A 144,179-nucleotide genomic window follows, 5' to 3' on the forward strand; every position below is an offset into this window, starting at 1 on the left:
TTCCATATTCTTGTTAATGTTTCTGCCTCCTGTTTGGAAGAGGACCATCTCCATCAGAGATAAAATAATAATGAAAAATGAACTCATCTGCTATCAATGCAACTCAGCAACTTTAGAAATTCAAGAAAAGATGTAATCAGTGTGATGAAAGTGTAGTCATTTAAAAAGATTAATATCTAATGGAAATATCTCTTGTTTCAATCTGGCACCATGTTTATATTTTCCGAGCCTCAGGCTCCTGAAGTGCTTTTTGGAAACACACAGTCTCTGTCTTCTCCTTGACGATGGATAGAAGCAGAGATGGTAAACATTGCCACTTTGTTCATGTGACAGTTCAAGTTGTAATGGAAGAGAGTTCATTTTCTGGAAGATTCTTACTTGACTTGGAGGAAGGCTTATGCAGAAATAAAGTCCTGTTGCAAGTTTTTCATGATTAATATATTCTGAAAATTTATCAATAACTCAATTTTATTTTCAGTCTCGTGCTTCAGATATCAACAATTTGTATTTATACAGCACCTTTAATGTAGAAAAATGTTCCAAGGCACGTCACAGAGGCGTAATCAGACAAAAATGGACACTGAGCCAAAGAAGAGATTATTAAGAGGGGTAATCCGTTAATGGTAGGGCGTTGGGGAGAGTTATAGAACAAAGAGATCGAGGAGTACAGGTTCATAGCTCCTTGAAAGTGGAGTCACAGGTGGATAGGGTGGTGAAGAAGGCATTCAGCATGCTTGGTTTCATTGGTCAGAACATTGAATACAGGAGTTGGGATGTCTTGTTGAAGTTGTACAAGACGTTAGTAAGGCCACACTTGGAATACTGTGTACAGTTCTGGTCACCCTATTATAGAAAGGATATTATTAAACTAGAAAGAGTGCAGAAAAGATTTACTAGGATGCTACCGGGACTTGATGGTTTGACTTATAGGGAGAGGTTGGATAGACTGAGACATTTTTCCCTGGAGAGTAGGAGGTTTAGGGGTGATCTTATAGAAGTCTATAAAATAATGAGGGGCATAGATAAGGTAGATAGTCAAAATCTTTTCCCAAAGGTAGGGGAGTCTATAACGAGGGGGCATAGATTTAAGGTGAGAGGGGAGAGATACAAAAGGGTCCAGAGGGGCAATTTTTTCACTCAAAGGGTGGTGAGTGTCTGGAACGAGCTGCCAGAGGCAGTAGTAGAGGCGGGTACAATTTTGTCTTTTAAAAAGCATTTGGACAGTTACATGGGTAAGATGGGTATAGAGGGATATGGGCCAAGTGCAGGCAATTGGGACTAGCTTAGTGGTATAAACTGGGCAACATGGACATGTTGGGCCGAAGGGCCTGTTTCCATGTTGTAAACTTCTATGATTCTATGATTCTAATCACAAGTTTGGTCAAAGAGGTGGGTTTAGGGTGGGAATTCCAGAGCATATGGCCTAGATGACTGAAGACACAGCTGCCATTGGTGGGGCAAAGGGAGGGGGGGATGCACAAGAGACCAGAGAAGGAGAGTTCCCGTCATTCATGAATAATCTTATTTAGAGACCAGGAAGATAGTTGGCATGAGAAATGAAATCTCACTTCAGCGTGGTAGGATTTTTTTTCAGAGATTAGATTCAAACCCAGACCTGGAGGTACTTAATGCTGACAAGGATGTAACAAAGTGGAATATAAATTCTATCCCTTCCGCATCTACATTCCTAACTATAATGAACACAAAACGATAAAATAGCATAAGGGAGAGGGTAAGCTCCTAGCATGTATTCCCAACAACAAATGATGGATGTTCAAGAGGTCAAAAAAATTGCTATCCCAAGTCGACATCTCCAAAGTGTATTCTGTGCTGTTTGGTGTTTGGGGGTGCCACATAAATGGTATAAGGGACTTCTAGTGTTCTGTACTGTACCAACAATTTTCCCTTATTCTTAAAGTACAGAAGAATATAGCAGATACTGTATGCTTTATATATCTCAAACTTACATACCTGTCATCGGCTGCAACAGCTGAAGATTTGATTAACAGTTTTGTACATTTTCTGCAGGTGACCTAGATGCTTAATTGCTGTACAAGTGATTCAGAAAGAAAATGTGTCTAGCCTATAAGATTGAGCTTCTGTTACTTAAAGAATTGAAGGAGGACTATTGCAGCAGCACATAAATTAAATCTGCCGCTACTTTCAGCTACTCTGCAGGCAGCTGACAGCAAATGAATTGATTTTGAAAGGCAGCGCAACGGTTAAGATTTGAATGATTGCTCTGTTGGTGGTGATGAGTCAGGCTGAAGCGTATGGAAATTAATGACGTGATATCAAGACCGTTGTCTAGAAGGCATTCAGCCTTATATAAGTTCTGCAGGCTGCTTCAGCACAATGAATGTCTACAATTAATCTCCAAACTTCAGCTAGATCCAGATTTATAAAAAGCCACTGCGGCTCATGATGCAATCTCACTTTATTGTTCACTATTTTGTCACCCAGGCCTCATATATCCTGTACCCCGTCCTCCCGCCCAAATGCCGCGGTGTTTGGAAGATAGCAATGGCGATTTCTCCGGTTGGATGAATCAGACCGATATCTAACACAAAATTGTACTAATAATAATACAGGGCACTGAAATCTATCCTATATTTGCCAACTCCTGGGGCTTCAATGCAAGATTTGTGACAACTTGTTTGCCCCCCTCAGTATGAAACATAAATCTCACAATATCCTCATGCCTGCAAGAAATTTGGTTGATTCAGTGTTCATCTGGGGTTATTCTCCTTGGAACAAGGATGGTTGAAAGGAGATTTGATAGAGGTATTCAAAATCATGAAGGGTCTAGACAGAGTAGATAGAGAGAAACTGTTCCCATTGGCAGAAGGGACAAGGGGACATAGATTTAAGGTGATTGGCAAAAGAACCAACGATGACATGAGGAAAAACATTTTTACACAGCGAGTGGTTAAGATCTGGAATGCACTGCCTGAGGGGGTTGTGAAGGCAGATTCAATCATGGCCTTCAAAAGGGAACTGGATAAGTACTTGAAAGGAAAAAAATTGCAGGGCTACGGGGAAAGGGCGGGGGAGTGGAACTGGCTGGATTGCTCTTGCACAGAGCCGGCGCGGACTCGATGGGCCGAATGGCCTCCTTCCGTGCTGTAACCTTTCAATGATTCTATGATTCTATTCTATGATTATCTTGAGAGTCATCCTCAGATCAGGAAAACTGACCCTGAGTGGTACATTTGCCTAAAAAAACCAATAGTGATTACACTTCAGAAGCATTTAATTGACAATAAAGCACTTTGAAACATCCTGAAAGGCGCTATGTAAGTACAAGTTCTTTCATATTTGGGGTCTGGTATGAGTCATAATGAGTGATGGGTTCTACTGATCTCCCACCGTAACTCCAGAGGGGGACTGGAGAACCCTCCTGTGGAAACAGCAATTCCAACCATTTTCAATTGTTTACGCCATTTCCCTGAGGGCTCTGCCCATTTTCCCACTGTAACCACAGATAGACAGTTCTATAAAGTAAAACCGGAGGATATCTGCAAAACAGAAAATCAATCTCAGTATGTTTTGAGTATATATTAAACTTTGTAACAGCTGTTAATTCAGAGCGTGGGTGGTGTGGCCACGAGATAAAAGTGTTTAGCATTTATATGGAAATGATAAGAATCAACTTCTGATTGTAAAACAAACACATGAAAAACATTTTAACTGTTTATTACTGAATTATCTGGATATTACTTATGTTTATAAATTTATTGGATTTAATCTTCAGAAACGCTGATCTAATTCAGTGTTACCATTTCATTTTTTTTTCCTGCTGAAATGGAATTCTGATACTATCTGTCCTGGTCAGATACCATGATAAAGCAGCTCCAAGAGCGTCCCACATAAAGCTTAAGTCTGGACTTGACTAGCTGCAGGACTCGAGTATTTGGTGGTGATGGTCCTCACAGACTCTTACTGGTAACTACAGAAAATGCTAGAAATACAGAGCAAATCCATTCACATTTGGCAAAGCAGCTTGGATCTCCCGAGTGTTAACTCACTTCAAAGAAATGAGTTAATACTGGCGGTTACCACCTGAAATATTAGAGCCAATTTTGTGTACCAAAACTAAACTCAGGCATGGGAAAGACGCAGAGGATAGAATTGATTGAATGAGTAGGACATCTCGCCTGATTTGCTGTGCTCCAAATTTTCTGGTCCAAACATTGTATTGGGTATAAATTTGTCTTAGCGAACCAACAGCCCATTTTGCACTCCGTCTGATTTTCGAAAATTGGGTGGAGTGTAAAACGGGCGGCCGATTCGCTGTCGCCCATTTTGCACTACCCGTCCAAGACGAATTTCCAGTCCTAACATCTTTTGTGACCCCTTGCAAGAGTCTCATTAAATATAATTACATGCAAATACACGATACCCTTCCCCGTGCACCATTTCATGCTTTTGGACAGGTCAGTGATCTCCCAAAGCCTCTCGCCCAAATAAAGTGGGCACATTACCCACTTGATTCAATTGAAATACTGTGTTATTTCCCACTCCTCTTCAAATTGCAGCTTTATAGCCAGTTACTATTTCACTTGCAGCAATCAAATAGATCAACATGGGATCAAAAGCTAAATACTGTGGATGCTGGAAATCTGAAATAAAAACAGAAAATGCTTTTACTTTAACTCTTTAACATCTTCCAGTTCCGACGAAAGGACTTCGACCTGAAACGTTAACTCAGTTTCTTTCTCCACAGATGCTGCCTCACTTGCAGATCAACATGGGAATTCTTTTGGGATTTCCAATGGCGCTGCCAGATTTAGATGAGGAAGAGATATGCATCAGGAGGGACGAAAGGCAGATGAGCTTACAACTGAGACGTTCTGGTCACACCTGCCCTTAGCCCAGCAGCCACCTTTACAGACCTAGGTACACCTACCTGCGTATGTTTAAAGGAGACCTCCTTATGCTGCCTATATATAATTAGGGAAACAGTCATGAGTTATTCTGTTCCTTCAAGCTTAACCTACAGACATCTGACAAAAGAACCAGAGGGGAGATGACGAGAATTTTTTTTTACGTAGTTAATATGATCTGGAAAAGGCAGATTCAATAGTAACTTTCAAAAGGGAGTTAGATATGTTGTTAAAAAGGAAAAATTTGCTGGGTTCTGGAGAAACAGCGGGGAAGTGGAACTAATTGGATAGCTCTTTCAAAGAGCCAGCCCAGGCACGATGGGCCGAATGTTCTGTAAGATTCTATGATCTTCTACCACAGGATGACTGCCTGATCACAGCATTTTTTTTATGGCACCAGATCCTTTCAAACTGCCACATGAGATATTTGCTAGATTTCTCAATCAGCTGTGTACCTGTACAGCAAACAAGTGACAGAAGCTTTGCTCAAGAAAGGGGAACACTTTCGTCACTTCCCTCGTGGAAAGGAAACAGCAAAACAAGTGAGCACAGCACTTTCACCTTGTGGCAATATTGCCAAAAGAGCAAAGCTTCATAGATGGTATATATAGGGAACATCTGGGCCACTGATCCTAATGCCATGGTCTATTTGAACAAAAAAATCTTCAACAGAAATCATATGAGTGCAAACATGATAGCCTAGTGTCATTTATGATGCCTTCATATTGCATGAGTCCACAGTCCCATCATTATTTAAAGGAGGATGGAGACCATATTCCTACCTTTATTTTAAAGAGGAGCAGGATAATATGAATGGTTGCTTGGGAACCAAGCATATTCTTTGGAACCTTGGCTGATGGAACTGTTGAGAAACTCATGAATAGCCATGTAACACAATGATGTTCAATCCTCTGCCAGAATTCATGCTGGAATGTATCACTTGCATTGGTCAAACACAAATTCCATTGTTTGGATTGAAAGGGGAAGGGTTCCTGCTTCATAGTCCATCCAAGATCTCACAATTATAGCCATGGGCTGCATGATGCCAGCTTTGCCATCAAGTGAAAAGATGATGCCTTTAAAACAGGCAAACAGCAGCTTTTTATGTGCTGCTGTCTTTACAGATATCCTACCTCCCCAACTAATTGCTGCACTCCCTGAACTCCAAGAAACTGTGTGGGGAGCATATTTCAATGAGATTAATGAGTTGAGATCTCACGAGGCCAGCTCACATCTCTGTCAATACATTTCATGGACCTCTTGAAACATAGACCTCATGGACCTGGTGGAAATGCTGCCGAGATCACAACATCTACCATATTAATTTGCCTTATGTCTTTTTAAACGCTGATGGACCTGCTATGCATTTCCAGAATTTTCTATTTTTTTTCAGATTTTTAGCATTCCCAGTTATGCGCATCCCTGATTTTAATCACTCCGCCATTGGCAGCTGTGCCTTCAGCTGTCTAGGACCTAAGCTCTGGAATTCTCGATCTAAACCTCTCCATCTCTCTATCTCTCTCTACTCCTTTAAGACACTGCTTAAAACCTATCTCTTTGACCAAGCTTTTGGTCACCTGTCCTACTATCTCCTTATGTGGCTCAGTGTCAAATTTTGTTTGATAACGCTCCTGTGAAGCGCCTTGGGACATTTTACTACATTAAAGGCGCTATATAAATGTTGTTGTTGTTATTGCTTTTTATCCAGATATTCACTAACCTCAACTAATGATTTAGTTTGATTGAACTTTTCGGCGGGATTGCCAATACTTGCTATTTTTTGACACATATTTGTGTTTCAGTTACTGTTCCTGAGTAATTGCCACATTGGGGGTAGATTTTCAACTTGCCACCGGGCGTAAAACTGGTGCTGCAGATTGGCCGTGCGTTATTTTCACTTCCACTGAAATCACTGAAAATGAAAACCATGTGGCTTCTATAACAGGAGACCGATCCGCACTGCCAGGATGAAGATCGACCCCACTATATCTGCAAAATTTCTATTGCCATTAGTAAGGATGAAGTCATTTTACAATGTATCACAATAAATAACTTTGATGTGATTGCTTAATTAAGGGCCTGTCACGCTTTTCATGTTTTAATTTAAATTAAATTTTCTTTTTCTTGATTGTATCCTGGAATACTTTTTGAAAATCAAATTACACTTCGTCTTGAAAACAATCAACGTTTAAAATTCTTTTAATTACTTTTGATGGACTCTTTCAAGATGGGGTACGTATTGCATGCGTAAGCAAGGGAGATTAGAGTTGATAAGAAAGGAAAACTAAAATGTTTGCAATGAAGATTTACTGATAAAATATTGGCAGGTCTATAACGTTTGATGTAAGCCCACCATCTCATCCCTTCACATGTCAGAGATCAGATAACAATCCACAATAGGAACAGCTGATGTTTTAAAGCATTCCGATATCAATAGCTCATTTTAAGTAGGGTTGTTAGTTATTAGTATTTTTCTTCGCTTACAAGTAATTGAAAAATCAAATAAAAATATGTTCTTTAAGCGTAATTTACCGCTGTTTTGTGCTTAATCTGCTTTACCCCATCCCACTCTTATTGAACTTGAGATGTTGGCAGATATTCTACAGAGAAAAGAGTCATCATGCAGTGAGAAATAAAACCTCTCCTGGTACTAGAAAGGCTGTCAAAAAATGCTGAACAAATGAATTAGCTACACAGCAGCATGGATGCAATCCACTGGTTTTGTGCCTACAGTTCTATGCCCCTCCCGATATTTACTCCTGTGCAACCACCTTTCCATTGTCTTGACAACGTATGCTAAAACAGAAAGGTAAAAGGCTTTCATCGACATTAAAGCGACATCATTACATTGCTGATCATGTCTGGCGCTTTAAATATCGCATTGTGCAAAACATACCTGAGATGCCCTGTGCCTGTGAGGAATAAGGTGCCTTCCTCCCTGGTCCATTTGCATAGTTAGAGTGCACGTCTGGCACAGGCCCACCCCCTGTCAGGGGCTTGTGTTGGGATCGGGCAGCAGCCAGAAGGTCCTGAGGCTTTAAGATCATCCTTGGTGGGAGGTGTTAAAATAAGAAGAGATCAGCTTCCCTAGCAATGGCAAAAGTGAGGCCTGAGGTCGGGAACACTCCCTCCTTCCTCGTTACCATTCCAGTGTTCCTGGAGTGGGCACAGGCCCGGTTACATTGCATGAAGACAGGCCTCAACACTTAAACAGACTACTAAGAAAATAACATTTGATGAAGAACGCAAGAAAATATTATCAAGGATGTAAAAGACTTCATTATATACTATTGGCATGCATATGAAAGTATACGTTATGGACTTTAAAATGAGATTATGTAAGTATGATGCAGATGTAAGAGAAATTATCCTCTCACTTACCAGATTCTGTAGTCTCAGGGGAGGAGGTGGAGTCATCACCACCACCAAGTTTAAAAATCTGTGCAATGATTCTCTGGTCTTGCCAGTGATTTTTCTCTGCGGTTTATTGTAACTGACTGATACAGTTTTGACCTATCTACTGTGTTCTGATTTACACCTCACATCCATTGTGATCATGGGCTTGTTTGTGTACTTTAAATAATTCTTTCCGTCAATAATTTTGGCCCATTCCTTGGCACAGTCATGTGCTGATTACAAAGCTGCTTTGTTTTCATTTTCTGCATTCAATGATTAGTGTATAAAGTTCCATCTCGCTGAAGCGTGGCTGGCTGTATCATTTGTCACCCGCCATTTCAGTGTTTACTCCCATCAGCATAATGTCAGAACATTTGCAGAGGTCATGCAATTCATTTGCATCCTTAAATGTGGTTAAATTTGTTGAAATGCAACTAACACCTGATTTGATGACTTAAATTTCAGCCAACAGCATAATCAAACTGGTGGAGTTGAAAATAGCACACAACGGGTTTGGAATTAATTATTCATAGTTAACACCATAAAACTTGCTAAAGTGACTTAATATTCAACAACCCATAATTAGCCCCCTGGTTCCTGTAGATTTCGCAGAAGTAAAGCTGTTCCAAATAATGGTTTATTTTCTTGTTTGCTTGCCTATATGATTATCACTTAGTTTAGACTATTTTACATAGCATTAATTATGGATCGCTGTGTTGTGGACATTTATGGGTCTGACAAGAGAAAGATTGCAGTGGAAGCCCCAGGGTTTAACTAACTTGCTTGATTTGGTTTGGGTGGATTTAGTCAATTCTTGGCTGGACCACTAGATGGAGCCCCACACAGCAGGAACACGTTGCCTCTCAGAGGGTAAACCAAGCCAACATGGGTTTTTCTTACACCAGGTTGATACTTATTTTTTGCTGCTGATGAGTCAGCTAATTACATGTCCCTGACATTTTTGATGACCATTGCATAAAAAGAAGCCAGGTAGCCCTCATATTGCCACAAGACAAATATTTGAAATTTTATACTCAACTTATATCATGAAAAACCTTCCACTTTATCATTAGCACCTAACCACGCTAAGGAATGAACCAAAGTTATTACAAGAGAGAACCATTTAAAATATATAGAATTGCTTATGGTTGTCACAAGAGAATCAACAACTTGAAGATGATTATAAGCAAGTGCCTCTGATTTACAGCTGCAGAAGCCAAATTCCATTTTTATTGCATTTTGGGATTTTCTAGAATTCCACACATCCATCTAATTTTCCATGAAAACCACAAATCACTGGACTTGGTTGTGAGATGTCATTCAGAACATAATGGAAAGATTAAAACTGTACCACACAGCTACAACATTTCAACAAGAAATTCACTTGCAAGGCTCAGATTTTCAAAATGTTGACTTTCCGACTTCTCCTGCGACTGCTGCAGAATCTAACAAGCGATAAAATAGTTGCCCTTTCATTTTCAATCAGAATTACCTAATCTAGTGGTTTCTATGATTGTAAAGCCTATAAAGTGTACTATTATATGCATGGTAATAACACATAATAAACTTGGAAGTCCAAATGAAGGAATTCCTCAAGTGGGACTGCTAATGTGCTGAATTTACCCCATTCACACTCTGAAGCAGAGTCAGTGGCAACATTGCGCATGTGTAAGAATTGTCGCGGGAAGGTCTATATGTGGTAGCAATGACAAAATGGTGGCCCTGGTGGCCATTTTGCATTTGCCACTGGTGGAACTTTGCCTCAAGAGGCAGGGAGGGAAACCAGCATGTGTGCCTTCACATTTAAAGTATTGTTGCTGGCTCTGGAGGCGGAGGCTGCCTCTATAATATAAATAGGGTATTAGTTTAGTGAGAATTTTCCGTGATGTGCCAGTACGAGTTGAACGCAAAACAGTTATTTTCAATTGACAAGTGGAAAAGAGTGATTTATAGCCTTCGGAACTTTTTTTAACAAATGATGAATTTGTTGATCCTGCTGAATAAACAAGGAATAGACCTCCTTCTGCCACCACACTGCATCATCCACTGAACTGAGGAAATCCCTCAACACCCAGCTGCTTAATGTAAATAGGCCCATTGTCTGGTTTTCCCAGCTTGAACCGTGCCTCCTCATGCAGGCCTGTCAAGGAAGTGCATTGATTACAGTCAAGGAACTAGTTGCAGTCTGGACTTTCCTGCTTTTCCAGCTGGGCGAGGACATGTGGTAGCAAGCAGCCGGTAAAAAGGAGAAGATTGGGGAGAAAGATAAGATTTTGTTTCATAAAGAAAACTGGTTCGTGATCGCAAAAGGATCAGATAATCTGCTCTTGTAACTCACAGACAGAACGTAAAGGCCTGCAGCAAGAGTCAAAGGATAAGTAAAGACGGCCACCACCCACAATCTAAAAATCATATCCCTTAGCTTTTTATCCTGTGCTGATCACTGTCATCAACTGCTGATCATCACTCAATAAAACCTGCAGTGAGTCCATCTCAATTATTGATCCTTCAAAGCTGATATTGTCACATATCAATGAGCTGGACGACACTAATCAGCAATGATGTCAATGTCACCTGCCGCCTCCTCCACAGTAGTATTAAGTGACCACTAAGCTTGGCACAATGTTACCAACACTTACAATCTCATTCACAATTTACTGATTTTGAGCTCCTGTTTTACCATATTATCACCCGGCTTGGAAGTGATAGAGTGAAATAATATTTCTCCGTCTCTTCCTTCTAGCCCTGCGAGTCATGCCCATTAAAACAACAGGGCAAAATTAATCAATTGTTAATAATTTCACGGGTGTTGGAAAACTCTGATGGCAATATTTATATTATCAAAAATAACTGTTTCACCAAAGTGATTTAAAGGCTGTAATCTCTCCTTGGGGTGCGGATGGTGATTGTGCACTGTTTGAGCTTCACTCTCATGCTTGGCTGAGGTTACCGAGGCAAAAATGATTATGTACTTATAAGACAGCCCTTGTTATGCCAGTAAATCGATAAAAGTGTTTTTGAAAATGTCTTAGTCTGTAAGACAAAATGGGATCTGAGGTGAGACATTTAAATAAAATGTATAACATATATTCTAATATTACTGATTTGTTGCTGTAGCATTACGGAGTGTGAAATCAAAAACATTCAACCCTGCAGCACACCAAAAAAGATGGATTGTATTTATGCAAGGAGCCCCCTTGTGCCTAATCTAGGAAATGTGGCAATGTGTTCACAACACTGGAAATCTGGGGCTCAATTCTAATCATGGCATAAAGCAGATTTTCTTGTGAATCTCATTAAATAAAACATAACGTAAATTAACTGTGCCTCATGAGTGACTCTGTTCCTTGTATATTCCAATGAGCTAATGGTGCTGCTAAACAGTAAATTATACCACTGACAGCTGTAGGTTTTGAAATTGACTCGAGGCTCAGGTTATTTGCATCATTGAGGCTATTGTTAAACTCTCTCCACACCCTTCCAAAATAAATAATAGGGCAACAGTCTTAATTAAATAGTAAGGTAATCAGAAATTGTAAATTCAATTATTAAGACAAAATTATGCAAAGCAAACTGGAAGGAAAAATGTCTTCCCCTACCAATGAAGCAGCGAGCTGCTACATCAATGCAGTGTCCTACGGAGAGGGGCAATGCAGGTCTGATGCCTGTGATTATTCATTGCTCACATGATAGGAGTGAAATTGCTCTCTTCTAATTATTTTTAGTGCAAAAGTTTATTCTCAGAATGATTTTAGTTTTGCTAAAATTATCAACAGGAGGAGTTTCACCCCACCTCAGCTCATGTCATGCGTCCATTTCCATTGGGCCTATACCATTGAAGGAGGTGACAAGGGGAGGGGGGAAGTTGGAGTGCAGTTCACAGAATTTTACAGCACAGAATGAGGCTGTTCAGCCCATCATGCCTGTGTCAGCTCTCTGCAAGAGCTATCTGCTTAATCCCATTCCCCTGCCCTTTCCCCATACACTTCTTAAGTTTTTATTTCTCAAATATTTATCCACTGACCATTTCTACCATTTCTGTACATTTTCTCAGAGCAACACGGCAGAACTAGCATGACAGAAGCCTGGGAGGATGACACGGAGCCAAAAGGGAAGACAAACATATACAAAAAGGAGGAGGGGGGGGGGGGAATACATTGTTTGATAGCCACAGTGAAACAAATCTTCACAAATTTTTATTTTCTCTTAACTGGGTTGCAATTTAATTCACAATAAATGATTTCACATCATTGCTACTTCTCCATTTTGCAAGTGCATTCAGTATAAAGATATTTCATGCTGAACTAAACTATGATACATCAGCTCTGTAAGCTCCTTGATATTATTTTTAGATGATTATATAAAGTATTGACCTGGACAACAAAATTCTGATTTTGACACTTTTCAAATGTTTTTTTGTGTTGTTATTTAATTAGTAAGGAAAACAGGAATTGCACAATCGATTGCAAAGCAATCTGCAAGAGGACAAAAAAATGACGTACTACTTGCAGGTGGTATAGCGAGCTGCATTTGCAACATGCTGTGCCACAGAATGCCATGCAAGTGGCTAAAAAATGTAAAAATGCTAATAAATACCATTAAAAATCACACCAGAATTTCTCCCAGATTGTTTTTTTTAAAATCTCAAATGTGTGCACGACATTATGCGTCCATTTTTCCCTCTTGCAGTGACTGAAGATGGCAGTGTGTCACAGGCTATCTTATTTACATATGGTAATGACAGCTCTAATAGAGGTGACGTGAATGCATTTGAAGAGAAAACTTTGCCGTCAGTTTTCATGCAGCCCTGCTGCAAAGTACAACATTTAAAAGCATTTTACATATTAGCATTCCCCAGAAATGAGATCTATTTTCAATTTGTACTGATCATGGTCTGTTTGTATATTATAAATCTAAGATTTCATGTTATGTAGAGATATTGTTTCTACACTGTATTTATTTCATCCTAGTGACTAGCACAATGTAAAAAAAATGGTAACAGTACCACGGTGATTTATGCAGAATTACATAGAATTTACAGCACGGAAACAGGCCATTCGGCCCAACTGGTCTATGCCGGTGTTTATGCTCTGCACGAGCCTCGTCCCACCCTACTTCATCTAACCCTATCTGTATATCCTTCCATTCTTTTCTGTCTCACGTGTTTATCTAGCTTCCTCTTAAAGGCATCCATGCTAATTGCCTCGACTACTCCATGGTAGCAAGTTCCACATTCTAAGTAGGTAGAGAAACCTTTATCAGTCTGAGTCCTGATTCTAATCAGTATGCATACACCGATGTTTTAAGAATCACATACACCATTAGCATCCTTTCTAAAAGTTCAAACAGGTATAAAACGAGCTAATCTTTAATTCCTATTTTTTGTGTCTCCCTTCCCCTTTCTCCCTCCCTCCCCTGAAAGTGGTGACTTGCACTGGGATATAATTTTCAGATACATCACCCAAATCCTAACGTCGCCACTCTTGATCTGCGAGCCTGATGGTGAATGACAGCTCAGACTGTTCAACTATATGAGTCGTCAAACCTAATCCAATTCATTTTAAGTTTTTTTTAAAATTATTGATGGGGACAGTAGCCCTTAAAGTTTATTAAGAAAATAATCAATTGTGGCTTTTGCTTGTTGGATTCTTATGTGCTTTAAGTATAATTGCATGTGAAGTACACCCACATTTACTTTATGTAACTGGGTATTGCACAGTGCAAATGCACTGTAATCAGTCAGGGCAAGGGCCTATACTCAACACATTTACATTTCATGTTCGGTAGATAGGAAGAACTCACTTGATGTCAGCATATAGGTTTCGTCCACAAACATTTTTTTTTATTATTTGCATTTGATTACCATCTTTCAACAAGGTTTTTGAATGCACTGTCTAACCCTGCCATAGAGCTGTGGTGTGAATGTGTTGCTGTAAAGGGTATTATGCATATCAAAAGCATTGCTGTCATGTAACTGAATACTAACATTTCGGAATATTCTGAAGAACAATTTAAGGAGGACAAAATATACACCACATAATAATAAATAAAATGACACTGCTGCACCCTTATACTTGTGAACTGACAACACAATCCTCATTTCTTTATATGTCATAAAGGATTGCATTACTTTACTGAGAAGCAGAATTGCAGAAAATTCAGTTACTAAACTCCAGCCTAGCCAGAACACAAGGTTGGCTTGTTTTAAAGGGACACTTTGGTTTATCACTGTGGTTTACCTTATTTAATAGGTATTCAAAAAAGGGTATGTAATGATGGGGTTGATGATGCATCCTGTTGGAGATTGCGTTTGTTACTACAAAAATGAACAGAAAAGAAACATCTTGCAATATTTTGCACTGAAGCAAATACAATCACCTAATCAATATAATGGGAAAATTTCCTCTCTTCATTATTTGCTACGAAATCATGTGTACAAAGACCATGTTGATGATTTTTCTACAAATTGAGGGAATCCCGTGAGTGGACTCTCAGCAGTTTCCAGAGCAAGGCTGCTCCTTGCTTTTACAGCAATTGACTCCGGCCAAAAACTCCACAGTATTGTGACACCTGCAACGATATATCAGTTTTCAGTATAAGAACTCAAGAGATGTTTCCTTAACAGCATTTACCTGAGGAAGGAGGAAGCCTCCGAAAGCTTGTAGATTTCAAATAAAATCGTTGGACTATAACTTGGTGTTGTAAAATTGTTTACAATTGTCAACCCCAGTCCATCACCGGCATCTCCACATCCTTAACAGCAGTCGGTGTTGCACTAACGTTGCAATTAATCATCTGGTTAGATCCAGACCTGACAAGCTAGTCAGCTCGTATGAAGGAGTTTGTAAGCTATTATGAGCTGTTGAATGCTGTTGCCTGCAAAGTTATTTTAAACAGTAATAAATCTAGTTGTTTTTTCCTGTTCATTCAATGTTGGATTATTAGGAACCCTAAAAACAATATAAGAATAACAAAAAAAAGCAAAATACTTCAGATGCTGGAAATCTGAAATAAAAACCGTAAAATGCCAGAAACATTCAGCAAGTCATGCGTAGGGTTGCCAACTTTGGTTGAACGTATTCCTGGAGGTTTCATCACATGACAATCCCTTGCCAATTAGGAAGTGAACAGACTCTTGGATGATTCTTAACTTCAATCAAACAGCCCTTTATCCCAATCTCCAATACTTTTTGTAACTAATAAGTGAAAGCATTCGAAGAAAATAAAAAAGAAACACATAATTTTTTTAATATCCCTATGATTTTTCTCCAGGAGTGCTCTCAGCAGTGGCCAATCTTCAATTCCTGGAAACTCCAGGACATTCCTGGAGGGTTGGCAACCCTAGTCAGGTGGCATCTGTGGAGAGAGGAAGGTAGGGTTGAGGTTTCAGATCTTATGACCCTTCGTCAGAACTCATAAGAATGAGACAAAAACAGGAATCATCACCAGTGCAATATAGAGACATGGGGGAGGGTAAATTTGCAACTTTCTGCCTGGGCGTAAAACTAGTGTTGTGCATTGGCTGCCCGTTATAGAAACTCGCTAGATTTTAATTTCCATTTAAATGACATTAGTATATGAACAACTTTGCTCATGGCTTTTAACATGTACTCCATCTCAAGTAAACAGGTTGATACCTCCATTGAAATAGTGAGCAAAGGAATTTCATCTGAACGTGTTATGGGTTCGGACAATAACATTCACATGTATTGTGATTTACAAATTGAAATATTGAAGGACTTTCTTTGTTAAACACAGCAATCACACAAAAACACTGATGCCTACACCAGAGACCGGCTGAAGGAATGTTGCCTTTGGTTTTTCTCTTGCTCGTTTTGAAGTCAACATGATTGAATCACAAGCTTGTCATCAATCTAAGATACCCAAGCCATGAAATAACTCTGCTTTTGCAGCTTGAAAATCACACAGTTCGGGTTGGGGGGGAAGGGGGATTTGGAATGGGATCCAGTTCCACAAAGTCTCTGCCACTTTCATGCATTTAAGGGGAAGCACATGAGGGAGAAATGAATAGAAGGATATGCACATAGGGTTTCATGAAGAGAGGTGGGAGGAGGCTCATGTACAGCATAAATGCCGGCATTGACCAGTTGGGCTGAATGTCCTCTTTCTGTGCTGTAGATGCTATGCAATTCAATGTAATTCTTTCAGACCACAATTCAAAATTTCGATGGAAGGAGGGGTGGGCACTTCTAATGCAAGACGTAAGTGGGGCCCATGATGCCATTGCCAAAATGACAATTGATTTCAGTGTGTTCGATTGCCATTAGGAAAGTAGCAACTGGAGGCTTATTTAAAGAATACTTCTGCCTTTGGCCGCAACACCCAGTGGCACAGTAGCCTAGCAGTGATTCAGAGCTCCATTATCCAATAATATCCATATGTGATGCAGTAGCAAACTGCGAGAGAAAAAAATCCTGTCATACCCTATTATCTTGCTTTATTTGCTTTCATTAGGATGTGCATCTCCCTGTTAGTTGTTTTTATTATAATACACAAAGCCTGATGGCTTCAGCAGAACAGAGACAAGCTTTAAAACGCAGTGTGCAAAAAGATTGCCTAAGGCTTTCTGCACTGGCAAACAAACCTCAAACCCAATCCAGAAAGAAAGCTATGTATGATAGAAAGCAGCTGACCAGACACTGTGGGCCTGATATTAGGAAGGAGGCTGGTTGGAAGCAGGTGGTTGACCGGGCGCGTGGGTAACCCGCCCAGTAAAATCGGAGGGGTTTGTCACGTGATCGTAAGTAAATTGAAGCCACTTACCTTGGCTTCCGGGTTTTGCGCTGGAAAGCTGCGCAGCGTGCGGATTGCGCACCCGCATCACAGGCTGTCAGCTGGAGGACCCCTATTTAAAGGGGCAGTCCTCCACTAACTGATGCTGTAGAAAATAGGCAAAATTACAGCATGGAGCAGCCCAAGGGGAATGCTGCTCCCAGGTTTAATGATGCCTCACTCCAGGTCTTGCTGGATGGGGTGAGAAGGAGGAGGAGGAGGAGGAAGATCTTCCACTCGGCGGATGGGAGGAAGTGGCCTGCCTCTGCCACCACGAAGGCCTGGCACAAGGTGGCAGAGGAGGTCACCAGCACCACCAACATATCACGCACCTGCATACAGTGCAAGAGGTGCTTCAATGACCTAACCAGGTCAGCCGAAGTGAGTACTCTTACTCATTCCCCTACACTCCGTCTGCCACATCACCGCCCCCACCCCACATCTCCTTCTGCACTGCCAACACTACTCTAGCACATCACTCCTCACACCCACTGAACCCTCATCCTCATCTTACCTGCACTTACTCACCTCCCCAGTACTCATCCCACCACTACCACTCAACCCAATCCTCATACAATCTCATGGATCTGTCTCATACTCACCCTCTCATGCATCTCTTTCACAGTCAGCCTCACTCAACCTGCCACTACCTGTGCTGAAGCCACAGGGCATGCATCATGTATGTGTAATAGGAAGCGTAAGGCAAACGTGTCGTGAGCATGGAGGGGATGCACAAGGGTGTTTGAGGGTTTGTCATGGTTTTTACTTATATTTGATTTCTGATCAACTCACATTATTATATTGTCACCACTACTGCCATGTCTTGGCCATTCTTGACTGGCTTGTGCAATAATGCCCTTTCATGAGGTTCTCCATGAACACCCTTGATGCCACCCATTGGGTCACCCTACAGTGGGTGTATGTGTAGTTACACGACTACTTTGTGCAGGTGCCTGTTGCGCAGCACTGTGTTGTGTAGCTCCACGTGGCGGAGGTGGACGGTGTGCCTGGCGAGGCTGGTGATGTTGCTCGTCCTCCAATGGAGTGATGAATGCAGCTATGGAACCCCCCACCATCCTGACGGTGTGAGTGTGAGGGGGTCCGCAAAGTAGGTAAATGTGTTTGGACAGCAGAGTTTAGGGTATGATGTAATAATTTTGAGTGTGGAGACAACGGGGTGGCAGGCAAAACCTTGTCTGAGGTGATAGAGTGCCCTGCTGCAATGAATGAGGTATTCCCCACAACTGTCAAGGAATCCTCTGCATCTCCCAATGGCTGCTGCTGAAACACGTCTGCAACATAGAAACATAGAAAATAAGAGCAAGAGTAGGCCATTCGGCCCTTCGGGCCTGCTCTACCATTCAAAATGATCATGGCTGATCGTCTAACTCAGTATTCTGTTCCCGCTTTTTCCCCATATCCCTTGATCCCTTTAGCATTAAGAAATATATCTATCTCCTTCTTGAATACATCTAATGACTTGGCCTCCACTGCCTTCTGTGGTAGAGAATTCCACAGGTTCACCACCCTCTGAGTGAAGAAATTTCTCCTCATCTTGGTTCTAAATAGCATACCCCATATCCTGAGACTGTGACCCCTGGTTCTGGACTCCCCAGACATCGCAAACATCCTCCCTGCATCTAGTCTGTCTAGTCCTGTTGGAATTTTATATGTTTCGATGAGATCACCTCTCATTCTCCTAAACTCTAGTGAATATAGGCCTAGTCGACCCAATCTCTCCTCATACGTCAGTCCTGCCATCCCAGGAATCAGTCTGGTAAACATCCATTGCACTCCCTCCATGGCAAGGACATCCTTCCTCAGATAAGGAGACCAAAACTGCACACAATACTCCAGATGTGGTCTCACCAAGGCCCTGTATAACTGCAGTAAGATATCCCTGCTCCTGTATTCAAATCCTCTTGCAATGACGGCCAACATACCATTCACCTTCCTAACTGCTTGCTGCACCTGAATGCTCGCTTTCAGCGACTGGTGTACAAGGACACCCAGGTCTCGTTGCACCTCCCCTTTTCCTAATCTATCACCATTCAGATAATAATCTGTCTTTCTGTTTTTACAACCAAAGTGGATAACCTCACATTTATCCATGTTATACTGCATCTGCCATGTTCTTGCCCACTCACCCAACTTGTCTAAATCACATTGGAGCCTCTTTGCATCCTCCTCACAGCTCACATTCCACCCCAGCTTTGTGTCGTCTGCAAACTTGGAAATGTCACATTCCGTTCCCTCATCCAAATCATTGATATATATTGTGAATAGCTGGGGCCCAAGCACTGATCCCTGCGGTACCCCACTAGTCACTGCCTGCCACCTGGAAAAAGACCTGTTTATTCCTACTCTCTGTTTCCTGTCTATCAACCAATTCTCAATCCATGCCAGTATATTCTCCCCAATCCCATGTGCTTTAATTTTGCACACTAACCTCTTGCGTGGGACCTTATCAAAATCCTTCTGAAAATCTAATTACACCACACCCACTGGTTCTTCCCTATCTATTCTACTCGTTGCATCCTCAAAAAACTCCAGTAGATTTGTTAAGCATGATTTCCGTTTCATAAACCCATGCTGACTTTGTCCAATCCCGTTAATGCCTTCCAAGTGTTCTGTTATCACATCCTTTATAATAGACTCTAGCATTTTCCCCACCACTGATGTTACGCTAACTGGTCTGTAATTCCCTGTTTTTCTCTCCTTTTTTAAATAGTGGGGTTACATTTGCCACCCTCCAATCTGTAGGAACTATTCCAGAGTCTATAGAATTTTGGAAGATGATCACCAATGCATCCATTATTTCCAGGGCCACTTCCTTTAGTACTCTGGGATGTAGATTATCAGGCCCTGAGGATTTGTCAGCCTTTAGCCCCATCAATTTCCCTAGCACTATTTTTTTACTAATACTGATTTCCTTCCGTTCCTCCCTTTCACTAGACCCTTGGTTCCCTAACATTTACGGGAGGTTATTTGTGCCCTCCTTTTTGAAGACAGAACCAAAGTATGTGTTTAATTGTTCTGCCATTTCTTTGTTCCCCATTGTAATTTCCCCCATTTCTGACTGTAAGGGACCTACATTTGTCTTCACTAATCTTTTTCTCTTGACATATTTATGGAAGCTTTTACAGTCAGTTTGTATGTTCCCTGCTAATTTACTCTCATACTCTATTTTTCCCCTCTTAATCAATCTCTTTGTTCTCCTTTGCTGAATTCTAAACTGCTCCCAATCCTCAGGCTTGCTGCTTTTTCTGGCAATTTTATATGTCTCCTCTTTGGATCAAATACTATCCCTAATTTATTTTCCAAGCCACGGTTGAGCCCCCTTTCCTGTTTTATTTTTGCACCAGACAGGAATGAATAATTGTTGTAATTCCTGCACACGTTCTTTAAATATTAGCCATTGCCTCTCCACTGTCATCCCTTTCAATAAAGTTCCCCAATCTATCCTAGCCAACTCACACCTCATACTTTCGTAATTTCCTTTATTTAGTTTCAGGACCCTAGTTTCGGATTCGACTACTTCACTCTCCATCTTAATGAGGAAATCTATCATGTTATGGTTGCTCTTCCCTAAGGGACCCCGCACAACAAGATTGTTAATTAATTCTTTCTCATTGCACAATACCCAGTCTAGGATCGCCTGTTCTCTAGTTGGTTCCTCAACGTATTGGTCTAGAATTCCATCACGTACACACTCCAGGAATTCCTCCCCCACCGTAATATTGCGAATTTGGTTTGACCAATCTATATGTAAATTAAAGTCTCCCATGATTATAGTTGTACCCTTCTTGCTTGCGTCTCTAATTTCCTGTTTAATGCCCTCCCTTACATCTCCACTACTGTTTGGGGGCCTATAGACAACCCCCACCAATGTTTTCTGCCCCTTTCTGCTCCTTAGCTCCATCCATACAGATTCCACATCGTGATTTTCCGAGCCAATATCCTTCCTCACTATTGCATTGATTTCCTCCTTTACTAGCAACACTACCCCATCTCCTTTCCCTTTTTGCCTGTCCTTCCTAAATATTGAATACCCCTGGATGTTCAGTTCCCATCCTTGGTCACCCTGCAGCCATATCTCCGTAATCGCAACTATATCATACCCGTTAATATCTATCTGCGCTGTTAATTCATCTACCTTATTGCGAATGCTCCGCGCATTAAGACACAATGCCTTTAGACTTGTCCTTTTAAGATTGCTGGTCATCTTCGTATTATTTTGCACTATGGCCCTAATTGTTTTTCACCCTTGTTTTCTCTGCATTCCACTATTGCTTCTTCCCTTTCTGTCTTTTATTTCTATCCTTGTTTCCCCCTCCTCTGTCTCCCTTCCCATCCACCTGCCATTCTAGTTTAAACCTTCCCCAACAGCACTAGCAAACACCCCTGCAAGGACATTCGTCCCGGTCCTGCTCGGGTGTAACCCGTCCCATTTATACAGGTCCCAACTTCCCCAGAACCAGTCCCAATGTCCCAGGAATCTAAAACCCTGCCTCCGACACCATCCCTGCAATCATGCATTCATCTGGTCTATTCTCCTGATCCTATACTCACTAGCATGTGGCACTGGTTGTAATCCTGAGATCACTACCTTTGAGGTCCTGCTTTTTAATTTATCTCCTAACTCCTTAAATTCACCTTGCAGGACCTCATCCCTTTTTTTTTACCTATGTCGTTGGTACCGATATGGATCACGACTACTGGGTGTTCACCCTCCCCCTCTAGAATGGACTGCAGCCGCTCCATGACATCCTTGACCCTAGCACCAGGGAGGCAACATACCATCCTGGAGTCACAGTTGCAGCCGCAGAAACGCCTATCTGTTCCCCTTACAATTGAATCCCCTATCTCTATAGCCCTGCCACTCTTATTCCTCCCCTCCTGTGCAGCAGAGCCACCCGTGGTGCCCCGAACTTGGCTCTTGCTGCTTTCCCCTGATAAGCCATCTCCCCCAACAGTATCTAAAGCAGTATATCTGTTTGAGAGGGAGATGGCCCCAGGGGACTCCTGCTCTACCTGCCTAATCCTTTTACTCTGCTTGGCGGTCACCCATTTCCCTTCTGCCTGCGCAACCTTTACCTGCGGTGTGACCACCTCACTGAACGTGCTATCCACGATAGTTTACGCATTGCGGATGCTCCACAGTGAATTCACCTGCAGCTCCAGCTCCGAAATATGGTTAGCCAGTAGCTGCAGCTGGACACACTTCCTGCACACATGGTCACCAGGGACACTGGTGGTGTCCATGACTTCCCACATAGTACGGGAGAAGCATATCACGGGTGCGAGCTGTGCTGCCGTGACTCGCCTTAGATTTACACTGCGTTCACCTCTCAGACTCTCCTCCCGCTCTTGGACTCTCCTTTTATACTGCGCTCACCTCTCGGACTCTCCTGCCTCACCTGTGACGTCGCACAGTAGTTTTCTCTTGTTGCAGGTCTGTTGCTGCTTTTATCCCCACTCTCAGTCTTCTGCTGCTCAGCTCTGCGGAAAAGCAGCACCTCCTTCCCCCACTTCACCGAACTCCCACACTCACCAAACTCTCAGCTGTTCACTCTGTGCTCTGTTGCACTCAGTGCTGGTTGCATTACAGGCCTCTGTATTTCTACTGTTTGTGACAACAGGGAGTGTTTCCCACAGCATGGGAAACATGCTGAGGAGAGTCCAAAATCACATCCCTGCTAAAATCTCTTCCCAATGAGGTCTGCCAACGGCCTCAAGTACCTCCCTAACTATCTAAACTGTCATCCCGCCTGCTTTAATTGACGGTGGGAGCCCCCCATGCGGGTGCTGCGCGCGCATCGATTCGCGTCATTGGGGAACCTGGAAGTGGGTGGGTTGGAGCCGGGCTCGGGACCCACTCCGGGATTCCCCAATTTTAGAAACCCCGCCCCCCCCGCCACGAACACACCCGCTCAGCCATCCTAAAATTGACCCCTGTGTGTCACTCTCATCATTTATGAGTTCAGAACCATTTAATTGTATTACTGGCTTGTGCCACACTCCCACCCAGCTATTATTCAGTATGTCCTACACCACCACTCAGATGTTACTGAACGTAATGTGCTCAGATCCAGATTTCATGCAAGATGTAATGCATTTCAATCCAAATGTTGCTTCATACATTACATACACCCATCCAACAGTCACTCAATCACACACTTCCACCAGTTATTATCCGATACGTCCAGGGATCATTAAAATCAGTTTTTAATGATTTCCACCAATACATCTTGGATTTTTTTTTGGCTGATTAATTGGTAAAAACTGATTTCTTGAGGAAAACCCTCCCCCATCACCTGAAATTTCCCATTGTTTTCTTACCAAAAATCAGATTCAGAGATGCACAAACATCACATCCATGAATTCAGCAGCACCCTGGACCCCATTTTTAGCAGGAAAATAAATGATGGCTATACAATTTAGATTTTTTTTTCACAGGGACTCGAATTATGTTTAGCTACTGCTGTGAGGATGATTCTCTTTATCAGTCTTTCATTCCTAGACCTTCCTTTCATTTCATATAGAGCAAGGACAGCCTACACAGCTAAAAATGGCTGTTTATCCTATTTCTCTGTAGAATTCTGCTAATCTCCTGTTAGAGTTCAGGCTAGAACTTAGGAGAACTCCCTGGAAACACTGAGCTTGGTTCTTCAATTCACATTTAGTTGTAATTTTTTTAAAAAGTGAACCCTATAAAAGTAGTGCCTGTGAACATTGTGAAGAATTGTGAACTTTTATTTAGCTCGACTATACCTTTTTAAAGTCCCTTACTTATTTCCTTGAGTTTTAACAATGTTCAGAATAAAATCACATTTTTACTGATGTTCTCTGAATTTACCCAGAATCCATTTTTTTTTTGCCTACTGACTTTTTTCCTTTGTTTTCTACACTAAAATTTTGAAAATATGGGAAATTAATTATTTTTAAATTGGCAATAAAAACTCACTTTAGAAATCCTTACATATGTCACACACTCCCACCCAGCTGTTATCCTAAATACCTAATATTCCACTCAGATGTTACTTCATGGATCAAGCACTATACCCAGCTGTTACTCTGTCACACGCTCTCACCCAGGTTTTACTCTATAGGGTGGAGCATTGACTTCAATGGAAATGAAAATGGGGAGAGATGTATAGTGGGCAGCTGAATTGATATCACCCGTTTTACACTGTTACACAAAGTCAAAACCTGCCCCAGCCAGTGCACATCGGAAAATTGCAGGAGTACCGTTCATCAGATTCCATCCGTTGAAATCAACAGACAGAACTTTCCAATGTGGTACTGGCACCCACCCAGTTGTTACTTTGTGCATCATGCACTCATATCCAGCTGTTCCTCTATACCCATCGTGTTCCATTCCAGATGCAACTCTATATGTCACATACTCCTCCTGGCTGTTACTCTATCTTACGCATTTCTGGCCACATTTCACTTAAAACGTAACATACTCCCACTCATCTTTCATTCTTCGGAACATACAGGCAGCTAATACGAGATTAAAATTAAACCATAAATTTACTCATAATCCCTTGATTGTAGAAATTTCTATCTCAATTTGCTTTGCCAAAATATCCGACTAAATAAATAACAAATTTATAATGCATTCAGCAGTGTTATTTGCGACCTCGGTTGTCAAGTTGTAATATAATGTTCCTATTGTGAAACGAGATTTTGAAAAATATGCTATAAAGATTCATATAGGTAAGGATTAATACAATCCACAAACACTGTAGCTCAGTAATGTATCCTTCCTGATATCATCCCAATAGTAAACACTTAGCTCAAATTTCAAACAAGTTCATCTGAAGTTTAAACATATCCATGTGATGCTAATGCAATTGGAACCAATTCAGCCAGTAATTCTGGCTGTAGCATTACTATTATTGGACAGAAGCTTGTGAGCCTTCTTTCTACGGAGGCTATTTTGACATTCGACAATGGTGTAAAACGGGTGATATCGGATCGGCCACCAGTAATACACCCCACCCGAAGTTAATGGAAAGGAGAATCAGGTGAGGTGTATAACGGGCGGCCATTTTACATCATCGTAGAAAGTTAAAATGGCCCCTTACATTTATGAATTCCACATGTCTGCAGCTTTTACCCTTATTGGCTGAACTTGCTTTTGTTGGTAAATGTTATCACCAAATTTCTCACTTCTTCTCTTACGTGGTAGTGTTCCATAGGAACTGCCAAAACCTCTAGTACCTTGCCCAATTTGGCCATTCATTGTGTGTGATCTTAGAAACGGAATCTTGACAGTCTATTACACTGTATGAAACCTTGCCACCTTGTCTGATCCTGTCCTCACCTGAAGGTACACACATGCATACTTTGAAGCAGATGTCACTGGATGGGACACTTGGTGATTTTTTTTTCCACCCCAATATAAGAACATAAGAAATAGGAGCAGAAGTGGGCCATACGACCCCTCGAGCCTGCTCCGTCATTCAATAAGATCATAGCTGATCTTCAACCTCAACTCGATTTTCCCACCCGATCCTCATATCCCTTGATTCCCTTAGAGTCCAAAAATCTATCGATCTCAGTCTTGAATATACTCAATAATCAAGCCCTCTCGGGTAGATAATTTAAAAGATTCACAACCCTCTGAGTGAAGAAATTCCTCCTCCTCTCAGTCCTAAATGGCCGACCCTTTATCCTGAGACTATGTCCCCTCGTTCTAGACTCGCCAGCCAGGGGAAACAGCCTCTCGGCATTTACCCTGTCAAGTCCTCTCAGAATCTTACATGCATCAATGAGATTACCTCCCATTCTTCTAAACTCCAGAAATTATAGGCCCATTCTACTCAATCTCTCCTCATAGGACTCTCTCCTCATAGGACAACCCTCTCATCCCAGGAATTAATCTGGTGAATCTTCATTGCACCATCCCTAAGGCAAATATATCCTTCCTTAGAGAAGGAGACCAAAACTCTACACAGTACCTCAGGTGTGGTCTCACCAAAGCCCCGTATAATTGCAGCAAGACTTCCTTACTCTTGTACGCTAACCCCCTTGCAATAAAGGCCAGTATACCATTTGTCTTCCTAATTGCTTGCTGTACCGGCATGCTAACTTTCTGTGTTTTGTGTATAAGGATACACAAATCCCTCTGAACAGCAACATTTAATAGTTTCTCATCATTTAAAAAACATTCTGTTTTTCTATTCTTCCTACCAAAGTGAATAACCTCACATTTCCCCACATTATACTCCATCTGTCCTCTCATTTAACCTGTCCATATCCCTTTGTAGGCTCTTTGTGTCCTCCTCACAGCTTACTTTCCTACGTACCTTTATATCGTCAGCAAACTTGGATACATTACACTCGGCCCCTTCATCCAAGTCATTAATATAGATTGTAAACAACTGAGGCCCAAGCACCGATCCTTGCGGCACCTCACTAGTTACAGTCTGCCAACCTGAGAATGACCCGTTTATCCCTACTCTCTGTTTTCTGTCTGCTAATCAATCCTCTATCCATGTTAATTTATTATCCCCAACCCCATGAGTTCTTATCTTGTGTAATAGTCTTTTATGTGGCACCTTATCGAATGCCTTTTGAAAATCCAAATATACTACATTCACTGGTTCCTTTTTATCTAGCCTGCTAGTTACATCCTCAAAAAACTCTAATAGATTTGTCAAGCACAATTTCCCTTTAATAAAACCTTGTTGACTCTGCCTAATCATATCATGATTTTCTAAGTGCACCGTTACCACGTCCTTAATAATAGATTCCAGCATTTTCCCGACTACTAATGTCAGGCTAACTGGCTTCCCTGTTTACTCACTCTCTAGCCCAGGGGTACTGAGGACAACTGATACTTCAACTGAGATCAGTTAACTCAGCACAGACTGGGGCTCAAGCTGGGAACCTCCTGGTCTGTAAAGGTTAATGTCATACCACAGTCAGAGGAATTCTGTAGTAATTTTGCAGAGAACAAAAAATGTATTGAACTGTGTAACACCTTAAACACACTCTTTACAGTTGTTTATTTAAAAAAAATGCATTTTAATATTTTTATCTTTTAGCAGCTTTCCTGTTGGAATTTTACCAGCTGATTTCTCGTCTTCCATTTCAGTAGATTGCAATAATCAGATAGTATCAGATTCCTATTGTGGTAATCATGTTTTCCATGTAGTTCTGCATCATATGTCAGGAGGAATAACTGCTTCACAACATTTTACTGCTAGGTCAGGGGTATAATGGGATCAGATGCAGGAAGAGAGAGTTCTGCAGAGATACAATGGATCAAGTCAGCCATCTTGTCCTCTCAGGGGGAACCCTGCTCATGTTCCATTGGAGTGTGGTTGCCCAATGGGAATGCGGGATAGATGAATTTACCCTGCATCCTGTCTTTCAGATAAGATGATAAACCGAGGCCCCGTCTGGCCTCTCAGGTGAACGTAAAAGATCCCATGGCATTATTTTGAAGAAAATCAGGGGCTCCCCAGTGTCCTGGCTAACATTTATCCCTCAACCAACACCAGTAAAAAACAGATTACCTGGTCATTATCACGTTGCTATTTGTGAGGGCATGCTCTGCACAAGTTGGCTGCCGTGTTTCCTAAATTACAATAGTGACTACACTTCAAAAAGTATTTCATTGGCTGTGAAGCACTTTGGGACATCACAAGGTTGCAAAAAGTGCTATAGAAATGCAAACCAAGCACTGGGGTTAATGTCTAGAAGGATAGAATTGAAAAGCAGAGAAGTTATGTTAAATTTGTATAGAACCTTGGGTAGACCACACTTGGGAGTACTGCGACCAGTTCTGGACTCCATATTATATACAGGATCTAGAAGCACCGGAGAAGGTACAAAAAAGATTTTCTAGGATTATACCAGAATTGAGAGGTTATACCTGTCAGGAAAGATTGAGCAGGCTGGAGCAGGCTGGGCGTCTTTTCTATAGAAAAGAGAAGACTGAGGGATGACCTGATAGAGTTCTTTAAGAATATGAAAGGGTTTGATAGGGTAGACATAGAGAATATGTTTTCACTTGTGGGGGAGACCAGAACTAAGGGCCATAAATATAAGGTAGTCACTAATAAATCTAATAGGGAATTCAAGAGAAACTTTTTTACCTAGCGAGTAGTCGGAATGTAAAACTCACTACCACAAGGAGTAGTTGAGGCGACTAGCACAGATGCATTTAAGGGGAAGCTAGATAAACACATGAGGAGAAAGGAATAGAAGGATATGTTGATGGGGTTAGATGAAGAAGGGTGGGAGGAGGCTCGTGTGGAGCATAAACACCAACATGGACCTGTTGGGCTGAATGGCCTGTTTCTGTACATTCTATGTAGGGCAAAAGAACAAATCAAGATGGGCTTATTGGCAATTTTACTGCCAACGTTTCTTTGAATCAGTTAGCAATAATGAAAGTGAATCAGACAATAATGATGCATCTGTAATAAAGTTCCTTTCACACTTCTCAATAATTGTCACTTAGGTTGCACTTACACTTCACAGCTACATTGCAATATGTTTTTGAGATTCCACTCTGCTGGTGGGGTCTCACACAGAGTGGGTGGATAATCAGAAGATTGTGGGTGCAATGCCTCTAACTGTCCAATATGCTACCCACTTATTGCCTGTGCGACTCCACTGGTGGTTGGAAAATTAGCATTAATTCAGCTTGAATCTTGTATTAGGGGCTGACCTGACACTGGAATGAAACAGGGTGAAGCTCCCTGAAGGAGGGAGTCTGGAAGATTTACCTCAGCGTCAGTTTGGGCCTTCACACCCAATTTACGTTCCGTCTGGCATTGGTTCAAAGCAGGTTTGGCTCCGCACTGACTCCAAACTCGTGGAAAGCGATTGCACTGGAAATTAGTATAAACGCTAAGCTTTTAGTTCAACCATCTATGGAGACCGCATTGGCAGGATGAAAATGGAGGATATCCTGATTTACTCACCATATCCAGTCCATCTGAAAGGAAATCCAAGGTCTTTAATATTGTCAATAAAGACTGCCCTCTAAAGTTGAATTCTTTCATTCAATTGTCATTTTTTACCCAGGGTGGAAAAATATAACTGTCAGTATTCTTTTGACTTCATTTATTGTTAATAAGAATTACAGTAAAATAACCCCCATGTGGGTTTATGCTGCTTTTACTTACATTCCATCAATCCCAGAAGCTTTACAGTATCATCTCAAAGTACATTACATCAATATACAGATTAAAAACTATACTGAAGTAATTATACATTGTAATACAACGTTTATATGATATAAAATGATAGTCGTAGCCCAATGACCAGTAGTCCAGTACTAAATTCCATAACTGTTAGGTTCAATTTGGTTGAGCTAAATGGAAATGATACTGTATTAATAAATAATGCAAAATAATAATTAATTTTAATTCATCTTCAGCCAAAGACTCAGAAAAAAAGAAAAACATTTGAAGGTAAAATTAATACTTTTATTCAAATTCAATTTTTAAATGATTGTAATTGAGTCTAAATTGTTTCTTTCCCATTTCTGGAAAGTAGTGTGTGGCCTCATCACAGAGTATGACTTTAACACAAGGCAGAAAGACAAATGAGGATGAAAAGCAAAGTACACCTTTTTTGAGAGCAACTGAGCTCCATATTACTTTGCCATGCAGTTGGCCTTAGCTCTTTTTGTTGGCAGCACTGTCAATTTTGGATGAAAATCAGTCCACAACTGTTGAGCAAGTTTAAAATTTAGGAATTTATTACTGAACTTCAGTAAGAACTGAAAATGAAGAATATTATTTTTGCACTATAGTCGGTATATTCCGAAAGTACTGCTCTGTTTGCTCCTATCTGTGTGTATAGTTAGATTAAAACTGTAAGGTTTTTCGTCAGATGATAACAAACTGTCTCTTGATGTTCCCTGGTGAAGGCTTAATGTATTGAAAATAATGTAGGTTTAAGGGGTAATTTTCCATTTTGGTGTCCCCAGCACCTTTTGGGAGAATACATTGGGAGATGGTGTAGCCCAGACCATTGATAATGGATGGAAAATCACAGGCTGGGATGTCCAGTTTCCCTGCGTGCGCTGGGAGCATCATAATGGAAAATTTCCCCTTAATTATGAGCCCATACACAACAATATCCTGTGGTGTTGTGACTGTTCGAGAAACTAGATTTGATCAAAAAACTCTGGCTATGAATCTGTAGAAATATAGTGGAATACTATTAATTTCTCTAAATTGGGGAAGACATGAAAGTTCTTTACAACTAGCCTTGATTCGCATATCATAGAACCAAAGTAAGCTCAACAATAGAAGGAGGCCTTTCGAGCCATCATGCCTGTACATTACTCTACAATTGGAGCTATCGTATTATCTAAGTGTCAGCCTTAGCTGAGTGGTAGCACTCTTGCCTGTGAGTCAGAAGGTTATGATTGAAACCTACCTCCAGGGCTTGAGCACATAATCTAGAATGATACTTAAGTGCAGTACTGAGGGACTGTATGATGATATTAAACTAAGCTCCATCTCCCCTCTCAGGTTGATGTAAAAAATCCCACTGTACTATTTGAAGAGGAGCAGGGAGATTCCACCAGTGTCCTAGCCAACATTTATCCATCAACCACCATCACTAAAACAGATTATCTGGCCATTTATCGCATTGCTGTTTGCGAGACCTTGCTGTGTGCAAAGTTGGCTGCCATGTTTTGTTAAATTACAATGGTGACTTCACTTTGAAAGTGCTTCATTGGCTGTGATGTACATTGTGATGTCACAAAAAGTGCTATATAAATGCAAGTTCTTTATCTGCTGTAATCCCATTTCCCTGCCCTTCCACTATTCTTTTCCATTCTTCTTTTCAAGTGCTTCTCAAATTTTATTTTAAGTGATGTTATAGCCTCTGCTACAAACACATCCCCTGTTCTAATAATCCTTTGTGCGAAAATGTTCTTTTTCTAACTTTCCCTTTGTAATGAGAATTCTCGGTCTACGTCCCCTTGTTACCAACTTGTTAATCAGCAGAAACAATCTTTCATTGTTGATCCCTCGAAAATACCTTTCATAACAGGAATGTGTATGAAATACTTAGTCAGTAATAACATTGAACTTAATAGTCATATATGACCAGTGCAGCACAAAGAAGTACCAAGTGGAGGTGAGGCATCTTTCCACAGGGAGGAGATTCTGACAGGGAACAGTCAGTTGGGTGCAGTCACACAGTTCCTGGTAGAACAACAAAGAAAGCACCATCAACCTTCCTTCGTTCCTAACCCTGCTCCATGGATCAGTGGGTCAATGTATTGGTCAATGTGCAGTTGAGTCATACAAACTAGAAGGGTGCCAAGTTCAATTTCTGGATGGTGCTCAAGTTAGCTGATCTCAGCCAGGATAGTCGTGGAAGTGCTACAATTGATGTCAGTGTCCTTGATTAGGGAGAGGGATTTAAAACACTGTAGGATTCCTGTTCCTGTGTAAATGTGATGAGGGCAAGATTGGGCATGACTGTGATTCCCTCCCTGGTAAAGGAGTCTGTCAAGGCTTTCAACATGAAGAACAGCTACTAGGAAAATGTACTAGAGAGCTGCCAGCACCCGTGGAATTGTACCTGAGCATGAGTCAGCACCTTGAGAAGAGGGTGGGGGGAATGAAAGAATATTGGTAAAAAAATATTAAATTAAGCACTGTTGGTGGTCTGGAAGAGGCAAATTATCTGTTAGTACCTCTGAGAGGGATATAACAGAAATAAAGAATATATGTACCCTTCATTGGATAGTAAATACCCCTCAGAGTAAAAAGTATAGCTTATAATAGAATTTACAGAAGTATGCATTTATTTGTACATTTCTACAATTTTCAATGCACCAAAAAATTCCTGGGAATAATCAAATGTCAACAAAAAGATCCATTGTGTCCCATCTTACAAATGATGATGCAGTCTGGGTTTCAATGTAAGTGACTAAGTGCTTTTGCTTGATATATGGAGGAGGCTGAATTCCTTTTAATATCCTGACCAAAATAACCCAATATTCTGTGAAGCCCAGCATTATTTTGCATTGTAACCCAATTTCTCATTGATGTCCTCTACCATATTGCATCATCATTCAATAGAGGTTGAAACAAAGAACTGGCTGCTGAGCTTAAAAGATATTTCCATGGGAGTTCCAGGGGAAGATACAGGAAAAAGACAACTCCAGGGGCCCAATATTATCAGGGCGGCGGGTTCGCGGCGGGGGAGGCAATTGGGCGCGTGGGTAACGTGCCCGGTGAAACCAGTCTGCCCCCCGCGTGCAATCGCAGGCTAATTGGATCCACTTACCTCTTGTTCCGGGTTCCCCGCTGCTGATCTGCGCGTCGGGCGGACTGAGAACGCGCAGTAAGGTCTGTCAGCTGGAGGAGCTTTATTTAAAGGGGCAGTCCTCCACTGATTGATGCTGCAAGAAATAGGAAAAATTACAGCATGGAGCAGCCCAGGGGGAAGGCTGCTCCCAGGTTTAATGATGCCTCACTCCAGGTATCAGTGGATGGGGTGAGGAGGAGGGAGAGGACAGAGAACTTCCCCCCCCCGGCGGGCGGGAGGAAGCGGCCTGCCTCTGCCACCAAGAAGGACTGGCTCGAGGTGGCAGAGGAGGTCACCTGCACCACCAACATATCGCGCACCTGCATACAGTGCAGGAGGTGCTGCAATGACCTAAGTAGGTCAGCGAAAGTGAGTACACTTACTCATTCCCCTACACTCCGTCTGCCACATCACCGCCCCCACCCCACATCTCCTTCTGCACTGCCAACACTACTCTGTCACATCACCCCTCATACCCACTCAAACCTCATCCTCATCTTACCTGCACTTACTCACCTCGCCAGTACTCATCCCGCCACTACCACTCAACCCAATCCTCATACAATCTCATGGCTCTTTCTCATACTCACCCTCTCATGCATCTCTTTCACAGTCAGCCTCACTCAACCTGCCACTACCAGTGCTGCAGCCACAGGGCATGCATCACATATGTGCAGTAGGCAGCGTAAGGCAAAGGTGTCGTGAGCATGAAGGGGATGCACAGGCGTGTTTGAGGGTTTGTCATGGTTTTTACTTATATTGAATTTCTGATCAACTCACATCACATATTATATTGGCACCACTACTGCCACGTCTTTGCGAATCTTGTCTGGTTTGTTCAATAATGCCCTTTCCTGAGGATCACAATGAAGACCCACAACTGATGCCACCCATTGTGTCACTGCAGAGTGGGTGTAGGTGTATTTGCAGGGCTCTTTTGCGCAGACGACTGAGAGACGTCGGCAATGTCCCCGGTGGCACCCTGGAAGGATGCGGAGGAGAAGTTGTTGAGGGCAGTGGTGACTTTGACAGCAACAGGTAAGAAGATGGTGCTCGGGCCAGCCGGGAGCAGCTCGGCATGAAGGAGGCTGCAGATGTTCACAACTACATGTCGAATAACTCTAAGCCTCCGTGTGCACTGCTGCTCAGAGAGGTCCAGGAAGCTGAGCCTCGGTCTGTGGACCCTGTGGCGAGGGTAGTGCCCTCTGCGACGCATCTCTCTCTGCGGTAGCCCTCCCTCCTGTAGTGCAGGTGGATGTGTCACAGCACTGTATTGTGGAGCTCCACGTGTCAGAGGTGGACGGCGTGGCCAGCGAGGCTGGTGATGCTGTTCACCCTCCGAGGAGGTCATGACTGCAGCTACGGCGGCCCCCATCCGGAACATGTACATCTGAGAGGGTCCGCAAGGTAGGTACATGTGTCTGGACACCGGGGTGAGTGTGCAAGTTGGTGACTTTTATTGTTAGGAGGAGGGTGGTGGAGGCCAAACTTTGTCCAAGGTGACAGAGTGGCCTCCTGCAATGAGTGAGGGTCTCCCCCCCAACACCTGTCAAATGGACCTTTGCAGCTGCCACAGGCTGATGGCTGCAACACGTCCATTTGAACTGAGAGTGCGGGAAATAGTCCCAGTTGTTTGTAAAATCCCAACCCTCCTAAAATATCTCACTAATCAGGTCTGTAAACGAGCTGAAATACCAAGATAAATAGCTTAAGTGGCACCCCGCTGGCTTTAATTGCCGGCGGGAGTCCCACATGCGGGGGCTGCGTGCGCATGTCAGCGCGTCAGTGGGAAACCCGGAAGTGGGCGGGTTGGAGCCGGGCTCCCGACCCGCCCCGGGAATCCCCGATTTTCGGAGCACACCCCCCGCCAGTAATGCACCTGATCGCGGGTGCTAAAATAAAGCCCCAGCATTTCTCACAGCCCTGTAAGGGCGGAATTTCTGCCTATCCTTTACAAGGCCAGTGACACCAAGGGGGAAGAGCTGGGGTCAGGTACCTCAGGGGTCAGAGGTCAAAGAGTAGGAGTTCCTGCTTCTGCACCTCAGCAGGCCGGTACACCAAGAGAGATGAGGTATACTAGATTCCAGAAGGAGCAAGTTAGCCCTACTGGAGGGAGGGAGGCCCAGGCCAGGGAAGGAAAGGAACTTCATTTTGTGTCTGTCCTCTTAAACACGGGGGAACTGAGGAGGAGCTGCTTCGGCTCTCGGTGAAGATCTGGACAACCCTCCCCTTGATGGTGAGAATGAACAGGGATTTTCTAGTGGCATGGGTCAGGCAATTGTCAAAGATTCACCTGTAGTGGCATGGGCACTCACAAGCCCCAAGCAAATCCAATGCCATATCACTGTCCCTGCAAATTCTGGCAGGGTCAGCACTGCAAGATATCGGTGAAAAAATTGGGATCACAGCTCATAGATTTTTGGGGGCATAATATAAAAAATACTTGATCGGTGACAGATGAGTACAGGTAACAATTCAATCTTCTATTTTCAGATAATACACAAACAGTAGAGGCTTTGTTCTTGCAGTTTAATATGTAAACTGAAGCCATTTATCAGACTAGTGCCTTGTGCTATACCTCCACTTGTTTATAGGGCAAGTTACTTGTTGCGTTGTAGCATCCACAGTTCCCATGTATCTCTATACTTACTTACAGGGTACAATTTGCTGCTCAACTTTGCATTAAAAGTCCTGGAGGCAGTGGAATTGCTAGCTTCTGATATCATGTGACCAACAATACATAAGCCTTACCCATTCAGTATCTTCTGTTTATTCCGAATAACGTAAAGCTGTTTTAATGCCAGTACTGTATACGTTGTGACCATACTTTATTTTGTATTTTGGTTATGGACATCCTTCAAACAATGTTTTAGAAATACAGAGAATTTGTTGAAAGTAAGGAATATGCAAGTGAGGTACAGAGTATCTCTGGAATCTGCAACCTGTCAGTATAACAAGTAAATCTGTGCATTATTATAAGTTACACCAAGTAGCCATTTTATATATAAAGCATGAGATTTCTTTTTCCCACCTTGACAAGACAAAAATATATACAAAACATAAAATGTACTGTTGCACTTTCAATGTGAGATTTTCTGATCAAGATAAGGCTAAACAGGAAAATTGAGTACACGTGACCTTGCTCCCTATAACACCCTATGGTCCAGAAAGGTATTTTTTCACCCATTGTAAAAAAAAAAGTTTTTTTTTTAAATTCACTTTTGCAGTAGAAAAAATATTTTGAAAGGTTTTATTTTTATTACAACATTGGCTCCGAAGCAGCTATGTAAAAAAATAAAAAGCTAGCAGTGCATTGGTCTGTTAGAAAATAAGGATTAACTGGTTGTTAATTATTGTCACTAGGTCCTAGTATGTTGGATCTAAAGGAATGTACTGCACTGTATAAGGTAACGCTGTCCAATTCAATAAATGTTCAGGTATTTTTTTTTAAAAGGGGCATAGCCGCATCAGAGGCTATTGTGTGCTGTTCCACAAAAATGCTTGCTTTCACAGATAAATTACTTGGTCACTGTATTTGTTTAAATTACAAAAAAAAACAGTATTTTCTTTCATTCAAAAAAAACCCCACAATCATTTCAGTCTTTTGTTTTTAGAAGCACATTAAAGTGGTAAAAAGTGGTTGATAATTCATAAAAGGGGATATTCATTGCTTCCGTAACAATTCATAACCAAAGAGAACTCAAAGGCTACACGAACATAATGGTCACAGGGTCATCTTTACCTGAAATTAAAATGATTCATATGATTTTTTTTAAATATTCGACTTTCATAGCTGTTTATTGTTTTATAAAAGCTTTGTTTCTTTAATGTATTCATACATTCTCTGCAAAAAAAAGGGAGAGGGGAGAATGAGAAGGTTTTAAGGACTTAACATTATGATTTAAATTCAAGGCACATACATGATACACCAAGAGGGTTTCAGATAATGAACTTTGGTTCCTTGCACTATGGAAAATTTGGAAGTAAAAGAAAGTTAAACCAAAATATTTTTACACTGTCATTTACACAAACATGTACTGACATTTGTATTACAAAAGTAGTGGTTGATTTTAGTACATTTGATTTTTAAGCATTCTTGCTGTAGGCATTTAAAAAATGGATCTGGATTTTTATTATTATTCTGTTCTCCTTGGATGTAATGCCTGTTTACCAATATTGCTTATTCCCAAAACTGGCTCAACTTCAGAGCTTTCTGTTGCCAAGTGGAGGAAATAAAGAATGAACCTCTCAATGGGGTCAACGTTTGTGTGGATTAATTGAATGAATCGATTAAACATATAATCATCAGAAACTTAAGTGAACAGCTAATCCTTCAGTTGTCAGCAACATCAGTATGTCCAAGATAAGGTACTGTGTTAATATTTACCTATCATTATCATTCAGACATTGTACAGAATACTGTATTAATGCAGTGTCCTTAATATGGCCACTAAAATGGAGTCTGATTCTTCAGCTAACAAGCTGTCCTTTGTGTCAGCTAAAAGGGATACTGTGGCACACAGCCCAAAGTGTTGGATCTCTGGCAGGGGCGCCATGGAATGGTACGTTGGTGAGCTTGTGCTTATGCATGGCGAGCTCCTGATCTTGGTCATGCCATGGTGAAGTTTACACCCTCCCCTCGGGCTGCCCTCATGTACATCCGCCGCACGCAGCTGCCAACACAGCAGAGCTGGCAGAGGTCCTGGGGGGGGAGCAGGTCATCCTTCTTGTGGCATGGAAGGCACAGCAAGACAGGCAGAGACAAAAGGGGAGAAATGAACAAATACCCTCAGTTAAAAGAAAAAAGTATTAGCTGCAAACCAGCCAATCTGAATGATCTGGGCATGATTCATTCAGTGCAACAACAACATGTTCCTGTGAAAGCTATCATCTGCACACTAAACTAAGAAGTGGTGCCATTTTTGTGAAAATATAACGTAGCTGAACATTCAGGCAATTGTTCCAACAATCAATTGGATATCTGATTATAAAAATAATTGGGCGCCACAGCTGTAGCCCATTTATCTGTGCGACAGGTGTGAAATGTAACAAATGGCTTCCATTTGAATGGAGGAGATGTGAATGTTTCATATTACCTGTGGGGGACCCTATGGAATGCTGATCAGTTCATGTAATTTTATTACAATTTCGATCTTCCTATACGATTAGTTTCACAGGCACCAAGTTGGTCCATGAGTTGACATCCTAATTCTTCACTGTTGCCATGGTTAGGCAACTCTGGGCCAAAAGTGCTGTTAATCTTTTTTTTTAATGTTCCTGAAAACTGCCAAGTCTCAAAAAAATTCAACAAACTTTTAACACATCAAAAGTGAGGGGTGTGCACTCTTTGAATTAATTACTTTATGCAGTTTGAGATTAAACCTTACTTTTTTTTCCTGTTCATCAACAACTGTGCTGTAAGCTGCCATTGCAGCAAAGGCATTCCACATGGATTCGGTCCTCATTATTATGAAACTACTACGTTCTTCAAATGTATTAAATATTGACTGATGCAGAGTTCAGAATCTAACAAACTGATTGATTTAATCATTGTTGGGGGAAATCTAATCACAGCTTTGAATAAAAAGAAAGGTTGGAGCTTTTATAGTGTTCTAAGGAGATCTCTGCTAAAAGCCAATTCACATTATATTGTATGTACAGTATACTGAAAGTACTGAACAGCCAATTGAAACATCAGATTAAACTCCTGCAATGGCTTATTAGATAGATGTGTGATGTGGTTTTAAGTCATGGGTCACAGGTTCAACTTCCAGTCTCAGCTGAGTTAGTTGGTCCGAGCTGGGCCATTGGTTAGGGTGCTAAAAATGGTAACAGTGCCCCTGGGCTAGAGATGGAGGAGAAAAAAAATCATCTAAGGCTACCACTCATGATTGCTATGCAGTGACCCCTGCTGGAAAGTAGGTGGGCATTGGGTGGGAAGAGGCTCAGGCTTGGCTATGATGCCCTCCAAGGCCATATGGTGGCACTCACTTTTTAGGGTCACAAATCAATATGGCCATTTGGGGTGAGGTACAGGAAGGCTGCCGATGACGGGAAAACTAGACCACAGCAGGAGACAAATTCCTTCAGGGCAGGAAGTTGAGAAAACAGGGTTGGGGGGGGGGGGGGGGGAGGAGAAAGATCAGATTAACTGTCAATTTTTGTTGGTTTCTAAATTATGTGCCAGTGTGACTGTTCAGAAGATGCTTTAAACCCCAATTGTGAAACTACGTCATTAAATTCCACCATATGGTAAAAAAAACATTTCATTTATGAACATAGGCCTTGATTGTACAGCAACAACTATACAGCTTACTTAACCTTTTTTTTAAAATCACTTGACTGCATTACAAAATTGTTGCTACTTATTTTTTGTAATAGAAAAGATAGCATTTTTTTACACTGTATAAATTACACAGTAGGCAGACGCAACCTGTCTGGACAATTTTTCACAAATATATTCTAGAAAGTCCTATAACTGGAGTGTCTTTATGCTGTATGGTCATGTATGGCATTGTTCCAAATCTGGAGCCCCACTAGTACAGTATCTGCTGTTGCTTCTGGTGTGGCAGTCTGTATAACTAATCTCACCATTTGGAGGGTATATCGACTGCAGTCTAAAATCTTCCTTAAGCATTTGTTCATTATTTAATGAGACTATGTGAAAACTGGTCTCAGTCATTTCAAGAATTGTGTTGTCCTTTTTTGTCCCAGCCTCGCAGTAGTCGTCTTTCCTCCGTCCTCGATTGTACTTCCACGAGTGTGAATTGTACTTCCCCTTTTTGTGCATGTGCCAGCAAAAAACGCTGAGCAGGGCAACCAGTACGACGATCACTGCTCCCCCTATCAGCCCCGCCAACAGCAAAGGGGAGTTCAGGTCCTGCTGGGTCGCTTGCTCGGGACTCGAGGCCATGTTCGTATTAAAAGACGACGACTTGGTGGTGGCTTCTGAACAAACTGTATCCTCCTTGGGGTGAAAGTTATTTGAGGCGTCCAGCAGAACCATGCACACCCTGTAGGTAGATTTGGGCTCCAGATTCAGCAAGCTCAGCTGCTCCGTATCCCCACTAACTATCCTTTCGTGCACAATGCCACCGACTAAACTGTGGCCTAGTTTCACCCACGTGACTTTGTACTTTGTCACCGCAAAGATGGCCAGCCAACTGATTTGAATGCACGTGTCATTCACAAACTGAACTGCGAGTCGCAATTGGCCAACTGGCAAAGAGTCTGCGAATTCTTTGTCTCCTGTAGGCACAAGAGCAGTCGACACTGGTGCGAAGGGAAGAACGGAGGCATTGGTAGCAGGAATAAAAGATGTAGAAACGACAGTAGCCACAACAGAAGGCAAGGGGGCAGAGGGGATGGGTGTAACTTGAGGAGCAGTAGTAGCAATTGGACAGGATACTAGATTTATATTCAGATCTCTTATAGCCATTCCCCTGACTTTATCAGGCCCCTGACACATCAGCCCACGCACATTTATAGAAAACGAAAGTGACTGCAGCCATTTGGTCACCCATTTTATGTTGCAGTCACAATACCAGGGATTATTCCTCAAAAGAATCTGTTTTAAACTGGTCATACCATCGAACGCTCCTTTCACAAGCATCCGGAGCTGGTTGCTGGAAAGATCCAGCCTTTCAAGCTGTTTCAGTTGCGTGAAGGCGGTGACTGGAATCTGATTGATTTGGTTCTCCTGCAAACTGAGTTTCACCAAATTGCCACCTGGAAGGTTCGCCGGGGGAACAGTGAGAGAATTCCGCACCATCGAGAGCTCGGTTAACTTCACCAGCTGCTCCAGGGCTCCCTCGGAAATCCCTTTGTCAGCCAGGAGGTTCCCATCCAAGACCAAGCGCTGAAGGAGAGTGAGATTCTGAAAGGCTAGCTCCGACATGGTGGAGATCCGGTTCTCGTCCAGCCGTAGCTCTTCTAACCCTAATGGTAGCCCAATCGGCACGCTGCTCAAATGGTTCCTGGACAAGAACAGCAGCTTAAGGTTGGCAGCTTCTCGGAAAGCGCCATCCTCGATGCCAACGGTTGAGATGGAATTGTCATCCAGATGTAGCTTTTCAAGTTTCTGCAACTGGCCGAGGGCTTCCCTGGAGACGGTCTGGATATTATTTTCCTGCAAGTGGAGCTCCTTCACGTTTTTTGGTAGATTCACGGGAAATTCATCCAGTTCGTTGCCATACAAGTATACTGTTTGAACAGAGAGCACATTTCGCAAGTCAAGAGGAAATCCAGCATTGTTGATGACATTGTTTTGGAGGTAGAGAATAGCGGCGCCCTCTGGTATCCCAGCAGGCACTGATGTCAAGCCTCGGTCATTACAATAAACAAATTTCTTATCGCAACGACACTCCGAAGGACAAAATTCCGCCCCAGTTACTTCTGCGCACAGTCCCAATAGAAACATAATCCATAAATGCAATAAAGTAATCCAGTCCATGAAACAGACTCTGGTCCGTGACACTCCCATCACTCTAACAATTAAGGAATTCTAATTGTAAAACAGCAGGCGGTTAAAAAATCCACAAAGCCAGAGGCAGCTCCTGTGAATATAAAGCCGGTACTTGCTTCATCCAAACACTTAGGAGGAGAAACGGTATATGTGCCTGGTGAGAATAATCCTTGAGTGCGTTTTTTTTTTCTGCCTTAATAGTGGAAGCAGCAATTTGTTAACTAGAGTCGCTCTCTGCAAATTCTTCCATCTAAACCAGGATACTCGGTGATAACTAAAGCACATCACATACTGCTTTCGCTGGTGATTGGCAATTTGAAATCGTACATATACACACACACACACACACAACCCAGCAGCACTCGGTGGGTTTATTAAATCTGGAGTCCCTTCGTCACACACTGCTGCTCCAAATCAGAAAAGGGTGTCATCTCAGCTCGGCTTGTACATCTAGAATCCTATTCCATTAAAAAAAAACACACACAAGAAATAAATGAACAGTTCATTTGGATTCACAGACTCTCTGAGCTGCATTTTTCAACCTAGAGCTGCCTCTGCTGGAGAAATCTATGGGCTGTCAGTATACCATTAACTGCCTTCAGCTTACTCCAATGCCAGTTAATAAAATAAGACTATTAAAAACCCAGTACAGAAGAGAGAGAAAAATAAAACCACCAACCCTGAGACTGACTATGATTTAAGAAATAGATATTACCACCAAAAGTCAAATCAGGCTACAGTATAAAATGTAAATTGTTTTTTTAAAAATAAAACAGAAAATAGAATTACAACCACCTTTACGTTGTTGTCCAATTCTGTGCCTCTGCCATCCTTTGCTTTTGTTCTCCTTCACGGTTTTCCTGGTTTGATGGCTAATCTTGCTTTAGACAGTGTAGCACAGTCCCAGTAGTTGGTATAGGTTGACTCCTTGCTTGTACTCCACTCGGGTTCTGTCATCACTGAACAGCAACGCAGCTCAGCCCAGTGGAGGGCTCTGCTTCACCACTCTGACCATGCTTCGACTCCCTCGCTCTCTCTCTCTCTTTTCTTCTTTTTTAGCTCTCCTCAAAGCACCGGAGCCCCTCAAGTATCGCCTCTGCCGTGGTGTCGCTTCTAGAGATGAGAGGATTTATACGTTAGGCAAAAAAGCTACAGCCACTTATTACTCATTCTGTGCCCCAGCCTGTATTCCTGGTGCACGCAATGATATGCCAGTAATGATGCGTCTGATCAGACTGTTTATTGCTAATGTAAGTCTTCCCTCTCCCTCTTAAAACTCCTGGGAGATGTTTACAGTAATGAATTCAGCTGACAGCGATCTCTCTCTCTCTCACACAGACCCTCCCATCTCTCTCTCTCGCTCTCGCCATGTGAGGAAGGCTCTCGCAACAAAGCTTCCCCTGGCAGTAGCCGAACGCCTGAGCTCCTCAATACATCCCTGGCCAGTCTTTCCTTTGACAAACTGTGGAGTTGTTCGATAAACCAACCACTCTTGCTTGTATTTTATTTTACCTCCCCCTCTTGCCTGGCCAAGAGAAGCAGTAAAGCCCCCTTCCCTGTTTTGCCTGACCTTGATCTCGCCAGGAAATAGCTGATGAAACTATTTAAAATATGGGTTTAACTGTTCCATTTTTAAAATTTAAATTAAAAACTTAACAGTTGCGCAAGGCTTGCTTGGCAGTCAGCTGCAATCTGACGCTCCCTGAATTAGTAACAAAAGTATTTAACGGATGCTTGTGGTTAGACCCAAAAAAAAAGTTGATTATGAATTGGACCATTGATCTTCCTTTATCAATCGCTGATCATTATTCAACGGAGGATGCCCGGGGCTTTTGACCGATTCTAATGCAGCCTGTGACTGTTATTTGCAGCCTTTACAGAAACAACGAAATGGGAACAAATCAACCATTTAGTTGTGTTTTATTTTTTAAAGGACTTGGCTGGGCTATATTTATTGCATGTGGCCCGAGAGAAAGATTGACTTGCACCTTTGAGTGAACACCATGAAAATATCGAACTGTTCTTTCACAAATGTTCTCGTCTCTGACCCTTTAATGGTCACAGACATGCTGTGCTACTCTGTATTATAATAATTCATTCTTGGACTGATTATTCAGCGAGCACCATTAATAAAAATAATCTAGAGGGGTCTTATTTTTCTTGTATGTTGGATCCTTTGAACATATTTATTCAAATAATTCAATTCCATGCAACCACCAGTCCTCAGAACTGCAGTGAAATTTGTGCGTTTCTCATATTCGCAGTAACTTTTAAGGAAGTCCTATGACCTGACTGTGAATAATGCTCAACACCTTACATCACCTGAAGGCCTGGCTATTGATTCGCGTTGCTGTTCTCGGGTTAAGATCCTAGTGACTAGAGCAGTTCTCCAAACCCATACTGTAACAGCGGAATTCTGCATGGCCACCACGTAAACCCCTCGAATCTCCGCCTTAGTTTTTTTTTGTACCTATTCGTGATTAGAGAAAGATTTAAACTCCCTATCCGTCGCACTTCTCAGTGTCTTCCAGTACAGATGCGTGCAGCCAGGAAATTTCTATGTTAAAAAAGAAACGCCTTTCAGGGCAGCAGGGTAGCGCTAGGGTTAACGTGTGGCAAGTGTGCCTGTACTGGTATGCCGCGGTAGCAGATGCAGCAGGTTATAGCGAGGTGGCAGTACTGCACAGGAAGAGTCAGCCAGTTACTGTGCAGTGAACTTGCACGAATGGAAGGCGTTGCAAACCGCAGCTGTCGTAATGATTTGAATCTCACAAACCAACCGAACACACAAAAAGATACATTGACATGCTGCACACAGAGAGAGAGACAAAAAAGTACCTAAAAACAGAAGTGCTCAATAAGCAAGAACAAATACTGAGACTGGTTCTGTGAGAGGGACAAACTACATTAAGGGAAAGGGTGGGTGGGAAAATCTCATTGATGGATATTGAGAGTCTTTAGGTGTTGGTGAATTTAGTGTGCACTTTGGTGTGAAAATGGCTTCTATTGTTCACGGGTCCCTTTAAAAGATTTTATGAGTTTAAGGCAAAGCCTCATTGCTTTGTGGGCAGACCTACTGTTTATTTGTGGTTTATCTTGTGCTAGCGATGTTGAATGTTCAGCATTGTGTGTTCTTTATCAGAAGCACCCAGCCTAAGGCAGTTTTCCCACAATGAGCACAGCATTTTTAGAATCAAAATACAATAAAGACAGGACTGTATTAGAGATCACGTCCGCCCCAGATTTATTCAGCGATGCATTGGTTTGGGAGCAGGACGGTAACAGCGTCTTAGGGCGTTGTGAAAATGCTCATGTCGAAGTCCGCAAGAACTGAAACGGTTCAATTTGTTGTTTGGTCAAGATTTATTATCCCTTTCCCAAGCTGCTTAATTCCCGAGCATCTTCCTGGAGGCAGGAGAGTCTGGATATTGAGGGTCACAAGTAACTGTCACCGATGTCACTTTCACCAATGTCACTCTGTAGCTGGAGTTACGACTCTGGGGCACATTCTTCGGCAGATCACCTCGTTCCCAAGTGCTGCTTGTCTAAGAGCCGATGAAACATACCCAGCGGCGGATTAAGGTAACAGACAGCCCTTGCACTCGAGACATGCGGCTCTCTGAATGGGAAGGAAGCCTATTTGCACAAAAAAAAGTTTGTTTTTAAAAGAGGTTTTAGTTACTTTCTCGTGGACATTTCGGGCAGAATCGGTTTCTGAATCAGCCGAGGTGTGATTGCCCCGAAACTCCAGTCTTGGAGCCAAACGTCGGTCAGCAGAAAAGCGTATGCTGCAACAAATATAGCGTCTGCTGCATTGAGCACGTTTGCAAAGCAGGGGAAGGCAGGCAGTGTCAAGTGAATTTTGTAACAGGCCGATAGATAGACGTTCTATCCACAGGGAAGATACACAGGCAAGCTGTCGGAAACGAGTAGGCAGAGATAGCAGAGCGTAAGTGCAGACGCATCGCCCGCAGGATGTGGCTGTAACGCCAAAAATTTTTTTAATGACCTCACCAGGATACCTAAGGTAAGCCTCCTAATTCATTTCTTTCATTGGTGTTAAAGGTGGCTCAGTGAGTAGCACTCTCACCTCTAAGTCAAGAAGGTTGTGGGTTTGAGTCCCACTCCAGAGACTTGAGCATATAATCCAGGCTGACGCTCCCACTGCAGTACTGAGGGAGTGGTGCACTGTTGGATGATGCCATCTTTTGGATGAGATGTTAAAGTAAGGCCCTGTTTGCTTTCTCAGGTGGATGTAAAAGATCCCATGGTACTATTTTGAAGAAGAGTAAGGGGGTTCTCCCTGCTGTCCTGGCCAATATGTATCCCTCAACTGACATCACTTAAAAACAGATTATTTGGTCCTTATCACATTGCTGTTTGTGGGAGATTGCTGTGTGCAATATGTCTGCCACGTATCCTACATTACAACAGTGATTACACTTCAAAAAATACATAATTGGCTGTAAAGCGCTTTGACACGTCCTGAGGTTGTGAAAGACACTAATTGCAAGTTCTTCTTTCTTTCATTACTCTCTGCTTAGCCTTGCCCCAGCACTCACTACCCTTCCTTCCCCATTCCCATCACTCTCCTCCAATCACGGCAGCACACTTCACTCCACCTTCTTCTGCTCCTACTGCACCTGCTACTCTCCTCACTACTGGTCCCTTCACCTCCTTAAACCACTGGCCTCTCACACACCAGCAACTCTATTTTATCCTAACAAGCACATCCTCAAAACGTCTCACTACACTAACACTGACACATTTCCTTATTTTTTGCAGGGCAAGGTCACAAGCAATAGCAGGCAGCCCCAGGAGGAGGGCCACACTTCATGTGCTGTCCTCACTTGAAGACCAGATGATGGACATCAAGGGCAGGGGGTGCATCAGGAGAATGGCATCTGGTGAGGCTGGAGGAGAAATGCCATCCTTACACGTGATGCATGACAAATTGCTGCTGTTTTCAGAAACCAACCTTCTGTCTCTGCTTATCCATGCCACTAAATGCTAACTCTTGTCCTTTTTTTCCCTATTTCAGCTCCAGAAGCTCCAATCAGCCCTCATGAAGCAGAAGACGATGACGATGCAGAGGGCAGCACTGCACAACAAGAGACGTCAATTGACCTCACATTCGCACACACCAGCTCAGAGACCGGCGAATGAATGAATGAAAGAAAGAACTTGCATTTATATAGGGTCTTTCATAACCTCAGGACATCCCAAAGTACTTTACAGCCAATTAATTACTTTTGAATTATAGTCACTGTTGTAATGTAGGAAATGCAGCAGCTAGTTTGTGTACAACAAGTCCCACAAAGGCCAGTGAGATAATAACATGATTATCTGTTTTTTTATTTAGTTACGTTGATTGAAGGATAAATATTGGCTAGGACACTGGGGAGAACGCCCTGCTCTTCTTTGAAATAGTATCATGGGATCTTTTACATCCACCCGAGAGGTGGCACCTGCCACAGTGCAGCACTCCCTCCATACTGCACTGGAGTGTTAGCCTAGATTTTGTGCTCAAATCACTGGAGTGGGACTTGAACCCACAAGTTCTGACTCAGAGGCGAGAGTGCTTCCAACTGAGTCACGGCTGACACACTAAATTGAAGGAGGAAGTGTTGGTGCTCTGGACAAGGGAAGAATTGTTCGGGAGAATCCTCAATAATTTGCTGCCTTCCAGCTCTGGCAGCTCGCAGTACTGTTGCACTGTGCTGTTCTTTTGCATTGTCCGGCTCCTTATCCCCTTCTTCAACCTCCTGCTTCATCCCTTCCTCCTGAAGCAGCTCAAAGGCAACTCCCCTTAGGATGGCAAGATTGTGGATCTTGCAGCAAATGATAATGAATCTTGCCACTTGCTCTGGGCTGTACTGAAGGATCCCTCCTGAGCTGTGCCAACAGCAGAACCGTTGTTTCAGGACTCGAATGGTCTGTCCATGGCCGCATGGCTCTCATTATATCAGCGGTCTGCATCTGTGCCCGATTTCTGACCAGGAGTCATGATCCAGCCCTTATCCCTCAGCAGCTAGCCTGCCACCCGATGGTCTAGGTGGAACAGAGGGGTATTCAGGACTGGCGCAGTACGAAAGCGTCATGACTACTGACAGGAAACTGGGCATAGACCTGCATAAGTCTGTGGTCACAAGTAAGTTGTTGAACATTGAGCGAATGGAAGCCCTTCCATTTGAGAAACTGAGATGGTTCCTGATGGGGAGCATGCAGGATTACGTGCGTGCAATCTGTGCTGGCCTGCATCTGCGGAAATCCAGCAATGCTCACAAATCCCGATGCTGTTTCCTCCTGCTTGTCAGCCTCCGTGTAGAAGGTGATGAACTGTTGGCACCTTGCAAACAGTGCATCAGTGACCTGCTGGATGACTGTGTGCACAGCAAACTGGATGATGTTGCTGTTGTCACTAGATGCAGTTTGGAAGGAGCCAGAGGCATAAAAATTTAGAGCCACAATGACCTTCACTACCATAGGCAGTGCCGTGCAGCGCAGTGCATGCCCTGATGTTGGGCTCCAATTTTCACTGCAACAGAAGGCACAGGTAAGTGACTGCCTTCCTGTTGAAACGCAGCCACCTTACACACTGCGAGGTTCAAGTATGATGTTCAGTTCCTGATAACCCGCATGCTACAATGCATCCTGCCCCCTTGCCTCCTTTGCTTTCTTCTTGCATTCTCTGCAGGTCTTTGCTGCCTTCCTTGATGCTGCTCCCCCTCCTGCCAAAACAGCCAAACAACCTGGCCCAAAAAGCACCCTGGCAGCTTAAAACGACTAACCAGAGATTTCCATGGATGGAAGTATCATTGGAAGTGCAGGGGGGGGGGAGAAAGTGCACTAGGACATACAGAAACAGAATTCTGATTAGAAACCTGAAACTTTACAATTGTTGGATGTTAAATGGAAATCTAATCAAAGCTAGCATTAATTAGTTTAAAACATTCCAGACACTTGTCACCTCAGCCTCAGTACAACATCAACAATAATTTCCATTTCTGTAGTGCTCTTCATATCAGAAGAAAAACATCTCAGAATACTGTACAGGTTAGAGGGTAAGATAATGGACAGCAATCGGGAGAAGGTGTAGAAACTGAAATTGAGTCATCATCAAAAGATGAGATGGCTTTGAGTGGAGTGGAGGAATTTAGGGAGGGAGTTGCAGTGGGTACAGGCATAGTGGGTAGACGATGAGTTGGTGGAACAAAGAATTGTAGTAGAATGTAATGGCGTTAAAAAAATTACAATTGTTATATTAACTGGGAGCTTTCATTTTAGTGGGAGAAATACCCTAATTAAATGTAAAATTACATTTGACATAGATGTCGGCATTTAACTACTTTGAAAAAGAGAAGCAAAGTGCTAAATTTTGATGTCAAAACAGTTGAATGCGGTGTCGCCATGGTGTGATGGACAATATATTTTCACATTGACAGCTTCTGGTTCTATACCTCAATAATCATAATATATTTTAAAGCCCTTTTCCAAGAATGAATGTCTGAGCAATTTGCAGCTCAGAATCAATGCTGTCATTTGTTTTTCAGGTCAACCATTTAACGCTCTGAAACAGATTTTGGTTTAGCGCTTGGAGCTAAATGGAAGGGATCACTGTCAGTATTTCATTTTAATTGTACTGTTTATATTGCTCATTCTTTATGGGTTGCTCATTTTGTGCTCGGGTTTCACATTTCCTTTTTATATTTCTGCTCTGGATGTCAGTCCAGCTGCTACTTTTCTAAATGTCACTAAAGTTGCACGAATGGGGTTGGAGCTGTTGTTTATGGTATAATCAGTGTATATTTCATGATTACAATATCTCTCCGAGAAACACCAAATTCTTGTCCCTTTATATAGCCTTGCTAATGTCAATGAAGAAGCAGTTTATGACTTAGATTGGTCTGATATTACACTACATTGGCAAGATTCAGGCCTTGCAATTATGCTATGCAAATTTCAACATGCAAACACAAGGGGCCCGATGTTAGCAGGCCTGCGGGTTCCCAGCGGGGGGGGTCTATCGGGTGCGTGGGTAACGCGCCTGGTGAAATGAGTGCGTCCCCCGTGCGATCACAGGATAATTGAAGTCATTTACCTGTGGTTACGGGTTTTCCGCTGCTCAGCTGCGCGCCGGCGGCCTGCGCATGCGCAGTGACGTCTGAGTGATGGTGGAGCTCTATTTAAAGGGGCAGTCCACCAATGCTCCTCCTGCTGCAAACAAGAAGTAGCACAACATGGAGCACCCCAGGGGTAAGGCTGCCCCACGATTTTCTGATGACTCACTCCAGCTGCTGCTGGACGGGGTAAGGAGGTGGAGGGAGACGTTGTTCCCCAGCGATGGAAGGAAGTGCCCTGCCTCCGCCACCAGGAAGGCATGGGCGGAGGTGGCCGCGGAGGTTAGCAGCAGGGACAACACCACAAGAACATGGATCCAGTGTCGCAAGAGATTCAATGATCTCACTAGGTCCAGCAAAGTGAGTACACTAACGCATTCTCCCACACTCCGTCTTCCACATCACCTCAAACACCTCACAACCCCTTCTGCACTGCCACCACAGCGCTCCCGCATCAATCCTCACAGCCACTCAACTATCATCCTCACCGTGCCTGCACGTACCCACCGTCCCTGTCCCCATTCGAACACTACCACACACCCCAATCCCCATACAATGGGATGGGCATGCGGCACACGCATCCTCCCATCCATCTCCCACACGCTCAACCCACCCACACCAATGCTTGAAGCGTCTCACAATGCAATCATCACTCAATCACGCATCTGTGTTTTGCCTTGACAGGAGAAGAGATGCAAGAACGCCCGGGAAAGGGCACGCACCGGAGGGGACCCGCCACACGAGGTGGTTGTAACGCACGCAGAGCTGGACGCCTTGGAGATCAGCCACACGCTGCATTGCCTGTCCGTGGCGGATGGCGAGGCTGGGGCTGCAGAAACGTCTGGTAACAGAAAGCTGACACTCAGCACTCGTGATCGTGAATGATCTTAGCATCACTTGGCATCTGCCGCACCTCAATATTTGTCCACATGCCTGATATTGCCCTTTGTTCTCTTGCAGGGCCGTCTACGAGCGCCGTGTCTGTGGAGGGCAATTCCTCAGAGGACATGCCGGTCTCTGAGGGTCCATCGTCACATTTGAGCCAAGCATCCACCAGCGCAGATACGCACACCTCGTGTGTCCCCCTCCTCAATTAGTTGGGATTGCACATGGTGAGTCACCGCGCACACGTGAGCATGAGCAGACCCTGGTGGCAGGGGCAGCCGCGGAGGGTCCGCGTTGGTGGGAGCACTCTTCTCCAGGCTCTGCTCAGCCGGACCCAGATGCTGAACCCAGGGGGCCACCAGTCAAAAGGAGAGTCGTCGAGGGGCACCAGCACATTGCCGACGTACTGGAAGAGGTGCCACGCGCACTCTCCACAATCGCGCAGTTGATGGAGGAGTCCAACTCCTGCATGAGGGCAATGGTGGCACAAGTACAGGTGGGTATCGGCGAGATAGTGTCGCGGGTAGGTGCGGGAACGTCTGCGGTGGAGGAAAGGCTAGCCTCCCTCGAGCGTCACGCACAGCTCAACATTGAGTCCATCCAGGCCCTGACAACGGCTGTTCGGATTCAGGGTGAGCAACATTCTGCCGCCATAAACAGGCTGACAGATACATTAGAGGTGGCCTTGCAAGGTCTCACACAGGTCATCCAAACTGCCGTCCAGCAGGGTGGAAGGAGTGATGTGGGCCTAAGCCATGAGAGGGAAGATGGTGAACGGGGACATGCAAGTGGGGACCCTACTCAAAGTGCCCCCACGTCTCACCCGTTGCCCCCCTCTCAACCAGTACCCGCAATGGTGCCTCCTCTCCAGGTGGCCGAGTCTGCCCCTGCACAGGTGCAGGAGGAGCAGTCTGTGGAGGTGCCCTCACGGGCACCGAAACCCAGGGGGCGTCGGCCCAAAGCATCTACCCGGTCAGGGCACAAACAAGAGCAACCTGCCACTACCTCTGCTGGAGCCACAGGGGTAGCACCACGTAGGGGTTCCCGCAAACGTAAGGCTAGGGTGTTATGAACACAAAGGGAATGCACCAGGGTGTATGACAATTTGTTATGTTTTTATTTATAGTCGTTTACTGCACATACACAATAAACACAATTGTTCTCACCACTACTGCCACCTCTTGTCCATTCTTGAGCAGCTTGTGCAATAGGTCCCTTTCGTGGGGCTCATCATGACGACGAACACCTGGTCCCACCCATTGGGTGACACTACAGTGGGTGCAGGAGTAATGGCACCACTCTTCTGTGGAGGGGGCTGGTATGGCCGCTCCTCTGTGCACGTGATGAGGTCTGGACGCCTCAGACAGTCTGATGTTAGGAGAACCGTTGACATATGAGTGCCTCCCTGGCCTGACGAGCATCCAGGTGAGCTGGTGTTCGGCCCATGGGTCCTTCCTCCTCCTCTTGCTCCTCCTCCTCATCGTCATCCTCAATATGGGTGGCGGGTGTGCATGGGGCCTCCTCCAGCGGCACCCCTCTCTGTTGTGCCATGTTGTGCAGGGCACAGCAGACAACTATAATTCGTCCCACTCTGAGTGGTGTGTATTGGAGCGCTCCCTCAGAACGATCAAGGCACCTGAAGCGCATCTTGAGCAGCCCTATAGCCTGCTCAATTGTAGACCTGGTAGCAATGTGGCTGTCATTATATCGACGCTGCGGCTCGGTGATGGGGTTCCTCAGAGGTGTCATAAGCCACGTGTGCAGGGGATATCCCTTGTCGCCGAGGAGCCAGCCGTTGCCGGTGTTGGGTGAGTGGAAGAGGGGCGGGATGGTGGACTCCCTGAGGACGAAGGCATCGTGGCAGCTGCCAGGGTATCTGGCGCACACGTGTAGGAATCTCTGGCGGTGGTCACAGATGAGCTGGGCGTTCATGGAGTGATACCCCTTCCTGTTGATGAACAGTCCTGGCTCATGCGGAGGTGCCCGTATTGCGATGTGGGTGCAATCGATTACACCCTGCACCCGTGGGAAGCCAGCCACAGCATGGAATCCAACCGCCCTCTCCATCTGGCTGCGGTCATCCATTGCGAAGTTGATGTAGTGCGAGGCCCTGTGGAACAACCCATCGGTAACCTGCCTTATGCACTTGTGTGCAGACGACTGACAGACCCCGGTGATGTCCCCGGTGGCACCCTGGAAGGATCCGGAGGCGAAGAAGTTGAGGGCAGTGGTGACTTTGACAGCGATGGGTAAGAAGATGCTGCTTGGTCCATCCGGGAGCAGCTCATCATTAAGGAGGCTGCAGATGTCGGCGACTACCTGGCGACTGACTCTGAGCCTCCGTATGTACTGCTCCTCAGAGAGGTCCAGGAAGCTGAGCCTCGGTCTGTAGACCCTGTGCCGAGGGTAGTGCCTCCTGCGACGCATCTCTCTCTGCGGTTGCCCTCCCTCCTGCTGTGCAGGTGGATGTGCCACAGCACCGTGTTGTGGGGCTCCACGTGTCTGAGGCGGACGGCGTGGCCTGCGAGGCTGCTGAGGCTGGTGATGCTGTTCGTCCTCCGAGGATGTCAAGGCGGCCCCCATCTGGCAGGTGTAGGTCTGAGGGGTTCTGCAAGGTCGGTAAGTGTGTCCTCGCACCGGGGTTGCGGTTCCACGTCGGTGAATCTTCTCGCTGGGAGGAGGGTGGTGGAGGGCAAGCGTTGCCCTATGTGACGGAGTGGCCTCCTGCGTTGGTGAAGGGTCTCCCCCCCCCACACCACCTGTGGAATGCACCTTGGCAGCTGCCACAGGCTGCTGGCTGCAACACGTCCGTTTGAAGTGAGAGTTTCTCCCCCAGTCTGGGAAACAGTCTCAGTTCAAGGTAAAATCCCACCCTTCCTAATAAAACAGCTCAATCAGGCCTGTAAACGACCTGAACGAGCAAGATAAATACTTACAAGTGGCATCCCGCTGGCTTTAATTGCCTGCGGGATTCCCACCTGTGGGGTCTGCGCGCGCACGCCGGCGCGTCCGTGGGGAACCCGGAAGTGGGCGGGTTCGAGACGGGATCCGGTCCCGCTCCGGGATTCCCCGATTTTCGGGGCCCCCCCGCCGAGAACGCACCCGATAGCGGGTGGTAAAATCCAGCCCAAGGCATTTGTATGAAATTTCTTTGTCTGCTACTTAAACCAGTTTAAAATGGGCTAACCCATCTGTTCAAATAGTGTACAAAGGGATTGTTAGGAATATGTTAAACATTCGTAAGCTAATATTCACATGGCATAATTTCAAGGTCTTAAATGCTCATTTACTGCATAGTTCATTTTACTTTGTGACTCCTATAGCAGTACATGAATTAGCAATAACCTCTACAGATAAATTTAAATTGATACTTTTACTTTTTCATTATAATTCTGTTTCCAATATTTAAAGTTTAATTTGCCTTGCAGCAGTTGAATGATTCAGAGCAGATGAAATTTATTACAACATGTCTCTAATTAAACGTAATGCAGTATGTACATTGAAACATTATTTTAAAAAGTAGTGGATCTCCTACAGCATTGGTCACAGTAAGTCAGAGGATATGTTGTTTTATTCATGGTCTTGCTAAACTCCAAGAGCACCTGCTCCATTCCAAGCCAGAGGTGCCTCCCGTGCAACAGGGTATCTCTGTCTCTCCACCTTCCCCAAGAGGGCACTTCCCCTTCAACAATTTCTCTCTCACTGTCTCTCATAACTGGATATTTCTCTTTGTCATCTAACTGCTTGTTCAACAGGTTCTCTCTTTATCTCCCCTCAATATGGTATCACTCTGTCCCTGTCTCTTTATTTTCTCTGTTTCCTCCACATAACAAGCACTTGGCTTTTCTCTCTCTCTCTGTCTGATCCCTCTCAACTGAATCCCCAAGGTTTCTCTTCCTTTTCATTCTTTATCTGGTTACTATTTTCTCTCTCTCTAGTTTGTGTCATATATTCTGCCTGATTTCTAGGTACATAGGAACGTGGAAATCGGTCTGCAGTTCTATGTTTTCTTCTCCATCCCTCTTTAAATTTAATTTCTGTAAATCTTTCTCCCTCTATCTGTGGAAGTCTACCCGTCTCTCTGGTCTCTGTAATTGCTTCCTCTCCTCCTTTCTCTACAATCTTTCATCTCCCTCTTTCGTACTAACTATCTCTTCCTCTTTCTCTGGGTATCTGTTTCCATGCTTGTCCCATTCCCTGTTTCTTTGTCTCACTCTCTACAGTTTCTGTACTATTTTCTCCCTCCTTTCCCTTTCTCTGATTTCTCTACTGTATTCTAATTCCTGTCATTCTTGTCTCGCCTTATTCCCTCAGCCTTTCTCTAAATTTTCGCTGTTTTCTCTCCCTCTCGCCAGTCATCCCAGCTTTTCAAATGCAACTAAATTAGAAATAACAGAAAACTCTCTGTTCTCACCTCTTATATTTTGCAGTCATCAAATGTTTCAATTTTCAGTCTGCCCATTCTCAGTCTCCATTTGAAATAAGTATGGTTCGGTATTTATGCAGAAGGGACAGACTTTTGTTCATATGCATACAAGGATCACCACTGGTGCTATGAAGAAATAAGCAAGTGGCTGCTCAGAATTGCAGTTTTTTTACAACATAGAATTTTACAGCACAGAAGCAGGCCATCCGGCCCATCGTACATATGCCAGCTCTTTCAAAGAGCTATTCATTTAGTCCCATTCCCATACTCTTTCCCCGTACCCTTTTAAGTTTTTCCTTTCACAAATATTTACCCACTTCCCTTTCAAAGCTATTATGGATTCTGCTTCCACAACTTCTCCTAATCTTTCCAAGTGCATTTTTTTCTTTGACATCAGGTTTGTTACATTGGTCCCGCAGAATATAGGCAGCCAGCTGTCCAGGTAGGGCTCATGAAGTATTGGCGTACAATGTAGTCACAGTCTGGGATGTTCAGCGGCAGAGCAGTGTGTGTTGCACAGTTCACGAGGTGGAAGGATGGTGTCGCTAGACCCAATTGATGGGTAAGTCTGGGGCTTTTTGTGTGTCGGCTGTGGCTCAGCTGGTAGCACTCTCACCTCTGCGTTAGAAGGTTGTAGCTTCAAGCCCCACTCCAGAGACTTGAACATATAATCCAGGCTGACACTCCAGTGCAGTACTGAGGGAGTGCTACACTGTTGGAGGTGCCGTCTTTCGGATAAGACATTAAACCGAGGCACCGTCTTAGTTCTCCCCGGTGTCCTGGCCAGTATTTATCCCTCGACCAACATCACTAAAAACAGATTATCTGGTCATTATCTCATTACTGTTTGTAGGAGCTTGCTGTATGCAAATTGGCTGCTGCATTTCCTACATTTCAACAGTGACTGCATTTGAGTAATAACTTTCAAAAGAGAATTGGATAAATACTCTAAGGGGAAAAAATTGCAATGCTATGGGGAAAGGCCAGGAGAGTGGGACTAATTGAATAGCTCTTTCAAAGAACCGGCATAGGCATGATGGGCCGAATGGCTTCCTTCTAGCCGTATCATTCTATAATTCTATGATTTCAAAAGTACTTCACTGGGACATCCCGAGGTTGTGAAAGGTGCTATATAAACGCATGTCTTTTTTTCTTTTATGCGCTAAGTTTTGAATTTTAGGCATACGTAGTAGATTTTGTGGGAAACCATCATGGCAGCTCTATCCTGAAGAATGTTCCTTGTTGGAATGTGAATTTTTGAAATCTTTTGGTGGAAAGTGATTGGAGAGAAAATTGGAACGACACAGAAAGGTTTTGTGCAATATGATTGGAGTATAACAAAACTTCAAAGTAACCAATTAGAAGGGAGAAAAGCACAGAGCCCAAACCAATGAGGTAGAAGAAAATTGGCAGTCAAGACGTAGATGACAGATATGGTGCACAGGAAAAATGTAATTTTAAAGATTATCCAATGTGAAATAGAAACAGAGGGGCCAAAGCTGCCAGTGTATTGAAGTAATAGGAAATTTACACTATTATTTAAAATTAGTGGTACTAATATGGTTCTGCTTATTGCAGCAATGTACACACAGGGTGTTAGTTCAAAAGGAATATAGCATTTAATTTTTGCATGTTTGTTCAAGTTGCTTGGTGTTATTTATTTAAGTAAAATAACTCAGTCAGTAGCAAATTAAAGGCGGAAAGAAATTCAGATCACTGCTTCAGCTGGCTACATCCTGGTCGTCTGTGACAAGCTGTGAAAACATTAGGCTTCAACAAAAAGGCTGTGTTAGTCAGAGAGTGTCATGAAAATCCAGCAAAAGGTCACCCAGTGAGGGGATGTCTGGAACTATAGAATAGTAATGCTCAGGAAATGATGATCTTTTCAGCATCCTTCCCAAGGTCGCAAAAAAAATCTACTTGAGCCACTAAGTCCTCCTGGCTGTGTATAAACTCACTGAGATATTGATCTCACAGTGAAGTCACTTTACTGTTACTTTAGAATAGCTGGACAATAAAACTGCAATTCCAAAGATCGGCATGGTCATTTTTATCAGAGGAGATTTGAAAAAGTATTGATGTGCTTTGGAATTCAAAAACAGGAGTGAGAAAAAGCAAACAGCCACCCGCAGCAAAATGGCCACTGACTCTTCCATCCATACATGACTCATGCATCACACATGGCCAGCGGCACCTTGCTACAGATATTGATCCTTCCTATTTTTGGGATCTCGTCTGATATAAGCTGGATAGCCCGGTGGTGAAGGATAGAATACTAGAGCCTGGTCTTCAGTTGCTTCCAAGCCTTTATTCACAGAGCTCCACCTTACACACTCCACACCTTCATTCTCATATAAATGGATACAAGAGAGTCCCCAATTGATACGCACCACCTGAATACAATTAACACAAATTGATATAAATTATATGGATACAATTAACAGCATCGCCTGAAATTTGCGTGGGGATCTTCGGTGGGAGGTTGGCGGGACCCCTGGAGAAATGACGTAAACGGCTATAAGCGTCCATTTTGCGTTGTTTTTTCATAGGCTTTCTGCTGAAGTTACTCAGGGAGATCAGGCAAATGTTGTGGAAATTCAGGGCCATTTCGTTAATGATGTTTGTCCGTCTGTCAAGATGATGTGTAATGCATAGTTCCTTTGCCAATGGGCAAATTAGTCATTATTGAAAAATATAAAAGTACATATCACAAGTAGAAAGAGCTTGCCCAGTTGGGGCACCACAATTGGCCTGTGTGCACATAGACTAGGGAAGAGGGTGGGAAAAAAAATCAGTCTCTTCGCTGTACAGCGAGTCCTGTTGTACAGTATATTTGTGAGGATGTTGATTAAGGACCGGATGGGACTTACCTGTGATCCAGCCCGGTCCCTTCACAAGTGAATAGTCTGCGCCTGTAGTTGAACTTCCAGAATTTTGTGTTTATAGTTGAACTGCCTATGTTCACACATAAAGAAAAGCCACTTGGTGAGGTACCGGAGGACTGACAGTGTGACAAGAAATGGGGTTGTTCAAATTTCCCAGGATGTTTGTAGAAGCCTGCAAAGATTTAAGGCTAATTTCTTCGAACCCTGGGAAATTTGCACAGGCTCGTAGAAATCACTGCTTGTACTCATTTCCTACCACACCAATAGCTATTGAACTGTACTCTTGCAAGAGGCACTTAATAAGAGAAAGGAGAGATAATTGAGATTTTTTTAAAAAGGCATGCCAATATATGACACAGTAATTGTGCCAGATTTGTTCCCAGAGAAAAATGTTCTTATCACTTGAGATGTTCAAAAGCCTTCTAATTAGGGTACATGCAGTTTTTAAAAAAATTCTTTGAACAGTTTTGTTTATAAAAGTATTGGACATGGAAAAAAAGGCTGTTGACCGACAGTCAAAAATCATCCATTCGGGTAACGAGTCTGTTCACTTTCCAATGATCATGGGAAAGCAGTGCACCGCGACTTTGGGCATGTTGGACAACCAATGGCGGGTGTGTGGGGCATTTGGAGGCAGGAGGTCACGTGATGACACCTCCAAAAATATGTCCAACTAGAGATGGCATCCCTAGACTGTGCTCTTATTTTCTACACAGTGAGCTTCTGATTTCCACTGTACCACCCCAGACAGCTGCAGAACGGAGCCTAGGCATTTGCCCACAGAGCTGGTTGGGGGATCGAGAAAGGTTTAAGCCTCATTCTATGACTTGAGCACATTATCTCAGCTGACACTTCAATGCAGTAGTGAAGAATTGTTGTACTGTCACAAGGTATATTCTTTTGGATGAGGCATGAAACAGAGGTCCTATGTGCCCTCTCAGGTGGACTTAAAGAAGTGTAGTGGAGGTCTCCTGGTCAACATTTATCCCTCAGCCAACATCAATAAAACCATTTAATTGGTCATTTATCTCATTGCTGTTTGTGGGAACTTATTATGCATATATTAACAGCTGTGTTCTCTGCAATACAACAGTGACGACACTTCAAAAAATATTTAATTGGCTGTTTAGCACTTGGGATGTCCTCAGGTCATGAAAGGTGCTATATAAATGCAAGTTCATTCCTTCTTTCTATTTTCCCATGTTTCTTAAAGATACTGAGCTGTTCACCAGAATGATACCAGGGCTTAAAGGGTTAAATTGTGAGGACAGGTTGCATAAACGGTTTACATTCCCTTGAATTTAGAAGGTTGAGGAGTGATCTAATTGAGGTGTGCAAAATGATAAAGGGATTTGATAGGGTAGATACAGAGACATTATTTCCTCTGGTGGGGAATCCAGAACAAGAGGGCATAATCTCAAAATTAGAGCTCGGCCCTTTAGGAGTGAAATCAAGAAGCACATTTTCACACAAAGGGTAGTGGAAATGTTGAACTAGCTTCCTCAAAAAGCTGTGGATGCCGGGTCAATTGAAATTTTCAAGACTGAGAGCGATAGATTTTTGTTTGTTGAGGGTATCAAGGGATATGGAAAAATAGTAAAGTCCAAGTCAATTTTTGTATTCAGTAATGTGTTTTAATAATGAACTCTGTAATACAAAATATTTAATGTATGAAGTAATTAGTTACCTCTGTTAATGTAAACATTTGGCCAGACTATAAAATGAAGTCCAAGAACAAAGGTGGATTAAATGGAGTTGTGGTGCAGATCAGCTGTGATCTCATTGAATAGGCCCGACGGGCTGAATGGCTTACTCCTGTTCCTATATTCCTATGTACACATGGTAGTGCTGTTCTGTGAAGAAATTAGGGCATAAGATTGTATTTTTCAACAATCAGGACATGGGCGGGGAAGTGTGTCTCTTTACTGCAGTGTGTTCTGGGTAAGATTGTATCAGTAGTTCTGGTTTGCATTCTGCAGCCATCTCATGGAAGTTTCCACAGAGTTTTGACTCAAATAAAATAAATGTACAGTGTGAGCCAACATTCCATGGAAAATTAGCACAGCAACAGAGAAACAAGTCAAGCCAGTTTTTTTTTCTCTTTCTTGGACTTTATTTTATAGTCTGGCCAAATGTTCACATTAACAGATGTAACCAATTACTTCATACATTAAACATTGTGCATTACAGAGTTCATTATTAATACACATAACTGAAAACAAAAATTGACTTGGACATTTCTAGTTTTACTTGCCTCTATAATGCATAGACGCATAAGTGTAGGTCATAGTAAGCTACATTGGCATTTTATTCCTGAGATCAGTTCATGTTAAAGATAAGTAATTGTAGACTTCAGTTCAAACTCAATGTAATAGTCTTAGAGATGGTGCAGGAAGAGACTTTCACTCTGTCAGTCTGGCCTCACAGAGGAAAAGGCTAACTAACCATACACAGTCCCCTGTGGTGTTTAATGTATTTATTTCAAAAGTACAAAGTAATGTAATATATTCATGTTAAAAATACGTTGTTGCCAGCTTTGGCTCAGGGGTAACACTCTCACCTCTAATCTAGGTCTTAGGTTTAAAGCTGTTCTCAGCTGCGTTAATAGCTCCACAGTCAGAATTATGACCCTAAACTTTCCTCTAATATGGTACACATAGGCCTGCATGCATGTCTCTAAACACTGACTTTACATTAAATCACTGTAATCTCAGGTAAATGTATGTTAAAAATATCATTACTGGCTCGGGGGAGGAAACAGCTGAGGAGGCTCGTGTATTATATTAATCACAAGTGATGTCCATGCAAGCAGCATGATGGTGGTATTGCCATGGAGATACATGAATGTCCACTCCAGAGACTTGAGCACATAATCGAGGCTGACATTTAAGTGCAGTACTGAGGGAGTTGTGCACTGTCAGGGGTGTCATCTTTTGGATGAGATGTAAAACCAAGGCTCTGTCTGCCCCTCAGGTGGAAGTAAAAGATCCCATGGCACTAATCGAAGAGCAAGGGAATTCTCCCAGTGCCCAGGCCAACCAACATAACTAAAACAGATTATCTGGTCATTTATCTCCTAGCTTTTTGTGGGGCCTTGCGGTGTGTAAATTGGCTGCCACGTTTCCCAATAGTGACTGCACTTCAAAAGTACTTCATTGGCTGTGAAGCACTCTGGGACACCATGAAAGGTGCTATATAAATGCAAGTTCTTTCTTTTCTTTAATGAGGCCGTTCATGTATCTCCGTGGCAATACCACCATCATGCTGCTTGCATGGACATCACTTGTGATTAATATAATACACGGGCCTCCTCAGCTGTTTCCTCCCCCGAACCAGTAATGATATTTTTAACATACATTTACCTGAGATTAGTGATTTAACTGCAAAGTCAGTGTTTAGAGACTTGCATGCAGGCCTATTGGAGAAAAGTTTAGGGCCAGAGTTCTGACTGTGAACACAGCTGAGAACAGCTTTAATTATTGCACATTGGAGATGTGGCTGTCTCATACACGCAGCTGGTTCTGGGAATGTATTGCATTCTGTGATTGTTGTACAGATAGCACCAGAAAAGCCTTTATCCATCATTCAGTAAAAACTAACAGCACTTATTCTAAACGTAGACTATATGACGTACGAACATACAAAATTAATGGGCAGGAAAAGACCAGCTGGTCCATCAAGCCTGTTCCACACCATGATTGCCAGAACATCATGACTAAACACTTCCTCCCTCCCTCCCCCACACCTCTCCTCCCCACCCACCTCATGCAACCAACATAGCTTTCTCTTATTGACTGTGAATGGGGGAGTGTTTTCTCTCCTAAATTCAAAATGTATTTCAGATTATTGTACATAGTAAAACCGAGAAAAGCATCCACGATAGATTAATGGGTAAGGCAATAGATGAGCATTAGTGGGCGAGCATTCTCTGCAAAAGGTTGTGAGTTCAAATTTTACTTATTTTAACATGATGATTTCATTTACACCCTAGTTAGTAATATATAGCTTCCAATACATCTTTAACCAACCACTATCTATCACATACATCAGTGGGGAGTTACATTGATTTAAATCTACGGGGACTCAGAAACTGTAGTCCATGCAGACTATTAATCCCTCTGTAAGTCACGTGATAAAGCACAGATGATGTCGTACATCAGTGGAACACTAGCCTGTGTTTACTTTGTCTGTAATCAGTGTGATATTGTACTCAATATACAACTTGGTCCATATTATTTATGATGTGGAGATGCCGGTGATGGACTGGGGTTGACAATTGTAAACAATTTTACAACACCAAGTTATAGTCCAGCAATTTTATTTTAAATTCACAAGCTTTCGGAGATTTTCTCCTTCCTCAGGTAAATGTTTCAAGATCTCCTTGAAGCCTGCGTAGGCTTCAAGGAGATCTTGAAACATTTACCTGAGGAAGGAGAAAATCTCCGAAAGCTTGTGAATTTAAAATAAAATTGCTGGACTATAACTTGGTGTTGTAAAATTGTTTACATATTATTTATCCTTGACCTTGAGCACTATGAAGAGTCTCCTTGGCTGAATTTAGAGTCTCTCTGCTGATAGCAAGTAGGCCTGACTTTGAAGTTCAAAGGCATGAAACACATAAAACAAAGGGAACACTTAGAAAATCAACACATCATTACTACTGTATCCTTCATTTACATGCACCTGATACATGTCCAGCGTCTAGATTACCACAATTGTCTGGGTAGTGATGGGCCACAAAAGCAGGCCTTTCTACTATGTAAAGAATGCGGATAAGCATCCCCTTCCCCCATTGCCGCTTATCAACGATATTGGATTTCCAATTCTGACTAACCATGAGTCCTGCTTTATTTTTCTGTGGACATGTGCAAAGCAGTATTTATACTAGGTCTAGAAGCAAGATATATATATATATATCTGCTTGTTTATACAGTTATGTTTCTTAAAGCAATCACATAATATTTTATCTGTTCCTCCAACTCTCCCAGCAAATCTCAAGATGAAGCATGAATTGATCAAAATTTTTCCCAAGGTAAACTTCCTGGTAAAAGCACAATTTATGTTCCCCTGGTCAAGGATTATTTGCAGCATATTAGCATATCAAGTAGAATCTAAAGTTTGCCAATCTTTTCTTTATAGTGAGAATTTAAATAACGATTGTTCCTATAAATATATTTATTTATGTAACTGTGGTATTTATCTAATTTCCAGGAATCAATCAATCAAAAAACACTTGCTTCACTATCTAATGGGAGATCCCTTACAAACTTCTTTCCAGCTTCTTTCAGTGGAGATGTGCACCTCTACCTCATATCCACACCCTCAGAACCCCTTGGTACAGCATAGTCTCTCAATCACCATGAGCAACGCCACCGGAGATTTACTAATACATATCTACAATAACAACCACAACAATAACTTGCATTTATATAGCACCTTCAGTGTAGTCAAATGTCCCCAAGATGCTTCACAGGAGCGTTATCAAACAAAATTTGACACTGAGCCACATAAGGAGATATTAGGACAGGAGACCAAAAGCTTGGTCAAAGATGTAGGTTCTAAGGAGCATCTTAAAGGAGTAGAGAGAGGTGGAGAGGTTTAGGAAAGGAATTACAGAGCTTAGGGCCTATGCAGCTGAAGGCCACCAATGGTGGAGCGATTATAATCTGGGATGCACAAGAGGCCAGAATATGAATATTATAAAAACTTCCTATCCATCACACTTCACACTCTCTAATGGAAATGTTTGTGTTGTACTTGAAAACCAGTATAAAGAAACAAAAGACAGCCATTTAACATATACAGATACTCTCCAATAACTGAATATACTGGTGGTACAGCATCTTAATTAACCTTGGACAAACTCACCCAATGCTTAATTAAGGGGATACACACCAACACTTACGGAAAGTAATACATAAATTTTATTTTACATGGTATAATATGCCTATCCTTATAAAACAATATATCCCATGTGCCATAAGCATCTTAACAGGAGGTTTGTTACGACATATGAAAGTTTTGAATCTCAGGTTTCACACACCACACTTCAAAGTATCAAAAAATAACAAAAGGGAATTACATCATTCTTCTGTTCTGAATCCAGGGCACTGCTAATTATTAACAAGCCAGCCTGGCTCATTAATGCAGCCTAGAGGGATAGAACTGTCACTGAGGGCTTGGACTCTTCCCACTGGATTCCTTGTAAACCAATACTCCAACAGGTAGGGTGGTCCTGGCTGAATATGCAGTGGGAAGCTTGCCAGTGCTCTGTAGCTGATTAAACTCCAGCAGTACTCCTGTGCACACTTGGGAGCTCCTACGGCTGGGCTCTGCCAACCTGTGCCTAAGCTCTCTGAACTTGTGTTTTTGGGAATTGTACCCATTGGAAGTCTGTGTGCCCTCCACACTGGACAAACAGGAATGTACAGGTGTATGCAGATTTCTCATCAGCTTGATTTGGATCTTCTTAAACATCGCGATGCAAAACAGACACCCCTCTGTCCAAAAAAAAGAAAATGGTATAATAATCCTCTCCTCACTCTGTCTCATTCTCAAACTGGCCTGCATTTAGTTTTTTTGCCGAGCTCAGATCCCCATAATTATATGCAGTAAACATACAAAGGCAGTCAACAAATCCGAATTTCTGTACATTTGTGTTTCACAGCAATTAATGGCGTTATTTAATGGGATGGACACATATCATTTTTCATCTTTAAAATGCGAGTGCAGAACTTGTAAATGACCTGCAGCTAATTGGTAACAAATGCTTCTATTTTCCAGCTTACCCCGAGCCAAACCAGCTGTTTTAAAAAAACATTTTAATGGGAGTCGTCAATCGTTCTTTTTGTTGACACCTTCTGCCTCTCACGATGTAACACTGCAAGCAATATCCCCATGTTGTGCCAGAACATGGGCCAATGATGTGACGATCAGATTTGTGAAGGGTTGAGGTGTATCACTGAAACTACGAGCATATCTCTCATGCAACACAGGCAATAAAAAAAATGTGCCCATCAAATCTGTCTTCTACTGTTCACTAGTTTTTTTATGCGGGTGTCCATATAGATCGTGCTGCTGTTTAGTTTTGAATTTCCTCACCTATATTGTGCAGAAGGTAAACTTCTATTCTTTCCCCATTTTTTGTTAAAAAAGAGGCAGCGAAGGGTGGGGGTTCTGCGGGGACAATGGTCCAGAACACTCCTGCTCCTCCGGGCCCCACATAAATTATTCCAAACTTACCTTGGCTGGGCCTCTTCAGCTCCATCACCCGTGGGACTGGCCAGAGTGTGCACAGCGCAAGCTCCAACCTAAAGTGGCAATCAAGGTATTTGGTCCCCGATTCGCATACTCAAAGGGGCCTCCCACCTGAGACAGGCGCCCAGCGCTATGTCCTTTTCGTAATGTTGCCGGCCTCTTCGTCGTGTTAACCGGGGGTGGGGGGGGGGGTATGGCTACTGACCCCATTTTGAGGCCGTTACCGCCTCCTTAACGCCAGGCGATAGAAGTGAAGATTGACCCCACTACCTCCTCACAGTGATGTTTTGGAGATCAGAAAGTTGAGGTGTGGGGAATGGAGCCTGGAAAATCCCACGAGTCCAATGTCATTTTGACTCTCGGGATGAACTCCTATGGAAGTTCCAGGCATTTATGCCTAGAATCACTGGGAAGAATTTTAACCCCCCCACGATGGGTGGGAGAGGGCCGGGGGTTTAAATGTGAAACCCAATCTCAACCCGCCTCGAACAGGCCTACTTCTGATTTTACAGCAGCGGGTTGGGGTGAGGGGAGGGGACCGGCCGAGTAACCCGCTCGGGAGAGATAAGTTCGTGATTTTATATTTAAATGAGGCTGCGTTCCTCAGATTTTGGCAGCCATTTGAATTTAACGGCTGCGGGCCAGGTTTCCCTGGACTCGGAAAACCCAGCAGCTGAAGGGAGGCGGGAGATGCCGGCTCCAACAGGTAAGTGCTTTTCCAGCACTGCATGTAGGCCAGGAGGAGCGGGACTGCTTCCCCCAGACCCTCAAGCACATCTTTTGTCGCAATCTCTCCCTCCCTGAGCCCCCTTCCCCCCACGACACCCAATCTTCTCAATTGCCAGGGACCGTCCCCAGCGTTCCATGGCTACTGCGTTTGACAGCAGGCTTTCTGCCTGACAGCCGGCCACCCTCTCAACCTGGCTGGCTGCCTGGCGGGAAAAGGAGTAAAGAAATTCTAATGAGGTCTTGCTGTTAAATTCGGCAGGACTTCCGCCTTTCTGGTGTTTCCGGGTTTCCCAGCTGCTGACATACGCCCCCGCTCCTTCCCCGCCCCCCTCATAAATATCGGGGTCACAGAATCGTACAGCACAGAAGGAGGCCATTCAGCCTCTGCCGGTCCCTTGAAAGAGCTATCCAATTAATTGCACGCCCCTGCTCTTTCCCCATAGCCCTGCAAATTTCTCTGACTGAACTTACTGAAATTAAGATTGCTAATTAACATCTTGAGCTGTTCCATCTAACTTATTGGCATTATTGTTCAATCTCTCCCATTTGATTTAATCCACAGCCACTGGCTTTGTAGTTTCAATTGTTTGAAGGAAGAGTCCCACAGATAAATGTCATATTGATTTACAGCTTTTACAAGGCGGCGGCAAAATATTACTAATAGCAGATAAAGCCATTGTTAATGAAGAGAAATCAATAAAGATATGCCTCTAAATCAGCCACTTGCTTAAATCAGTGAAGCCTGCAGTATATGTTAGACTAATATCATTAGGATATAAATGATAATTATAGTCACTTTTGGCAGTAAGTTGGAAGACATAAATAATGCAGAACACACCTTCTACACAAATATTGCAGTGAATACTTATGTGACTACTCAAGTACTGTATATAACTTTCCTGAAAAATTTGCTTCAGATAATTAAGCATTGTCTCGTGCGATACTGAAGAGATTGTCCTCTCTTTCCAGCCCACCACCAAGGTATGGGGGTCAGGTGGAGTTTATCTAAGTGCGGATTGCCTGCACTTTATTTATCTTTTATTTTTAAAATTCTGATGCGGCCTGCTATTTTCTTTCAACTTAAAAGGGTTAACTGTACTGGTCAAACAGTCGAAAATACAGTGGCAGAGCAAGAGGTCAGTGAATCACACTTTGTACATGTGTTTGTGTGCTCAGATCTGGAGTTCTGTCACTTTCCTCAAAGGGTTGCAAGTTCCCAGTGTATCTGGGCATTCTCTGGCTGATACATATAGAGTGCTGATACAGTATCTGCACCTTCAGTATAGTAGAGGCATTATACTGGTGTGTTTGAATATGCAGAGCAAAATTCTTATTATAGGTAATCCACTAGAAATTTGCATTTGCCTCACTGGGGTGTCAGCATAGTTTAACCATGTTCACTTGTTTTTAGGTGTGCCAGTGCCAATTTTTTTTTTGCAAATCACGCTGTCTTCTGTCTGAGAAATAGGGGCCAGCACTGACACACTGCTTAGACTGTAAAGTTATTAATTTGATGATGGCATACCAGCCTGACATCCATTCCACAATATTGCCACATCAGAGGCAGCATATCAGTCATTTTATTCCCTACAAATTTTTTTTTAAAAGAAGTAATCATTTCCCTAATAAACCACTGAACCCAATGGAACAGGAGTTTAGAATTGCCTTGATGGCAAAAACAAATGAACAAAATTCATACCCATACCAGTGGAGGAAGTGGCCCTTTAAATCTTTGTTGTGTATTCCTCACTGATATTCTGTGTAACAGACAGAGAATATGATAACAATAAGTCATAAATGTTCATTAAACAGGATGACCTGCACCCTGTGTCTTTAAATAAAATTGCAAGTGTGTGTGTGTGTGGGCACTTGTGTTTTCTCTGGAGCTTTATGGCGAGATGTGTGTGTGCCGCCTCCTATACTAACTGGCATGATGACATAATTTGAATGTCTTGATGTAGATAGTGCTGAAATAACTTAGCCTGTTAATTCAAGAATCTGCTATTACCTACGTTGTTTCTTTATTCAGACCCCATGCACCCACTAAAGGAACCGTTCAGCGGTTTTACTCATTCACACCATTTAAACCCATAATTATGTAAAAATGCACAGCAGGATTCCACTGTTAACATCAGTAATAAAATTCTGGTTTTCTTCTCTCACCTCTGCTCTGTTACTTCTGGTTTTCTTTCTGTCTCTCATTTCCTGGCTCCATGATTTGAATTGTCACCAGCTGATAACCAGTGCCACTCTGTTATATTTTTTCCAATATTGTTACATGATATTATTATGTGCAGTTCCCACACAAGCTTGTTCTTTGGTTCTTATTTTGAGCAACATTAAAGTGATAACATCCAAAATTAAGTCAACACTGAAATGTTTTACACAAGACAGTTACTACTTGCCTTGCCTAGGTTATTAACATTTAAAAAGTCTCCGGGTTTAAATTGCAGCACTATGCTGATCGCAAAAGATAAATCTGTTATGGGCAATGATGGGCAAAATACCAATGCCATTCCACAGCTTTCACTCAATCAGCTGGCATTAAATGAATCACATATGGTTAACATGCTCCCGCATTCTTTCATTTTGAAAAATAAATTACCTCTCAGCAGATTTTTTTGCTGACACCTTTCCTCCTCATTTTTCTCTGGAAGCATTTTTTTTTTAAAGTCAAAAATTAAAGGCTGGGATTTGACTGATAGACCAAATGAGCTCCTAAAGTGCCTTACTGCCTTCATAAATGTTCATCTACTGTACTGTCATATACCCAGAACAATTGCAGAGAATTTTCCCTCATCTCTGGTAAAAGAAAACTACAGCAAATGATGATTTTTCTGGTAGGAGTCACCTTATTTTTTCATGACTTATTTAAATAAAAAGACTGGTACAATTTGACTTTTATTTTACATTATACATAGAATGCACAGCACAGAAACAGGCCATTCAGCCCAACTGGCCCATGCTGGTATTTATGCTCCACAGGAGTTTCCTCTCACTCTACTTCAACTAACCCTATCAATATATCCTTCTATTCCTTTCTCCGTAATATGTTGATCTAGCTTCCCCTTAAATGCATCTATGCTATTTGCCTCAACTACTCCTTGTGGTAGCGAATTCTACATTCCAACCACTCTCTGGATAAAGAAGTTACTCCTGAATTCCCTACTGAATTTATTAGTGACTATCTTATATTTATGGCCCCTAGTTTTGGTCTCCCCCACAAGTGGAAACATTGTCTCTACATCTACCCTATCAAACCCTTTCATAATTTTAAAGACCCCCATCAGGTCACCCCCTTCATTATATAGGATAGAAGAACTTCACAGAATATATTATAAATCCTACCAACGTATTTTGGAGTTGCAGTTACTGAACAATTATTTAACTTATTTCTGAGCGCTGAAAGTTTTAGTTAGTAATGTATGCAGTGATGCTGTGTGCTTGTTTTATTTTGTAATTGTTCTTGTGAATTCCTAAGGCAGGGAATGCGTCCGTTACCCTTAAGGTAAATGAAATCAAAAAACAAGAGAGAGCCTGGGAGTTGGTCTTTTGCTGCCCAGTAGTTGCTAGTTCCCATTAGTTTATTTTGCCTACTCACCGAGACATGGAGCAGTGCTGCGCCCATTCCTTGCACACTTAACTTTTTCAGTTCATGTTTCCTTCAAACGTCCGGCATTATGTTTATTTTCCTGATTCCCATTATTAAAAAAATATTTTCTCCCTTATATTTTGGTTGTATCTTTTTCTATACTCTATGAGGAAAGTCTGCTTTGACATACAACTCTCATGTTCTCACTATCATAACTCATATTCTCCCTTTCAGCAGTTCACCATGGCCTAAAACTGTCCCTTGACATTATAGGATAGAACAATGCCATTCTGTTTGTTGCCACTAGTTAAGCTGCTTTCAAGCTATATTGTGTGGTCTCACGGGCAGGCAGTGTAATTGTCATCAGTGAGTGATTTGTGTGGTCATGTATTCTAGCTACAGAAATACCAACACTTCCAAGACGTAATCACTTGATCCAGAGATAGGAGAGGAAACTTTCTCCTTCATTGAGGGTGGGCTCTTTTACTCCTTTTTTCCATTTCAAAGGAGAATTGTGATCAGGTTTCCTAAAACTTCCAGGAGCATTAATAAGGACAAATTCATCCTTGAGTCCAGCCCAACGCAAACCCTGGACCAGATGCAGGTTCTGGCTCAGACAAAGAATCTCGGGTTGAACAGCTCTTGAACTTGGATTAGTTTGAAGCATTCAGAATGCCAACAGCTGGCCTCCTTAATGTTAAATGGCCTAAACTTCAGCAGAAGGCTGGAGGTGACGTTTTCCATGTTGTCAGGCCAAAGGTACAAATAGTTATTCTATTACATGATTCTGTGTTAAATGTAATCAGCTGAGAATGAGAACAACAAGAAAAGGAATGCTGAAGTTATCACGCATTTACTGGAGTATAGAAATTCACTAATGAACCAGAGTTATCAAGTACTAGAATATATGCAGCTTGGTGGATGTTGTGCTAGATTGTGGAATCACCCCTATGCCATTAGGCATTGCCACATGCTCTGAATATACAACCTGGGCCTTGAAATACCTGAAATGTTCTTGTGTTGATCTTTGTCCTGGAGATTAATGGGGTCATTTTAACTTTTTAAGATGGTGTAAAACAAGTGATATTGGATTGGTTGCTCATTATACATCCCAACCTGACTTTCTTTTGCATAGACTTCAATGAAAAAGAAAATAAGGAGGAGTGCATAATAGGCGGCCAATCCAATATCGACCATTTTACACCATCGCTGAAAGTTAAAATGAGCCCTTAATACCTTTGCTACCTTTGTCTGTGCTGTGTCATTGATATCAAGTGCGAAGTGAGGGAGTGTCAGCTAGGACAGTGGCAGAAGGAGCTTTTGATTCTGTCACCCCATTGTTAAACTCTGACGAAAAGGCAATCATTCTTTTCGGGAAGTGGATATTTTTGCCCCATAATGTGACAGACTCTGGGGTCTTACAACCAACTAACTCAGGACAAGTCTCAAAAGCATTGTTAATCAAATAGGCATGGACTCTACATACTCATACTGTTAGGGCTATATAGCGAGGAGCTCCCATTTTCCTTGACACCCAGCGATACACCTCACCACATCATCAATTGACTTAGAACAGAAAGTTCACTGGAAAAAGGGAGAGAAGAGGTCTTGTACATTCACATCTCGATGAAGAGGCAAGGCTTCCAGTCTATGAAGGAACTCAATAAGCTGAAAATCTATATTATATTAAAAATCTTATTTACACATTCACTTCCTGTCAACATTTTCTATTATAAATCCTTATGCCCACCTTTGTGATACAAACTGCAAATGTAAAGTCATCACAATGTAATTACACCCTCTCACCAGTGGGACGTGCAGCACCACCACTGGCAGGAGATGATAATTACATAGTGACATATTTACATAGGCAGTTTCCATTATAAATGTGGACACAGGAATTTATAATAGAAATATATAAAAATAAGGGCAGAATGTTGGACTTTAAAATGGTGACTGAATTATATTTGCACACCCTGCTCCAATTATCCCTCACCCTCTAACCCTGCTTCACCTGAAGACTATATTTGGCCTCGACTCACTGTATCTGCAAGGCCATGGGAGATTGACTAATGTGTTATAATGGAGTCACGCTTCCAGATGAAAATCATGGTGATTATCAAGGCTTTTTTCTTCTTCAGAATTTTTCAATACTGCTTGGATGTCAACTATGTGTGACCGGTAACTCTAGATAATGTAAATACTTGAGGTTTGCAATTGGTACCTAGCATTATTTATGCAATGGATTTGGTCTTGAACAAAACTATACTTGGGAACCTTCAATATTCCTACAGGAATCTGTTTCTCCTCCATTGTCACCAAATAGAGAATGGCCTAAATTCACTCAGACTATCAAACTATTACCAGGAGCAGGAAACTCTTAGAGAATGGATCAGATAGGTTTGGATGAAGAGGGTTCTTCGGTCCAATTGATTTTTCTTCCACTACACCATCCCTACCTTCTTCCCATTATAGCTCGAATATTGAGCTAATTAGGCAGATTGAGCCTCAGTTTAATATCTCATCCAAAGCACAGTACAACCTGACAATGCAACTCTCCTTCAGTACCACATTGGAGGGTAAAGTGAAGAGCTAAATTGTGCTCTCAAGTATCAGTGTGAGGTTTGAACCCACCTATTGACTCAGGAGGTGAGAATGCTATCAAATGAACCACGCTGACACAAAAAAGCATCGAACAAAAAAGTCTATTCACCTCAATAAACCCATGACTTTCACAGACCACATATAGTTTTCCCTATCATTATTTCTTCCATCTTCTAAAGGAAGATTCTGCAAAGAGCTCCCCCCACCCCACCCCCCACCCTGACTAAAGGCAATCAGTGAAATTCAAGAATATCTAAACCTACAATTTTTTTCAGAATTCAGATATCAAGGGGAAGGGCCAAGCACCACCAAGATTGAAAAGATTAAAAGAGATGAGGAAGTAATGACTGATTGACACCAAGCTTGTGGTTTTAAAGTCTGTATTTGGTAGCGGAAGGGAAGATGTTCTAGAGGTTAATATGTTGGGAAGGAATAAGTTAGAATCAGTGCTGGTAATTTCGACTTTGGGTAATATTGATTCAACTGCCTGTTATACATCCCTCCTGATTGAAGTCAATAGAAATTAAAATTGGAAGAGTAGCATAATGGGCGGCTGAATCGATATCACCCATTTTATACTATCACCCAAAATCAAAATTACCTCCAGTGTCTGCAATGAGCCTTGATTTCAACACAGTGGGGAGGAGTAAGATGGAATTGAACCTACAATATTCAACTCTGACTTGTTTTTCCTGATGTGGAATTTCTTTAATCTCGGTGGAAATGTAACCATTTTTCTTCACATTTTCTTTGATAATTTTGTTTTATGCTTTAGAATGTTCAATCCCACTCCCAACCAAATATTTATCCAACTCTTTTGCTTGTAAACTCACAATTACCAGCTTTTGTTGAAACTCTGTTCAACATACTCACTATTCTGTGGGAAAGAAAGTTTCTTCTAATCTTTAGGCTCATTTAAGGTGTGTTTGAGGTTGTCTTCATATTGGTTCTGTGGCTACTGTCCAAGTTAAACAATCTATTTAAATCTACATTATCAATGCCTGTCAGTATTTTGAAGATGTGAATTATGCTTTAAGCTACTTTCCTTCAATGGAAACTAAAACAACTCTGTGAGGCCCTCCTCTTAGAATTTCAGGACCTGGAATAATCCTTTTCACTCTTCTGTGAACCTTCACCAATGCATCAATGTCCTTTTGGAAGTAGGGTGCTTATAATATTATAAATATGGCCTGACCAGTAATCTGTAGAAAATGGAAATAAATTGTTTCATCTTATATAATTAATTCACCTCAGATGCATCCCAGTATTTGATAATCCTTTTTGATAAGTTTCACATTAACTAGATATATTCAGTAGGTAGCTTGAATCCTTTTTTACTTTCCACATTTTTTAATTGACACCCATTCATTGTATACACATATTTCTTGTTTCCATGTATATTATCTCACAATTATTCACATTATATTCCATCTGCAGTTTCATGACCTATCTGCTTAATTAGTTCAGATCCCATTGAATGGTGTGAGTTGCCCTTATAGTGCCAGCTTGCCTCAGTTGGTAGCATTCTTGCCTCTGAGCCCAGAAGGTTGTAGGTTCAAACTCTATTCCAGGACTCAAGCACATCATTTAGGTTGATAATTCAAATAAAACTGTTGGACTATAACTTGGTGTTGTAAGATTCCTAACTTGTTTATGCTGTTACTGCCTCCTGATGTCTAAAATATAATCCCACTAACTTCTGAAACTTTGTAGAATATTTCTGTAATAGAAGCACAGAAATGCCTGGTTTAAATCTATCAAAGGATCTATTTTTGTATGGATTATTTTACTGTATTGATTCTTTAACGCAGACCTGTTTCACATAGGCTTCTGCATTCCCAATGGAACAGCTTCTTTTCGCTTCTCAGTTTTTGCCCCTTGTTTCCTGTAGGTACGGTGCCATCAATACCAGAAAACCCTCGGGTAGCTCTCCCAAGTGGCTAATTCTTTATGTGCCGGGGAATTATTCAACACTGGACGCTGAGCCCAATCCAGTCCTCGCTCAAAGCATGCACTTTCCAACATATCTCTCAACCTGCAAACATGAAACTTAGGAACATAGAGCTTGAAAATCAAGAACTAACGGTCAAAATTAGAAGCACTTTATTTTGTTACATGTCGCACCATGAATGGTCAAACATTCTTATGTTTTCATCTTTGGTACTAATATGATATGGATTTTTCCACATTGTAATGGTTCCACAAATTCAAATCAAGGAAGTTTTAGTTTGGTCCGCCAATCTGGAATGCTTAATTTGTTTATCCGTTCTTATCAATCAGAAGATTAGCACCTTGTATTTTGACGGTATGTGCATTAAACTCTAAACCATCTGTCTGGAAAGACAATATATTGTTACATTGTCCATCTGAGGATTGTGAAGAAAAGTAAATTAAGCATTTCAGACTTAGTTTTGAAGAAGTAGAAGTCGGGAGATAGGCCAACTATTAGGATCAATAGTTTTAAGCATGGAGGACATTTTAAAATTCTGGAATGGAACTCCAAGCTCAGGAGGGCAGAGCAGGATTAAAATTCATCCACCAAATCTTCTCTTGATTAAACTGAGATAGCTGACAAGCATGCTTTAGAGAGCAGGAACCCTGGCTGATTCCCCACCCAAAGACACTGAGGTCAATTGCATCGATCCATTTGTCCCACAAACTGAGATCAGCTAACTCAGTACCGACTTTACATAGAAATTACAGCACAGAAATAGGCCATTCGGCCCAACTGGTCTATGCCGATGTTTACACTCCACACGTGCCTTCTCCCACCCTATCAGCATAACCTTCTTCCTCATGTACTTATCTAGCTTCCCCTTAAATGCCTCTATGTTATTCACCTCAACTACTCCATGTGGTAGCAAGTTCCACATTCTGGGTAAAGAAGTTTCTCCTGAATTTCTTATTGGATTTATTAGTGACTATCTTATATTTATGACCCCTAGTTTTGAACTCCCCCACAAGTGGAAACATCAGACTGGGGGTAGAATCGGGGACCCTTTGGCTCAGTACCACACTGCACGGTGCATTTAACCTCATGGAACTGCTTATCTACACTAGAGTAGATTTTTTACAAATTAATTAGGAGCTTCACAGACCGGAAGCACAGATCAGGAGTTTGGGCATGGTAGTCAGTGGGCCCTGCAGGAGTTTCCATCCGTTCAAATTAATGGATAGAAGATCATGTGAGCTGTACTGCCCTCTGTGCCTGGATTCCTAATATGTGTCAGCTCCATGCTGGAGGCCTAAAATGATAACTAATGTAATTTGCACATCAGTTATTGCGCTAGAAAAAGTATGCGGTGCAGGTTCTTTTTTATATTTAATTTTAGCTAGGACACAAGGAGATGAATTCGATACATTTAATTAAAAAACAATAATCATATGAGAAAAAGAAATCAACCACAGTGCATTTGACATTTCAGTTTCCAGGTGCTGTTCCTTGACAATTATTTGCAGCAAAGACATTCTACCGAAGCTCCGTCAGGGGGTCTTTGTTTAATATTCATCGGGTTTCTTTGATGCAGACACCTTCCTGCCCATGGCTGTTTCAAGGTTTTACTGCTACCTACGGTACAATGAAGCCCTTTTTTTTTGGCCATGTGTAACCTTGCACAGCAAATTCTCAAATCTAAACAATTCATCATCACAAACTGAACAGCGTGACACCTGGCAAAGGTAAACATAAGACACAGCAAGCCAGATATTTCAAACCGTAGGTAATATAACCCATTGACCGGGATTTTTTTTTATAAAAGCTAATTGCAAAAATTTTCTACATCATTATTTACTACATATTTGGAAAAAAGTGAATACTTTTCCAGGGATTATATGGCTCAACGGTCAAGTGTTAAGGTTCAAATGCCGGGGGTGGGGGGGAAGTGCAGGGTCTAGTGGAGGTCCTTGTTTTGAATTCCCCCCCACTGCCAAATAAAATCTTCCTTTGAGCAAGGGACTTGCCTTTAGTGGCTCCATCTACCCAGCTGTTAAATGGGTACCAGCACTGTTAGGAAGTCAACAGCATTACGGTGTGTAAAGTTCAGCCCGTCAACAGGAATTGCACGCTTCAAGCCACAAGCCAATGGCCGTCTGGAATTCGTTGCCAGATGGTGCGGAGGGAGCTGGACTGGTTCTTGACTGGGGCATCAGATAGAAGGTAGGTGGATTAACAGATCACGTAAGCATGGTCAACGTGATCTCCTGGACTGTTTTCGATTGCCTGAGGAGGTCGGAGAGGAATTTTCCAGAGTTTATTTTTCCTTTATTGGCCTAAATTTTTTCTGGTTTTTTTTTGCCTCTCCCAGGAGATTACATGGCTTCAGGGTGGAAGATTTAGGAAGTGTCAAGTCACGATGCTCCAGCCATCATGAGTGTGGGGCAGGCTTGATGGACCAGCTGGTCTTTTCCTGCCCATCAGTTTTTAATGTTTCGTCTTTGACAATCCCCCTGTGGCTGCCCTCTGATTAAGGTCTGGCTTCAGCTGACTTTGGCTGTTCTGGTAGTACATTTGGCTAGCAATACATTTTGCTATAAAGTTATTGAGATATATTCAAGCCCGAGCTTCTCTAGTGGTGAGACTTATATGGGCTGGAGTATAACACAATTGCATATGAAAGAAAGACTTGCATTTATATAGCACCTTTCAGGACCTCAGGATGTCCCAAATCGCTTTACAACTAATGAAGTACTTTTGAAGTGTAGTCACTGTTGTAATGTAGGAAACGCAGCAGCCAATTTGCGCACAGCAAGGTCCCACAAACAGCAATGTGAGAATGACAAGGCCAATTTCCCACCCAGGAATACTATGTGGTGTAAAGTAGGCAAAAACATAGTATCACTGAAATAATAAGTGTTTTAGGCGATGTTGGTTAAGGGATAAGTATTGGCCAGATACACTGCTCATCTTCAAATAATGCCTTGGGATCTTTTATATCCACTTGAGGGGGCCTCAGTTTAACCTCTCTTCCTCTGACAGTGCAGCACTCCCTCAATACTGCACTGGAGCATCAGTCTGCATCATGTGCTCAAGAGTGGGACTTGAACCGACAACCTTCTGATTCAGAGGTGAGGAGTGATACCAACTGAGCCACAGTTGACACCTAACAGCAAAGCCCAATTTTCCACCCAGGAATACTTGGTGGTATAAAATAGGCAAAAACCTATAGTATCACTGAAATAGTAAGTTAAGAAAAAAAGACTGAAATTAGCTCCAAGAGAAGAACACTGTTGTAATTTGTCAGTGACTTCAACTTGTTTCCTTGATTGTAGCTAATGAGAGAAGCAGAATGGAAAATTAATACAGCTTTGAAAAGTATTTGCAGTCATTATAAGCAGATGTTCCCTTCCCCGACAGTTCCTTCAGTTAGTTCACTAACGATGAGAGAATATCAATATTTCTGTAATTTTACAATTTTTAAACCTAGGATAGGCAGCAGAGTTTTGGATGAATTGAAGTTTATGGAGGTTGGAGGATGCAAGGCTGACTAGGAGCATTATGGAGTAAACAAGTCTGGAGATACAAAGTATGGATGAGGGTTTCAACGATAGATGACTGGAGGCGAGCGATGTTATGAAGATTGAAGTCTTTGCTATGGAATCGATATGGGGCCAGAAGCTCAGCTCTGGGTCAAACAGGACAGCAAAATTGCAAACTGCGTGGTTTTTTTTATTCGTTCATGGGATGTGGGCGTTTCTGGCGAGGTCGGCATTTATTGCCCATCCCTAATTGCCCTTGAGAAGGTGGTGGTGAGCCGCCTTCTTGAACCGCTGCAGTCTGTGTGGTGACGGTTCTCCCACAGTGCTGTTAGGAAGGGAGTTCCAGGATTTTGACCCAGCGACAATGAAGGAACGGCGATATATTTCCAAGTCGGGATGGTGTGTGACTTGGAGGGGAACGTGCAGGTGGTGTTGTTCCCATGTGCTTGCTGCTCTTGTCCTTCTAGGTGGTATAGGTCGCGGGTTTGGGAGGTGCTGTCGAAGAAGCTTTGGCGAGTTGCTGCAGTGCATCCTGTGGCTGGTGCACACTGCAGCCACAGTGCACCGGTGGTGAAGGGAGTGAATGTTTAGGGTGGTGGATGGAGTGCCAATCAAGCGAGCTGCTTTATCTTGCATGGTGTCGAGCTTCTTGAGTGTTGTTGGAGCTGCACTCATCCAAGCAAGTGGAGAGTATTCCATCTCACTCCTGACTTGTGCCTTGTAGATGGTGGAAAGGCTTTGGGGAGTCAGGAGGTGAGTCACTCGCCACAGAATACCCAGCCTCTGACCTGCTCTCGTAGCCACAGTATTTATATGGCTGGTCCAGTTAAGTTTCTGGTTAATGGTGACCCCCAGGATGTTGATGGTGGGGGATTCGACGATGGTAATGCGGTTGAATGTCAAGGAGAGGTGGTTAGACTCTCTCTTGTTGGAGATGGTCATTGCCTGGCACTTATCTGGCGCGATTGTTACTTGCCACTTATGAGCCCAAGCCTGGATGTTGTCCAGGTCTTGCTGCATGCATGTGGTTCAGTCTGAGAGAGTTATATTTCTATGCTTTATTAAGCATACCTGAAGCATGATTGGCTTAGCAATCTATCGCCAGATCTGGCTTGACCATATTAATCTCTATCGGGGCTCAGTCTCCTCTGCCAAAGCTGCCCAGTACTGCCAGGATAATCCTGGCTAAAGATTGGGAAGACCAAAGCCATTGTCTTTGGCCCCCACCTCAAGCTCCATATCTTTGTCACCAATTCCATCATCTTCCCTGGCCACTGTCTCAGACTGAACCAAACTGTTCGCAACCTCAGTACCTAGTTCAATCCTGAGCCGAGCTTCCATCATCATAACCTCTCCAACATAAAGACCGCCTACTTCCGCGTTTCCACTAAATTCTGGTTGCTCACTCAACCGTTGCAAAAATACCCAGCCCCTACACCTGCCCATCTGAAACTCTCATCCTTGTCTTTGTCACTTCCGGACTCGATTACTCCAGTGATCTCCTGACTGGCCTTCCACACTCCACTCTCTATAAACTTTCCAGTTTGCTCACACATCAATCTTCATCCTCACTGACCTACATTGCTCCCGTGCTCTCAATGCTTCAAATTTAAAATCCTCATTCTTGTGTTTAAATCCCCCATGGTCTCACCGCTCCCTATCTCTGTTATTACCTCCAGCACTACAACCTACCCCCACTCCCGTACTCTCCATTTCTCTCACTCTGGCCTCTTGTGCATCCCACCCTTTACCCTACCATTGGTAGCAGTGGCTTCAGCTGCCTAGTTCCTACTGTTTGAAATTCCCTCTCTAAATCTCTTCACCTGCATCTCCTCCTTTAAGACTCTCCTTAAAACCTACCTCTTTTACATCAAAACTACAGCACACAAACAGGCCATTCGGCCCAACTGGTCAATGCCAGTGTTTATGCTCCACATGAGTCTCCTCCCTCCCTACTTCATCTAACCTTAACAACATACCCTTCTATTCCTTTCTCCCTCATGTGCTTATCTAATGTCCCCTTAAATGGATCTATGCTATTTGCCTCAACTACTCCTTGTGGTACCGCATTCCACATTCTTACCACTCTTTAGGTAAAGAAGTTTCCCTGAATTTCCTATTGGATTTATTAGTGACTATTTTATATTTATGACCTCTAGTTTTGAATTCTCCCACATGTGAAACATTTTAAACAATGTCAATAAAATAGGACCCTGAACCAAGCTTAAATATCCCCACCAGAGGTATTAATGGTGCTTTTACTGAATGCGTCTGATAGACGGATCCAATCCCTTCATGTTCCCTCTTGGCAGCATGACAGCCCACGCCCTTCTTCACAAAGTTTTGATTCAGTCCGGGGTGCTCGAATTATTACACCACATGTGAGTATTTCCTTCCTGCAACCCCCCCCAAAATCCCTTTCAGCCTGGGCTACTGACTTCCCAGGCAATGCTGCCCCCAGCTGTCAGGAGGCCACACTTTCAGGACATAGAATGTCCAGCACAGAAACCGGCCATTCGGCCCAACTCGTCTGTGCCGGTGTTTATGCTCCACACGGACATCCTCCCACCCTACTTCATCTCACCCTATCAGTATAATTTTCTATTCCTTTCTCCCTCATGTACTTATCTAGCTGCCCCTTAAAAGTATTCTCCTGCCCAAGTTGGTCCATCTTCACTTGCTTGTGCGGACAATCCGCTTACTGCGTGACAACCAGTCAGGATAACCCAATCTGTCCCGATGGCACCAATCACTGGACTAGTATCAGTGTCACATTGCAAGGTTTCTGCCGCACTACACTGTTCCTGCACTAACTAGACAGGCAGCACCCAGTTATCAGAATTAGAGCCTACATTAGGTACTGTACTGAGTACACCTCTCCCCAGGGTATTAGAGACTACATTAGTACTGTACTGACGATACCCCTCTCCAGGGTTTTAGACCCAACATTAGTTACTGTACTGAGTACACCTCTCCTCAGGGTGTGAGAGACTACATTAGTTACTGTACTGAGGACACCTCTCCCCAGCATATCAGTATATTAATGCTACTGGTAGCACAGAAGTTCCAAGGAAGACACCTCCCCTGGGCGATTACAACAGCCAAAATTAATATATAAAATTGACTTGGAGCACGTGCCAGTCAAAGTCTTTATTGGAGTTAGGGAAGGTCATTTGTGCCTGACCAATCTCCTCCTCCCTGCTCTATCCAATCTTTAGTCCTCACCTTTTTGACCAAGCTTTTAGTCACCTGTCCCAGTCTCTCCATTTTTGGCTTTGGTCCATTTCCTACGCCTTTATGAAGCGTCTCAGAATACTTTTCTACATTAAATCTGCAACATAAGTGTAACTTCTTATTTTTTGTTATTTTGTTCCACTTAAGTAATTTTATTTACTACCAATAGAATTTTATTTTAAGAAAAGCTGCTGTTCCTGTAGCACGATTAAAAACAAGCAATCAAATGAAGGAAAATTGATATTCATATTCTACAGATCATATGAAAGCGAAGCCTCTACATAAAGGAATACAGTATTTGATATTGCTTAGGAAAGACACTGTTACTTCACCTGGCTTAATACCCCACTCTTTGTGCACTACTTCACTTCAGTGAAATTATTATCATGACCTTATCTCACGAGTACAATGAGAGCTGCATTGCAATAGATTGTCTACGTTAGATAAAATAATTGAAAACTGATTGTGTTTGTGCAGGGAATCTGGATAAAGGTATAAATTACTGTCATATCAATTAACGTGTCTGATATTTTTCACAAGTAGATCCACTGTGCAGTGTGAACAGCTGTTCCCACTCTTTCAGAATAGCATCAAGTACCCCATTTACACTTGTGCTGCAGATTCACACCAACTGTTCACACATAAATGCCAGCAGTTTATATATTCCAATTGAATTTTGAAATTTTAATGTATACTTATCACTTGACCATGTAGTTGTCTGGAGCTGCAAAGACTTAAGAGTTAGATTACTATACTGTAAAAATGACAGAGGCAAGTCTCTTGTAGATTGCAGCCAGGAGTGAAACCCCCTCCTGCAGAACTCCATGGTTTTGAAATTATGCCAGGAACATTAGCACTCAGCTCCCTTGTTCACTATTTTAATGTGGGAATTAAGCCATTTATTTTAAAATGGTTAATGAATAGCAGACAGAGGAGTTGTATGCAAATGCATTGACAAGAATAAAGCCACCCTGTGCAACTTCTACTAAAATCTCTCCCTGGTTGCTCACTCAGCACAACGTTGGTGTCAGTTAAACTTCATGCCCCATTTTTTAATCTATCACCAAGACCACCTGTTTTTACGTCTGCATCACCTGTCTATGCCCTTACCTAACCTGACCCCCACACAAACCCTCAGCCCGACCTTCGTCGCCTCCAGGCTCAACGCCTCCAATTCTCTCCTTACTGGCCTCCCAAGCTCCAACCTGCACAGAGTTCAACTCATCTAAAACTCCGCCACCCACAACCTATCATGTACTAAGTCCCGCTTCTCCATTACCGCTGTCCTTACCAACCTTCATTGGCTCCCTGTTCTCTTAACGCACTGAATTCAAAATCTTTGTCCTCATTTACAAATCCTTCCCTGGCCTTACCCCACCCTACGTCCCCGACCACCTCCAGCCCCAGATTACTTCACCCTCCACTCTACTGACTCTGGCTTCTTTGCATCCCCTGGTCCCTCCATTCTACCTTCAGTGACAGAACCTTCAGACATCTAGATTCTACTCTCCCTAAACCCCTCTGCCTTGCTACCCTTTTCCGCACCTTCAAACACATTCTCAAAACCTCTCTCTTTGACCATGGTTTCAGTCACTTACCCTAAATTTACTACTGCTCAGTGTCTGTTCTCCCCTCTGTGAAGCACCTCACGATGTTTTTACTGTGGTGAAGCTGCTCTGTAAATGCAACTTGTTGTCGAGCATTTATGAGCTAATTTTCTCAGTAGCTTCAAGGCCTGTGAGGGAACATAATGTGGGAATCAATATCTGAACCAATTGATCACATTAATAACAATAATAACTTCCATTATATATTGCCTTTAATGTAGAAAAACATCCCAAGGCACTTCACATAAATATAATCAAACAAAAATGGATGCCGAGCCACAGAAAGAGATATTAGGAGAGGTGACTAAAAGCTTGGTCAAAAGGGGGGGGATTTAAAGAGGGTCTTAAAAGGAGGAGAGAAAGGATGTGAAATGAGAAGGTTTTGGGACGGACATGAAAACCCATCATCATAAACTGAGAAAGAATGTATTTGGTTTGACACTACCTTACTGAGCTGGTCATTGGCAGAAGGAAGAATTTAGATTACTAGAACTGTTATTGTCTTTTGTCTGAGAGCTCTATGTACTCAACAAGTGAACTGAGACATGGGTTGTTTGGTGAACAGTGAAGGATTAAATCCTTTGCTCTTTAAAGGGTTGCGTTCAAATTCTGACCCATTTGAACTATGGGTTTGAGATTGCTTAACCATGGGTAGCACAGTAACAGTAACCAATTTCCATACTTTAGAGGAATCCTTTTGTTGTGCCATGAGCTTCTCTGCTCAAGTAAAGTTTCTGTTTGCCCGACATGGAGTACAGACACTCTTCCCAAATGGATAGACCTTACTTGACATCAAGGCAGCATTTGACCGAGTGTGGCACCAAGGAGCCCTAGTAAAATTGAAGTCAATGGGAACTAGGGGGGAAACTCTCCAGTGGCTGGAGTCATACCTAGCACAAAGGAAGATGGTAGTGGTTGTTGAAGGACAATCATCTCAGCCCCAGGACATTGCTGCAGGAGTTCCTCAGGGCAGTGTCCGAGGCCCAACCATCTTCAGCTGCTTCATCAATGACCTTCCCTCCATCATAAGGTCAGAAATGAGGATGTTCGCTGATGATTGCACGGTGTTCAGTTCCATTCACAACACCTCAGATAATGAAGCTGTCCGTGCCCGCATGCAGCAAGACCAGGACAACATCCAGGCTTGGGCTGATAAGTGGCAAGTAACATTTGCGCCAGACAAATGCCAGGCAATGATCATCTCCAACAAGAGAGAGTCTAACCACCTCCCCTTGACATTCAACGGCATTACCATCGCCGAATCCCCCACCATCAACATCCTGGGGGTCACCATTGACCAGAAACTTAACTGGACCAGCCATATAAATACTGTGGCTACAAGAACAGGTCAGAGGCTGGGTATTCTGCAGCGAGTGACTCACCTCCTGATTCCCCAAAGCCTTTCCACCATCTACAAGGCACAAGTCAGGAGTGTGATGGAATACTCGCCACTTGCCTGGATGAGTGCAGCTCCAACAACACTCAAGAAGCTCGACACCATCCAGGACAAAGCAGCCCACTTGATTGGCACCCCATCCAGCACCCTAAACATTCACTCCCTTCATCACCGGTGCACTGTGGCTACAGTGTGTGCCATCCACGGGATGCACTGCAGCAACTCGCCAAGGCTTCTTCGACAGCAACTCCCAAACTCATAACCTCTACCACCTAGAAGGACAAGGGCAGCAGGCACATGGGAACAACACCACCTGCACATTCCCCTCCAAGTCACACACCATCCCGATTTGGAAATATATCGCCGTTCCTTCATCGTCATTCGGTCAAAATCCTGGAACTCCCTTCCTAACAGCACTGTGGGAGAACCTTCACCACACAGACTGCAGCGGTTCAAGGCGACGGCTCACCACCACCTTCTCAAGGGCAATTAGGGATGGGTAATAAATGCCGGCCTCGCCAGCGACACCCACATCCCATGAATGAATTTTAAAAAACTTTGCTAATCCTAAAAAACTTGGACTCAAGTTGTCAAAAGTGAAGGTTTAAGGACTGTGCCCGGGGTACTACTGGAATGAAATTGCCTAAAACTGCACAGGTATCTGGAACATAACGCTGGTAAGCTGTTTATCCATTTCGGAACTTTAAGGCATTTGCTGGCAGGGTTGTCTGGTTCGGAGTTGGAAGAATTCCACCCTCAGTGACAAATCAACCCTTTCGTGCCTCATCAGTGAGTCTGGCTGGTCAAACAGCAGCAGCACGCTGGAGTACTGTAGACCTACTTGGCACAGGTATCGGATTACTGAGCTGTCACAGAGGATCAACTCAGTTCCAATCTCCCACTGCCAGGCAAGTCATTCCGGAACCAACTTGAGCCCAAGGCAACCTTACTTAACCTTCCCCACCCCCTTCAAATGGACAGTCTTTCAAATTTATTATGGGCCAGAAATTTGAATCTTTGTATTTGATTATCAACAGTTCTGTTTCAGGCTGAGAAGGATCCAAAACCAGCAGACATAAACTGATCAAGTAATGAGAAACCTAGGTGAAGGGCCATAGCTATAGTGCAAACACTGGCAGATTGATGAAGAGTAGGGAGAGGCAAGTTAAAAGTAGTGACTGAGGCAGAAAACTATGTCAACATTCAAGATTAGATTGGATAGGTGGATAAAGGAAAAGGAAATAAGGTGATATGAGAACAGGGTAGGTCAATGTAATTAGAACTATTTGCTCACATAGAGGATAAGTGCCGACACAGACTGCTTGGGCAAAATGGCTTGTTTCTGTGTTGTAACTTCTATGGCTTGCTTTGCATGTATAGCATACTGGATTTAGTGTATATATATACACACACACATTATATATATAGAGGAGGGTGCATATTCACAAATCTTTGAAGATGGCAGGGCAAGTTGATAAGGCAGTTAAGCCGATGGGATACTTAGCTTTGTAAGTAGGGGCATTGAATACAAAAACAAGGAAGTTATGCTAAACCTTTACAAATCACTGGTTACGCCTCAGCTGGAGTATTGTGTATAATTCTGGGCACCACACTTTAGAAAGAATGTCTTGGAGAGGATACAAAGGAGGATTACCAGGATGGTACCAGGGATGAGGGATTTCAGTGATGTGAAGAGATTGGAGAAGCTGGGATTGTTCTCCTTAGAGCAGAGAAGGTTAGGGGAGAACTAATAGAGGTGTTCAAAATTATGAAGGGTTTTGATAGAGCAAGTAGGGAGAAACGGCTTCCTCTGGCAAGTGGGTCAGTAACCAGATGTCATAGATTTAAAATAATTGGCAAAAGAACTAGAGGTGAAATGAGGAGAAGTGTTTTCACACAGATTGTTCTTAAGATCTGGAATTCACTACCTGAAAGGGCGGTGGAAGCAGATTCCATAGGAACTTTCAATAGGCAATTGGACATGTACTTGAAGAGGATTAATTTGCAGGGTTATGAGGGAAAAGCTGGGGTGTGGGACTACATTGGAAGATTTTTTCAAAGAGCCGGCACAGGCATGTCAGGCCGAATGGCCTTCTTCTGTGCTTTAGGGTTCTATGCTTCTATAAGGTGCAGGTGCCAGAATTGCAATTGTAACTTAATATGAGCAACTTCCCAGCCCCAAGCATGGAGGAAGAGTACAATCCAATCAAACCTGAATTTGCTGTTCTGTGAATGGTGGTATGCTGACATGTCTCTGGAGAGCCGGGGGTGGGGGGATGGGATTTTTTTTGGCAGATCATGAAAATAATCCCAAATCGTAAATATTTCACAGGCCTTTTCAGGCCTGCAGCTTCTTTAAGCCTCTTTTTTGACTAATATCCTCTCATTAAAAGAAAAGAGAACTTGGAAGCTGTTAAAATAGTTAAAGAAGTCTGATAGTACCATAAACCAAAAGATCATGCTATGCTCCAACCAACTATTATATATTGTAAACAATGTTCTTTTTAATTGCTACATTTTCAAAAATGAACAAATATCAAATATAACACTAATGATATTGATCTAAAGAAAAGAAAGACTTGCATTTAAATAGTGCCTTTCATGACTCCAGGCTGTCCCAAAGCACCAAACAGCCAATGAAGTACTTTTGAAGCGTAGTCACTGTTGTAATGTAGGAAACGCGGCAGCCAATTTGCACACAGCAAACAGCAATGTGATAATGACCAGATAACCTGTTTTAGTGATGTTGGCTGAGGGACAAATATTAGCCAGGACACCACGATAACTCCCCTGCTCTTCTTCAAATAGTGCCATGGGATCATTTACATCCACCTGAGAGGGCAGTTATTTAGTTTAACATCTCATCCAAAAGACAGCATCTTCAACATCGCAGCTGAAATGACATGCTCAAGTCTCGGGAGTTGGGCTTGAACCTACAATCTTGATTTGGAGGTGAGAGAGCTACCTTAAAACCCCATACATTGTAGAAGGAAAGGAAGAATGAAGAATATAAGAAGTTTAACAGTTTAAGATCCTGGGAAAGAATGAACAGGTGTAGTAGACTATGCAATGAATCTTGATTTCAAAACATTGAGGATGCAGGGAGGACTGAAAGAAGAATGTTCAGAGGAGCAATGACTATAGAAGCATCGATAAAACAGACCAAGACATGAAAGACTGTGATGAAGCGAAAGCAATTGGAGGCCAGTGGAGATGGAAGAAATGGCTGTCAGATGACAAGCTTTTCTTGTACACTGTCCAGGAGTGCCCAAGAGGTGCTAGTTTAATCACAAAGGCTATATTTTTCTATCTGTTACATGGAAAAGTCGAAAAGCAATGAGCTTCATTCATGTTGTGAGTAATGTTGTGGTCCAGCAGAAGTAGTTTCTGAACACTGTTTGCTTCCCAAGAAGCACCCTACTGCTTGTCTCATTCTCCCAAACTAATTACACAATAAAGCTAATTTCTTCCTGTTAGACAACTATAGCTGAGTTAACTGAAGACTGTGGCAAGCACTAATAAAAAGCACAATTGTTGTCAGTAAAACTTGCTAAGCTTTAGTTGACCAATATTTTCAATTACATTTACACTTGAAAAATGTATTTATTTAGAGTAATGTTTACACTTAATTTTCTTTGACCGTAAAATTAAGAGTTTAATTATATATGGAGCACTTATAAGGACCAATTAGATACAATGCAAGAGCTTAATGAAATAAAGAGATGGGTATGTACATGCTTGTTAAATTTGAGTACATACATCATGATTATAATGTTGCATTTGAAAAGGTTGCTAACAAAATTCAGTACACATCTAATTAATATTATTCAAATATTATGATGTGTTTAATACTTAGTGCAAGACCATTATCCAACCACATATATTTCAGAAGTAGTGTGTTCTAAAATTGGGTAGTACAGTGATAACATACTACCATAAAATCCTTTCATCTCTGGGACCTGGGTTCAATCCAACTCGGGTTGATGAGATGAAAGCCTTCACTCTCTGTTGACTGTAAGGTTGCTAATAACATTAAATTGGCAATCTCACTGATAGAGGCCACAAGGGTGGCTGGTGTGTGGGAAGCAGAAAAATTCACATTGATTGAGTAATGGGGTGCTCTCCTGAACATAAAAGGAACCTTACTTTGCATCCGACGCATACTATATGAGATCTTGGGAGTGCTTTATGTTGACACTGGGTGATGTATGTTCCATTCCCCGACATTAACATCATGGATTGGAAAAAAAAACGAGAAATTGTAGGAATAAAAACAGAAAATACTGGAGAAGCTCAGCAAGTCAGGCAGCAACTGTGGAGAGAGAAACTGAGTTAATGTTTCAGGTTCAAGACCTCTCGTCAGACCAGAACGTTCAGTTCTGACAAAAGGTCTTCGACCTGAAACATTAACTCTGTTTCTTTCTCCACAGACGCTGCCTGACTTGCTGAGCTTCTCCAGTATTTTCTGTTTTTATTTCAGATTTCCAGCATCCGCAGTATTTTATTTTTGATTTAGAAATTGCAGGAATTGGGTGGTGAAGTAGGATAGACACTAACCTTTCATTCTAGATTGATGGGATGAAAGTTTCTTATGTCTGCCTGTTGTAAGTATCTTTAAGTGAACCCGTAGGATAACACCGGGTTGCCGCAGTGTCATGAACCCTGACACAATTAATAAACACCCAATTATACAAATTAAATCAGAATACAATTATACAAATTAAATCAGAATACAGTTATCCTCATCAGCTATGCACTCGAGTCCCCATGGGGCCCACTGGTCATGGAAAGCCTCAAGTGTGCTGGCAGACACCGCATGCTCCTTCTTTAGGGCCACTCGGGTGCGGAGAATGCTGCAGAAGAGAGGTAGACAGTCGGAGCGACCGGCCCCATGGGCCGTGTCTAACTTGAACCTGTAGATGGTCACTTTGGCCTGCCTGTTGTAAGCAACTTACGTGAAATGAGTTTAGTCAGTCTCAGTCCAGTTGATAGTAAGTCCAATGGCCTAATTTGGCACCAAGCAACACTAAATCCACACTCTCACTCAGGCTGGTTAACAGGGAAAATGGAAAAATATCATGTTGGTACTATAAAGGCGCTCTATCAACACTGAGATTGAGAAACATTTTTGGTGCAGAGCAAAGGAGGTCTTACTCTTCATCTAACCATGCAACATCTGACCTGAGAAGCACGACATTCTGTGTTCAAAATGTAAAGTGTACCATTACCCAGTAGTAAATTCCCACACCTCAGTGAGCACAAAATTCAGGGGGAGAAAAAAGGTTTAAAAAAACAATAGAAGTTGGATATTCTGCTGAAATTCTCATGAACATATCAGCAAAATTTCAGCAGAATATCGGCATATTGGACTGCATGGATACAGTATAGAGGAAAATTGGGAAGGAAGGAGCCAACATCAATTAGGGAGCCCAAATGATTCTCTGCCCATTTAAATGAATGGACCGAAAATCGGGTGGTGACCCTTCCAGTACCAATCCGTCTATTTGCTATACCTAGGCAATCCAATGTACCCAGGAAGAGGAAAATCTGCCCCAACACCCATACATGACGGGGGTGGGGGGGGTCGAATTCAACTTTGCTAAGGCACAAAAAGGGCAATAGTGGATCGATCATCCGTTATGCACCTTGTCCGAGTTTCCTTTCCATTGAAGTCAAAACATAACATTATCTGCTACTCTATCCCTTAATTCTTCTGCATATGGACACAGCTCTAACAGGTAGTGATTCATATGGTTGCGTTGGATCATATGCATCAGTGCCCACCAGCACTCATGTTTTCAGGATTAGTGGAAGGGCACCTCCCTTGCATGGACCCAGCAAGTTGAAGTGCCACTTGTGCTTCTTTGGCACCCACCTGCATCTTAAAAGTAGGAATTCTGCCAGCTACCCACCTGTGGGGAGGGGTTAGTTACCCAAGCCTCCCAACCCCGACCCCAGCATTGCCCCGATTAGCCCTCCATACAAGAAGTCAGATCCAAGGGATGAGGATGCTGGCCAGACCTAGATTCTGTTGTTTGGGCCCAAATGTACCTTCGGCAAGGCCGTTATGCCTCATCTCACTTAGTGTACCACCAACCACCGATACATTGGGTCTCCATCCAGGGCCAGGAGTGGTAACTCCCGTCTGACCCATCACTCGCCTTATAAGGAGCGGATGGGAGTTCCAATCCTTACATGGCAACCCAAAAACTCGCAGAAATGGCACAAACCAGATGTAACTGGATCTACTGGCTGGGTCTTCTGCTGAAGTTACCGGATTCTAACTCATTGGATCTTGTTAAATCATAGCAAAGAAGCTGAATTAATAGAAATATGAAGCAATACATCTACTCTATGAACTTAATGTTCTACAATTGCTAATCATATTGGTGGGTAAATCTTATTTTCAAACTGAATTGTTCTAAAGCTTTGAAACTAACAAAACCTCTTGCTCATCAGATTTAACCTTTCATGTCATTAATGAGTTGATATGGCAGCAACTTTGGGTTCTTATATGAATACAATTCAGATCTATATACAAACCAATCCTATTCAAAATGCATTTTGTTCAACCTGTATTATGACTCATTTATGTCTCATTTCCAACTCCTACACATGCCATATGCTATAAACTCGATAAGTTGAATGCCCATAATAGCAAAGGTGCTGATATTTGAGAGCGGGATAAGCTGTGTTGGCGATGGAAGAATGTCTAACATCTCAGATATTTAACAGCAGCATGTTATTGGTATCTCATACTATACAAATGGAATGAAGCTTCTGGTATGCTATTGTACACAGTTTCGTGCAGATGAATGGGATTAATGCGAAATTTTATAGTAACGTTTTTATAAAACTAATAAATCTTCAAAAGTTTAGATTGTGCAATATCAGAGACCTACTTATCAAATTAGTGGAAAACAAATCAATAAAAAGGCTTGTACATGAAGTGAAATTGCTTTTGCTGAACGATCTAACTGTTGTAAATGAACAAAAAAAAAAGCCTCGAGATTGTCACCTCATATTACGCAGCGATGTAGCTGCGGGAAGTATTTACTGCAATTTCTGCTGAAGATACGAAATACAAGTCTTTTGCGAGCTGTAGAACACCTCTCAGCGAACTCATTACCAGGGACTAAGAATATATCCTAATCATGTCCACCACCTGCTGAAGAAATGCGAAAAGCACTTTTCCTAATGCGTTCCGCTATCTTTAGCCCAGACTTTCAGAGAAGTTCACAGTGAGTCGCATCGATTCACTGCGAGACAAATGGATTGAATGTATCTACTCTGGCTGCCAAGTATCCGAGATAAGCACGCTGACAGGATGAATTGCTGAGAATTAGGGTCGATAGAAAATGCAACAGTTGACCGTTGCTTGTAGTTTAATGTGACAAAGGAAAGTGACAAAGTCTCTCAAAACGCACAAACTTTTGAAAGAAAAGGGATAGAGAGAAAAAAAAATCTGCCGGGATTCCAAAAATAGTTTCAAGCAAACAAAACTCCCGTATTGCTTTTGGTATGTGTCTCTTTTCTGTCGGACACATGAATAAACAAGACAACAAAAGCGAATGGTGGGAAGGAAAACAGCAGCATTTCAATATTGTACCCACACAGTAATCATCAGGCTATTGCACACTGGGGGGTTTGTTGTCATTAAATTGTCTCCACATGCCAAGAGACCTCACACGTAATGAACCAGAAAACAAAAGCGCAGCACACGACAGGTGATGATATATCTCCCCAGCAGCTTCTCTTAGAATCCCAGTGGCACCCAGCCATCCCATTGTGACTTTATATATATATATATGTCTTATATAGAGGCTGCAATAATCCAAGCTGTTACGCAGGTAATAAGGATGAATTATTTTAAGTCACTTATTAAAGCGCAGCTGGGTAAGTAAGGGAACGATGGATTCATCAATTCTGTCATCGTGCCCATGTGCAGAACAAAAATGTTCAACTATGAACAGCGCAGCGGTTTTAAACACGAGTACAATCGACTTTTTAAAAAAATCAAAATGACACCTATCCCTCAAGTACTGAAGTGTTTTGCACCTTCTAATCTATAATTAAATGTCACAATGGAACATTAAGCATTCTCTTTCTATATTTAGCTTTATTGATCCAAAATACTAATGGGTTTCAGACAAGTTTTACCCTTTGATACAAAATGAACGACATAGGCCTGTGAAAACTATTTGTTCTAATATCTAGTCAGGCCTTGAAACTTTTTGGATATGAAATTTGAAGATTTTCTGGTTTCATGTTAAACTTGCGTGAAGTTTTGGTGTAAAAAAAAACTAATTCTCTGACGAAACATTCAGCTTTTCGTTTTATTTCAATACTCCCTGCTGTGTCTTATGTTAGTATCATTAGACTGGATTTATTTTGTATATGTGGTTTCCTCTTTGGGTATTTTTGTGAGTCAGTTTATTTGTTTTCTGTCACTAGGGAGTTTTTGTCTTTTTTCCCTTTCACTATCTGCATGCATCACTATTTTAAAATAGTTGCATGTGTTTTCCAGCGAATAAGCCTGATTCTGTTAGTTACATAGAATTTACAGCACATAAACAGGCCACTCAGCCCAACTTGTCTTTGTTGGTGTTTATGCTTCCTCCCACCCTACTTCATCTAATCCTATGTGCATATCCTTCTATTCCTGTTTCCTTCGTGTACTTAGATAGCGTACCCTTAAAGGCTTCTATGCTAGTCCCCTCAACTCCTCCATGTGCTAACAAGTTCCACATTCTAACCACTCTCTGGGTGAAGAAGTTTCTCCTGAATTCTTTATTGGATTGATTAGTGACTATCTTATATTTATGGCCCCTAGTTTTGGACTCCCCCATAAGATGGAAGCATCTTCTCTATGTCTACTCTATCAAACCCCTTCATAATTTTAAGGACCTCTATTAGGTCACCCCTCGGCCTTTTCTTTTTCTAGAGAAAAGAGCCCCAGCCTGTTCAGTCTTTCCTGATAGTTATAACCTCGGTTGCCAGAACTGCTGGTGTGCATCTGGTTTAGTATGAGTACAGACTGAAAGATCAGCTCCCTTGCTTTGTCAGGCAATGATTCCTTTTAGCAATTTAGAAATGTGCTCGGTGGATGAAAGGTCATATTAATATAAAAAGACATAGCCCGGCTTAACGCGTAGTGTTCATTTATTTGTCTTTCCTCTTCTACTAACTATTCTCGTTCTACTGGACATCTGGGACTAGTAATGAAGACATTTCTTTCAGCGTTCTCTCGCTGAGAGTCTGAAGGATTTAACCATTCGCAAAAAGAGCACAATCCCGTGAAAGAATTTTAAAGAACATCTAACTTTTTCTTATTGAAACGTTTGTTTTCTTACCCCTGGCATATTGGATCAATACGAGGGCAGTTTGTCACAATGGATAATAAAGAGACCAACGCATAACTTGACAGTTTAAAGCTTCTGTTTATTTAACAAGTGAGAAAGTGGACATAGTTCCAGATTGCAAGGACATTTTTTCACTTGTAAAATAGAAGTCAGATGACAGTTACCTGACCATATTTTTTATTTATAATATTTTTTGCATGCCATTGCAACCAATAACTCCCCTTTTTTGTCCTTTACTTTCATGGTTTAATTTTCACGACGGAAAATGAAAGTCGCGTTATCAGAACTTTCGCGATGCAGGTAATTTAACAGACAAGGATAAAAGAAAAAAAACTGCAAATGCTTTGAAATCTGAAATAAGAAGGGGGAAAAAGTGCTGGAAATACACGGCAGGTCCGCCAGCATCTGAAAAGACAAATGGCAGGCTCAAGTTTCGGGTGTGTAGACCCTTGGTCAGAACTGTCCTGTGAAATGACTACACCTGAAATGCTCGCCTATCTTTTCTCCATCCAGCAAGCTGATGAACACGCCGCGTGTTTTCAGCGATTCAACGGGTAACGTATTTGGTGATTTTGCAATTGTGCCAGAGCAGATTGTGGAAAAGGAATTGGCAATTTTAAATAAATGACAATTTGTGGGAATCATTCAGTGTGAATGCATTGTCGTGTTAAAGATAGGCAGAGAGCACATTTAAAAGAAAAAAAACACGAGCGAGGAGGAGAGACAGAGCACTTAAGGGAACAGAGAGGGCAATTGAAAGGGAGTGAATTAACCCAGCACTTTAGTAAAAGGTCCCGAAATGTCACATTTTGGTACGCACCAAATGTCCATGGTAATTACACACGATATCACAAAAATATATTGGTATTAGGTTTCCGTTGATCTTATTGTTATCGCATATCTAATGTAAACTGCCCTAAAGTTTTATTATAAATTATACAGATTGCATGATTAAATCTCTACTCCACTACGTGTTTAGAAGCAAGCTCGTCGGTGTTTCAATCTGAAGACTGAAAGCCTTGTTTAACAGCCATCTGCCTGATTTCTAAGCAACTCGACTTAATACTTTATGAATGAAGAATGCGCCTGCAGCTTTATCCTGTGCGAAGTAGAATTCAGCGCTCCCTCTGCCTCATTATGCCATTTACAACTCCGAGTCATTACAAGACAAACACTTACCTTAATGATTGCGCTAATTCAGTTATCTGATAGCTGTCAGTTTCTGCACACACAGCCGCACACAGATCCACTTTGCTCTTCTGAAGGGGAAACCTGTTGAGTTCTTGGGAACTGAATGAAGTTCAAGCACTCTTGGGCTCACAAGTCTGAAATGTGAAAACGCCCACTTGCTGATCTCACCAACCCACAAATGTAACTTAACTCTTCCAGGCCACTCATCAGCCCTGAATGTTGGGTTTCGCCAGTGCTGTCTTTGCTGAGCTCACAGGTGGAGTCAAGTTACACGGTGCCATGCTGTGGTGGAGGATGTTACAGCTTGATAAGGAGCAGCCCATTGTATCCTTCCTGCGCAGGGAGGATCTGGCTGAGTTAGAATAAGCCATAAAAAATATTTCCTTTCAGTATAAAAGAAATATAGTACTTTCCTGCACCGGAGTTTGTAACCTTAAGGGAGTATGTGTTGCAATTTTACAGCAGAGAATACCATAAGGGAATTATTTCTTAAATAATCTAATAAGGCTAAGGCAGTAGGTAGAATTGGTTAAGTAAAACGCACTTCAGTCCAGTTCAAATGTAACTATTTGTGTTCAAAGGATTTGAGACAGAAAGTCAGGCAACAGGTAACATTCTCACCTGAAATGAATGGGATTTGACACGCCTGCTCAGGTGGGCTAATGCCAAATATGGTGAAGTTTTACAGGTGCTATTTAGCTACACTTTCTTGTCTCTCTCTAGCATTCTCTCTCTTCCTGTCTTGATCTCCTGTTATCTACTTCAACAGATCATCACAGCTTAAGTTTCCTCCTGTAGTCCATTCATTAACGTAATTCTTTTCTTTTTTTATTCGTTCATGGGATGTGGGCATCGCTGGTGAGGACAGCATTTATTGCCCATCCCTAATTGCCCTTGAGAAGGTGGTGGTGAGCCGCCTTCTTGAACCGCTGCAGTCCGTGTGGTGACGGTTCTCCCACAGTGCTGTTAGGAAGGGAGTTCCAGGATTTTGACCCAGCGACGATGAAGGAACGGCAATATATTTCCAAGTCGGGATGGTGTGTGACTTGGAGGGGAACGTGCAGGTGGTGTTGTTCCCATGTGCCTGCTGCTCTTGTCCTTCTAGATGGTAGAGGTCGCGGGTTTGGGAGGTGCTGTCGAAGAAGCCTTGGCGAGTTGCTGCAGTGCATCCTGTGGATGGTGCACACTGCAGCCACTGTGCACCGGTGGTGAAGGGAGTGAATGTTTAGGGTGGTGGATGGGGTGCCAATTTCTGCGCCATTTTAACCATCCCTTAATCTATTTAGAATCAACATATGTACAACGGCATAAAAATAACACACACAGAGGAATTTTATGCGAAGAGATGAACCAGCCTCTACCAGAGAAAAGTAAATCCCATAGAATCCCTGGGCACGATTTTCAACTGGTGGCTGCCCTTTTCTCGCCTGACAAATGGGTGGCTGCCAGCTGTAAATGGGGAGGGGGGGGGGGGGGGTGAGAGGTAACACCGCGGTCACATCATTTGATGCTGGACTCGCCTGATTTCCAGGCGGATCTGTATGTGAGCGAGCAGAACACTCACCTCTTTTAGGTTGGAGGCTGCTGAAACGTGCAAATCAGAACCCCAATTGCAATTTTCAGGTACAAATAAAGTATGCACCGCTCACTCTCTGTTCATTTTTACCAGGTGCTGAGTGGCACAGCCACTCGGGACCGCTGGAGGCCGCTCAAAAAATTGGTCAAAGAAATTTTTAATTTTCATTTTTGTGGGGCAAGGAGGAGCAGGCATGCTGGGATTGCCTCCTTCCTTCGCCCCAGGCCCGACCTATTGGCCGGCTCAGCATGGGAGCCGGGCAGTATTCAGCCCTTCCACAACCAGCTAGCTGCAGCTCAGCACCTGTTGGTGCCTGCAGCTCATCAGCAGCATTTAAATTGGTTCGGGCCTCCTGATGCCACCTTTGGGTGGGTGGTGTGGCTGCTCTGCTGATTTCATGCCCATTTTGGGCAGAAGTTGAAGACCGTTCCCCCTATTTCACCTGGAAAGCTGTTTTAAATTTGTCTTCATTCCAATCTTCCATTGCATTGGCGCTTGTTTTCGTTAACTATCTGCTTCACATTAATCAATATTTCAACTTTTGAACCCTTTTCTGACCATGAAACTGCTCTTATTCAATAGCTGAATTCTGTTTTACATTCTTTTCTGCTCTGTTCTGTTGCCTCACATACTATGTCTGAGTCTGTCTCAATTGCAGATAATGTGACAATACACAGACAAACCCGAGAAAGTTAGACAGGTATTCTGGAGTTTAGCTTTATATACTTTTGGGACAAAGAAGAGGGCTTGTGGAACCCTTCTTTGGGAAATTAAATTGATCAGGTGGAGACCACGGTAGGGCAGCTTATACATGCACTATGGGAGTATGGGCTTGATGGGCCGAATGGCTTTTTTCCCCCATTCCATGTGCTCTTATGTTCTTGTGACAAGGATATTTTGGTTACAAATCTCATCAAGAAATATTAACTTTCATGCTCCATGTGTAGTATAAAAACTCTGGAGTTAAATGTGTTTTCTTTTACAAAGGAAGTATAAGGAAATCATAATAAATAGATTTAATCCTATTTTTTGAATTAATATTTAACATGAACTTTGCAAAAATGAACATTGTAGGTTGACTGTTTTCTATGCTCGTAGGACCCGGATTAGGCTATTTGATTCATTGAACCTGCTCTGCTATTTTCTAAGCCATGGCAGCTCTATCTTTTTTTATCCTAATTTCTCCACTTCCATTAATACCTTTACTTCCCAAATAATGATCTAAGTCCCTTTTGGACACCTCCATGGTCTTGGCATCTGTGACCTTTTGGGGCCTTTGAGTGAAGAAATATTTTCTGAATTGGCTTTTAACCGGCTTAGCTCAAATTATGTCCCCATGTTCTGGATTCCCCTACTAAAAGCATAAGTCTTTTCATATTTATCCTTACACCTTAGTCAGATCAGCCCTCAACCTCCTCGGTTCCAGGGAATATAATTCAAGTTAATTCAATCTCTCATCCTAGCTCAGCTCTTCAACCCAGGTATCATCCTGGTGAATTGTCACTGAACTTTCTATAATGCCAGTATGTCTGTCCTAAGGTGGGTTGCTCAAAACTGAACACGGCATTCCAAATGATGTCTGAACAACACTCTATATAATTATCATAGTACTTCCTTGCTTTTATATTCTATATCTTTTGTGATGAAGCCCAGGATCCCATTAGCCTTTTGATCACTTTTGCATGACTTATGTACCTGGAACCCTAGAGCCCTTTGTTTATCTATCAATCTAAGTTTACCCATCTAAGCTATATTCGCCCTCTATTCCTATGTTCAATATGTACTACTTCACACTTTCCTCCATTAAACTGCATCTGCCATTATTCTGCCCACCCATTCAATGTCCTTTTGAAATTTTCTGCCCTCTCTTCACTGTACATGCTAGGTTTGTATCGCCACAAAATTTGGATATACTCCCCGCTATTTCCAAATCCAGGTAATTTATGTGTAGACTGAAAAGCTGGGACCTTAGCATTGATCCCCGGAGGAGACCATTTCTCATTACCCTCCAATCTTAAAATGTCTCTTTTTCCCTACTGCTCAGCCAGTTTCCTGTTGTGATTTAATAACATACGTTACTTTCTGAGGTATTGTGTCTGTTCCTACCAACGCAGAATGCAGAATCAGAACCTTCTTGGGGGTATGTCTGGGAAGTGGTGTGGCAACACCAATTTTAAAATTAGCACATTGTTGTAATATTATCTAACTAAATTAGTACTGAATTTATACAGATAGTGGGCCATAATTTGCTGTGGCAAGGCATGTAATGGCATTTGTCCTTAGTTAGGCTTGCCCTTACACATAAAGGTTTTAAAATTTTCTGCGTGGCAAGTTGTTAAAAGTGTGAGGTGATAACGTCGCAGCGAGGGAAAACTGAGCATCTCGGACCTGAATGAACAGAGCAAGCAACTTGATTGAAGGAATTTTGAAATTAACAGCGCAAGGACAGAGAAGGAAGTGTAATTTAGAATGGGTGAATTCAATGTCAAGTCAGGTACACAAAGAGAAATAAAGAAAGGGAAAGAAAGATTGGATTAAGGGAGAGATTAAAAAGAGACAGAAAGGAAAAGTTAAAAAGTAACTTTAAAATTTTTAATTTTACATTTTTATAATCTCCAACAACAATTAAAACCTGAAGGAATGAGACTCTACACTTGCAATTTTCAGTGTCAGAGAAGCTGACTGGCAGTAATTAACACTTATCAGGTCGTTAAAAGGCTACTTAAACTAAAATGGACAAGACTTAACTTTCTGTGGCGAATTTAGTTCATACCTGCCACACAAATACAGCAACTTCACACCATTCAATGCATTTCAATGGTGAGGCAGGCAGCGAGATCCCGTTTTCACGAAGCTAAAGACAGAACGGCTCATCTCGGACAACAACTTTTGGATTTCTGGGTTTAACCGCGCATCTGCCCCTCGCCTGAAGTTGCTGTGAGATTTACGCATAAATAGCGGCGAGTGCTATTAGCCTCACCGTTATTTTGACAGCAAATTATGGCCCAATTATTATAAAATGGTAGACCAGGAACATCAAAGAGAAGAAGTAGGGCCTATGAGATTATCATCCATAGGTTCTGTCCCATGAGGGATCATGTCCGGTTCTCACAACAGATTTACTCAGTTTTGTTCAAGAATCACCGCACCCTACTCACACATGGAGGTTAATTTTGACTTTGTGTGATAGTGTAAAACGGGCGATAGTGATTCAGCTGCCCGCTATACGTCTCTCCTGATTTTCAATTCCATTGAAGTCAATGAATTGATCTCACCCATTTTACACTATCGCCCAAAGTTAAAATTACCCCCATAGAGTTAGGATTTTATTGACCAACTGAAAGGTGCATGGAGTAGTTGTCCTATTTCTGGGTGTATGATTCTGGGGTTTGGGTCTGGGAATTATTATGACAGAGAAGATGATTGGCAGTCTGCTAAACAGAGGGAGGTACCAATGAATAAAGGAAAAGATGCAGCAGCCAAAAAGAAAAAGAAACCAAAAACCACAGGAAAGCTGCAATTTTCACTTCATCCAGTAAAAGTTCCAGCCTAACCTGGGGGGGTCAGAGAATGTCCCGGAGGAGAGAAACTTTGAGACTGCCTCTGTTACGTCTGCATAAAAATAAGAAAATGCTGAAGTGTCCTGTTTTATTTTGTGCTTGACTTATTTTGTTCATGATGTTGTTGGACAACTGAAATGTTTACTAAATGAATGCAAAGCACAGCCACATGCTGCAGGCATTAGTGTTACAAGGAACAGCACTGAGCAGCATGTAACTGGAGAAATTACTTTCGGGGGGGAAACAGGAAAAAAAAGGATCTGCAAACTTAAATGAAAAGAAGAAGGAAAAAACATACCATAATATGGTGGATGAGCACTCTAGGATACAGGTTAACGTTGGGGTGGAAATTCAGGCTCCTGTTGAAAACTGTGCAGGTGTGAGTATTGGGTGAGAACAGGATCAGACTCAGATGTGGTGCTTCACGGTCAAATAGCCAGCTGCTTCATCGTCCTTGAAGCATGATGATATGGGCAATGGCTGCTGGTACCAGTGGAGCCATACCTCAGCATGGCTCACCACCTTTGGAAAAGGAACAAAAAGAAATTCAGTTCACAAAGAGTTAATTATAGAATGTTACCCTTTATAAAACACTTGTTTTAATCAGTCTATATTTTTTGCTCAGGGTAAAACAAATCAATTCTCATTCCAGTTAGTGGAGAGTGATTTTTACTTTTAGTTAAATGTAAAATTTACTGTGAGTTACGAAGCTCTGATTGATTAATTTTATTATACAGTGCTATGGTGGGCTTGAAGTGTCTTACTTGAAGATTATCTTGCTGGAAGCTATTCTAGTTTATAATTATGAAGGTTCATTTTTGCTTAAGCACTCATAATATGAACCTCAGTGGACCAGAATGGCTTTAACAATCTTAAATCATAAGCAAACTTTTCTGTCTTTGTGAAAGATTATAACGGTTAGTGTTTAGGCACCATTCTACACCTGACTTTGAAATGGAGTGCTGCAGGGCCAGTGTTTATTGGCCAAGTCTCCTGTAGGTTCATTGCACTGAGTTGCTGCAGAACAAATAGTGCATGAGAAATTCCCTGCAACCCAGTACAATAGAATTCGACTTGCTTTACCCTGACTGTCAGCCAGGGCTGTACGTTTCAAAAGGATACTTGGCTCTCACACAAGCTTCCCCTTCTGTTTGACTGCATTCCTGCAGAAAGTAAATATATGGATGTGCTGCTATTTCCCTGATTTGAAACATAGCAGGAAGAGGAGCCAGCCTCACTTACTTCACAGATGGCAGTTGGATTCCTTCAGCTCTGAGCACTCCTACTGGAATACTGCTTATTGCAACCCTCCCATATACTGTTCTAACCTGTCCAATCTCTTTTCCTTTCCATGAGCAATCTGTCCTGCCTACGTTCCAGGCTGTCTCATTTTATTTTTGCTGATCTTGCCTCTGTTCCAACTTGTCTCAATCTGTGTTTTTTTTTTCTTTGTCAGCCCTCTTACGATGCTTGGCTCTTTCCTGCTTTGTCCCCCAGTTTGTTTTTCATTTCCTTACTCCCTTTCACCTCTAGGAGTTTCCTAGTCCATTGTTTTCTTCTTTGGCTTTTCAGCTCCCACCCTGCTGTCTGTTGTCAATCTTTTTAACTATGAGTGCCAAGGATACAATTGTCGTATGAGTGAAACAACAGGGAATGAGTGGAAGACAGAAGAGGAGAGATGGAAGTAAAAATTCTAGACAGACAGACAAAAAAAAGACAGTAAATAAATGATAAATGATGAATAGTTTGCTGTAGTACAAGTCTCTTGACTTAAGTTTAAATATCGTAATCTGCCTTTCTATCTCTCTTTTCTCGCATGGTTATGTGTTTTTAGCTTCTTAATTTCCTCTCCCAATACCTTTTCTTCTATTTTTCTCTAAGTCTTTCCCTTTATTTTTCCCAATGTCTTTTATTTCTTTTTAGTCTCTACATCCAATTTTCTAACTTTTTTCTTCAATTTTTCTCATGATCCCCCTCCCCACTTTTTTTCAGTCCCTTCCTGTGTTTTTCCCAGTCCCACCTGCCCCCCCCCTTCATTATTCACAAAGCCCCCTCATTTCATTTACATCGTGATCCCTCCCTCCATTTTCATCACGGTTTTCATCATTAGTCTAAATCGTGGTTTTTCTCCCAGGTTCTATCTATCCATTCTTCCTTTCCTAGCATTCAGTTAGCAGTAAATAAAAATGCAACTACTTCTTCGATTTACATTGAATCTTCAATCACTGCAGAGGCACCAACATTAATACTTCACGAGCTACAACCATTCATTCTCCCATGTGACAGCACACATATAGTGTATGGACATAACATTCACCAGTGGCGTACCCACTTAAAAAAGCAACACGTCATTCTGGCATACAAATGTAGGGATTCTAGCACATTATAAGCAAGAGACAAATGACACAGATATTCCAATTCGATGTTGCTTGTGACGTGGCAGATGTGATAGTGAGCCTGTTGTATCTGCCACTGCACTGTGCATTGTCAGGAAGATAGGGGTAAATTTTAACCCGGAGCCAGGAAGAGGGCGGGTGGGGGGAAAACCCGGAAGTACGGATTTCGACGTAAGGATGTCTTTTAATTTTTTTTTGTCGGTTTCCCGCCCGACAGGCCAGCCAAGTTGTCAGTCGGATCGGAGAAGAGCCAGGAAACGTATATGAGCAGGTAAGTCTTAAACGGGGAGGGGGGGGTTTGGTCATGGGGGGTTTCGGTCATGGGGGAGGTCAGGGTCGGGGTCATCGGGGGGTTGGTCGTCGGGGGGTCGAGGGTCATTGGGGGGTCGGTCATCGGGGGGGTTGGTCATTGGTGGGGGGGTCGGTCATTGGGGGCTTGGGGGTCATTAGGAGCATCAGCCATCGGGGGAGTCATCAGTGGGGTCGGGGACATCGTAGGGTCGGTCAGCGAGGGGAGCCATGGGGGCAGTCATCGGGGGGAGTCATTTGGGGCTCAGTCGTCTGGAGAGTCATCGGGGGGTTGGAGATGGAGGGTCGGGGGTTATCGGGGAGGTCAGGGGTCATCGGGAGGGAGGGTCATCAGGGGAGTCATCGGGGGGCCGGTGATCGGAGAGGGCCGGGGGTACCTGGGGTCATCGGGGGAGGGGGGGTCAGAGATGGGGGTGGGGTCAGTCAATTGCGTGTGTGGGATCGCTGCAGGTAGGCTTGTTGAGCCTGGGAAAGCACTCCTGCTCCTCTGGGCCCACAAGAAGTGCAGTATAGACACATACCTGATGATCCGGGCCTTCTCACCTCCTCTCACGTGGTGGGAATCAGAAAGGCTGGAAATCCCGCCCCCCACCCCCCCAGGAGTTAAAAATAAAAAAGCTGTCAAAATGGAGACCCAAAGCCTCCTTAAAAGCTTTCATTGACTGACCCGCCTTCTGAGAGCGGGTTGGTCGCCCACCCCTTGACCCGCCTCTGTTAAAACCGGAAGTGGGTGGGTTGGAGTTGAGTTGGGGTCGGGTTTTAGTTTTTTACAATTTTTACCTTCCCACCCATCCCCAAACCACCCGTTCATGGGGTTAAAATTCAGGCCATGGTGTCAGACTAGAGAGGGGCGAGTAGAGGGTACTTTAAAACCTTGGTGCTGGTGCAATTTAAAGACCCCCACTGAGGAAGTGAGAGTGTTCTCTGTTCATAAAGTTCAGAGAAATATTTTTTAAAGGTAATAATTCTATTGTTACATTGTACTTGTTTTTAGGAATAAAGTAACATTATGGGGGAAGATTTACTTTGACCACTGAGGGTAGCTAAATCATAAACACATTTATAAGAAGTATGTTTATGATTTCACTATCCAGAGTTCAGTGAGGAAATCTTCCTACTGTATTAGCAATTCCTGCTTCAACAACAAACATATTTCTATTATAGGCATTGATTTATCTATTCATATATAAATATCCACTGGTTTCATATTGTGTTTGTATTTATTTATGGTGGGTCCTTTTTTTTGTGTTCATCAAAGTGAAGAATGTGAAGTTCGGGGAATTTGGTACCGAGTCTCGGCCTCAAGCCTTCCCAGATCAGGTAGACACCAGTCTCCAAAGTTCTGCTGTAGCCCCAACTTTAGAACAGCATCCACTGCTGCACCAGTGCACGTTGCCATTTCTCATGGCAGTCTATCGGATCAATTTGGAGCCAGTTTGTGCTGCAGTCTCATGTTCACTAAGAGCTAAATTGAAACTGCTCCATCTCATTTCACTTGCTCCCTCTCTCACCTTTAGCCTCTCTGTTGCAACCTATCTTGTGTCTATCTATTTTAATCAATGCTACTGTATTCGGTGCTTCTCTGAACTTTCCTCCCTTATTTCTCCTAAGCTACACCCACATACTGTTCATCATTCCTCAGTCCCTCACTGAGCGGAAATCAAGACTTGTTCCACCATATCCTGTTCCAGTTCATTCTTTTCAAGGACCTAAATATTGCGGATCCTGAACCTCCTTTAGTCTTTCCTTCTTTCCACAGTTTTCAGGCTGCTAAAACCCAAGTTTGGCATCACAGAAAGACCATCGTCCACCTTTCTCTTTTAAACTTTTCAATTTTGCTGGTGCCCTGCCTGAAGGCCGGCCTTGACCCTTCCTGAGGTGACAAAAGGAACAAACTTGCAATTATATAGCACTTTATCACATTCTCAAGACATCCCAAATCACTTCATAACCAATGAATTATTTTTGAAGTACAACCACAGTTGTGTTGTTGGCAAATGCAGCAGCCAGTTTGGGGACATCGAGGTCCCACAAACATCAAATGAGATGAATGACCAGTTAATCTGTTTTTGGTAAGGATGGTTGAGGGAGGTTTGTTGGCCAGGACACCAAGAGAACCAATAGTACCAATGGAATACTTTACATACAACTGAATTAGCAGATGGCACTAATGTCTCACCTGAAAGGCAACACTTCTGACAACTCAGTACTCCCTCAGTACTGCATAAAAGTTGTCAGCCTGGATTATGTCCACAGCTCATAGAGTGAGGTTTGAACTTACAACCTACTGACTCAGGGAAGAGGGCTACCAACTGAGCCAAGTTGACACTTGAAAGGATTACATTCCAAATCACTGCATTGTTCACTCCCCGGGAAAAAAAATATGTGAATGAGATTTTGGTATAAATTTTTCAGATTGTTTTTGATAATGAAAGATGTGGAAAGTGATAAAGTAAAACATTTAAAGATGGATGCTGTTTGGATACCATAGCAAAAACATGACTTGGAATGAGCGCCCCTAAATCAGTCAGTAATAACATTATTTTCGCCAGATTATCTAAAAACTGAGACTCCTGATTTCTGGCCAACAAACTCACTGTCACGGGGTAACTCATTTAGATTTACTTGTACTGACGGACCACACACAGGACAGTATGGACATGATACATTCCAGGCTGTTTGAAGGGAGCAAGCAGAAGCACAGTGAATTTTTTTTAACATTACTGATTACTTGTAAAGGAGAGTTTTTTTCATGCAGTAACATAGAACTACTGTTCCATATGTGATGAGGGTGTCTTGAAGTTCTACTTTAATGTATTGCAGTCATAAGGGGGAGTGCTTTATAGTCACAAACTCCTCCATTTAATATTGGAAAAAAATATATATTCTTAAAATATTTGATTTTTCTTGAACTGTTAAATGTTTACTTGCACAGAGACCCATCAGATCAGATCTCCTCCTTTCTGCTAAGCTGAGCTGTGACATGACCATCCTCTGGAATCCTGAAGCAATCCATTGAAAGCAATAGGGGTTGTCGCTTCCAATTGGACTAGGAAATCTAGAGTAGTCTGGACTCAGGAAAGCATTTCACTGACTGAATTTTCAAAAAAAAACCTCAGGCAGTATTGTGGCTTCCCAGGATCTGGCTTTTGAGTCTATCCCTGCAGCTATCAATGGAGTCACAATGGAGACATTGCGGAAAAGCCTAGCAAGGAGCAGGAGACCCAACATGGTAATTCTTTGTGTAGGTAAATAATCAACTCAACAAATATTGTTATGGACATATCAGTTTTTAATATAAATCAAGGGAGCATCTTGAATAAAAAGCACTCCGTCTAACTTCCCTTCCCTTATAATGCTGCAATATATTAAAGCAAAATTTTTGGATGTTCTTGTCCTCAAAAAATAACAGAGGAACATCATACGAAGGTGCTAATCGGCAATGATAATTTCTAGGTTATGTTCATTGTGGTTTTTTTCTAATCTTTATGGGCTACATCTTTCTAGGGTGATGGTTGTTTCATGGTTTATCGATGAGACAGTGAGTTTCTTGTAATATACTGGTAACCATAAGCCAGATACAGCAAATTAATGTGAGTGCTCCTCATGGCTCCACATTGGAACCATGGGCCGTTGTTGGCCACTGCTCACCCCTCTCCTGATTGCTGCCTCAACCACCCCCCCACAACCTGGTGGCCCCCCTCCCTCTCCCCATTTCCCGCTCACTCCCAATTTCTCCCCACTCTCTCCCGGTCACCCCCTTCCCTCCCAGTTGCTCCTCCCTGTCTGCCGGTCTGCCCCTTTCCTCTTGATTGCTCCCCCCTCTTGCAAGGCCTACTCGAGGGTCCGCTGCTTGTGATGCAGTAGTCCGAAATTGCAATCCTCTTCACCAGAGAGCTGGGGATGTCCACCAGGCATCTGCAGCTCGTCGGTCTCATGTCTCATGTTGTTTAAAAAAAGGAGGAAGAGATAGACCGAGTAATTATAGGCCAGTCAGTCTAACCTCAGTGGTGGACAAATTATTGGAATCGATTCTAAGGGACAGCATAAACGGTCATTTAGAAAGGCACAGGTTAATCAAGGACAATCAGCATGGATTTGTTACGGGAAGGTCGTGTCTAACGAACTTGATTGAATTTTTTGAGCAGGTAACATGGAGGGTCGATGAGGGCAACGTATTTGATGTAGTCTACATAGATTTTAGCAAGGCTTTTGACAAGGTCCCACATGGCAGACTGGTCAAAAAGTAAAAGCCCATGGAATCCAAGGGAAAGTGGATAGATGGATCCAAAATTGGCTCAGTGACAGGAGGCAAAGTGTAATGGTTGACTGGTGTTTTTGCGACTGGAAGGCTGTTTCCAGTGGGGTCCCACAAGCCTCAGTACTAAGTCCCTTGCTTTTTGTGGTATATATTAATGATTTGGACTTGAATGTGGGGGGCTTGATCAAGAAGTTTGTAGATGATACAAAAATTGGCTGTGTGGTTGAGAGTGAGGAGAAAAGCTGTAGACTGCAGGAAGATATCAATGGACTGGTCAGGTGGGCAGAAAAGTGGCAAATGGAATTCAATCTGGAGAAGTATGAGGTGATGCATTTGGGTAGAGCAAACAAGGCAAGGGAGTACACAATAAATGAGAGGATACTGAGAGGTGTAGAGGAACAAAGAGACCATGAAGTGCATGTCCACAGATCTCCGAAGGTAGCAGGACAGGTAGATAAGGTGGCTAAAAAGGCAAATGGGATACTTTCCATTATTAGCCGAGGAATAGAATATAAGAGCAGGGAGGTTATGCTAGAACCGTATAAAACATTGGTTAGGCCACAGCTTGAGTACTGCGTACAGTTCTAGTCACCACATTACAGGAAAGATGTGATTGCACTCGAGAGGGTACAGAGGAGATTTACGAGGATGTTGCCAATGCAGGAGAATTTTAGCTATGACAAAAGGTTGGATAGGCTGGGGTTGTTTTCTTTGGAACAAAGGAGGCTGAGGGGAGATTTAATTGAGGTATATAAAATTATGATGGGACAAGATAGAGTGGATAGGGAGGACCTATTTCCCTTAGCAGAGGGGTCAGTGACCCAGGGGCATAGCTTTAAAGTAATTGGTAGAAAGATTAGACAAGAGCTGAGGAGAATTTTTTTCACCCAGAGGGTGGTAGGGGTCTGGAACTCATTGCCTGAAAGGACGGTAGAGGCAGAAACCCTCAACTCATTTAAAAAGTTCTTGGATGTGCACCTGAAGTGCCGTAACCTACAGGGCTACAGATCAAGTGCTGGAAAGTGGAATTAAGCTGGATAGCTCTTTCTCAGTCGGCATAGATACGATGGGCTGAATGGCCTCGTTCTGTGCCGTAACTTTCTATGATTCTATGATGTAAATGAAGCCCAAGGCTAATTATCGGGTGGGCCTCGGGCCTACCCATTCCAGCGCAGGAACGATCCCTGCCCCAAATTCATGCTGGCAGGCCAGTCTGAACCAATTTCTAGGCCAAGGTCTTCCTCCCATAGGAACTTATTAAGTCGCTTTTTAAAGGAATGTGGTGTACCCATATCTGCCACTGGTAACCTGCAGCAGAGGGTGAGAACCCTCTCTGAAATGAAATACTTTCGGCATCCAACTGGTTTGTCCACATATTTTATAATCTAACCATGACTATTCATTTCAAGTATCTTACGTCAGCCTGGGACTTTCATGGTACACATGGCTCAGTTAGTAAAGGCAAAGTGTAGCCGGAGACGCGGACAGTATCTCAGCTGAACCCAAACCTTTCCTTATGTGCATTTTCCAACAGGAGTCACTGCATAGCAGGAGTGAGAACTTAAGATTTTTCTCCCCCTGCATAGCTCAGGGACACTGAAGCCAATTGTAGCAACCTCACCAAGCCTAACCGAGATCAAACAGTGGGACCAATCTGGTCTGTATGGCTTAGGCATCTATACACTGAACCATTTGGGGAGATTTCAAAGAAATTTAATAACACAGGCCTAGAAATTAGGAAAGGTCCCAGTAAATTTGAAGCTCAAATGTTTAAAACATTTACACATTTCCAATCATATTGTTATTTTTCAGAGCCTGGAAATTACTGTGGGCATTATCAATAGAAGAACATTTAACCTTCTTTTGATGTGGAGATGCCGGTGATGGACTGGGGTTGACAATTGTAAACAATTTTACAACACCAAGTTATAGTCCAGCAATTTTATTTTAAATTCACAAGCTTTCGGAGGCTTCCTCCTTCGTCACATCGTTCACCTGACGAAGGAGGAAGCCTCCGAAAGCTTGTGAATTTAAAATAAAATTGCTGGACTATAACCTTCTTTTGACATTCTTTTGTCTATTATGGTAATGCAGCTATTAATCTATTTATTTACAATGAGTCAATGCTTTGTCTAAAATAGCAGGAAGAAAAATGTCATCCTAGTGGGTTAAGTGTTCATCTGCTAATTTCGACAATAGTGATTTCTAGTCAGGTTCTTCGACTCATGGTGATTTACCCTTTGTCAGCTGTGGCTCAGTGTTAGTGCTCTCAGAAGGTTGTGGGTTCAGATCCCACTCCAGAGACTTGAGTGCATAATCTAAACTGACCCTCCAGTGTAGTACTGAGGGAGTAGTGCACTGGCAGAGGTGCTGTCTTTGGAGGGATTTGGAGGGAAATGAATTTCTGAAAAAGATGGCCTTTGAAAGAAATCAAGATGGAATGTTTGTGCGGGGACAAGCATGCTTTACGTGTCTACAGAGCAGTGTTTGTATAGCAACCAAAAAAATGAAGAATTCACGTGGTCCCCAAACAAAGCTTTAGCTTCAGTATACAGTCTCCTGCTGTCACAGGGCTGTGAGAGGGCAAATTGTCTGGTAATTAGATTCGAGCAGCTTAATAATGGAGGTTTCAAAGGGACAATCACCAGCAGCCGTATTAGATTACCAGTGCTGCTGTTGTGACAGTCGCTGTGTAGAGGGGGGATGTTTTCATTGAGGCAGGAAGCTATCAAAGGGGAAAAGTTTCTCTGTTTTTATCAAGGGACATTTTGTCTCAGCGAAAAATAATAAAACAAGAACTATTGATTTCATCTGCAGATGGTACAGTAATTCCTAATTTCGTTCTCCTGTTGACTTTTGCTCAGTTTTCCTAGAGGGATAACATCTAGCGGCTTTGATGTGTTATTTATTGTCAGTACTGTCTGCACACTGCAAAGTCAAACCAGTTCAGATCAAGCTGAATTTGTTTCACTTGTACTTACCGCACACGCAGTTAAGAGTAGGAAATGGCTTTCATGGAAGACTTTTCTAGAAGACTAATTCAACGTCAAGTGATTTCCTCATAACAAAAGCATGAGATTTTTGACATAGATGGCCCACGGTGGAGGCAGGTCCTAACACTATGGCCGTTATGGGCCTCAATTGGACAGCGTACGATAACGAGTGTGCAGTGGACTCACCCGCAAGCAGAGAGAGGCCCGAGGATCATCCTAACTTCATCCTCGGGCCTCATTGGAATAAGTCCAGCAAGCTATGGATTCCAATTGGGCACCTCGATGGTCCAGGCCCTTCGAAATTCAGCCGGCTCGGACCTCGAGCAGACCTGCAGATAAATCCAGGGTGTGGGGAAAGGCAAATGGGATGAGGGAGAACGCGGGCCGGAAGCGATCCGCAGTATTGATGTGGAGGCAGGAGAGTCTTGGGGGCACATATAAAGTTCAAAATCAATGCTGCCATTAACTTACATATATCTCAAGTTACTGATATTAAAACATCTAGCTGTTCCAACTTACGATTTATCTAGTAATGAGGGAACGACACTAAGAACAAGTCTTCGCAAAAGTCCAGGCCCACAAAATTCAATCATCATAAACAAACATGTAAGAATTGGGACTGAATAGCGTCAACTGCATTACCAGGGCTCTGGGGCCACATGTGGCCCATGGGCTGAAATTTGGACGTTCCTGACTTAGGAGACTACATGATGAGATAGTGCTTTTTTTTCCCAAAATAAAAAATAAGCCATAAATGCTGGAAATTAAAAATATTAAAAACAATACTGGAAATATGTAGCATGTAAAAAGAGAAAAGACTAGCCATTCAGATGAAGATGTGACAAAAATCATGCATTTCAGGCGTCTTTAATTGGGAACAGTACATATGAGGTGAAAATTCTTTCCTCCCACCCCAAAAACCATGTTCCATATTTACTTAATACAATGATTGCTCGATTGGCTGCCGGGCAATTTCCTTAAGGGAGAACCCAAACCGTTCAATTGAAATACAAACAGGCTGGAGTATAAATTTGACATGGGCAGTCGTGCAAAATAGGTGATAGTGAACCAATGGCCCATTTTATACTCCACCCGATGTTTTTTTTCAATTGACTTCAATGGAAAAGAAAATCGGGCGGAGTATAAAAAGGGGGGCTGATTCGTTATCGTTCATTTTGCGCTACCGAATTTAGCAGTTATTTAAATTCACAAAGCTCTGGTTACCACTGTTGGAGGAATGTTGATGCCTGTCCTGTTTAAATCGAAGAATTTTGATTTGGAACCTTTGAAGTAAATATAGGCTGCAACTTTTGAAGAGAGTTTATTGAGGTAGATGATCAAAAAGGGAAAGAGAATCATTGTGTAAGAAAATTAATACCAGCATTGTGAACTAATTACTGTCAACAATATGAGGAAGTAGCAAAGATTAGTTATTACTGTTAAAAGATATGTTTAGTTATTTCTGCTATTTGCTTGTTCTATTAGTATTTAGTAAATTTGTTTGACAATTAAAGTTTGAAACAATGCTGCTTTTGAAGCCAAGGAGCATCCCATTGAGACACAGGATATAATCTAGACCTGAAGTAATCTAAAAAAAGGTTCTCTGATCATTATCCATGGTGCAATATGATATTTTAAATGTAGATATCGCGATCAGTGAAAACACTCTTAAGGAGATAGAGAGCAAGGAATTAACCTGCAAGAGTAGCCTGAAACACAGAAGCCAAAAATATCTAGAGTAAAAAGAATAAATGAACCCCAAAACCTAACAGATGGATTTACACACATTAACCTCTATTTTATATTTTTGGTTGGTGTCAGATCTGTTTTGTATTTCCGGAATTTTAAACATTTTTATTACTTTTTTCCCCGTTTTCTTCCCTTTTCTCAATTCATCCTTTGAATATGTCATCTGTGCTATGGTTCCCTGAGTGCTGGCAGCCCACTGGTATCTCAAATGCCCATTCTTCATTGTGAAGCAAGACAGTGGGTAGAAATTGGTTATGACCCATTTTAGGGCGCATAACCAACGGCATGCAGACTGCGAGTGCCCCAAGTGGGAGGCCCAAGGCTCACCCGAAATTGGGCCTCGGGCCTCACAAATAATTTGGTTGAGCTGCCGGTGCTTGTCGCGCCTCTGGAGCCCCTCACCCATTTGAAGAGGATAAAGTACAGGCTGCTCACCTCACCTGCAAAGTCCTTCGGGTAAATCCTGGGGAGGACAACAGGAGGCTGGTCAATCATGGGCCGGCAGCAGCTTCCAGGAGTGCCGTGGAGCCAGGAGGAGAACCCCTGCTCCTCCTGGCTCCACCTCAAACTTTTAACTGCAGCCACAGCTGACAGTTCCTTCTCCACTTAGCGCCAGCCAATTTATCAGGGGGGTCCTAAAACAGGCTTCATTTACCTATATAAGGGGCCTAACACCTGTTTCAGATGGGTGCCAGGGTTGCCTGGCCCAATTTGGGATCAGACGTCTTTCAGGCGTCTTTGGGGCGCATTGTGTTGGCCCCAGAATTGTTACTTTTTGTGCCTGTTTTCTTCAAGCGCAACATTGACTAATTTCTCCCCCAGTCAGCGTCAGTAGACTAATCAATGGGGAGGAAAGGGTGGTTGCAGCTGAGACCAACCCTACCCCATCGGATGTCTGTAAGGCCATACTTTCCAGCAGAGCTAACTGGATAGCAACCCGGAATGGGATTCTTTGCTGATTTGGCCCCTCACTGGGAAAGGGTTACTGAGGCACACACCAGGGATTGAAGCTGGGACCTTGCTGATCTGTGTGGCTCAGTGCCACACTCAATGTGTAGTACACTTGCCTACTGAACTGTTGGAGGAACTGTGAAGCAGTTTATTAACTGCAGTGACAATATTGCCTGTTTTATAAGTACAATAATATTGAAAAGGCAAATATAGTTAGCAAAGCATCTATCAGCCAAATCCCACCGGAACTAAAAATTGGATGACATTGTGGCATGAAAATGTGAGAAATCTTATTAAATATCAACGTCTAGAGTCTTAGCCTGACTTATAGGTAAATTATATTCTACAGCAGGTAGTCATTTTATGAGTCTGTGCTGCTGATGAGGACCCCTGCCCGCGAGCAGTGTGAAAAATTGGAAATCTAAACATACACTATCTGTGATTTTCCAATCATTTATTTTAATGGTCAGACGATCACGGGCGATGCATACCCAAATCTCCGATATGTATTGCTAGCAGCCGAGGCTCCCTGGCAGTAGCGCAGACTTAATAAATCAGCCCTTAGAAGCCTAAGTTTCCACTGGGCTATAACAACAGCAACTATAGTGTTCCATGAATATAGAAAGACAAATTTACAGAGAGGGGGAAAAGGGTGGATTAGGATTAGGAGAGGGTGGGAAGAAAGTAGAAAAAGGTGTTGGGGTGGGGGAGGGAGCAGGGGAAGCAAAAGCCAGGTCAAAGAGGAGGGATCTTAGGAAGCTTTTGAAGGCAGAGAGGGGAGGTGGCAAGATAGAGGTTCAAGGGATGAGAATTCCAATGGGTAATGACTGAAAAAGCAGGCAACCTCCAGTAGTGGAGGGGAGGCATCGGGGGCACAAAATAGGCCAGTGTCAAAGAAGTGGAGGGCACAAGCAGGAACTTACAGCTGGAGGAGAGATCTCTAAGTTGGGTTGGAGCAAGACCGTGGCGATATTTGAAAGTAAGGACAAAAACTACACATAAGATAGTGTGACAGATAGTAACATGTTGAGAGGTTTAGATATTGTAATAAAATTATGAGAGCAAAGCTTGAGTGGTTTATCAAAGCTATCTCAACCTTGGCAAGCTGCATTTTAACAGCCAGATCTGATCCTCTCCTCATCCAACATCCACAAACACAATCAAGAGTAGGAAGCCTGGCCAAACTTCTGCAAGGGTGCTTAAGGCGATGGTAGCATCTTGCACTCCTGCCCTAGCTAGAATTAGGTAACTCAATGCAGAACGCACCTGGGACCTTCCTGGTCTCTATGACTAAGTTACGCACTTGAAAAATATTTATGAAAAGGGTTAGTTATTATTAATCCCACTGATCCCATCCTGTTTTTACTGGATCAACCTCATCTACCCACCTTATTACCATATCCTCAAACCTTTGTCTTTCTGGAAACCGGACTTAGTGGCAGGATTTTGACTTGGAACTGGGAAGAGGACGGGGTGCGGGGGGTGGGTCGAATCGTGGATGGGAAACCCGGAAGTAGGGTTTCTCGTATGTCCTTACGATTTTGATGTAAGGATATCTTTTATTTTTTTTGTCGGTTTCCCGTCGGACAGAGTCCACCTTGATTGACAGGCTGGCCTCAGTCGGACAGGAGCAAAGCAAGGAAGAGGACGTGAAAAGGTAAGTCTTCAGGTAAGTCTTAGATTGTATGGATCGGGGGGAGGTGGAAGGGGGGCATGGATGGACCTAGGGGAATCAATGGGCCTGGGGGCACCGATGGGCATGGGAGTCACGGTGGGGGGGGGGAAGTCAGTCATGGGGGTAAGGTCAGTCATCAGGGGTCAGTCATCGGGGGAGTCAGTCACCAGGGGGGGGGGGGGGGTGTCAGGATTGGGGGTCATCGTAGTGGTTCGCGATCGTTGGGGGGTGTCCACGATTGTTGGAGGGGGTTCCACGATCGTTTGGGGGGGGTCTGCAATCATTGGGGGGGTCACTGCAGGTAGGCTTGTTGGGCCTGGGGTAAGCACTTCTGCTCCTCTGGGCCCACAGGCTGTGCTATAAAGGAACTTACCTGCAGTTTCAGGCCTTCTCGCCTCCTCTCACACGGTGTGAAGGAGAAGGTTCAGGAATCCCGGCCCCCAGGGGTCGCAATCGCATAACCTTTCAAAATGGAGGCCCACAGCCTCTTTGAAAGGTTTTAGTGAGCAACCCACCTCCTGGGAGCGGGTTGGTTGCCCACCCCTCGTCTCGCCCCCGTGTAAACTGGAAATGGGCGGGTTGGAGGTGGGTCTAAAATTGTTGCAATTTTCAAAGCCCCCTGCCCCCAATCCACCCATTTTTTATTGTTAAAATCCTGCTAATTTTCTATTATACTTGTGGACTTTGAGCTCCCTGTGGTTTATCACTTTAATTCCCCTCCCATTCCCACTCCAGCCTCTCCATGTTTGGCTTCCTCCACTATTTCAACCAGGTTCAACAAATGCTTTAGGGATAGTGGGGTCAGTTACTTCTCTCCCAAGATTTTTCACCACCTTCGATATTTTCACATTCTCTTGCTCTTTTTATTGTCTTTCCATTGCCTCACAGATGAATTTTTATGTCATCTAACACTTTCTTTTAAGCAGTTATCAGGTCACTAAATCCATTAACATTCTCTGTTTGAATGGAGTATCTTTTAGTCCTCTCCTCAAATTTTTCAATGCTACTAAGGGGTTTGCTTATCTTTAAGTTTTCCTTTCTGATGAAGGGTTACACTTGTAACATCATTCGCTTTTTTTTCCTTCACAGAGAAAGAAAAGATGGAAAGATTTGCATTTATATACCACCTTTTACGGCCATCATGATGTCCCGAAGTGCTTTACAGCCAATGAAGTACTTTTCAAGTGCAGTCACTGTTGTAATGTAGGAAATGTGGCAACCAATCATAGAATCATAGAATCATAGAAATTTCCGGCACAGAAGGAGACCATTCAGCCCATTGTGTCTGTGCCAGCTGAAAAAGAGCTTTCCAGCCTAATCCCACTTTCCAGCTGTTGGTCTGTAGCCCTGAAGGTTACGGCACTTCAAGTGTATATTCAAGTACTTTTTAAATGCAATGGGGGTTTCTGCCTCTGTACCCTTTCAGGCAGTGAGTTCCAGACCCCCACCACCCTCTGGGTGAAAAAAATTCTCCTCAACTCCCCTCTAATCCTTCTACCAATTACTTTAAATCTATGCCCTCTGGTTATTGACCTCTCTATTAAGGGAAATAGGTCCTTCCTATCCACTTTATCTAGGCCCCTCATAATTTTACACACCTCAATTAAATCTGAACCTCAGCCTCCTCTGTTCTAAAGAAAACAACCCCAGCCTCATAGGTAAAATTCTCCAGTCCTGGCAACATCCTCGTAAATCTCCTCTGTATCCCTCTCGAATGCAATTACATCTTTCCTGTAATGTGGTGACCAGAACTACACGCAGTACTCTGTCGCCTAACTAGTGTTTTATACAGTTCTAGCATAACCTCCCTGCTCTTATACTCAATGTCTTGGCCAATAAAGGAAAGTATTCCATATGCCTTCTTAACCACCTTATTTACCTGTCCTGCTACCTTCAGGGATCTGTGGATATGCACTCCAAGGTCCCTCTGTTCCTCTACACATCTCAGTATCCTTCCATTTATTGTGTATTCCCTTGCCTTGTTTACCCTCCCCAAATGCATTACCTCACATTTCTCCAGATTGAGTTCCATTTGCCACTTTTCTGCCCACTTGACCAGTCCATTGATATCTTTCTGCAGTCAACAGCTTTCTTCCTCATTATCAACCACACGGCCAATTTTTGTATCATCTGCAAACCTCTTAATCATGTCCCCTACATTTAAATCTAAATCATTGATACATACCGCAAAAAGCAAGGGACCTAGCACTGAATCCTGCGGAACCTCACTAGAAACAGCCTTCCAGTCACAAAAATACCAGTTGACCATTACACTTTGCTTCCTGCCACTGAGCCAATTTTGGATCCAACTTGTCACTTTCCCTTGTATCCTATGGACTTTTACTTTTCTGACCAGTCTGCCATATGGAACCTTGTCAAAAGCCTTACTAAAATCCATGTAGATTACATCAAACACGCTACCCTCATCGACCCTCCTTGTTACCGCCTCAAAAAATTCAATCAAGTTAGTCAGACACGACCATCCCTTAACAAATCCATGCTGATTGTCCTTGATTAATCCGTACCTTTCTAAATGATGATTAATACTGTCTCTCAGAATTTTTTCCAATAATTTGCCCACCACCGAGGTTAGGCTGGCTGACCTGTAATTACCTTGTCCACCCCTTTCTCCCTTTATGGTTCCATAAACAGCAATATTATAATGACCAGATAATTTGATGTGTTAATATATGAAATAAGAACAGAAAATACTAAAACTTTACAGGCAGCCATGGCACAATGGTTGCACTCTCGCCTCTGATAGTTTTTTAGTGATGTTGGTTGAGAGATAAATATTAGCCAAGACACGGGGGGAGAACTCCCCTGCTATTCTTCGAAATAGTGCCTTGGGATCTTTTATGTTCACCTGAGAGGGCAGACGGGGCCTCGGTTTAACATCTCATCTGAAAGACAGCACCTACAACACTACAGCACTCCCTCAGTACAGCACTGGAGTGTCAGCCTAGATTCTATGCTCAAGTTTCTGGAGTTGGACTTGAAACCATGACCTTCTGACTCTGAGACAAGAATGCTACCCACTGAGCCATGACTGACTGTATAGTTCCAGTATTTTCTGTTTTATTTCATCCATTATCATATCAGTGGCCTTCCTTAGTAACTTATTCCATGGGTCTATCACCCTTTGGGTGAATAAGTTACATCATGATTTCAAATGAGAGGAGCATTCCAAACCTGCCCTGCATTTCTGCTGCATTGAAACTCTGCAACGTTAGAAATTTCCAGCTGTTTTACCATCAATATATTGATCGCTCTAACCACTTCCAGTACCACTGTTGTCACCAGAAGTGGAATGAAAACGTCATCTGAGCAAAAAAGGTATTGAATGCTCATTGTGTCAATATGAAAACCATTGCACATCCATTTATATAATGTGCAACAAAGCAACGTTCACCACATTGATGTCAGTACAATGAGTGGTCGGTGGATTAGGGAACAAACTACAGTTTGAGGTAAGGGTGCAAATTAGTATTTTTTTAAATCGCTGACTAGAGGAGAACTAGGAACATAGGAACAGGAGTAGGCCATTCAGCCCCTCGAGCCTGTTCTGCCATTCAATTAGATAATGGCTGATCTTTTTCCATCTCCATCTACCCGCCTTGGTTCTGTGACCCTTAATGCCCTTGCCTAACAAATATCTATCAATCTCAGTTTTGACATTTTTTAATTGACCTACCCTGGGGGAAAGAGTTCCAGATTTCCACTACCCTTCGTGTGAAGAAGTGTTTCCTGCCTAACTCTAATTCTAAGGTTATGCCCCCCACTGGAGGAAATAATTTCCCTCTATCCCCCCCCCCTAACAAATCCTTTAAACACCTCAATTAGATCACCCCATAATCTTCAAAACTAAGTGAAAACACTTTGATAATAGACTGACAAATGGAAACAAAGCACATTACGGAAAAAAAAACTGACAGTGACAGCAGAATTTCTTTCCCACAAGTTGCCTACTTTATTTTCATTGGCTGGTATTACTCCATTTTCCTGTTCCTGCTTCCCAGCTGAAAACACAGTGTTTTTTTCTATGTTTATTCTGTTTCTCAAATAAGGCACCCAGAATAGGGAAATGAAGTTACTTTGAAGGACAAACGGTAGGCTGCCTCATCCTATTCCAATTTAAACCGGAATGGCTCCTTGTAAATCGCAAAATGGCAGTGCTGATGCTTGTAAGCAACAGGACATTTCAGGCGCTTTTGGCACAGAAGCCAACCCCCTTCACCTGTTACAATCAATACCTGATATGTATGAAAAAAAATGCCTTGGCAGTGAGAGCGCAAGAAAATTCGGCCAAGCTTCCTTTTCAGGCCTCTATAGATTGAAATAATTGTTTTTCAATGTAGAATGTACAGCACAGAAACAGGCCATTTGGCGAAACTGGTCCATGCCGGTGTTTATGCTCCACACGAGCCTCCTCCCACCCCTCTTCATCTAACCCTATCAACATGTCCTTCTTTTGCTTTCTCCCTCATCTGGCTTCCCCTTAAATGCATCAATGTTAATCGCCTCAACTACTCCAAGTTCTACATTCTAACCGCTCCTGGGTAAGGAAGTTTCTCCTGAATTCTTTATTGAATTTATTTGTGACCATCCTATATTTATGGCTCCTAGTTTTGGTCTCCTCCACAAGTAGAAACATCTTATTTACGTCTGCCCTATTAAACCGTTCCATAATCTTAAAGACCACTATCAGATCAGCCCTCAGCCTCCTTTTTGCTAGAGAAAAGAGAAAAATGTTGAAAACTCAATATTAAAAGCTGGATTTTATTTTCAATCAGATGATTTTTGTAACAGAAGTACTATCTTTATTAACCATTGTGGCAAAGCAGAAATGATTTTGAGTGGTTAAGGTGGTTCAGTCATGTTTGCCAATGGAAAGCTGGGGCGATTGCTCAGTAAGTGCGTTTAAGTTTACTGTCTGCAGATTTGAGGCCACGAAGGTGACTCTTTTGCTGGTAAAGTGGTGGGAATGTGAGACTATCTGAAATCTAATGGCGACAAGGGTATTGAAGAGCAGGCAACAAGTAATTTGCCTTGTTACAATTTGGCCTTATATAGTTCTATGCAGGCTGACAAAACATGGTGCTGTTTTCATAAAGTGGGATGCTGCTTTACCAGTAACTAGAATGAAAGGTTTTTACATAAATTATGAATAATTCATTTTGTTTCCCTGCTACAGAGGTCCTCAATAATCTCATTTACAAAACTACATGGGGCTAGATTGTGACAAGACAAATTCCATTGTGGTTGCCTCACCTGCTCTTTCAAAGCCCTTGTCCCCATCAGATTTCAGACAGTCTCCTATTCCCACCACTTCAGCAGTACAAGAATCACTTCCATGCTCTCAAATCAGCATTCCCTCAGTACTGCTGTAGGCAGCAAGTATAAATGAACTTGGCAAGCAATTGCCCTGGCTTTCCATCAGCATACTTGGCTCAACTACCTTAAGCACTGAAATTCCACAGACAAGTACTCATGCTATTCTAAGGTCATCCATCAACAATTCCAACTCCTTTTTCCCGCTACTAATTATCTCCTCCGACCACCTCAGAAAAGCTCATGTTCTTCTTTGTGTTAAAAATCGAGGGCATCTGCTCTGTGGCCTCTCCTCTCCAGTACTTTCTTCTGCCCTCTTCCTGTCCAAGCCACCACCTCCTCAGTCCAGAGTTTCTCTTCCATCTCCTTTTTCAAGATCATTAAACTTATCTCTTCCATGATGTCCACAATCTGCTCCCTGGGTGAAGCTTAGAGGTGCAGAAACTTGGTGTCCTGATTGACCCTGAGATCCCCTCCCAACCAATCCATCACCAAGGCTGCTTTCTTTCCCATCCCTAACATTGTTTGGCTCCACCCTATCTTCTCCCCCTCTGCTGCCAAGTCCCTGTTTCACACCATTATCACCTTGGGGCTGGACTTCTCCTAGTCTCTCCATATCCACCCTCCATAAATTACAAATCCTCCAGAGCATTGCCATGTGCATTCTTGCCCACACCAACAACATGCACTTATAAGGTTCCTTTAAAGTAGAAAAAACATCCCAAGGTGATTCACAGAGATGTAATCAGAAGACAATGGATACTAAGCCAAAGAAGGAGATTTTGGGAGGAGTGACCAAAAACTGGGTCAAAGCAGTGGGATTTAAGTAAGGTCTTAAAGGAGGAGACGGAGGTGGAGAGGTGGAAGGGTATAGGAAGAGATTTCCAGAGTGTAGGGCTTAGGCTGCTGAAGGACGGCCACCATTGGTGAGGTGAAGGAAAGGGCAATGCACAAGGCCATAATTAGAGGAATGGAGAGTTCAGGGCTGGAGGAGGTTACAGAGAAATGATGGGGTGAGGCCATGAAGGGATTTAAACACAAGGATGAGAATTTTACATGTGAGGCACTGGGAGACCAGGAGCCAGTGTAAGTCAGCAAAGACAGGAGTGATGGGTGAGCAGGATTTGGTGTGGGATAGGATATGGGCAGCAGAGTTTTGGATGAGCTGAAGTTTACGGCGAGTGGAGGATGGCCAGAAGAGTATTGGCGTGGTCAAGTTTGGAGTTGACAAACATATGGATGAGGGGAGTCAGACAATGTTACAGAGATAGAATAGGCGGTCTTTGTATGGAGAGGATATGGGGTCAGAAGTGCAGCTTGGGGCCGAATAGGATGCTGAGGTCACAAACAATCTAGTTTAATCTGAGACAATGGCCGGGGAGGGCCCTACATTCCCATCAGTGCGCTCCCTGCCAATCTATACTGGCTCTGCATGCCCCAAAAAAATGATTTTAAGATTTTCATTTTCCCCTTCACATCCTTTCATAGTATCAGCCGGCCCATCTTCTACAATATGTCCCTGCATACACCCTTAACTTCTCCAACACTGGGCTCCTTCTTGTTCCCCACTACCTCTATCATAGGATCATCAAATTCATTTTAAAAGAACTTGAAGCAGGAAACGGGCAATATCCTATTACTTTGAAAGAAAGGAATTGCCTGTTGGGTTTGCATAATATTGATGCCCCTACCTTGCCACTTCCTTTCCTGCCTTCAATAGCCTCTTAAAGACCATTCTCTTCGACCCTTTCTCCTCCTGATCACTGTCTACTCATTGACACTACCCTGTAAAGTGCTGTGGGACATTTCTCTGTACATGAGGAGAACTTCGTGTTGTTGCTACGCCTCCTCCCGATCCTTGAGTGCTGTTTAAGCAGGCAGCTAAGGAAAGGAAGATGGGTCGTTTGATAAAAAAAAGTGAAGCTGATTCTGGCAGGTTAGAAACAAATTCCTCGAAAGTCAGAAAAGCAAATGAACTATTCCAGTGATCTTATCATTCCATGGATTTACACAAGACTGGCAGGCATGAATGTATGAGAAATGTATGACTGATATTGATGTCTATCAATTACCCACAGGGGTACTATTTTTAGATTTGGCAAAAACTCAATGTGCAAACCCTTTGGCCTTGAAATTACATTGCACAAATGCTGGTGTATGAATCTTTAACACGTTTGTATGTAATTCCTTTGTCTGCTATTTTAATGGCGATGTTAGACAATTAATTTAAAATGATGGGTTTGCACCTCTGGTAAATTCATAGGTAATGCAATTTCATACAAATACATTAAGTATTGGGCTAGATTTTTCTGAAAAAATAACGGCTTCTGAACGACGTACACCATTATTAATGCGGAAATCGGCCAGCAGCTTGTAGTGAAGGATACCCCGTGAATTGGGAATCAGCACAAGTTGCTGGCCAATTTGCGCATTAATAACGGCGTGAAAAAGGCATCTCGTGCTTAACCTCTCCGTGATTTTCATGAAGTTGCTGCATTTGCACATTAATTGCCCATTAAACCCGCATTAAAAGAAAGTTAAGTCTTGTAATGAACAGAGTAAGTACCCTTTTAACAACGTGATTATTGTTAATGACTGCCAATTAAACTCTCTTGCTTAGAAAGTGAACAATTATAAGTGTAAAGTCTCATTCCTTCAGGTTATGAATTATTCTAGGAGATTTTAAAAATGTCAATTTTTAAATTTAAATTTTTTTTCTTACTTTTCCTTTCTGTCTCCTTTTTCTCTCTCTCTTAATCCAATCTTTCTTTCCCTCTCTTTATTTCTCTTTCTGTGCCTGAATTCACATTGAATTCATCCACTCTAATTCACCCTCCTTCTCAGTCCTTCTTCTGTTTATTTCTCAAAACTTAAATCTCATTGGTTAAGGAGATACGTTGTTTGTTCCATTGTTCACCAAGGTCTCAGATGCCTTGTTTCCCATCGCCATGCCGTTAACAGCTCACACTTCCAGCAACTTTGTGGGCAAAAAATGTTAAAACCTAACTGTGCACAAACAAGTCTAACTAAACGGGACACATCGCGAGATGCCCTGCTCCAGCAAAATCTGGCCCATTCGCACACTGATATTCCCGCAGTTTAATTTTGAGTCTTTTGTGTTGTGATATTTGTAGACATTCTGAAAAATTTAATCTAGTTACATAAAATGTTGATCTATTTAAATCAGAGAAGATACATACCCCAAAGCACCTCAGAAACTCTATTGTATAATCTTTAACTATTAAGAATCACTCTAAGTTTTACAGTAAGTTGCTAATTTAAAATGTCATATTTTAAACTATTTAAAAACATGGGGGCTTTGTCTGAAGGTTGGTGTAAATGGCAGATCGAGAGAACCCTTGCAGATATTTTACCCCACTGCATAAACGCTGTAAAATTACGAGGCTATTGGCTAGTATGAGCTACCTAGGCCCCACACTCTGAAATTGCATCCCTAAACCCCTCTGCCTCCCACCTCCTTTGCCTCCTTTAAGACACTCCTTAAAACTAACCTCTTTGACCAAGCTTTTGGTCACATCTCCTAATATCTCCTTCTTTGGCTTGATGTCCATTTTATCCTTATATCTCTTTGAAGTGCTTTGGGATGTTTTTCTAGGTTATAGGCACTAAATAAATGCAAGTTGTTGTTTCGTTACTAGAGTTTTTCCAACCCACGCTTAAAATTCCTCAGCTACTGAGCAATTTTAAGATTGCATGCTGCCAGGAATTGTGCTCAAAAGCAAGGAGCTGCTAAATTGTTCAAGATTAATTCAGCAGAATGATACATTTGGGATTGATTAATCATCTTGCCAAAGGTATTGTAAGCAAAATGTAATTGTTTGCAGATGACACCAATGGGTTGAAATTGTGCTGTTTAAATATTAATAGTAAACTTACACATTCATATACATTTTTGCTGTCTGCTATTTTAATAATTTGTTAGCTTGTTTAAAGTTAGCACCTTTGTTAACTTAGTAAGCAGAGGAATTTCATACAACTGTTTGTGACTGACATCCCATAGTGCAATTTTAATCCATAAATTGGATGGGAAAGCAGCATACAATGAGAAGCAGCCACTTAGCAATTGGGCAGATAAATGAGCAATGTAAGATAATAACATCAGAGCTAAAAGTAGAAAATGTGATCTTATAGTGAGCTGTACACCTTTAGAGCAAGAGGATCATGTGGCACAATGGGTTAGCACATTGTCCTCTGGGACATGGGTTCAGATATAACCTGGAAAGACAAAATTCAAGTCTCTATTCTCTGGGAGCTCTGAAAATCCTTTTGTTCCTGGCCCAAAACACAAAGCTACCTACATTTCAGCACAAATCAACAACAAACAACAACAAAAACTTGAATTTATTTAGCACCTTTAATGTCCCAAGGCGATTTACAGGAGCATTATCAAACAAAATTTGACACCGAGCCAAAGAAGGAGACATTAGGACAGGTAACCAAAAGCTTGGTCAAAGAGGTAGGTTTTAAGGAGCGTCTTAAAGAAGCAGAGCGAGGTAGAGAGGCGGAGAGGTTTAGGGAGGGAATTTCAGAGACTAGGGCCCAGGCATTAAGACATCGACATCAAGGCAACAATCTCACTCAGAGAGACTTACGGGAGGAAATAGAAAAATTCTGATGCATTAGGAAATGCTCTTCTGATGTTTAGGAGGGGGAGAGCAGAAGCCATTACTAGTTATGGGGAAGAGAGAGTGGGATTAGAGCAGGTGGCTGTTGTGGAACTGGCACCAACTTGATAGGCCAAATGGCCTGCTTCAGTGCTGTAACACTCTATAATTGAATGATTGCTAGAGCAGAATACAGGGACCTTTACTCTGCAAGTGACCATGCTAAATGGAAGTACTTTAATAGGATACTGGGAGGCCAGGTTTGAAAAGCATTCAATTTTCCAGCATTGATATTGCTCACTTTGATGGATAAAAACATTCACTAAAGGAAAGCAAGGTACAACCAAGTTTTGAAAGTATTGTCACATTGTATTTCACCGAATGCTGAAGCAAACAATATGGGATAGAAATTGGACTTGGCCCATTTTTAGATGCACACCAGGTACGCACCAAAATCTAGAGGCCTGACGCTCGCCTGAAATTGGGTGTCGGGCCTCACTTTAATAAGTGTTGCGAGCTGCCAGCACCTCAAGAACCAGCTTACCATTCACTGGAGGACCAATTTGGGCGGCCTGCCAAAGCCTTGGAGGGGTGGGGGAGGCAAACGGGGAGGGCTAGTGCGGGCCGCCAGTGACCCACAGTAGTGCTGTGGATTTGGCTCCACATGAAGGTTAGTATATTGAAAAATACTTACATTTTCATTGTGGCCTCCAGTGGTCTCTTTGAGGACCGCTGGTAAGACCACATGTGGAACTGTAATCCTGAGCAGAGTTTCTCATATCGACCGTATCTACTCCCTTTATCATTTTAAATACCTCAATTAGATCTCCTCTCAACCCTCTGAACTCAAGGGAATTTCAGCCAAGTTTATGCAACCTGTCCTCATAATTTAACCCTTTTAACCCTGGTATCATTCTGGTGAATCTGTGCTGTACCCCGTCCAAGGCCAATATATCCTTCCTGAGGTGCAGCATCCAAAACTGAATGCAGTGCTCCAGATTGGGTCTGACCAAGGCTCTGTACAACTGAAGCATAACTTCCTCCTCTTTGTATTCCAGCCTCCTTGAGAAAAGGACAACATTCCATTAGCCCTTTTGATTAATTTTTGTACATGTACTTTTAAAGATTTTGTACATGGATAACCAAATCTCTTTGCTCCTTCACAGCTCCTAATACCACATCATTAAGAAAATATTCCGATTTGTCTTTCTTGGAAAGTGGATGACTTCACACTGCCCCATAGAAAGGCATGAAGGTAATTAGAAGGTTCAGAAGAACCTTAAATAAATAAGTATATTTATTAAATAAATAAGTATATTTCCACACCATTCACCTGAGGAAGGAGGAAGCCTCCGAAAGCTTGTGGAATTTAAAATAAATTTGTTGGACTATAACTTGGTGTTGTAAAATTGTTTACAATTAAATAAATAAAGGGAAGCTAAGGGAAGTTAACCCCACCAGAAAAATCAGTCCAAAGGGAAACAACATGCAAGTTTTTAAATTCATGAGGCCTTTTGCCAAATTAAGAGATGTAATTCTTAGTTAAACAAATGACGAATAGAGTTGTTACATTGTAAAATAGACTTGCTGTGCTTTACAGTAAAGTGAATGGAAACTTAATTAAAGCATTCTGAAAAGAAATGGATCGATTCCTCTTTCAACAAGGAGTCAAAGCATATGGGCATGGTGCCAAGCAAGAAATAAGAGGAACATGGTCCTGAACATGGGTTTGAACAACAACATGAGCCAGAGGGGTAGGATGGCCTTTGTTCTTCTGAAATTTACACATCCAAGGAAAATTCTGCTTTAAGGAAAATAAGCAGCTAGTAACTACTGTAGCCAAATGATTATGCACAGAAAATAATGTGTGAATAGTTCTCCGTCAGTGGCTTGTTTATTTTGCTGCTAAGGCGTTGATAGGGGAACTGGATGTTTTGACAGAGAGATTGCCTCGATTACTGTCTGAATGTAATGACTGGCCTATCCTAAGTCCCACAGATTGCAATCAATTTACCTGTACTGATGGAGATGCAAAGTACTGAAGTTCCTTTATAAATCTGAATACAACAACTGGCTGTTTTTCCATTACATTTGGAGAATGTGCCCAAAATTCTTTTGACAAAAAGAATGGGAGAATCAGCTTGCCCACTGATGAAATCTGGGCCATAAAACACCCAGCTTTGTAACGTGTGAGTTCTGAGAATGTAATTTAATTCACGGACTGTGAACAGGCACTCTCCCATTTGTCACTGGAAAAGACATTTCATCCTTGTAGTTTTCAGGATCTGGCAGTGGTATTGCCTTGCAGCACCACTGGTCAATTTACTCATTCGGGCATTGTTGGGTTCTGCAGGCCAGGTAGGGTTGCCGAACTTCTAGGATTGTCCGGGAGTCTCCAGGAATTAAAGATTAATTTCCTGCGAGCAACCCGGGGAGATTTTCCGATAATTCACCTGCTGCACTCCAGGCACCACTGGTCCCATTGGATCCCCGAAAGTGTACAACGCATCCCTTCACAGTGGAAGAACTCGGCATGTTCTATTTTATGTATTGGTAAGCTGCAGAACAAGCGGGCACCTAGTAACCAACCCCTGACCCACAAGGAAGGAAATCCCTGCCTATGAAGCTCTCAAGTGCTGAGCTCTTGCTGTCGTTCTGTACGCCCACCACCGCAATCTGCAGCAGGTCGAGGTTGCAGCTAATGTCCACAGGTAGTGGAAATCTGGAACTCACTCCATCAGAAAGCTATCGAGGCTGAGGGTCAATTGAAAATTTCAAAACTGAGATTGACAGATTTTTGTTAGGCCAGGGTATTAAGGGTTATGGAACTAAGGCGGGTGGATTGAGTTAAGATACAGATCAGCCATGATCTCATTGAATGCCGGAACAGGTTCGAGAGGCTGAGTGGCCTACACCTGTTCCTATCTTCCTAGCTCTGCCTGTATTGTTGAAATGATGTGGAGATGCCGGTGATGGACTGGGGTTGACAATTGTAAACAATTTTACAACACCAAGTTATAGTCCAACAAATTTATTTTAAATTTCACAAGCTTTCGGAGGCTTCCTCCTTCCTCAGGTGAATGTTGTCCACATGTATGCCTTAATCGTACATAGCTTTTATATCATCTATTTCTATTAAACAGTTTGCAGATCATTCAACCCATTAACTGGCTCCCTGTGATTGGCAGTATCTGTTGTTTCTTCACCTCCTTTTTTTTCTTCCTAGCCCTATTAAAATACTTGCTTATCTTTCAGTTTTCAGTTCAAAGGGAAGGTCATATCTGAAACATTAACCTGCCTTTTCTCTTTATTCATTTGACGGGCCTGCTGCGTATTTAAAAAAGAAACGTCAGGAGACAGTTTCATTTGATGGTGACATTATGGGATGTAATGGTGTTTTGATTGTCGTGCTGCTAAAACCGGCCTGGCTCAGGTCAGACTGTTCTAGCTGTCATGAATTTTCCCAAAACGCTCTTTATGATTGATTAGATATAAAGCAGGAGCACAGAAAATCCACTAAACATTTTTATCAAGCACTGCTTTCTCAATAGGCATCACAGAACCAATGAAGAATAAAGAGTCAATCCCATTTGTCCACTACAAAGTGTCAAAGTTTCCATTTATTTAATGAAAGCCCTCCAATGCAGGCCTCGTCACTAATTCACTTCACAAGAATCGTTCCTGTAACATTCTGTATGCAGTCAGCCAGTGATCATTTGATTGAATAAAGTTACAGCAAATTATTTCTGCAATAGGTAGGCAATAAAACCTTAGCGGCTGGACAATTCAAAAGAAATTTACCATTTTAAAGGTCAACTGACGTGCACACATGAGGTAATTCCCAAAATGTGGCAGCAATTTACAAGTGATAAACGACTTATAATCTTCGGTGGTTTTGTGACCATGTTACCTCGAGGGCAAAAATCAATTGAAGGCAGGTGTGAGCTGGTACATTCAGATAGAACTCTCTCTCACAAGTTTACAACATGAGAGTTCATATTTGTCACTTAATATGTATGATTGGCAAGTAGCTTGCCTTTTGCCTATAGGGAATACAAGATTCAAGGCTAGAATCTAGGCTAACAATCCAGCGCAGTACTGAAGGAGTGCTGTACTGTCGGAGGTGCTGTCTTTCAGATGAGACGTTAAACTGAGCTCCCATCTGCACTCTCAAGTGGGCATAAAAGATCCTATGTTACAATTTTGAAGAACAGGGGAGTTCTCCTCAGTGTCCTGGCCAATATTTATCCCTCAACCAACATCACTAAAACAGATTATCTGGTCATTTCCCACGTTGCTGAGTGTGGGACTTTGCTGTGCGCAAATAGGCTGTCGCGTTTCCTACATTACAACAGTGACTGCACTTCAAAAGTACTTTATTGGCTGTAAAGAGCTTTGGGACATCGTAAGGTCATTAAAGGCGATGTATAAATGCAAGGGGTGAGTTTTAATTTGCAAAAACGGGTGGGTTGGGGGTAGGTAGGTAGTTAAAATATTTGCTTTTTCGAGTGCAATCGCAACCTGGCTCCAACGCGTCCACTTCCAGGTTTAACAGAGGTGAGTTTGGATGTGTCGGGACCTGAATTAGAGCAGGCGGGCAGGTAGTTATAGCATCAATTGACGTCCTTATGACACATTAATTAGGTCTTTTTAATTGAATGTTACGGACCTTTACATTTAACGCCTCCAGAGTGGGTTTCCTGGGCCGTGTGAATTTCGCCAGTGAAAAGGAGGTGAGACGGGCCGGATCCTGAGGGAAGTGCCTTTATTTCAGTGCTTGAGGGCCAGGAGGAGCAGGAATGTTTCCTCCAGGCCAACAAGCCTACCTGTTGGGATCGGACTCCCACGATAGGCTGAACTCCCCCCCACCACCCCCACCGATGTCCAAGACCCTCTCTCCCCTTTGGTTGTAAAAACAGAAAGGCAGATTATTATCTGAATGGTGATAGATTGGGAAAAGGGGAGGTGCAATGAGAACTGGGTGTCTTTGTACACCAGTCGCTGAAAGCGAGCATTCAGGTGCAGCAAGCAGTTTGGAAGGCGAATGGTATGTTGGCCTTCATTGCAAGGGGATTTGAGTACAGGAGCAGGAATGTCTTACTGCAGCTATACAGGGCCTTGGTGAGACTACATCTGGAGTATTGTGTGCAGTTTTCGTCTCCCTATCTGAGGAAGGATGACCTTGCCATGGAGGGAGTGCAATGAATGTTTACCAGACTGATTCCTGGGATGGCAGGACTGACGTATGAGGAGAGATTGGGTCGACTAGGCCTATATTCACTAGAATTCTAACAGGACTAGACAGACTAGATGCAGGGATGATGTTCCCGATGGATGGGGAGTCCAGAACCAGGGGTCACAGTCTCAGGATACGGGGTATGCCATTTAGAACCGAGATGAGGAGAAATTTCTTCACTCAGAGGGTGGTGAACCTGTGGAATTCTCTACCACAGAAGGCAGTGGTGGCCAAGTCATTAGATGTATTCAAGAAGGAGATAGATACATTTCTTAATGCTAAAGGGATCAAGGGATATGGGGAAAAAGTGGGAACAGGGTACTGAGTTAGACGATCAGCCATGATAATTTTGAATGGCAGAGCAGGTTCGAAGGGCCGAATGGCCTACTGTTGCTCCTATTTTCTATGTTTCTATGTCTGAGACTCCCTGATGGCCGACAGCACCTTCCAGCCCCCGCGATCGCCCCCCACCCCGCCCCCCGCCATCCAATCCCCAAAGATCCCGATGCCTCTCCAACGCAAACCCCAAGGACTTTGATCTCTCCCTGGCTGCTTTTCCGCCCAACAGGTGGCCAGCCTGTCAATCTTGCTGGCTGCCGGGCGCAAAAACCGGAAGTAAAATTTTTATCCTTCAATTAAGTTGCAATTGCAGATTCCGACTCGCCAACTTCACTGCCGAGTTTCGTGTCCGATAAACTTCCCCGCCCACGGATATCCTCCCGGCTCCAAGTTAAAATCTAGGCCCAAGTCTTTCTTTCTTTAAAATAAGTTTTTGACTGCAGGACTGGGGTGGTTGGGGGGAGGGGATGGGAAGGTTTAAAATCGACACCACTGTCTCAGCTAGCTCATGAACGATAGCTACTTGGGCAGCAGCCCAGCCTGAATACTTGGATGTTGAGGGGATGACCATTGCTTATCAACTGCTGTCTAACATTTCTCAGTCACTTCAGGAGAGGAGGGCAGAACATTTTAAGAATATTTTGTTTTTCCACGAAATTCTGTTTTCTGATTATAGGCATAATGCACTGATAATCAAATTTGAGAAGTGGAAGGTGAACCGTTGAGGTAGACTTCTTCAAGCAAAGTTTCTTCTTGTGACAGCTTTGACCTAACTTCAAAAAGCTGAGAAATTCACGGCTTTAGTCTTCCTTAATGGCTAGTTCAAAGAGCAGCTTATCAGTAATTGCACAGTTTGCCATTACCAGACATACTAATGATAGCTCCTACATTCCTTCCATTTGTAATCGCATCACCCTTCATTAAGGAACACCGTACCAGCAGACTCAGAATTCTGACACTGTGACTTGCTTAATGTGTTCTTATGTTCACTGTCATGATTTATATGCTGTAAGCCAAATGAAAGCCCACAAAAGGAATTCACAGTATGCCAAAAACTGATAAGAAAGTTTAAAAAGGTGCATCGTCAAACAAGAAGGTGTCATGTGATTATTAAACAGTGTTAGTTTTTTGACATTGTAGTTCATGCATATCAAACCTGTCTGGCATTATGTTTTCACCCTGTCACTTTGTTCCTTATAAACTGAAAATGAAGGAAGTAAAATTTAGTTTTGAACTTTTCCTGTGCTGTGTTATCAGTGTGGAGGCGAACATTCCTTTCTGCTTGAGTTGGTGCTCTGCGGGTCTGTTTTTACACCTATTTCATCAAAACCAGACTTGTGGAGCAGCTGGATGCGGAGACCGTACAGCCCTTGAACTGTTTAATTTCTCAGAGCAATTTTACGACCCAAGTGAAACTGGAAATAGTAAATGAAAAGTAACGCACCCAAATTCACTACTCTGAACCACAGAAGCAAGGTCAAATTATTTTATGTCCAATTATGCACAGGAGTTGTAAATTGGATAATTGTGTGGGTTTGCTAAACCAAAGTCAAAAAAAATGTTTGGGCCTAGTTGCAATATGCATTTACAATCCTGAAAGCTGAGAGCTGATCAACCTATTCTGACCAGGAAGTCTTCCGAGTTAATCATTTCTGAATTTTTTTCATTGCTTTATGTAGCGAGGCCCCCATCCTTAGCCTGGTCCTCTGGAAAGGAGAAAATATCGGACGAAAACAGCAGCTGGCTTCCGAATAACACTGGCAAAGGTGTTTGTCCAAATTATTGATCAGGAAATGGTGCGTGGTGCAACTTAAAGAAAAGAGCAATAACTTACTATGTGTGAAGTCATGGCTCAGTGGTAGTACTCTAACTTCAGAGCCAGGAGATCGTGGGTTCTAAATCGCACTCTAGGGACTTGAGTACAAAGTCTAGGCTTACACTTCAGTGCAATACTGAGAGTGCTGCACTGTCGGAGGTGTCGTCTTTCAGATGATACGTGTGTGCTGCAAATTAAAGAGAAGAGTAACAACTTACCATGTGTGATGTTAAACCATGGCCCTGTCTGCCCTCTCAGGTGGACGTAAAAGATCTTTCTTTAGAAAAGAGAAGGCTGAGGGGTGACCTAATAGAGGTCTTTAAAATCATGAAGGGCTTTGATAGGGTAGATGTATAGAAGATGTTTCCACTTGTTGGGGAGTCCAAAGTTAGGGGCTATAAATATAAGATAATAACTCCAATAAAGAATTCAGGAGAAACTTCTTTATTTTGAGAGTGGTTAGAGTGTGGAACTTGCTACCATATGCAGTAGTTGAAGCGAATGGCATAGATGCCTTTAAAGGGCTGATAGATAAGTACATGAGGGAGAAAGGAATAGATGGATATGCAGATAGGGTTAGATGAAGTAGGGTGGGAGGAGGCTCATGTGGAGCATAAACACTGGCATAGACATGTTGGGCCAAGTGGCCTGTTTCTGTGCTGTAAATTCTATATAATTCTTGGCATGGGGTCTTCTTGCTATGTGAACTGAAGGGGTGGGAAGTCGGCCATTGGCATTTAAATGAAGTCCGTGAGTTAAAATACCTAGAGGCCTCATTTTTTTCAGGGTGGGTGAGTTTGAAGTGAAACCTGCTGAAAACTGGCCTCCAGTTAAAATCAGGGACCCGGTGTCATCACCAAGCACTCCCAGGTCAGGTGGAGCATGGCTAGATGCAGAGTGAAGCTCCTTCTACTTTCTCAGCCCCAGCCTCAGAAGAGGATCCACGACGACACCAGTGTGGATTTTATCCCCTATTTCACACACCAGCCATCCCGTGGCTTCTCTGAGTGAGATTGACTAATTAGTGCTGAATTAGGGACAGTTTTGTCCTTCAGGCCCTTGCCTATTAGGAACTGGATTGAAACTGCCCAAACTCATTTCACATAGCCGACAGTGGATTCTTTCATTCCGTCAGTCTGGGGTGGATTTGAACTCAGGTCCCAAAAATGAGAGAACAGTGTCTAACTCACTGCACCGCTAAATTCCTGTCGTTGGCCTTTAAGAAAGTTTATTTGCATTCTATTTTTGATTGGGTCCATTGGCAACTTCAAGAAAGAAGACTGTCAGTTGTAAAGGTTGGTCATTATTTTTTTGCCTGGGTTTGCAGCTTGCAGAGTCTGTTGACTTGACACAGTGTAGTAATCAGTCTCAAAATTAAGGTTGGAGCTAACAAAACAGAGAGTAAATTATCCGGTAACAGCTACAGATTATTTAGAGCATATGTCAGGGTCTGTAGTGAAATTGGATAAATGGTCCAAGTGAGCTATATTCAACACCATAAGTGGGCATATTTATCATGTCTTGATGCATGCTACGACACATTCTATTTGGACTGCATATTTAGATGTAATTTTTCAATAAATGTAAATGCTTATGATTTTACAAGTGTGGCGATAGGAGAACATCTCCACAGTTCTCAGTGTAGTGTCGTTGGTCTTTTTCTACTTTTTTGTGTTTATGCTGATATCTGGCCATTCAGTATAAATGTCTGTCTCTGCATGATGACGCTAATGTGGTGCTTTCTATCAGTTCTGCATGTGAGTCTTACTGTGGGCAACGGTGGGTTTTGATGGCAGAAATATACAAAGTCTCTGCATTGGTGCTGGTGAAAATTAGATCACCACAATGTGGTATTCTTTTGTTGTTTGTTTTATGTTGTGCCAGGTGTATAACCACTAGCCAATATCTCAGTGCTGATTTTGATGAGGAAATTTGAGTATTCAAACACTCGTTGTGCACTTTAACCTCTCAGATGCCTCACTGTACAATTTTGAAAGCCAGCTCAAAAAAATATGATAAGACTAGAAAATGTTATAGATGCACCCAGGTCGTCTGCAAGAGAAAGGGTAATATTTCAGTTACAACCCTTCATCGATGGGGTTGGCCGTATTTCAGGCGTCTCCGGGGCATGGGACATAGCTCTGTGAAATTGGCCCTTTTTGCGCCCGTTTTCCACCTGGAAAATGAGTGCAAGAAGCTCCAATGTCGAGGCCATTATTTTCCCACTCCCCTCTCTCTCCGTCCTCAGCTGTAGACGACCACTGTGTCCCATGCAGTAATTGATATATGCCCTATGGCTTCAGGTCTTATGTCATTATTAGTTTTATTTCCCTTTCACCGATGTCAGGTCACCTTGACTCACGGTCAGTGCAATCACCTCATAACAATAAGAAGAGTCAAAAGGCTATACCATTATACAGTTCTGACAGAGAGTTTAATGAAGTAATTGAACCCTGAGGTTCTACTTATGTTTGATAAACCACTCAAAGTCCACACTCATGGTTTCTGGCATTACGAGAACCATTTGATAGAATTATTGCCAGGAGAAGCCATTTATAAATCTATACCCAATGTCTTTACACCAGTTACATGATGCATCACTATGATTTCTTATGGCACAGAAAAATGATGTCACTTAACAAGAAGAATAACAAACTCAAGGAATACTGACAGTGGCAAGTGATGTCATTTGCTACATTTTAGAGAAAAAAGACTGATTGTATCATTATTATAAAATAGAACAGATACAGCGGAAAGTATTCAAGATTTGAAATTTGGAATTATGCAGTGTGAATATTAACAAATGAACACTTAACGCGGCCATATGAAATTTCTTTGTCCTCTATTTTATCTGAGCATTTAACCTGTTTAAAATAAACGGGTTAAAATAGTGGATGAAGAAATTCCATATGAATGTGAATATATTTGTATCCTAATATTCACTTAGTTTCAAAGCCAAGGTTCGAATGGGTTTATAACACCTTTGTAAAATGAACACCGGACAATGAATTGAACATGCTTGTGCAACTTACAGAGTGAATAGCCCATAGAAAATGCACCAGCCAAAAGAGCTGAATGAATTGGTTCCAAGTCATGCAAAAATAATGTTGAAATAATTGGATGTGTTGGTTTTAAAAAGATTACAGCTGCACGCTCCCACAATTTATTTCTGTTAAAATCAATAGTGCTCTTTAAAATAAATAGCTCCAGAAAAATTTGTGATTTAAATCCATTAAGTTTTTGTGATATTAAAATTGAACGTTTGCTGAATTGAATTGAAAATAATCGCTTTTTGTTTCTGTGCTTGTCAATCATGACATCACTGCAGGGCAGACCAAACAGTCAATTTTAGTGATTCCCATTTGAGGTGAATCAAAATGACTATGCAATGGGGGGAGGGGGGAACAATTCGTAGAATCATACGAAGGTTACAGCACGGAAGGAAGCCATTCGGCCCATCGAGTCCACGCCGGCTCTATGCAAAAGCAATCCAGCTAGTCCCAACTCCCCACCCTATCCTCGCAGCCCTGCATTTTTTTTCCTTTCAAGTACTTATCCAGTTCCCTTTTGAAGGCCATGATTGAATCTGCCTCCACCATCCCCTCGGGCAGTGCATTTCAGATCCTAATCACTCGCTGTGTAAAAAAGTTTTTTCTCATGTCACTTTTAGTTCTTTTGCCAATCACCTTAAATCTATGTCCTCTGGTTCTTGACCCTTCTGCCAATGGGAACAGTTTCTCTGTATCTACTCTGTCTAGACCCTTCATGATTTTGAATACCTCTATCAAATCTCCTCGCAACCGTCTCTGTTCCAAGGAGAACAATCCCAGCTTCTTTAGTCTATCTACTTAACTGAAGTCCTTCATCACTGAAATCATTCTAGTAAATCTCTTCTGCACCCTCTCTAAGGCCTTCACATCTTTCCTAAAGTACGGTGCCCAGAACTGGACACAATACTCCTGTTGTGGCCTGACCAGTGTTTTATAAAGATTCATCATGACTTCCATACTTTTGTACTCTATGCCTCTATTTATAAAGCCCAGGATCCCATATGCTTTTTTAAGCGCTTTCTCAACCTACCCTGCCACCTTCAACGATTTATGCACATATACCCCCAGATCTCTCTGTTCCTGTATCCCTTTTAAAGTTGTGCTCTCTCGTTTATATTGCCTCTCCTTGTTCTTCCTACCAAAATGTATTTGCATTTTTCTGCATTAAATTTCATCTGCCACGTGTCCACCCATGCCACCAGCCTGTCTATATCCTCTTGAAGTCTATCACTATCCTCCTCACTGTTCACTACCCTTCCAAGTTTCATGTCATCTTCAAATTTTGAAATTGTGCCCTGTACACCCAAGTCCAAGTCATTAATATATATCAAGAAAAGCAGTGTTCCAGCACTGACCCCTGGGGAACACCACTGTACACCTCCCTCCAGTCCAAAAAACAAGCGTTCATCACTACTCTCTGTTTCCCGTCACTTAGCCAATTCTATATCCATGTTGCTACTGCTCCCTTTATTCCGTGGGCCGCAATCTTGATGATAAGCCTACCATGTGGCACTTTATCAAACACCTTTTGAAAGTCCATATACACCACATCAACTGCATTGCCCTCATCTATCCCGTCTGTTACCGCATCAAAAAACTCTATCAAGTTAGTTAAACATGATTTGCCTTTAACAAATCCGAGCTGGCTTACCCTAATCAATCCACACTCTTCCAAGTGGCTGTTAATTCTGTCCCGGATTATCGTTTCTAAAAGTTTCCCCACCACTGAGGTTAAACTGACTGGCCTATAGTTGCCAGGTTTATCCTTACACCCTTTTTTGAACAAGGGTGTAACATTTGCAATTCTCCAGTCCTCTGGCACCACTCCTGTATCTATGATATTCGGAAGATTATGGCCAGTACCTCTGCAATTTCCACCCTTACTTCCCTCAGCAACAATGGTTGCACCCCATCCGGACCAGGTGACTTACCTAGTTTAAGTACAACTAGCCTTTCAAGTACTTCTTCTTTGTCAATTTTTAGCCCATCCAGTATCTCAACTATATCTTACTCTACTGTGACTCTGGCACCATCTTCTTCCTTGGTAAAGACAGATGCAAAGTACTCACATAGTACCTCGGCCATCCCCTCTGCATCCATGAGTAGATCTCCTTTTTGGTGCCTAATCGGCTCCACCCCTCCTCTTACTACCCGTTTACTGTTTACATGCCTGTAGAAGACTTTCGGATTCCCATAAGTTTTGGAAAATACTGAGTGGTGTTTATGTGTAATTTTCTGTTACAAACTATTCATTTTTCAGTGTTTGATCATTTCAGCAAAGACAATAGTGCCATCATGTACTGTTAAAATATTCTTCCTTACCAATCGTAGCAAAGTCCAAAACCATTCTTTCACCATTCCTAAATACTTCATATGATGAGCGAGCCTCTCACTGCAATAATTCAGTATTTTGATTCCAGTATGGGAGCAACAAAGTTGGTAATAGAGGAAAGGAGCCTGGGTTACTTTTGCCCTTCGGGATGATCTTAGAGTAGTGGTTGGTCCTATACATAATTTCAATTCCACATAAAACTCTTTTCAAGTTGAATGTGCCTCAATTTCTCATTGTGTTTTTACGCTTTTGAAATTATCGTCAATGTATTGCAGAAGCAGAATACAGAATGTTAAAAAAAACTAATTTCTACTGCAATAAGGTAACGTTTCAAACATAATTCACTACTGCCTGATTTATCTAGTCTTCTTTCCTACTGTTTTCAACCTTGGTATTGTCCTATACCTTTTCAAACTATGTCCACTGGGGTCCACCAATTCATCTGAATTCTGTCTGGCCATCATCTGAGTTTATATATTTTCTGTGTTTGTCGACTTACTTGTTGTGATGTAGGGAAACAAGGCAGCCAATTTGTGGACAGCAAGGTCCCACAAACAGCACTAAGATAATCTGACCAGGTAATCTTTTTTCTAGTGATTTTGTTCGAGGGATGAATTTTGACCAGTACAATGGGAACTCCCCGCTCTTCTTCCAATATTGCAGTGGGATCTTTTACTCACTGTCTTTTGGAAATTAGGACAGGGGGGTTCCTTGCGTGTGTGACAATATTTGCAGGGGGACCCTCACACAGAAAAGTTTATAAACCAATGATTGACACTGTAGGCCTTGTCCCTTTGTTTGAGGTTCTGTACTAAATACTTAAAAATAATGGCCCTGAAAATATGTGCGATCTAGTGGTGCACTCCTGGCATAAGTCTGGCGTTTAGTGGAGGGGATCCCAATCCCAGCTATTGCTGCGGGTTTCCATTGGGGCCTGTTTAGGATGGAACCTCTGTTGACCCCAAACATGCCCCATGGAGTCAGAGGAGGCGAGACCATTGGCCCTGACCTCCTTTCTGCCAAGTGTCCAGTATGCCAAGATGTACTGGATGTAGCAGCATTTGGACCAGTGGATGTGGGGCTCACCTGTGGTCCCAGGCCTGGTTCCCGGCCTTGGACTCCCATAAAACTTCTGCCTCCTGCACTATTATAAAGGAGGCTGATTGTGTTGCAGGAAAAATAAACTGTGAGCCGATGGCATCTGCTTCTAAGCGAGTGGCTGCCAACACCACTTTTCCCACCCTCCCATCTGGCAGGCTCCCAAGTTGCACCTATAGTGATGATGTGGAGATGCCGGTGATGGACTGGGGTGGACAAATGTAAGGAGTCTTACAACACCAGGTTATAGTCCAACAGCTTTATTTGAAATCACAAGCTTTCGGAGCTTTCCTCCTTCGTCCTCACCTGACGAAGGAGGAAAGCTCCGAAAGCTTGTGATTTCAAATAAAGCTGTTGGACTATAACCTGGTGTTGTAAGACTCCTTGCACCTATAGTGATGTGGGCACCTGCCAGGATCATTAAAATGCGATGACCTTCCCCTGACCCTGGATACTTCAGCAGGGTCAGGGGCAGAGGTCGCCAATGGACGTTCCTGAGCACTGACACCAGCAAAGTCGTTCCACGCATTCTCTTGACCATTAAACCTTTTACATGTTTTAAAGTTAAACCGAGTCCACCATTTTAGCTCAGTCTCCAGAGTGGAGTAATTTCCAGTACTTCTTCCTCTGTTGAATGTTGCCAAGGAAATTTTGTTAATCAAATGGCTGTTTCTGGTTTAGTTTCGCAGCTGAAAACCTAGAAAAACAAGCAATTTTTATGTCTGTGTGTATAGCTGATAGACTGTTTTCTGTAATTCTTAACAAGGCCCTCATGCAAGAATTTCTGTTAATCTTGTAACATGTTATATAGCGGTGAAAAAAATATAGAAAAATACAGGGCTGCTCAGGGCCAGCTGGCTAATTACCATAATTCACTGTTTCTTTATGACATTTGTCAGTCCACAAAGGACCTATTGAAAAAGCTTAGTTAGAAAATTGTGTGGTATTGATTGCAGCTCACCGAAGGTGGAATGAAAGTGGTGGAACAGCCTCACTGTAGGACAATAACTCAAATGTTCACATACTTAATGTGTAATGACCTCTTGGTGAACTCTGCAGCTTGCAAGATGTGGCTGGTATAATTTTAGACCTGCTTTGATTGCCTCCTTATAATCACTTCAAATTTTCAACGCTGTATCATAAAAGCCCTCTTTCTCATACCGCTAATACCTTTTTATGAAATGTGCTGTGTAATCAATACAATTACCCCTGTGAGTGGTTATGAAATACCCGGCCTTAATTTTAAGCAAAGCAAAGCATGCATTATAGACATTTTTAAATCCCAATTCGAATCACTTAAGATTACAAGGTTCATATTGTTTGGTTTTAATAACAGGGCTCACACTGTTAGGCTCCTGAGATTCTGCTGCCATTGAAGAAATTGCACCACTTTACAATGGTTAGTTGATTAAATACAATCAGAAGGTTACTGTTGTTTCAGTTTCAACAGCAAATATTAGCAGAAAGATGCCTCATCTTTTGTGATGAAGTTAATGATGTGTTTGGAGCAATTTAAATTTGGTACACCAAAGATTTTGAGTGCAGTGGGTTCAGAATATTTTAATTTAGATGCATATGGAACATATTCATCTGTTATGACCATCTACTTCATGATGGCTTACATGTTATTTATGCTGGGTCAAATGACTGTTACCATAAGTAATATTAAACTGATTCTGGCCAGTGTTTTGATAATCACAGAATCAAAGAATGAAACAGCACATAAGAAGGCCATTCGGCCCATCCTGCCTGTGCCGGCTGTTAGAAAGAAATTAGTCCCACTCCCCTGCCCTTTCCCCATAGCCCTACAATTTTTTCCCCTTCAAGTATTTATCCAATTCTCTTTTGAAAGTTATTATTGAATCTGCTTCCACCATCCTTTCAGGCAGTGCATTCCAGATCATAACAACCTGCAGCATTAAAAAAATTCTCCTCATCTCACCTCTGGTTCTTTTACCAATTACCTTAAATCTGTATCCTCTGGCTACCGACCCTTCTGCCACTGGAAACAGTTTCTTCTTATTTACTCTATCAAAACTCTTCATGATTTTGAACATCTCTATCAAATCTCTCCTTAACCTTCTCTGCTCCAAGGAGAACAACCCCAGCTTCTCTTGTCTCTGCATGTAATGGTACCTACCAGAAAACCAGTTCAGACTCAGAAAAGAAATAAATAAATTGTTAACGATCATAATAGTCCAACTTTAAGATATACCTGATAGTAACTAACCTTACAGTATATATAACCTTATGAAAATCCTAGTGATGTATAACACATTATTTAATTATTAAATTGTCAGAGAGGGAAGGCTGGAGAAAGATACCTTGAACATCTCCATTGCTGGAGTCCATGATCAGTTAAAGCCAACCTGCACACAGATGATCGCCTGGGCCTTTCGTCGAGGCCCAGGCGATCATCTGTTTGCCCTCTTAGTTGTTCAATGGTATATAGAATGGGGGAGAGTCCATGAGAAAGGGAAAAGTTTAGAAAGGTAATAGTTTTCTTTTTCTCTTCAAATTGAGTATTTTTGGCCCAATATGACAAAAGTAACAACAATCCACAAGGCTAAATTCAGCACTGATGACTGAAGACAGAAGAATGGGTGACACAAGCATCCAATGCTAGAGGAGCTCTACTATGGCAAGACTCAATGACGGCGGCAGGGGATGTGAACCTGCATGGGAAAAATGAACAGTATTATGTTTTTTAAAAAGTAATAGAATGGCAGTAGCTCATTCGAAGGGAACACTCTCCAAGTTCTGATACCCATATAAATCTTTCTTCCATCCACCTCAACTGCCACCGATGTTTCTAGCACAAAAACCATGAAGGTACTTGTTGTGCTGTACATTCAGTGTTGGAGTTGTGCGACGTTTTGTTCACACCAATGTGATACGCGCTGTATAACCCACAGTTTATGCTATTGGTGAGATCAGCAGGTAGAATAACCTCTGCTGATGGCCTACCAACTTTTTAAAGATAACATTGAACAAGAAGTCCCCCGCAGCCGTTAAAGTCCTAATGATTTAAAGGAACTGATGATCTCATCAGCTCTTTTCTAACATGACAAATGCCCCTGGCAGTCAGAGGCTGGTGCACAGTGTTTCAAATATTGCATGGACCGCTGCCTTTCTCCACTCAAGAACAGGTGAGTGAGCAGTGGAATTATAGTTGCCAACTTTGTACTGTTCTTAAAGAGATTACACCACTTGATGGAGTGTAAATTATTTAAGGCTATAATATAACATTCAGTTTTAAATCAAAACCAGAAAAAAACACATGATCTGGAAAATCAAATTGATATCAGTAGTGCCATGGAACGATGGGACCTGGATTCACTCCTAATGTGCCTCACATGCTGAGCCCACAATCTCAGACGAACTGTCTTGGAAAGGTGCTGATTAGGGGCCAGATGCTTTCTTACAGGGATGTGGCGATGCCGGTGATGGACTGGGGTGTACAAATGTAAGGAATCTTACAACACCAGGTTATAGTCCAACAGTTTTATTTGAAAATCACAAGCTTTCGGAGGCTTTCTCCTTCGTCAGGTGACGAAGGAGAAAGCCTCCGAAAGCTTGTGATTTTCAAATAAAACTGTTGGACTATAACCTGGTGTTGTAAGATTCCTTACATTCTTACAGGAAGGAAGGGGATCAAATTCAGACTGAGTTCACCCGGGGCCCATTCTCACACAACTCCTGACACCTGGTTATAGAGCAGCTCTGGCAGAGGCTTCTGATCATGCCACCTCCACAGCCTCTTGGGCATGGATGGTATTGGGATGTGGCAAAATCAAGAAAGCGGGAGGGGAGAAAACCCTTTGAGCATTTCTCAGCCTTCTGCCACACTCCCAGGCAGTTGTCATGCTAGATGTGTGTACAAGAATATAATGTGTGGCGCAGAGAGAATAAGTTTCTTGTCTTCAAGCCAACATGTTTCTGATTAGAAGTGACACAGGAAGCAATTGTGGTTTTGGCCGATAATGTAAAACAAGCGTTATCTGCTCAGCCGCCCATTAAACATATCTACCGATTTTCATTTCCATGACTTCAATCGGCACAACGAGTGGCCGAGCCGATATTGCACTTTTTACACAATTGTCCAAAGTCAAAATTACCCCATAACATTTAAAGCCAACCTGCACACAGTTTCTTTGTAGATACCTAGGTGGCATAATACACGTGAACTGGGAGAAATGTTTTCTTCTTTATAATCAAGCTTTCTCCATGTGCTGTCACTATCTAACCTTGCGGTCCCGTCATTCTATTGAATTATTCCATAATTATTAGTGAGCAATATTCATGTGTCCAGCAATTAGATTGTTAGTACTTTCATTGGTACAACACATGCAAGTTCTGAGATTTTACCTCAGAATCTTCTAGTTGGCATGCTTGAGGTGGACAGTGGACCCTTATTGACTGAGAGCTGCAACATGATTTTCAATTTTTGTTCTTCTCATCCAAAAGACAACGTTGGGAGAAGAAACACTCTTATCGTTCTTTAATGGTTGAAAGAATTCTGGCTTTAAGTGTCCTCATGCATGCAGTCGAGTTATCCTGTTATAGTTCCAAGAGAACAGCGCAAGGAATTGCCTCAGGGTTCTCCCAATTGACAGCTACAATGTGGGTGGAAGATTGGTAGAACCCCCAGATATGTGCTGAAGTTATGGCAGCCGGTCAGGAGAACACCAGAGGAAATTCAGTTGATCGCAGTTCGATTGCTATCTTACTGTGTGCCCCTGTTGGTCTGGTTGTTGGAACACATGATTAATAATGGGCTTTCCTTGTCTGCCATTCAAACAGTGTTATCAGCTTGTACGCCTCTACAAACTCAGTTTGATGCTCTTCGCCTCACATTCTTAAATAATGGCTCCAAAACTTAACGGGTCCAATGGCATTGGTTGGCGTCCTTATGCCACGACTTGTCAATCCTCTGTGGAGCTTCCCCTCCATAATTTGCGGGGTTAGTTCATTTAAATATCCACTGGCAGTTCAGTAGCACAAATCCTCTGTAAAACGGGAGTAGTTTGCTGGGGAGGGCTTGGACATTAGCCTTTACAAAGCCGAGAATGGTTGCAGATTACAGCAACAGGTAAGTAGGAAAATGTCTGGCTCACTAAGCTCACTGTCAGGTGACTGCTCTCGATGTGTGATTTTGTGCCACTTTTTACAAAAAAAATCTTCTGCTGGAGGGTCTGGCGGAGGCAGCCAAAGAAGGGAGGAGGGCATTGCAAATTGGTAGGAAATAAGAGCACACAATTTCAATGAGACCAACCCTCAGGCACTCCTGTTTGAGATTCAGCATAGGAGAACTAGACTGTTGGACCTCCATGGGAGGAAGCCATAAAATAATGTCATGTGCGCCATGTGGACGGAGGTAGCACCAGCACTGAGTGCAATTACTCTCACCCTCAGAGCTGCAGTCCAATTTTGGAAAAAGATCAATGACCTGATGAGGGAGGCAAGGTATCACACCAGCCACTGTCCCTTTTCTTCCTTGGGCACCAACACACTGTTGATCTTCTAATTTTACTTGCTCTACAACTAGCCCTTTACACCGCACTGCGGGGCACACTAAATCAGGATATTACAGTACGTGTTGCCATCTCCCCTAATAACAGTTACTTCCATCCAGAACTTTACAGTTCCTTCCTCCAAATTAGCAGGGCGAAACCAGCAGATCTCTTACATCAGCTGTCCAATGTCCCCTAGGTGATACCCCTGAAATGCTTGATTCACGCAGTCTTGTTCCAGGATGCTGCTGCAGAGGCACTCTGCTCCAGCTGTTGCAGATGGCGAGATTGGTGGGATAGTGCAGGCAGCAGATTAGTGGGTGCACACCTACACGGTCACTGTGGCATCCCTCTGAAGCAGCACACAGCACCAATCTTCCACACCCTTCTCTGTCTCCTTAATCACGTGGGGCATCATGCGTACCTATTCTTGGCCTATACCTTCCTTTCCTGCTGATCTATCACAGCAACAGGGGCAGAGCATGATAAAAAAAAGAGGAAGTTGATGATGAGGAAGAGGAGCAGAAGGGAAGGATATTCTTCCTCATTGACAATGAGGATGATGATGATGATTAAGGAACGGATGTTGATGATAAGCCCAAACAGGAATGCCTGGAGCAAAATCTCGCTTTATGTTCCTCTGCCACAATCCCCTTGCCCCCTGCTTTATGGTCTCAGTCCCTGCTCAGCTACTTTCCCTCAGGGGGAATTAGACAGCGTAAGTGAAAATGTGGCATTGGATGATTCACAGAGCACAAGGAAGCTGGAGTAGTGGGTCGCAGTTGAGGATATGTCACCTTCTCAGCAGAGGTCGAGGAGAAGGCTACCCATGGCTTCGGTGTCATGGGACCCAGATATCTTGGGTATTCACCAGAAAAGAAGAATGTTTGAGGAACATCACACCTAAGTGCAGGCTCTAGGGTCAGTCTCCAAGGATGTGCGGCAACTGACAGCTGTGATCCTGGAATCTACAGCCCTCATTTGCCACAACATCAGAGAAGTGTCTTCTTCAATGAATGGAGAGTGTAGCAGCTTCAATGTAATCTGCAACAGCCCCCAACCTCAGAAGCAGACTAGAACCACTCAGTGTCTCCTCTTCCTGTCCATACTAATAGGTGCTCTTCCACTGACCCTGCAAACTCCAATGGGCCCAACGCTAGAGTACATTGGATATCATGATCCTGGCATTGCTGCCAGAACCAGGACCCATGGTCCTTTGGCCTCATTGTGTTTTTCCGCAGAGGCCTACAGAGCAACTCAGTTGACATGTCATGATCTCATTAGGGAAACTTAGCTTCTCAACCCATCACTGTAACAGGGTCTCTCTGCATGGCATCCAAATCTGAGCCTTTTTGCATGCATGAACCTGCTGACAAATGTGATAGCTGGGAAACGCTGCTACTGTATCACTATTACTCATGCTTGGAGGATCAATGAACTTCAGAATCTATTGGCTGACTTCCCAATCAATTTTTTTTCTTAAATGGGATTTTAGTTCTAGCTTTCATTTAATTCCCAAAGTAGTTTTAGATCACTCTTTAAGCCCGTTATAATCTGAACTGGGTTGAGATCAGGTCGCTGTCAGGTTACTTGAAAACCTTCAACTTTATTCAGATGCAGACAGCCTGATAAGCAACAAAAGTTCTTCAGTGCAGAATTTCCACACAGTAGTGTATTTGTGCATGTTGTTGATTTTGCGTCCTCTGCCAGCTCAAATTCCAGCATTAATACTGCTGTGATCAACTTCCCTCTCTT

The 144,179-nt window shown here is 42.6% G+C and overlaps 1 protein-coding gene across 1 annotated transcript; it reads right to left on the reverse strand.

Moving 5' to 3' along the window:
* Positions 1-35,198: 35,198 nt before the first annotated feature.
* Positions 35,199-93,785, reverse strand: si:dkey-87k14.1 (leucine-rich repeat transmembrane protein FLRT2). The gene is made up of 4 exons (XM_067991964.1): positions 93,603-93,785; positions 81,657-81,793; positions 41,647-41,964; positions 35,199-41,309 (listed from the first exon to the last, which is right to left on the reverse strand). The coding sequence occupies exon 4, from the start codon at positions 40,867-40,869 to the stop codon at positions 38,890-38,892; it is 1,980 nt and encodes a 659-aa protein (XP_067848065.1). The 5' UTR covers positions 40,870-41,309; positions 41,647-41,964; positions 81,657-81,793; positions 93,603-93,785; the 3' UTR covers positions 35,199-38,889.
* Between the last annotated feature and the right edge of the window lie 50,394 nt (positions 93,786-144,179).

Source organism: Heptranchias perlo, chromosome 10, assembly GCF_035084215.1.
Source record: "Heptranchias perlo isolate sHepPer1 chromosome 10, sHepPer1.hap1, whole genome shotgun sequence".
NCBI lineage: Eukaryota > Metazoa > Chordata > Chondrichthyes > Hexanchiformes > Hexanchidae > Heptranchias > Heptranchias perlo.

Bases quoted from the DNA above. Each gene is read 5' to 3' on its own strand.
- si:dkey-87k14.1 (XM_067991964.1), bottom strand. From the start codon at position 40,869: ATGGGAGTGTCACGGACCAGAGTCTGTTTCATGGACTGGATTACTTTA.